The sequence below is a fragment of the Apium graveolens genome, chromosome 4 (assembly GCF_009905375.1).
Source record: "Apium graveolens cultivar Ventura chromosome 4, ASM990537v1, whole genome shotgun sequence".
NCBI lineage: Eukaryota > Viridiplantae > Streptophyta > Magnoliopsida > Apiales > Apiaceae > Apium > Apium graveolens.
This window is the reverse complement of record NC_133650.1, coordinates 231,880,088-232,024,266: the sequence shown is the minus strand read 5'-3', so window position 1 is coordinate 232,024,266 and position 144,179 is coordinate 231,880,088.

Genomic DNA, 144,179 nt, shown 5'->3' with positions numbered 1-144,179 from the left:
AATGTGAATCCACCTGCATTTCATGATACCACTGATCCAATAATAGCTAACACATGGATTAAGGAAATGGAAAGGGCTTTTGAGTTGGTACAGTTAGGAGATGATCAGAAGACACCATATGCTACTTACTTCTTGAAGGGCGAAGTCATCTATTGGCGGGAATCAGTAAAAGCTATGGAAGCAACTCAGCAAGTTTCTTGGGAAAGATATAAGAAGTTATTTCTGGAAAAGTATTACCCTAAGTACATGCAGAATTAGATGGAGCTTAAATTTCTTGAATTGAAGCTAGGGAACATGACTGTACTGGAGTATGAGAAGAAATTCACAGAGTTGTCAAGGTTTGTGATAAAGTATACCAGCGGTGAGGAGGAAAAGCGAAGAGATTTCAACAAGGATTAGAGCCTTGGATCAGAGATAGAGTGGCTATGTTTGAGCTTGATACTTATGCGGGAGTAGTACAGAAAGCTGTTCTGATTGAGAATAATGGGATGCAGTCAAGAAAGGAAAGGGATAACAAGAAGAGAAAGGTTCCATTTTATGGAGAAAAGTTTGAAGCCGGAAATTCACAAGATTGGAATGTAAAGAGGTTTGGATTCCATAAAGGCGAAAATTTTCAAAAGAAGGGGAATTTGGGCAAAAGACAAGAATCAAAAGGGAACAACCAGACAAGTCAAGGGCAAGTTGGAGAAAACAGATTCCAGAGACCGGAATGCAAGCATTGTGGAAGAAGGCACCCCGGAGTGTGTAATAAGCTGAGCATGACATGCTATAGGTGCAACCAGAAGGGACATTTGGCAAACGAGTGTAAGATGCCGAAGACAGGAGTTACATGTTACAAGTGTAGAAAGACTGGACACATAGCTAGGGAGTGCAAGACAACCGGACCAGTCAAAGCTCTAATGAATATGGCAAGTCCCATTGCAAGCGTGCCAGCCGAGGTATTGGCATTACCTCCACCACCTACAACAACTCCGCAAGCAATAGCAAGGACATTCGATTTGAAAATGAAGGACGCTGTTCAGAACTCTGAGGTGATAGCAGGTACACTTTTACTAAATAATGTCAAAGCTAAAGTATTAATTGATTCGGGAGCAACGAGATCTTTCATATCAGAAACTTTTGTTGATAAACTTCAATGTGATAAAATGATTATGAGCGAGGTAGTAAATATGGTAATTGCGAACCAAGAGAAGATTCCTGTGAATCAATTATGTCCGAAGTGTGAGATTGATATTTCAGGGCATAAGTTTTCAGCCGACTTGATACTCTTCAAGTTGGGAGAGTTCGATATAATTTTAGGTATGGATTGGTTAGGGAAGAATAACGCCCAGATTAATTGTAAGACCAAGAAAGTGTATTTAAAGACGAAGAGTTGAGAGAAAGTAATATTTAAGGGACAGAGGCAAGAGCAACTTTTTCTTACAATCGTTCAGGCTAAGAAGCTACTTAGAAAAGATTGTGATTCGTTCCTAGCTTATGTAGTGGATTCAGAAAAGGGCAACCCCAGCATAGAAGATATTCCCGTAATTAACGAGTTCCCAGATGTGTTTTCAGATGAACTGCCGGGCTTACCGCCAGATCGACAAATCGAGTTCGAGATCAACCTTGCTCCGGGCACAGAACCAGTTTCAAAGGCCCCATATAGGATGGCACCAGCAGAAATGAAAGAGTTGGTGATCCAGCTACAAGAATTGTTGGATAAGGGAGTGATACGGCCAAGTACATCGCCATGGGGAGCACCTGTTCTGTTTGCAAAGAAGAAAGATGGAAGTATGCGGCTATGTATAGATTATCGGGAGTTGAATAAGTTGACGATTAAGAACCACTACCCGCTACCAAGAATAGATGATTGACCAGCTGAAGGGAGCAAAGTGATTTTCAAAGATTGACTTGAGATCAGGATACCATCAATTAAAGATCAAAGAAGAAGATATTCCCAAGACAACATTCAGGACCAGATACGGACATTATGAATTCTTAGTAATGCCTTTTGGATTGACTAATGCCCCGTCCGCATTTATGGATCTGATGAATCGGGTATTTAAAAAGTATTTGGACAAGTTCATAGTAGTATTCATTGATGATATCCTTATTTATTCAAAGTCAGAAAAAGAACATAAGCAGCATCTATGGATAGCGTTGGAGATACTCCGGCAAGAGAAGTTGTATGCCAAGTTTTTCAAATATGAGTTTTGGTTAAAGGTAGTTCAATTTTTGGGACATGTCATTGCAGATGAAGGAGTTAAAGTAGATCCGGCAAAGATTGAGGCGATTATGAGTTGGGAGAGGCCAAAGACACCTACGGAAGTGCGAAGTTTTCTAGGATTGGCAGGGTATTATAAAAGGTTTGTCAAGGATTTTTCAAAAATCGCCACGCCATTGACTAAGTTAACCAGGAAGAATCAGAAGTTCGAATGGAGTGCAGAATGTGAGGATAGCTTTCAAGAATTGAAACAGAGATTGGTAACAGCTCCGATGTTAGTACTACCAGAGGACCAAGGAAACTTTGTGATTTTCAGCGACGCTTCACATAAGGGATTGGGCTGTGTGCTAATGCAACACAATAAGGTGATTGCGTATGCGTCAAGACAGTTAAAACCGCATGAATTAAAGTACCCAACGCATGATTTGGAACTAGCCGCCATAGTGTTCGCACTTAAGATTTGGAGACATTACCTCTACGGGGAAAAATGTGAAATCTATACGGATCACAAGAGTTTAAAGTACATTTTCACTCAGAAGAAGCTCAATATTAGGCAAAGGAGATGGTTGGAATTGATCAAGGACTACGATTGCTCGATAAATTATCATCCAAGAAAGGCGAATGTTGTAGCCGATGCTTTAAGTAAGAAGGAGAGGTTGAATATGATGGCAACACCAAAGGAACTGTCTGAAGAGATTAAGGAATTTGGATTAGAACTTTGTGATTATGGAATAGTTGAAGAAATTTGTCGTGCAATGACTTTTCAGCCAACACTAGTGGAAAGGATAAGGAAATGTTAGGAAGAAGTAATGGAGAAAGAAAAGAATTAGCTAACTGGAGAAGAGATTGGCACTCAAAGGGATGAGCAAGGTATACTACGGTTTTCCTCAAGAATTTGGATTCCTCATGTACCTGAATTGAAGAATGAGATCCTACAAGAAGCCCACAATTCAAGATTTTCAATCCACCCGAGGAGCACCAAGATGTATCGGGACTTAAAGCATAACTTTTGGTGGCCAAATATGAAGCGAGATGTGGCAGAATGGGTTGCAAAGTGTTATACTTGTCAGAAAGCGAAGGCAGAACATCAACGACCAAGCGGATTAATTCAGCCCCTAAAGATTCCAGAATGGAAATGGGAAAATATTGCTATGGACTTTATAGTGGGACTACCGCGAACAAAATCCGGACATGACGCTATATGGGTTATAGTTGATCGCCTTACGAAGTCGGCACATTTCCTTCCAATTAATGAGAAGTCATCAATGGATAAATTGGTTCATATGTACGTGCGTGAAATCGATAGTTTCAGACAGAGATCCCCGATTTAACTCGAGATTCTGGAAGCAATTTCAAGAAAGTCTTGGCATGAAGTTGAACATGAGTACGGCGTACCACCCGCCGACCGATGGTTAGAGCGAAAGGACAATTCAAACAATCGAAGACATGTTGCGCAATTGTGCAATCGATTTTTCAGGAAGTTGGGACGACCACTTGCCATTATTAGAATTCTCTTACAACAACAGCTATCACTCCAGTATTGGCATGCCACCATACGAAGCTTTGTACGGACGGAAATGTAGATCGCCGACAAGTTGGGATGAAGTAGGAGAATGAAAGATTATAGGCTCGGAATTGGTACAACAGTTATATGAGACAGTCAAGTTAATTCAGAAAAGGTTGTTTGCTGCTCAAGATAGACAGAGGAAGTATGCGGATCCAGCGCGTAAGGATATTAGATTCCAAGTAGGCGAAGCCGTTTTGTTAAAGGTGTCACCAAGAAAAGGTTTGTCTAGATTTGGCAAGAAAGGGAAGTTAGCACCTAGATATATAGGTCCTTTTGAAATTTTGAGTCAAGTGGGAAAGGTAGCCTACGAGATAGCCTTACCACCTCAGTATCAGCATGTGCATAATGTGTTCCATGTGTCGTTGCTTAAGAAGTACAATCCTGACGCCAGCCATGTGATAGAATATGAACCTGTAGAAATTCAGGCAGACCTGTCATTTGTGGAGCAACCTGTCAAATTACTCGACTGGCAAGTGAAGAGTCTTAGGAATAAGTCGGTAAGGTTAGTGAAAGTACTTTGGAGGAACCCCAAGGTCGAAGAATCAACTTGGGAGTTAGAGTCTGATATGCGTTCCCGGTATCCTCATCTGTTCTCTTAGATTCCGGGGACAGAATCCCTTAAGGGGGAGAGGATGTTACGACCGGCATTTTATATAATAGTAATTTTGGACTTGGTATAATATTAGAGCCGAATGTAAATATACTTAATGGTTGTACGTTGTGTGAATGAAAATTACTGCATTTTAAATTTGCTTTATGTAGTATATGATTTTTCAAAGCAAGAGTTTATTTATTTCCCTTATTTTTGATTTATAAGGAATATTCTAAACCTTGGAAAATTTTCTTTTAAAAGTTATTTTGCTCACAAATTTCAAAAGTGATTTTATAAAATTTCTAAAAATCCAAGTTATTTTATGGTATAAATTTCATAATTTTTAAACTTGTATTTTATTTTATAAAAATAAATCTTTACAAATTTTATTTGTTATAATTAGAAAATTACATAGAAGCCCTTGCATGTAAATCACCCTTCTATTCTCTCAAAGGGCAAAGAAGACCTTTCCAACCCCACTAACTCATTTGTTGATTACCAAATTACCACACTAACCTTGCATGCAAAATGGCCTAACTTTAGCTAGAGGTCATTTTTGTACATTCTCACTTCCACTCATTATTTTGTCAACCCAAAAGTATAAAACCAAAAACCAAGTGGGAGAAGTCATTTTCACTCACTCCAGACTCCAACACACCTCATTTTTCTCTCCTCCCCTCCCACCCTTGTTGCTCTCGGCCGAAGCCCCCCATCCCCCACTCCCTTCCATTTTTCATTTCATTTCTCATCTTCTCTAGTGTAAATCTTCTACCTACATTCATTTTATATACTTCCCAAGAGTTTTGTGACTTGGGAGATGAAGTTTCATGGTTGCATGTGTAGTTCTTATGTGATCTCCAAAGAGAAACTCTTGATTCTTGTGAATTCAAGAGCTCTCTATGAGATACATTTTATATATGTACTAACTAAGTGTTTTATGGAGAAACCATGCTTTAAAATCCTTTGAATGCTACTGAAATTTCATTATATATTCATGTTTAGCCATGCATGCTAGTTTTAAGATATTAAAAATGATGATCAACCATGTTTTGCATGCTACTCTTTTCGAAATCATGTTGCTATGTCTAAAAATCTATAAATTCGAAATATGTGTGCTTAAAATAGATTGTTTCCATGATAAATTTCTTATTAATAGTTAAGAGAAGATATATTTCATGAATATTAAGGATGAGTAATAGGTACAAGTCGAATTTGCAAGCATTTAAACTTTATGCCTAGTCGAAACTTTGTTAAGTGTTTCCATGAGATTGCATGTTATATTTTTAGTTGCATGTTGTTGTTCTTGGGCATGGATGATCTCCCCTCCTGTTGAGGCACTATTTTAGGATATTAATGCACTAGGTTTTCTTTGGTAAAAGTTGGATGCTTGGTTATTAAGCGGGAGTCAAGGTGGAAGGAGATTAGTTAGTGTTTGCATTTTTTCCAGATTTGATGCACTAGTTTATGGGGAAGTTTTGAATGAGCATTTGTTGTGCACTTTGAATCCCAAGCCACCAAAATCTAGTACTAGGAGTATATAAAAGGTTTTAGGTGTTTGTTGGAGATTTATAAGTCATTTTGGTTAGGTGCACGAGTGGAATCACAAAATCTGTCCAGCAGGGGACAGTTTTGTTGTAACTTAGAAATAGGAAGTTTTGACCATGTCATGGGTAGACCCTCATTCGGCCCTGTTGGGCCTTAGTTAGAGGGAGTGTTAGAGGAGTTTTTCCAGCCATAGTTCATAAGATTTGAGTTTGAACCATGTGTCACTAGTTAGTTCAAGTCAGGGCGTTTTCTGCCCAGAAAAACAGGGGAACCTTGGACTTTAAGCTTAGGCCCAAGGAGGCCCAAGCTAGGCCCTTGAGCCACATCGAATTTGGAAGATTCCTTATGGTCAGAAGAGTCTAGTGTAGAAGTTTTGGAGGTAAACTTGTAGTTTAAGAGTGTCTAATGCACTCAAGAAATCATAGATGTCATTCTGAAATTTTCCTTAGGGGGCACTTTCACTTATCATATAGTTTTAGAGCACTTATGAGTGAGACCTAGGTTGACCACTATGGTTGCAAGATAGTATAAAGCCATTAGAGTAAAAGGCCCAAGTGAGGGTCAATAGGTTTTGGATAGTTTAGTAAAGGCACATCGAGTTAGGAGGCCAAAATTTGGAGACTTTGTCTAGTTTAGCGATCAAGTAACTTAGTTGGGGATCGAGATCATCCAAGCCTAGTGTTGCATTATGGTGTGTGTAATATTATTTGATATTAAAATATGATATGCAAGTATATGTGGCTATGTGTACTATTGTATTTATAAGGTGATTAGAAATTGCGTGCATATAGGCCTAAGTGCCATTTGTGTTTAATTTCGGGTTGTAAATAGGTTGAGTTGGTGAGAATATATTATAATGAGATTATTATTATTTATGTAGGATCTCGAGACGAGGGTAAACTTGCCATAAAGGTCGAGTAAAGATTCCAGTTGCTCCTACCAGCCAGACCAGACCAGCCTTTCTCAAGGCAAGTGATTCAACCTGTTTTTCATTTACACTGTAAATGTGTGATAATTAGTTCATATATATTGATGCGAGTATCCTGAGTTATCTTGATATACTTGAACCAAGCGATTCTTAAATCTATCTTCGTATTATATAGAAATGCCATGAACCCTCAAGTACATATTGCAAGTAGATCAAAAGTCGTATCACGCTAGTATATCAAAGTAATTGGAATGCCATGATAAAATAAAGATTTGATATAATACTTGATTGATCCTCTTGATTATCATGCTATTGATTCCTAAAATATTGACATCTCACCCTGATGCTTGAACCCCAATAGAAACTTTACCTTGATACCTAAAAGCCAAATATTCTTTAAAGTTGTTCTTAATTGATTGATAACCCTTTTTCTTACCCTAAAGTTCGACAATCCTGATATACCTTGAGCTAAAGATCATTTTCTTCATACCTTAATACCCCTAGTATTCATGAAGCTTATCTTCTTAATGTTCTAGTACTTGTACCTTGTCGAAAACCATTGCTTTAAGCCTAGTTTGGTATTACTCTTTCATATTATCCAATAGCCTTGCTAAATCTCCTTGTCAAAGTTCTTGTATACGGAAACCTTTCAATTACCCTAATATAGTAAAGTCTAGTGGATCATGGCCCTGAAATTTGGTGACATATTTCAAAGTTGATCTATAATCCCTTGATAAAAATGTTTACTACTTAAGAGATTTTATTATGCGGCACCAGTTTTTGAAATGATTAAAATATGGATTTTCAATCCCAAAGGGGGATACATGTTTTCTTTGAATAGTGGATCTGGACTGAGACGCGAGTCTTTTCCACACTTATATTGTAGGCTTAAAAGTTGCCTAAAGATCCCATTAATGTTTTAGAACCCAACAAGGTTCGGGATTACTTCGCGGCTGATCACCGGCTGTAATCCGTAGCGTCATAAAATGATTTTGGATTAAGTTATGATTTTGAAAATGTTTTGATTCAAACAAATGATGCCATCACCCAAAATTTCATCTCTTGTTATTATTATTTATATCTTAGCATTGTTATTCTTTAATATATATCTCGATTTATGTTTCGTATCGTACTATTTAGCACTTGTTGAGCATTTGGCTCACTCTTTGCTTTAACCCTGATATTACATGTAACACCCCCAAATCCGGGGTCGGGGATCCAGGTTGTCACGAGTTCCATTTCCCTTATCAATACTTAATCTTAACAGTCAACCAACTACTGCGTACTGTGACCCCACAATATACACACACACACACCACAAGTTATAGTCTCAGAGATGAATACCAAAAATAATACAAGTCATTTTATTCCACAATTATAAACCATTTCACCTTAAAAAGGGTTTCTGAATAATTTACATATTCTTTGCCATTATTACAGTTCATAAATATACATAAGTCTGGTACATCGAAAGTTGAAAGCCTAGCCTATTGGTAGATCCTACCTCAGCTACACGGCATCAACGCCTACAGGAAACTGCAGAACATTTCCTATCTGCTCGCGAATTGGGAGCTTGATCCTGTTCATCTTGTCTATCTGTTGTTGTGTGATGAAAGAAGAAAGCAAGGGTGAGCAACAAACCCACCGAAAAAATATGTATAATAATTAACAATATATGAGCATTCTCATAGTACTCATGAAACTCTTGGTCAAGAAGAAATGAACCAAGTTTGATATCTTAACGCGACCAAGTCGCAAAATATTCAGTATATATGTATATATATACTTTTCAAAATCTTGGAAGTCCTCTTCCATGCATAATATACACAGAGTTCCAGTTTATAACTGTATAAAAATATCGTTGCAAGGTGATCTCATATATCTAACCTTGTCTTAGCATTTTTGTGAAAATCGTTGTCATGCATAAGATAATCATTAACCAGATATAAGTTGAAAAGATGAAGTTACAAGATACTCCAATATACTTATATCTTTTCCGAATACTACTTGAACTACCACCGTTCAAGTTATAATTAGTTTCAAAAGTTTATCACATAGATGAGACTACAAGACAAGATTTGAATAGATTCAATCTTTGAATATCATTATAAGTAATGAAGTTACGAGATACTTCATTAAGTCCCGATATATATATACATATATATATATACATTTCATACACTCCTTGAAAACCTCTATTATGAAAATTATAAATAGAGTTGCAATATCCAATGAATTTGGAAAGGAGAAAACCTTGGCATAAACCTGATATCTTGCTGATCAGGCAAAGATACCAATAAGTAACCTTTTCTACTAGTAGATGGACGAATTCCCCACTGGTCATCACCCTGGCCACAATAGGACCTTATGCTGGACTACCACTCAGCCACTTACGCATTTGATGGACTCCTACTGAGCCACTTACACTTTCATGGACGCCCACTGAGCCCATGTTGCTTATGCCAACTCAATAGATGGACTTACTTCCCGAACGTTGGGTAAGTAATCAATTCATTTATCAAAACAGCAACCTCGTTGCGAATATAAAATACACCACAGAGCCGGATCCCTCAGGTTTTGAGCGAATATTTAAATCCCCTTCGAAAGGAAGATCTTAAATATAAAAATGAGTTTTGGGATCCGCTCTAACTTTTAGAAAATCATTTTGAAGACTCGAAAACATTTTTAAGAATGTTTGGAGTAATGCTGATTTAATAAAATAAATCAGGCCCAATATATTTGGAAAATATCTGAATATTATTATTTAAATAATATTCCCATAAATAATAATCTTTATAAAAATAATTGAAGTAGAAGTTTTAAAACTCATACTTGGAATGAATATTAATAACCAAAGATATACTTATACGAAAGTATGATCTTTATTTGAATAATCGAAAATAAGTTTGATTATCGAAACATTATTCTTTAATAAAATAAAGAATATTAATTAGTAAATAAACGGAGTCATAAGTCCTCGAATGAATATTCAACTAATATTCATTAAATAAAATAAAGTTATCGAATAAACCTTATTCGATTAATAGTATTGAAAACTATATGTTACACCCGACATTTCTGTGTAATATTAACTGTAAATTTGGTGTAATTATAAAGCCGAATGCCAATATATTCAACTATTGTATGCTCGTGTGAATGAGAATTTCTGCGTCTTAAATTTTCGATATGTGGTATATGATTTTTCAAATTAAAAGTTTATTTATTTCTTTCATTTTTTGATTTATAAGGAATATTTTAAACCTTGAATAAATTTCTTTTTAAAAGTTATTTTGCTCACAAATTTCAAAAGTAGTTTTATAAAATTTCCAAAAATCCAAGCTATTTTATGGTATAATTTTATAATTTTTGAACTTGTGTTTTATTTTATAAAATTAAATCTTTATAAGTATTAATTGTCATAATTAGCAAATTATATAGTTATCCTTGCATGCAAATCCTTTCTATTCAATCCAAAAGGGCTAAAGAGTCAATAACCACCCCACTAACTCTTATTTTCTAGCCAAATACCTTCTTTACCCTGGCATGCAAATTGAACCAAGTACAAGTGGAAGGGTAATCATGTCAATTCCTATTTCCACTAATATTTGTCAACACAAAAACCATAAAACAAGTAAAGACATGATCATTTTCATACATCACTCACCACCACACTCATTCTTCTCTCCCTCCTCTCTCTCACTCTCGGCTACTCCCTCCTTCACTCTCGACTTTTAGCCGAAACCACCCCCTCCCCATTTTTTCTTCATCCCTCAACCAAGCTTCCACCCTCTATAGAAGTAAATGTTACTTCCCATATCATGATCACTCATATTTCAAAGAGTTTTGAGTAGAAAGTTTAAGTTTTAAGGTTGCATGTAAAGGTTTTAGTTGAAACTCAAAGTACAGCCTTGATTCTTGTGAGTTTAGGGTTGTTTTTGAGAGGACTACAAGGAATGGAGAAGTGCCAAGTCTTGAGAAGGAAACTCTTGATGATTAAATGGCCATTCCCTTCCATTTCATTCAGCCATGACCATAGGGGAGCCGAATGAATGGTCCTTAAGACTATTCTTGTTGCTTTGTTTAATTTTTGCATGTTTATGTGATAATGGCTTGAATTTTATGGTGAAAATTTGATGAAACTCCTTGCATGCTAAGTGATCATCTAGATATAGCTCATGCTAGGCTTGTATGTAAATTTCTTGGTAAAACATATTTAGAAAACATGTTGTTTGGCTTGCAAAACTCGAGGACATGCACGCATGTGAATTTCTCTTCGAATGTTATAAGATTTTGATCTTTGGAAAGATTTTGTTAGTAAGCTTTAATTTCAGTAGGATTAAGGTGTTAATATTGATTAATGCTCCTTGATGCATGGTAATAATTCGTGGTTATCTTTTATAAAAATGCATATCTTGTTGTTTAAAAAACTTGATGATTTGTGAGTTGGGAAGTGTAGTTTCTTTTGTTTTGCCATAATTGTATCATAGGTAAAAGATGATCTCCACCAAAGTTATTTTGAGAATAAGGGAGTTAGTTCAGTAGATCACCATGTTTAAGTCTTGGTTTGGGTATTGGGTTGTTGGTAGTTGAGTTTGTCAAGTCAAAACCTTGGAGAAAGGAGAGTTATAGATTCTGCAGAAAATCAGTTTAGTACCCTGAGGTTTAGAGTGAGTTTTGACCATGTCATTGATGTGCACTTTGAGGCCCAAGCCACCAGAAGTTAGTATTGGGAGTATATAAAAGGTTTTAGGTGTTGGTTGGAGGTTTGCATGTCATTTGGTTAGGTGCACAAGTAGAATAACAAAATCTGTCCAGCAGGGGACAATTTTGTTGCAACTTAGAAATAGGGAGATTTGACCATGTCATGGGTAGGCCCTCATCAGGACCTGTTGGGCCTTAGTTAGAGGGAGTGTCAGAGAAGTTTTTCCAACCATATTTCATAGGATATGAGTTAGAACCATGTGTCACAAGTTAATTCAAGTCAGGACGTTTTCTGCCCAGAAAAACAGGGGAACCATGGACTTTTAGCTTAGGCCCAAGAAGGCCCAAGCCAGGCCCTTGAGCCACATCAAGTTTGTGAGATGCCCTTAGGTCAGGAGAGTCTTGTGTAAAAGTTTTGAAGGAAAACTTGTAGTTTAAGAGTGTCTAATGCATTCAAGAAACCATAGTTGTCATTCTGAAATTTGCACCAGTGAGCACTTTCACTTATCACATAGTTTTAGAACACTTAGGAGTGAGATTTAGGTTGACCACCATAGTTGTAAGATAGTATAAGGTCAGTAGAGCAAAAGACACAAGTGATGGTCAATAGGTTTTGGATAGTTTAGTAAAGGCACATCGAGTTAGGAAGCCAAAATTTGAAGACTTTGTCTAGTTTAGCGACCAAGTGACTTAAGTTGTGAGTCGAGATCATCCAAGCCTAGTGTTACATTATGGTGTATATGGTGTTATTTGGTATTAATATATGATATGTGATTATGTGGCTATGTGTGTACAATTGTAATTTAAAGGTGAATATAAAATTAAGTGCATATAGGCCTAAGTGTCATCCGTGTTTAATTTCGGGTTGTAAATAGGTTTAATTGGTGATAGTATATTATAATGAAGATTATTATTATTTATGTAGGATCTCGAGACGAGGGAAAACTTGCCATAAAGGTCGAGTGAAGCTCCAGTTGCTCCTACCAGTCAGACCAGACCAGCCTTTCTCAAGGTAAGTGATTCAACTTGTCCTTCGTATTTACTGCTAATAGTTCATACATTGCTGCAACTATCCTGTGTCATTTGATATATTAAATCAAGCGTATCTTATGTTTATCTATGAATTATATAGAGATGCCATGAACCCTCGAGTACGTATTGTAAAGTAGTCTTATCATGATAGTATATTAAAGTAATTCGAATGCCATGATAAAAGAAAAGGGCAGTTATAACTCTTGGTTGATTCTCTTGATTAACATGCTGATGATTCCTAAGTATTGATATCTCATCCTGATACTTGAACCCCTATAGAACCTTATCTTGAACCCTGAAAGTCAGATACTTATCAAAGTGATTCCTCATTGATTGATACCCCTCTTTCTATCCTAAAACTTGATAATTCTGATATATCCTGAGCTAAAAATCATTTATTCATACCTTAACACCCTTAGTATTCATGAAGCTTACCTCCTTGATGATCCAACACTTGAACCTTGATGAGAAACCATTGCTTTAAGCCCAATTTGGCATTTCCCTTCATGATATCCAATAGCCTCACTAAATTCCCTTGTCCAAACTTTGAATTATGAAAACCATTCAGTTACCCTAATAGAGTATAGTTTTGTGATTCATGGCTCTGAGAGTTAGTACGATTTCCCCGTGTTTCGAGTTGATCTATAATCCCTTGATAAAGATGTTTACTGTAAAAAGAGATTTTGTTATAATTCGACATCAGTTTTTGAAATAAATAAAATGTGGGTTTTCAGTCGCAAAGGGGGATAAATGTTTTCTTTGAATAGTGGATATGGACTGAGACGCGAGTCCTTTCCACACTTATATTAGGCTTAAAAGTTGCCTAGGGATTCCCATTAATGTTTTAGAACCCAGCGAGGTTCGGGATTACTTCACGGCTGATCACCGGCTGTAATCCGTAGCGTCATAAAATGATTTTGATTAAACGGTATGATTTTGAAATTGTTTTGATACAAACAAAATAATGCCATCACCCAAAGTTTTATCCCTCATTATCAGTGGTTATGTCTTTCCATTGTCATTCTTTAATGTATATCTAGATTTATGTTTTATATCATATTGTTTAGCACTTGTTGAGCATTTGGCTCACTCCTTGCTTTACCCTGATATTACAGTTAGCAGCTATGGTTAGATTCAAGCAGACTGCCCGTAAGACCTGTGATGCTGATGCTTATGTTCGAGCTCGGGTAGAATAAGTGATAGTAGTTTGTGTGAGGACTCGGTATTTAAAATCAGATGTAATAGTTGGTAGTGTTGGGCTGTTCCAAACCCTAAACTGTAAGATCTTGGATTTGGTTATGTTATTTCTTTTAAAATGTTGTAATAGCTATATTTAATCTGCTGTTTAAGTTGGGGTGTGACACTATATCCATATATATATATATATATATTATACTCGGGAACATCGACTCTCGGTTTAGAAAATGTTCACCTTTGGGTCCCCTATACTAAGGGTATACGCAACCACTGCTTATCTCTAGCATAGGTATTATGTAACTATAAGCATTTGAATCAACAATTAGATATCAAGATTACGAAACAAGCATGCATATATACCATATCAACATGCTCCAATATATCGCAAGATTTGCTAATAACAATCATGCACTTATCACAAGATAATGCATATACATATATACATCACAACAACAGTATAACGGGTAGAAAACTTGCCTAAGCGACTGGGGGTGGTAAAAGGCCTGGGACGAGTCTGGTAACCTATAAACAACATATAAGTTGGAATTAAACCAAAGTCGCTTAAGAATCTAGACTTTAACCAATTAGACTCTAACGCTTGCTTTTGCGCTTAACGATTCACTTACGTCGCTCGAGTACCCTCGGCTCCACTATTTTTAATAAATTAACCATTAAGAATTTTAAAGAGATTCTTTCGCGAGTACCTTACCAACTACCTATTCTCCTAAACCGTACATCGGATTCAAGCGAACCATATATCAAAACGAAGCTCGTAACATGAAATATCTAATCATGGCAATGGTCAAAACCTAATAGTCAGTTCTCGGGTCCTGATGTTAAGAACAAAAACAGTCTAAGGTAAATCGGGCATTACGACGGCTATGTTTACGCGATTACCAAGTTTTAAACCACCCCAAACAACCACCATTCAACTCACAACCAACAATACAACCAACCCTCATCCAAATCTTACTACATCAGTCCCCAAACCTCAAGATTTTCCAATTTATACAACCCCACACATGAACTACTAGCTATACTTAAGTTTCAATAACTATAAACAAGATTTCAACATCCAAATCACTACAAATCCAATCCAAACTCTAAACACACAAGAATCATGCTTCTCATTTACTATAACCATCAAAACCATCTTAATACTCAAAGTAAAGTTAGGTTTTGGAGGTGTTATACCTTCCTTGGAGTGATTAGAGTAGCTAGGAAGCCTTAAGAAGCCTTGAGAAGCCTTGAGATAGCTTAGGAATGCTTGGATCTTAAAGGATCAAGGAAAATAAAGTTAGTAATCCTGAAAACACTATTCATCATCTTCTTCCTTGATTTATTGGAAGAGATTCATGAAGAAATAGAAGCTTAAACTCCTAGGATATGCTTATCTAATCATAAGGGACCTTGGGTAATTACCTTGCAAATTAACAAATCTAGAAACTTGATTTTTGGAATTTTTCTCCTTGAAAAAATGAAAAAGCCGTGAGCTATGTGTTCTTGGGAGAGTATTTGCTTTGTTGAATGTTTTTGTGGTGGAAAATAAAGTGAATGGGATATTTGGATGATTTGTTGGTTGTTTAAAGTGAGTGGAGTATGACTAAGCATGACATCATCTTGGTGACTTCATCTCTTGCCACTTGTCATCACTTGGTGGTGGAAGCATCTTCTTATGCTAATCCTTGCTTAATTGTTTGGTTAATGACCGCTTATCTGTTATACGGTTCGCTTAATTTTCGTTCTCGTTTATCGTTTGAGGGATCATACCCGGGATCTTATTACTTGGGTTCCCCTAAACCTTTCTCAATATATTATATTTCTTATATGATCCTCTCTTATAATCCTTGAATTTAAATCCTTTTTATCCTGTTACCTTATACTCAATTCTTTCGGTATCTGGTGGATTTTTGGGAAAAATCAAAGTGTTCGAATTTGGATTCTGACGATCTTTACATACACTTATATACCATTTAGAGTACTAATAAGATCTCAGAATAACAATAAAAGAACCTCTACAAAGTGTGGTATGAAAAGTTTTCTTATTCAGCATAATCAGCAAAATCACTATTCATAAGGGTTTCAAAAAATTCCAAAAATTGGGGTTATTACAGTCTCCCCTCCTTAAAAGGATTCCGTCCCGGAATCAGATAGAAAATGAATAGGAATACTCTCTTAGCATTGCACTTTCTAACTCTCGAGTAAATTTTCCCACATTGTGGTCCTACCACCAAACTCTGCCTAGTTTGATAACCCTTCTCCTAAGCACTTGTTCCTTTTCAATCTATAACCCTTCCTGGTTGCTCCATATAAGTTACGTCGGGTTGCATGTCTATGCGCTCATATGCCCCTATTTGTCTGGCATCCGAATTATACTTCCTTAATATTGATACGTGGAACACGTTATGAACTTGCTACATGTTCGGGGGTAGGGCTAGCTCATATGCTAACTTCCCAATACGTATTAATACCTCAAAGGGTCCAACAATTCGTGGGCTTAGCTTTCCTTTCTTTCCGAACCTCATCCATCCTTTCCAAGGGAATACCTATAACAACACTAGGTCCCCTACTTCCTATTCCTTGTCCTTTCGTGTCAAATCAACATACTTCGTGTGCCCATCTTGGGCTACTACCAGCCGTCCTCTGATTAAATCTATTATATCCTTGGTCCTTTGGACCACTGCTGGTCTAAGCATCTTGCGCTCTGCAACATCATCATATCATAAGGGAGATCGACATTGTCTTCCCTCAAGGATCTTATAAGGCGACATCTCGATAATGACATATGATCTATTGTCGTAAGAAAATTCAGTCCGTGTTAAGTGACCATTTCAAATTATTTCAAGTCTATTGCACAGACTCTCATCATAGCTTCTAGCATTATAGCTTTTGCTTCTCAATACCCATTCTTTTCCAGTTCGTAGTCATTACTATCTTCCGTACATAATACTATACTGGTTACACTTTTGCTCGTTAGCATTCTATAACCTTTTAATAATTGCGTCAACCTTAGTATCACGAACGCATTAGATTCGGAATACCACCGCACTGATACTACTCCTTTCTAGTTGCTTCTATCTTTGAAAGCTTGATCCATCGTATAGAAGTAAAAGAATTTATTGAGAGATCACTATGATCATGAACACTTGTTATATCGTATAGTTAGTACAGAAGGTGGCCAGCCTTTAGTACTTGACAAGCAATTAAACAACATGTGGTATCCTACTAGGCTTCTATCACACAAATAGATAGTCATTCGGCAATACATCCCCTTCTGGAAGGGTTGTTCTTCTCAGCTTACATGAAATGAAAAGAAGAGAAAAGAACGAACTGAAGAGAATTGTATATATGTAAAAAAAATATTGCCATAAAATATCTGGCTTGGAATCTACCTCTGAACTATAGAGGTTTGTCATAGGAGAACAAAACATATACGTATTTATATCAACATCAAGTATTATAGCATCGTATTTCACATGCCTAAATATTTTTTCTATTCCGTCCATCATTCTATGGACCCATGCTCTTCCTCGAGCTTATACACAATCACCTTTGAAACTCCCTCGACATCGAAAATCGAATCTGGGATCTCATTCTAGACATCATCGTTACTAGAATTCTATGCTTGCATCGCAACCTTCCTCGTATAGTCATACGACCCTCTATTGATAAGGAGGAATAAATATTCAATAGGTAAATAATCTACTTAATTAGTCTATTCAATGATAACTTATACATCACCACGACCCAATTAGTGGTACTCAATCTCAACATTCATTACAATACAACTCTCACAGTTGTCATTGTCTCATTATTCATAGACTCATTGGAGCATTACTATGGTCCACCACTGACCTACTGTAGTCATTCGCTTTCCATGAAGTCTTAATAGCTAACCATACGGAGTCCATACATATCGTATCGAATTCTTCTAAGGAGGTAATATGATCACCGTTCATGATTCATGAAGAACACTCCTGATCCTGACGTATATTCATGACATGAAGCAGATAAAATGCAGAAGAGTTTTAATGAAAGCAACGATAGTAGGTTAATACCATTCTTAATCATATGTCTATATTAGGAGACATGAAGCTCAAAGGTTCATTTAGTCCTTTTTGAAACATGGTCCTGGCTTATTCTCAAGATAGTTCCTTCTAAGATAGATAGCCCGCTCATGGCGATTACACGAATTAAACCTTTACCAAATTACTATTACGGTTGGGTATTGCACAGTCATCAGAAGGAATGTCAATCTTCCAAACCATAATACAACCTTCACGGCTTCAACCATTATCACTGCATTCCTCTGGCACGAGCGCCTATAATTGCTCTCTTGCACTTAGAGTGTCGGCCACCTCATTGGCCTTTCCTGATAGTAATAGTTCCTTATAATCAATGTCTTTTAACCACCTTCAACTAAATTTTCTACCTCATTTCAATCACTGCTTATGTGAAAATGCTTTTCTTAAGTCCTGGTAAGAAAGAAAAAAAATCACCATTTTTCCATAAGTCATTGCCTTAGTCTTTAGATGTGAACATTATCACGGCTGACTCTCGATCATACTTAGGACGTCTCTTATCATGGGTCCTTCTTGTTTTCACCAATCTTGACCCTCATTGGGTCGATCTATACTTTCTTATGGTTCAACACGTGCCCCACCTGGCATTATTATAATTACGTCATATTTCCTTTATCAAAATTTCTATTCTTGAGAACTTTGAATATTACCTTTTTCCTTGTAAAACCTTTAAGGTTATCCTTGAATCGCTCCTCCTGTATTCCGTAGATACAGGGCATATCAAAATACCATTTACTAATACTAGAACCATTGTCTATGTACTTCTAAAAATTTTCTCTACTGATCTTTAAAGGTTGTTGTTACCATAATCCTTTTTAATTTATATTGCCAAAACTCATGATGTCCCTATTAAGGGCGAAATGCCAACCCTTATGCATTCCCCTAGGATTCATCTCAAGTTATCGAGGTTCTATCCTTAATTCCACCTTTAAAAAGGTACATGCATCCTTCCATGGATAAATTAAGTCATATTTCCGTGATAGATTATCTTATTCATCATTCCCACCTCGATAGTCTATAACTAATTTTATAATAGCATCTTTATTCAAATTCAGGTCAATCCATATGGCCTCCAAAAGATAACAATGGTTATCCGCTTTTCTCTCATGATTTGGTAATGATAACATGGATGTTCTGGAAGATATTGGTCGTGTTCAACGTGAAAATCTTCTTAATAAATCCTCATGTACTTTTGTTGTTTATCTCAACAGTCATCTCAATGTTGGGATATCTTTCATACCTGACGTCTCCCTTTCTGGGTATCATGCCACCGGTCTTACACTTCACATTCTTGAAGTATAACACCCTCCAAATCCGGGGTATAGATTTGGGGCATTATTAACAACAATTACCAACTATACCTGCATAAGCGGAATATAAATATAATAATTACCCCGAACTATCATTACTCAGGATCTTTTAAGGTCTGAGTTTGAAAACAAGAATCACGCACTACACTTTATTACAAACCCAACTAAATAAAACCTGTCTCAAGAACTATCTTTGATACAAAACTTTATTCTATCTACAGTTTAACTACACAACTTTTATTCAAACTACACAAGACTTTTATTCAACCCAACATTACTACTTATCTTGCTACACCTGATATGGCAATTCAAAGCTCTCTTCGGGAATAGGAAGGAACACTCTTGGTATAAGAGGGTCCCGCTGCTTAACTCGCTTCTTGACTATGCGGGTCCTGATGGGTTTCATTCTCTACCTTAACTGTAAAACAATAGGAGTAACAATAAAAAGGGATGAGCCAAAATTGCTCAACAAGCCTGCAAAAATATATATATGGTATAGAGAAAGAGAAATGAGAGAAACAATAAGCTGCTGGTTGTAACAACCATCTGTATCTGTATCGAATAGTAATTTGCCAATGATGGCGAGTGCCAAATGAACAAGACTGGAAACAAGAACCAACATATGCACTATAATCTGCTGATCAGTCAGAATATAGTGCGGATCTATACCCAACTGCATAGACCCAACCAACATAAGGAGTACTCAGGCAACTATGACCTATTAATTAATGGTCTGGGAAAAACCCAGCCTTTATAGTAACCATCCAGTCCAAGGCTGAGCATCCGGAACAATCGGTATGCTATTGATATATCCCAACACCAGGATATACCAGAGTATATGTAGGGTAAAGGAATTGAAATATGAACAGGGAATTCAATAAATTGGGTAAATCAAGAATTGAAATGAAATTGGAACAAGCAATAATAAATGGGTAACAGTGTATATGAACAATGATTATCAAAGAGAATTGATACGATAGAAAAGAAATATAAATCACTATTCTAAATTTAGAATAGGGGAAAAACTTGCCTTGCGCGTACTTAACCTGGTTTAACTCACTGCCTTCTGACCCTAGCTTGCTCTGCCTTGCTAACACTGAACAAATCATGGAAAGATAGGTGTTTAGATAACTTACTATATACGTGTATCTTGAATTGATATCACGCAACCTTATCAGTCTGCCCATGCGTTTCTATCTGACTCGCATATATATACATACATTTATACAGCACATCTATTCACATAATCACATAAAGCACGTAGTACGTAAAGCACATAATTAATTTCTAGATTTATAATTATTTTTAGAATCAATTCTAGGCTTATACCTGCATTACTAGTCTTATCTGATTTTATTATAATTTTTCGGGATTTATTCGGCTCAATTATACCCCTATTAAGACTTACGAACTATCAATTATCACCAAACCACTCTTTTTCGGAAGAAATTATAACTTACAACTATTTTTATTGGATTCGTCTCATTTTTCTGAGTCTAGGGGTCTTCGTTTCACTTAAATCGGACTAACGGTTGAATTGTTATGAATTAAACACTGATGATTCAGTTTATTATTCAATATAAATAATTATTACAACCTTTTAAATCCTAAAATAATTTTAAATAATTATTTAATAAAAATCAAAGTCAAAAATAATTTTTTTATAATTTTTGGAGTTAAAATGAAGAAGTTATTATTTATTGAAAATCATGTGATTAATTATCAAAATAATTAATCACTTTTTAAATATTTAATAAATAAATAACTAATAAAAACTTAATAAATACTTATTTAATAATTTAAAATAATAAATCCCTAATTATTAGGATTAATCACAATTTATTATAATATTTATAACTTATCGATATTTATTCGATTAGATCGATTATTTACAAATAATCAATCAACTTAATTAACCGATACGCTATTTATCGAATAACTACGAATTATTCAAACTATAGATCACTTAACGATTAATTACTTGTATAACTACGAATTATTCGCAATTCCCGCATAATTATCGAATATTAAATTACTATTGAGACTTATACGATTCGCTAATCAATTAGTTACTAATATCTAATTATATGATACGAATAATTATTACAATATTAATCGAATAACTAGCGCTCGAATAATAATTCTAATTATCGAATCATTATTTGCACTATTAACTAATTATTAGATTATTAATCACATTTCTTAATTATTTCTAATCCTTATTTATTAATTAATTACCTAATTACTAATTAATTATCCAATTATTAAGTAATTAAATAATTAATAAATAATTAGATAAATAATTAAATAAATAAATAAATAAATAAATTCGAATTTATAATTTAATAAAATAATTTAGAAATTAATAATACTATTTTCAGAATTCAAAATTAATTTTTAATTGATTTTTAGAATTAATAAATCTAATTTCTGTTTTTATAAAATAGAATTAAATAATAAAAATTCAGAAACAGAAATCAGAAAAACAGATTGGGGGTTTTTGGATCGAAACCGGGTCGAAACCGGGTTACAACCGGGTCGTCTTCGACCCGATCGGGTCACGAAGAACACCGACCACGCCGGCGGAGATTTTCCGGCGAGACGAAAACGTTCGATTCCATTCGTTCCTTCTGCGTTTTCGACGCACAGCAACACAACGACGCTCCCCTTTTGTTCCTCCTTCGTCCTCGTCGACTACAACAGCCGGAAACCTGAGAAACGCGGCGGCGGCGGCGGAACTCCGGCGAGCTCAAAACGTACACCAACCTCGACGAAACCGGTGCCAATCGACTCACAAAACGACGATCTACATGCTCGTAATCATCAAAACATCAAACAACAACCAGAAAATCAAACCCGAGTTCGCGATTAAAAACCCGAAAATATAAACTTTCAGTTCGATCAATCAAACATCAAAAACACTTACATAATCAAAAACTACAGATCATAAGCTTCAAAACGAGTACTTACACTAACGATTTGGACTCCGGAATCACGATGAAAATCAGCTTTGATTCTGTTGCCCTGTTCTTCACCAAACCCTAACCCTAATTCCTTTTCTTTTTCTTTTTATTTTTTCCTGATTTTTAATTGTAATTAACTGATTTAATTAATAATAATTCAGGTATTTATATTTATGAAGATAATACCCCTAAGTAAAATTAAGGGTTTAATTACACTCCTATTAAAAATATTTGGCCCCAATTTTTATAATTTTTGGGTATTATGATTGAATTTTTAAATGTCCAATAAATACAAAATAAATACTAAAAATTCCCAAAAATTGTGAAAAATACAAAAATACAAAGAAAAATGATATATGATAATTTCATGATCATATAAAAATAAAAATATAATTTTTGTGGGGTTTTTGGTACCCGAAGGGATCCGAAAAAGTCGTTTTTCGCGAAAAAGGTCAATTGGTAAAACGTCTAGGGGTTCAGAATAGCGATATGGTATAGGGCATTTTTGGCAAAATAGGGCCAATGATTTTGTTTGAAATACGGGCTTTTAAAACATAGTTTTGAGCTGTACAGGTTTTGATATAATATATATAACTGACGATAAAACGTTCAATAAATATCCAAAACACGTTTGGATCAAAACAGCCAATACATAACACATAGCAGTTAGAGTTTAACAACTTACACATTTAATCACATCATAATACACATAATTTATCATTATTATAATATAATACCAGCGTAATTCCTCGGTCGTTACATTCTCCCCCCCTTTAACAAGATTCTGTCCTCAGAATCACATTATGCAAATAACTGAGGATACCTTTCTAACATTTCACTCTCAAGCTCCCAGGTTGATTCTTCAACCACTGGGTTTCTCCATAAAACTCTCACTAATGACACAGACTTATTTCTTAATACCCTCTCTTGCCTATCTAGAATTCTTATTGGCTGTTCTACATACGACAAATCTGCCTGAAATTCTACTGGTTCATATTTTATTACATGCCTTGTATCAGGATTATACTTCTTAAGCATAGATACATGAAATACGTTGTGAATGTGCTGCATATGGGGTGGTAGAGCTAACTCGTACGCATCCTTCCCAATTTTCTTCAAAATCTCAAATGGTCCAACGTATCGTGGCTTCAATTTCCCTTTATTGCCAAATCTGGTCAATCCTTTCCATGGCGATATTTTGAGCAATACGTGTTCTCCTTCCTGATAGTCCATATCCTTCCTTGCTTGGTCTGCATATCTGCTTTGTCTGTTTTGTGCTGCCTCGATTCGTTTTCGAATAAGTTTAATCTTTTCTTTTGTCTTCTGAATTAATTCTGGACCCAAAATCTTGCGTTCTCCAACTTCATCCCAATGCACTGGTGATCTGCATTTCCTTCCATATAATGCTTCATACGGTGGCATTCCAATACTGGTGTGATAGCTGTTATTATAAGAAAATTCCACTAGGGGTAAATGTTCATCCCAACTACCTTCAAAATCGATTGCACAAACTCGTAGCATGTCTTCAATCGTTTGAATTTTCCTTTCACTTTGACCGTCAGTTTGCGGATGATAGGCTGTACTTATATTCAACTTCGTTCCTAGACATTCTTGGAATTGTCTCCAAAATCTTGAATTAAAACGAGGATCTCGATCTGATACAATTGATACTGGTACTCCATGACGCATCACAATTTCTTTAAGATATAAGTGCACTAGCTTGTCCAATAAAAATCTCTCATTAATTGGAAGAAAATGTGCTGATTTCGTCAATCGATCAATAATAACCCAAATTGCATCGTGATTGGCTTTCGTCCTTGGAAGTCCCACTACGAAATCCATCGCTAGATGTTCCCATTTCCATTCTGGAATGTCTAATGGTTGCAATAACCCACTCGGACGTTGATGCTCTGCTTTAACTCGCTGGCATGTGTAGCATTTACTCACCCATTCTGCTATCTCCTTCTTCATATTCGGCCACCAAAAGTTTTCCTTCAAATCGCGATACATTTTCGTGCTTCCTGGATGAATGAAATACTTCGAATTGTGCGAATCTCGCATTATTTCTTCTTTTAATTCTGCCACGTTAGGGATCCAGATTCTTGACGCAAAATGTAAAATTCCTTCATTATCTTTCTGAGTTGTAATCTCTTCTCCTGTTAAGTTGTCGTCTTGACTCATCACTTTATCTTGACAATGGCGAATCTTTTCTAGCAACCCTGGTTGAAAAGTCATAGCGTAAATAGTTCCTGCAGATTCATGAGGAATACGAATTTCAATTTCCAATTTGTCGAATTCTTTAACCAATTCTTCACATGAAGTTAACCGATTCAATCTTTCTTTTCTGCTTAGTGCATCTGCTACAACATTTGCTTTTCTTGGATGATAACTGATTGTAACATCATAATCTTTAATTAATTCCAGCCATCGACGTTGTCGCATGTTTAGTTCCTTTTGCGTGAAGATATACTTCAGACTTTTATGATCCGTGTAGATTTCGCATTTTTCACCATACAGATAGTGTCTCCAAAGCTTCAATACAAATACAATTGCTGCCAATTCCAGATCATGCGTAGGATATTTTTGCTCATGAGGTTTAAGTTGTCTCGACGCATATGCAATGACGTTACCATGTTGTATCAACACACATCCTAAACCGCGATATGAAGCGTCACTATAAATAACAAAATTTCCTTGCTCGTCTGGCAGTACTAATACTGGTGCAGTCACCAACCGATTCTTCAATTCTTGAAAACTTTCTTCACACTTACTATTCCATTCAAACTTTTCACTTTGTCGAGTTAACTTGGTTAGCGGTGTCGCTATCTTCGCAAAATCTTTGACAAATCTTCGATAATATCCTGCCAATCCTAAGAAACTTCGAACCTCTGTCGGCGTCTTTGGTCTTTTCCAATTCAACACAACTTCAATCTTTGCTGGATCAACTTGAATGCCTTCTCTACTGATGATATGCCCTAGAAACTGCACTTCTTTCAACCAAAATTCACATTTTGAAAATTTTGCATAAAGCTGCTCCTTTCGTAATATCACCAATGTCGTTCTTAAATGCGCTGCATGCTCTTCTTCCGTCTTTGAGTAGATCAAGATGTCATCAATAAATACAATGATAAACTTATCCAAATACTTCTTGAATATTCGATTCATCAAATCCATAAACGCTGCAGGTGCATTCGTCAATCCAAAAGCCATCACAAGAAATTCATAGTGTCCGTACCTCGTTCTAAACGCTGTCTTTGGAATATCTTCGGCCTTGATCTTTAACTGATGATAGCCTGATCGTAAGTCGATTTTCGAAAACCATGCTGCTCCTTTTAGTTGATCAAATAAATCATCGATGCGAGGTAAAGGATACTTATTCTTGATAGTTAACTTGTTCAGCTCACGATAATCAATATACAGTCACATACTACCATCCTTCTTTTTCACGAACAATACTGACGCACCCCATGGGGATACACTTGGCCTTATAATTCCTTTGTCAAGAAGTTCTTGCAACTGCTTTGCTAATTCCCTCATTTCAACAGGTGCCATTCGATATGGAGCTTTCGAAATTGGTTCGGTCCCTGGCGTCAAGTCAATAGTGAACTCGATTTCTCGATCTGGTGGAAGTCCTGGTAATTCGTCTGGAAAAACATCAAGAAATTCACAAACTACAGGAATATCTTCAATCTTCAAATTTCCCTTATCAGCATCCCGTACATAGGCTAAATAAGCTTGACATCTTTGACGTAGTAATCTTCTCATCTGCATTATTGATAGGAATTTCTGCTTTTGCTTCTCACCTTTAAATATTACTGTTTCATTTTCTTCAGTTTGCAATTTCACTCTCTTATTCGCACAGTCAATTTGAGCATTATTACTAGATAGCCAATCCATTCCTAAAATAACATCAAACTCCCCTAACCTAAAAGGTATCAAATCAACTGAAAAATGACATCTCCCTATCTCAATATCACAACTCGGGCATACTCGATCTACTGCAACCTGATCATTATTCGCTAATTTTATGACTAACATTTCATCCAACCACTGAACCTCACAATCTATCTTAGAGATAAAAGCTTCAGAAATAAAAGATCTAGTAGCTCCTGAATCAATCAATACCAAAGCATTTACGGAATTTACAGGGAGTGTACCTGCAACCACATTCGGACTCTGTACCGCTTCCTTCATTGACATGTTGAAAGTCCTTGCTCTGGGCTGATTTTGCTGTGGTAGTGGAGGTGGAGGTAATGCTAAAACTCTTGGAATACTAGCAGCCATTGCAATTCCTCTGCAGTCTCTGGCGATATGTCCTTTTCTCCCACATTGAAAACAAGTAACTTCTGCTTTTCCCATCGGACATTCTCCATAATAGTGTCCCCTTTGCTTGCACTTGAAACACGTGACATTTGGCTTGTTGCAAATTCCTGTATGCTTTCTACCACACGTTCTGCAATCAGGTACAGGCGGTCGAATAAGCCTTTGCTGAGTTGGGGCAGGTAGTCGATTACCCATCCTCTGGTTGTTTTGTTCTGGCCTCCTAAAGTTTACTTTTCCTCGAGCTTGAAATCCCGGCCTTTTCTTGAAACGATTCTGAAAATTCCCTGGTCCTTTCTCTTTCTGAGCTGCTTCGCTTTCTCTTTCAATAATCATAGCCTTCTAAACAACAGCCGTATAAGTTGTCAATTCAAACACAGCTACCCAGCTACGAATCTATGGTTTCAGTCCTTACTGAAATCTCTTGGCCCGCTTCTCGTCCGTATCCACCTGCTCTGGAACAAACCTTGCCAATTCAGTAAACTTGGTCTCATAATCCGCAACCGATAAGTTGTCTTGTTTCAGCTCCGGGAACTTGATCTCCATCTGGTTCTTCATAAAATGAGGAAAATATTTCTCCAAGAAAAAATCAGTGAATCTATTCCAGGTCACCACACCTTCTTCTTCCAAAGCTTTCTTCGATTCCCACCAGTAATTAGCTTCGCCTTTTAGGAAATAGCTAGCGAAATCCGTCTTCTGCTCTTCCTCAACCTTTACCAACGAAAAAGCCTTTTCCATCTCTTTCAGCCAAGCTCTCACTTTTGTAGGATCCGTGGAACCCATAAATTCCGGTGGCTTCACCGACTGAAATTGCTTGAAAGTAGTCGTATGTGTTGCTGGTGGTATTTGATGTCCTGGATGAGCGGCTTGCTATAACATCTGTTGCTGGAACTGCTGTTGTTGCTGCTGCATTTGTTGTTGCATCATCAACATCTACTGTTGCATGAGATTAAACATCTGATCCATCTGTTTATTATTGTTTTGGCCCTCGGTGTTTCCATTCGATGAGTTAGGTTGTGCTTTTCTTTTAGGTGCCATCTTTCTGGTAAATAAACAATGAGTCTTCTTTAATAACAGTATATTAAACATGTATTAAAACAGTCGATTTGAGAAAATAAAACAGCTTATTAAATAACTGAATAGATAAAACAGTATGATGTGCTTTTTTTTAATTTTTTTTTTTAAAACATAAGGGTACAACATGATCGTAAATAAAACAATATTTGTAAATATGCAATGGTACTGAAATAAATATAAATGCTTAAATAACTGGAAATAAAATAAAGAAAACGTGCAAAAGATCATCTCGTATATATATAGGTAGAACACCAGCTACAGGTGTCAGTGCTTGATACAAAAACCTATGATATAACAGTCATACTGCTACTACTACTATCGGTCAAAGTCAGTAACTACACTGATACAAACTAGTCATACAATACTATACTGCCTCTATCTACAAAATATACATAATACAACACTCATCGATCTGCTAATCTCAAAATCCTGGTGGTACATGGCTCAACTCCTCCTGCAATGCCTCTAGCACTGCCTCGGTAAGTCCCAATGCTCTGCGATATGCTGTCTCCGCGCTAAGATCCTGCTGTCTCAAATCAATAAGCTGCTGCGAGCTAATCCGGTGAATCTGATGTAACCTCTCTCTCAGTATATAATCTGGTCGTAATGCTCTGACATGACCATCTGTCCGCGTCTCATACAATCCAAGGATCTCTCTACACTGGTTCTGCCATCTAATCCTCTCCTCCCTCTCTGCCTGAAAATGCTGATAAATCACGGTATGATGCTCACGAAGATCAGTGTTGGAACCTCGAGAAGGTAATGGTCCATCTACCACGATCTCATCCATAAACTCCGGCTGAGGAAACTGATAAACTCCTGGAACAGGTGCATAAATGGCTAATGGGGCAGGAAATAAGACAGGCTGCTCCATAGGCGCATACACTGGCGGCTCTGTCTCTGGCTCCATCTGTGGCATCTCTGGAATCTCGACTGGTGGCATCGGAATCTGAGGCTCTAAATCCTCCCACTCTGGGGGAAGTGGTATCTCTGGTGCTGGCTCAGGTGGCAATGAAGGTAAGATCTGCTCTGACACTGGGTGTAATAACCCCAATTTTTGAAAATTTTTGAAACCCTTATGAATAGTGTTTTTGCTGAATGAGAAAAATTTTCATGCCACGCTATGTAGGGGTTCTGTTATTGATCTTATGGAATATTATTAGTACTCTATGTGGTATATAAGTGTATGTAAAGATCGTCAGAATCCAATTCCGAACACTTTGATTTTTCCCGGAAATCCAATAGATACGGAAAGAATTGAGTATAAGGTAACGGGATAAAAAGGATTTAAATTAAAGGATTATAAGAGAGGATCATAAAAGGAATACAATATATTGAGAAAGGTTAAGGGAACCTAAGTAATAAGATCCCGAGTATGATCCCTCAAACGATAAACGAAAACGAAAGTTAAGCGAACCGTATAACAGATCAGCGGTCATTAGGCAAACGATTAGGAAGTTAATCAAGGAGATTAGTGGGGATGATGTCATCCAACCAATAGAAAGAGGACAAGGAGGGGAGGATGACATCATGAGGATGACACAAGCATGACATGGGAAGGAAGGAGGTGTGGTTGAATGAGAACCACACAAATTCAAGGGCAACAAGGTAATTGACTAAATCAAACACAAAAACAAAGCAACCAAGCCAAGTAAAATCATTTTCATCAAAATCAAAAAGAACCAAGGCTTGTTCTTGAAGAAGCTCTCGGCTTTTTACTATTTAAAAGAGCAAGAAATTCAAAATCAAAGATCCAAGCTTCCTAAATTGGTGAGTTAATTCCCTAATCATCTTCATGCTTAGTTAGGGCTATATCATGAGTTTAAGCCATCAATTCCTTCTCCATCTTCTCCATTTAATCAAAGAAGAAGACTATGAATAGTGTTTTCAAGTTTTTAACTTGAAGTTTTTCTTGTTTTCCTTGAAGATCCAAGCATTCCTAAGACTTCTCAAAGCTTCTTAAGGCTTCCTAGCTCCTCCCACAACTTCAAGGAAGGTATACCATCTCCAAACCCTAGATTCCTATGTATTATAAGATGATTTTGATTAGTAGAATGATATTGTAGCTTGTTGTTGTGATTAGAGTTTGGGAATTGAAATGGTAGTGAAATGGAATGGTAAATGTTGTGGTTTTGATTAAAAGAACTTAAGTATGGTTAAAGTTAAGCTTAGGCATAAGTATGAATGTTAAAATTGAATTGGTTGAGGTTGTTATGATGTGATAAGGATGAATGTTGGTTGTATGTTGGATTTGAGGTTGAATTGGGAGGGTTTTGAATGGTTTAAAATATTGGAAATCGCGTAAACATAGCCGTCGTAACGTCCGATTTTCTTTGGACTGTTTTGTGCATAGCATTAGGACCCGAGAACCCCCTGCTAGATTATGACCATTTCCATGTTTAGATAGTTCATGTTACGAGCTTTGTTTTCATATGTAGTTCGTTCGATTCCGATGCACGGTTTAGGAGAAACGACCGTTTCAAGTAACGGCATTTCGCGAACAAAACTTTTCCCCTCGCCTTACTTTGAAACATAGGTTAAAGACCAAAAAGGGTTAATTAATGCATGAAACATTTATGGTAAGTGTGTTAGGAAGTTGGTAAGACACTCGCGAAGGAATCGCCTTAAAACTCGTAAAGGTTAAATTATTAAAAATGGTGGAGCCGAGGGTACCCGGGTGACTTAAGCAAATCAGTAAGCGCAAAACAAGCGTTAGAGTCTAAGTTAGTTAAAGTATAGATTTACAAGTGACTTTGGTTTAATTCCAACTTACTTGTTGCTTATAGGTTACCAGACTCGTCCCGAGCCATTCGTAACCCCCAGACGCTCAGGCAAGTTTTCTACCCGTTATAACTGTTGTTGTGACGTAAATATATGTATATGCATTATCTTGTGATAAGTGCATGATTGTTATTAGCAAATTTTGCGATATATTGGAGCATGCTGATATGGTATATATGCATGTCTGTTTCGTAATCTGGTTATCTATCTGTTGATTTCGATGCTTATAGTTGCATAATACCTATGCTAGAGATAAGCAGTAGTTGCGTATACCCTTAGTATAGGGGACCCAAAGGTGAACATATTTCTAAACCGGGAGTCGATGTTCCCGAGTATAATATATATATTTTTATATATATATGGTTATAGTTTTCCAAACTATTAATCGAATAAGGTTTATTCGATAACTTTTATTTTATTAATTGAATACTATTTTGAATATTCATTCGAGGGTTATGACTCAGTTTATTTTATTATTTGAATATTATTTGAATATTCATCGGAGGACTTATGACTCCTTTTATTTTATTAATTGAATACTATTTTGAATATTCATTCGAGGGTTATGACTCAGTTTATTTTATTATTTGAATATGATTTGAATATTCATCGGAGGACTTATGACTCCTTTTATTTTATTAATTGAATACTATTTTGAATATTCATTCGAGGGTTATGACTCAGTTTATTTTATTATTTCAATATGATTTGAATATTCATTCGAGGGCTTATGACTCAGTTTATATTATTTAATGATTATTAATTGGATATTCATTTGAGGATGTATGACTCCTTTATTTTATTTAATGAATATTATTTATAATATTCATTCGAGGTATTATGACTCCGCTTATTACTTATAATATTCTTTATTGTATTAAAGAATAAGGTGTCGATAATCAAACTTATTTTTGATTTTTCAAATAAAGATATTACTTTCGTATAAGTATATCTTTGATTAATTGCTATTCATTCAAGTATAAGTTTTCCAACTTCTACCTCAATTATTCTTTATGGAAATATTATTTAAATAATAATATTCAGATATTTCTTTTATATTGGGACTGATTTATTTTATTAAATCAGCATTACTCCAAACATTCTTAAAAATGTTTTCGAGTCTTCAAAATGAATTTAAAAGGTAGAGAGGATCCCAAAACTTGTTTCCAAATTCAAGATCTTCCATTTTAAGGGGACTTGAATACTCGCTCAAAAATCTAAGGGATCCGGCTCTGTGGTGTATTTTATATTCGCAACAAGGTTGCTGTTTTGATGAATGAATTGATTACTTGCCCAATGTTCGGGAAGTAAGCCCATCTAATTGAGTCGGCATAAGCGACAGGCCGGGGTACGGTCTATCAATGTGTAAGTGGCTGGGTGGCAGTCCATCAACGCGTAAGAGGCCGGGTGGCGGTCCAGCACAAGGTCCTTATGTGGCCAGGGTGATGACCGGTGGGGGATTCATCCATCTACTAGTAGAAAAGGTTACTTATTGGTATCTTTGCCTGATCAGCAAGATATCTGGTTTATGCCAAAATTCTTTTCCTTCCAAATTCATTGGATATTGCAACTCTGTTCATACTTTACATGACAGAGGTTTTCAGGAAATGTATGGGAGATATATATGAATATATTTATATATCGGGACTTAATGAAGTATCTCATAACTTCATTATTTATAATGATATTCAAAGATTTAATCTATTCAAATCTTGTCTTGTAGTCTCATCTATGTGATGAACCTTTGAAACTGATTATAACTTGAACGGGGGTAGTTCAAGTAGTATTTGGGGAAAGATATAAGTATTTTGGGGTATCTTGTAACTTCATCTTTTAAACTTATATCTAGTTAATGATTGTCTTATGAATGACAAAGATTTTCGGAAAAACGTTGAGACAAGGTTAGATATATGAGATCACCTTGCAACGATATTTTTTATATATACAGTTATAAACTGGAACTTTGTGTATATTATGTATGGAAGAGGACTTTCAATATTTTGAAAAGTATATATGTATATATATATATACTGAATATTTTGCGACTTCATCGCATTAAGTTATCAACTTGGTTCATTTCTTTTGACCAAGACTTTCATGAGTATTATGAGTAGGCTCATATATTGTTAATCATTATACATATTATTTTGGTGGGCTTGCTGCTCACCCTTGCTTTATTTCTTCATCACACAACAACAGTTAGGAAAGATGGCCAGACTCCAGCAGACCCAGCGCAAGCGCGTAGGAAGCGTCCCGCGTCTTCCCGTTGATGTTGTAGCTGCTATAGCTGCAGAGGTAGATCTATTGTAGATCAGACCATCTACTTTTGAGAATCAATTATGTATAATTATAACTTGTGGCAGATAATGGCAATTAACTGTAAATTTATCAAGTAATCATTTTGGGTTGTAATAACTTTTAAATTGTGGATTCAAAGACTGGTACTTATTTAAATTTCATCTCTGAGACTATAACGGGTTGTGGTGTGTGTTAGTGTGGGGTCACAGCATAAGGTTATTTATTATTAATTAAGTGAAGTGATATTGTGGAAAGAAAGACCGTGACGACCCGGATCCCCGACCCCGGATCTGGGGGTGTTACAGAAGTGGTATCAGAGCTAAGCGTTATAAACCTCAGAGATGATGTGACGTTAAGATAATAAGTTCACTAAGATAATAAGAACTCTTGCCAAGTTCATAGTCGGGCTACCTAACGTAGTACTGACAGTTAAAACCCTTATGGGAACCCTTATAAATATCGTGATAGTAGCGTAGTTCGTTATCGTATATGGTAGCGGAATTCCGAACCCTGAGGTTGAGGAGCAACAATGCGATGATGTTTATTACTTATTAGAGATCAGATTATGGATCCGATAGAGCGTCCTAACGCGGGATCAGATGATGTTGATATTGAGGATGTAGCGGTTGAGGATGTTGTCCTAGAAGGGATAGTTGCTGAGGAGGATCCCATGGAGGATCCTGACAAGAATGAATAAAAGGACCACTGATGAATTGATGACCATGGTTAGGTCGACTACCAGAGGTAGGATTGGTCGGTCACTACCGGAGGTTCGTTCAAGTTGTAAAGATAGTAGCCCTTTAACGCGGCTTACTCATAAGACTGAGAAGTTCGAATAGACAGAGAAATGCGAGAACAGCTTTTAAGAACTGAAGCAAAGGTTGGTGACGGCCCCTATGTTGGCGTTGCCGGATGGAAAAAGGAGATTTTGTGATTTGTAAGTGACGCTTTGCATAAGGAATTAGGGTGCTTCTTAGCACAGCAAGATAATCGCGTCTGCGTCAAGACAATTAAGGTAATATGAAATTAGATATCCCCGCCCATGAGCTTAGGCTCGTGGCAATAGTTTTACCCTAAAGATTGGAGGCACTACTTGTATGGAGAGAAGTGCGAGAATTACCTAAGCCATAAGTGCTCTAGTACATTTTCCCGTAGAAAGAGCTCAACATATGCCAGAGGAGGCGGTTAGAGCTAATCAAGAATTATGATTGAGAGATTCGTTATCATTCGGGGAAAGCCGATGTGGTGGCTGATGCCCTTAGTAGAAAGGAGAGACTCAAGATGATAATGTCCTTGGGAGAGTTATAAGAGATTTTGAGAAAATGGAAATAGAAGTGAAGGTAACCGGAGCCGGTATCGAAAAGCTGTTTGAGATTGAAATACAGATCGAATTATCGGAAAAGAACATATTGTGCCAGAAAAAGTGATGAATGAAGGCAGAGAGCCAACAAATAGATATGAGATTAATACCGAGAAAGATGATAAGGGAATAATGAGGTATTCCTATAGAATTTGGGTTCCAAATGTTCAAGAGCTTAAAGATGAGATCTTAAATGAAAGTCATAGTTCAAGGAATAAGATTAGGGCAAACCCTGAATGTGATAGTCAGGGAGGACGCCATCAAGATAGAAGGAACCCATAACATAATGAAGTGGAAAATGAGGATTTTAACGTATAAGATAACCCCAAGTATGGGAGAAGGATGAAACATTTCATACTAAGGAAATAGAAAGTCGAGTAAGGAAAGGAGACCCGAGACGGTACTCCTATACGGCAATTCATGGACCTGTCTAAAAAGAACTTAGACTATTATCCCCAACCACCACCTTGAGGAAACAATGCGGTAGGAAATTCTTTCATGACCTTTAAATCGCTAAGCTCTCAGAGTTCCAAGGAACAGGTTGACCCAATCGAGGCAAGAGCCTGGCTAAAGGACATATAGGAATCATTTGAGATTCTAAATGATTGACGAATCTCAAAAGGACTGTTTTTGTCACTTACCCTCCTAAGAGAGAGACCACCCGCTGGTGAAAGACCAAGAAAGGCACGGAGCAAGAGATTATAATAAACTGATTTAAGTCTAGTCAATTGTTTTCGGGAAAGTAATTCCCAAAGATAAGGAGATAGTGTAAAAGCTTTAGAGTCAGAACAAAGGCAGACGAGTATGATAAATTATGAATCTAAGTTGTAAAAGTTGTCAAGATTCGTTCTGAGGACACGAATCCAGAATGACGGGATGTTTGAAATCAATGCTTATGTTGTATTGGTTCATGGAATAATGATAAGAGAAAGGAAAATAAAAAGAAACTGAAGTGGAAAGGAATATAAAGGCAATAGAGTTTGAGGAATGATAAAGGAAGTGGGTATGGGGAAACCCTAAAGACTCGTAGCAATAGAAATAGAAAAGTATGTAATCGTCAGGATGAGGGTGATTCACCATGAGTTAAAATTGCTGGGTGAAGGCATAAGAGATATATATATTTTATCCCTAGTAAGTTGGGAGGATTCAAGGAAACCTTGAGATAGTTCGAAGGATAAATAATAAGACGCGGATAGACTAAGGAGACAAGAAAGTAAGAAGGTAGGAAAATTGGATGAAGGAAGTGACCTTCAAGAATGTGAAGTGTAAGACCGGTGGCTTGATACCGAGAAAGGAAGACGCCAGGTATGAAAGATATCCCAACATTGAGGTGACTGTTGAGATAAATAACAAAAGTAAATAAGGAATTATTAAGAAGAAGTTCACGTTGAACACGACCAATATCTTCCAGAACATCCTTGTTATCGTTACCAAATTAGGCAAGACAAGCGGATAACCGTTGTTATCTTTTAGAGGCCATATGGATTGACCTCAATTTGAATAAGGATGCTATTGTGAAGTTAGGTATAGACTATCGAGGTGGGAATGATGAATATGATAATCTATTAAGGATATATGACTTGATTTATTCGTGGAAGGATGCAGGTACCTTTTAAAGGTGGAATTAAGGATAGAACATTGGTAACTTAAAATGAATCCTAGGGGACTGCATAAAGGTTGGCATGTCACCCTTAATAGGGACAGTATGAGTTTTGACAATATGATTGGGAAAGGGTTAAGGTAACAACAACCTTTAAGAATCAGTGGAGAAATTTTGCAGAAGTATATAGACAATGGTTCTACTATTAGTAAATGGTATTTTGATATGCCCTGTATCTAGGGAATACAGGAGGAACGATTGAAGGATAACCTTAGAGGTTTTATAAGGAAAAAGGTAATATTCAAAATTCTCAAGAATAGAAATGTTGATAAAGGAAATATGACGTAATTATAATGATGCCAAGTGGGGCACGTGTTAAACCACGAGAAAGTATGGATCGAACCAGTAATGGTCGAAATTGTTCAGGGCAATTAGGACTTAAGATAAAAAATGTTCTAAGTATGATTGAGAGTCAGTCTTGACAGTGATTAGCCTCTAAAGACTGAGGCAATAACTTATGGAAAAATGGTGATATTTTTTTCCCATCTAATTTTAAGGAAAACATCTTCACTCAAGCAGTGATCGGAAATAAGGTAGAAAATTTATTTGGAGATGGTTAAAATGACATTGACTGTAAGGAAATTTTACTATCAGGAAAGGCCAAAGAGGTGGCCGACACTTTAAAGGTAAGAGGATAATTATAGGCGCTTGTGCCAAAGGAATACAGTGATGATGGTTAAAGCTATGAAGGTTGTATTATGGTTTGGAAGATTGACATTCCTTCTGATGACTGTGCAATACCCAACCGTAATAGTAGTTGGTAAAGGTTTAATTCGTGTAATCGCCATGAACGGGCTATCTATCTTAGAAGGTCCTATCTTGAGATAAGCCAGGACCATGTTTCAAAAAGGACTAGATGAACCCTTGAGTTAATTCTTCTATTTAGGGCGTATGATTAAGAATGGTATTAACCTGCTATCGTTGCTTTGATTGAAACTCTTCTGCAATTTTATCTGCTTCACGTCATGAATGTACGTCAGGATCAGGAGTGTTCTTCATGAATCAAGAACGGTGATCATGTTACCTCCTTAGAAGAATTCGATATGATATGAATGGACTCCGTATGGTTAGCTATTAAAACTTCATGGAAAACGAATGACTACAGTAGGTCAACGGTGGGCCATAGTAATGCAGGAATGATTCTGAGAGTAATGAGATGATTACTTACAACCGTGAGAGTTGTATTGGAATGGATGTTGAGAGTAAGTACCACTAATCGGGTCGTGGTGGTGTATAAGTTATCATTGATAGACTAATTAAGTCGATTATCTACCTATGATATATTTATTCCTTCTTATCGATAAAGAGTAGTATTACCCATACGAAGAAGGTTGCGGTATAGAAATGGATTCTAGTAGATGAGGTCTAGAATGAGATCCCAGATTCGATTTTCGATATCGAGGGAGTTTCAAAGGTGATTGTGTATAAGCTCGAGGAAGAGCATGGGTCCATAGAATGATGGACGGGATAGCGAAAATATTTAGGCATGGGAAATACGAGGCTATAATGCTTAATGTTGATTTATATACGTATATCATTTGTTCTCCTATGACAAACCTCTATAGTTCAGAGGTAGGTTCCAAGCCAGATATTTTGTGGCAGTATATTTTTTTTTCATATATACAATTCTCTTCAATTCGTTCTTTTCTCTTCTTTTCATTTCATGTAAGCTGAGAAGAACAACCCTTCCAGAAGGGGAGGTATTACCGAATGACTATCTATATGTGTGATAGAAGCCGAGTAGGATACCGGCTATTGTTTAATTGCTTGTCAAGTACTAAAGGCTGGCCACCTTCTGTACTAACTATGCGATATAACAAGTGTTCATGATCATAGTGATCTCTCAACAAATTCCTTTACTTCTATTTGATTGATCAAATTTTGGAAAATAGAAACAACTGAAAAAGGAGTAATAAAGTGGTGGTAGTATGCGGAATGGAAACACATTCGTGATACTAAGGTTGACGTGGTTATTAAAAGGTTATAGAACGCTAGCGAGCAAAAGTATAACCCGTATAATATTAGGAATGGAAGGTAGTAGCGATTACGAACTGGAAAAGAATGGGTATTGAGAAGCAAAAGTTCTAATGCTAAAAGCTATAATGAGAGTCTGTGCAATAGACTTGAAAGAATTTGGAATGATCACCTAACACGGATTGAGTTTTCTTACGACAATAGATCATATGTCAGTATTGAGATATCGCCTTATGAGATCCTTGAGGGAAGACAATGTCGATTTCCCTTATGATTAGGATGAAGTTGTAGAGCGCAAGATGCTCGGACCCGCAGTAGTCCAAAGGACCAAGGATATAATAGATCTAATCAGAGGACGACTGGTAGTAGCCAGGAAGGACATAAGAAGTATGTCGATTTAACCCGAAAGGACAAAGAATAGGAAGGAGGCAACCTTTTACTGTTAAAAGTATTCCCTTGAAAAGAATTAATGAGATTCGGAAAGAAAGGAAAGCTAAGTCCACCAATTGTTGGACCCTTGGATATATTAAGGAGTATTGGGAAGTTAGCATATGAGCTAGCCTTACCCCAGAACATGTAGCAAGTCATAGCGTGTTTCACGTATCAATGTTAAGAAAGTGTAATTCGGATGCTAGACAAATAGGGGCATATGAGCGCATAGACATGCAACCAGACGTAACCTATATGGAGCAACCAGGAAGGGTATAGATTAAGAAGGAACGAGTGCTTAGGAGAAGGGTTATCAAACTAGTAAGAGTTTGATGGTAGAACCACAATGTGGGAAAATTGACTTGAGAGTTAAAAGTGCAATATTAAGAAGGTATCCCTATTCATTTCTATCTGATTCCGGGACGGAATCCTTTTAAGGAGGGGAGACTGTAATAACCCCAATTTTTGAAAATTTTTGAAACCCTTATGAATAGTGTTTTTGCGGAATGAGAAAAATTTTCATGCCACGCTATGTAGGGGTTCTGTTATTGATCTTATGGAATATTATTAGTACTCTATGTGGTATATAAGTGTATGTAAAGATCGTCAGAATCCAATTCCGAACACTTTGATTTTTCCCGGAAATCCAATAGATACGGAAAGAATTGAGTATAAGGTAACAGGATAAAAAGGATTTAAATTAAAGGATTATAAGAGAGGATCATAAAAGGAATACAATATATTGAGAAAGGTTAAGGGAACCTAAGTAATAAGATCCCGGGTATGATCCCTCAAACGATAAACGAAAACGAAAGTTAAGCGAACCGTATAACAGATCAGCGGTCATTAGGCAAACGATTAGGAAGTTAATCAAGGGGATTAGTGGGGATGATGTCATCCAACCAATAGAAAGAGGACAAGGAGGGGAGGATGACATCATGAGGATGACACAAGCATGACATGGGAAGGAAGGAGGTGTGGTTGAATGAGAACCACACAAATTCAAGGGCAACAAGGTAATTGACTAAATCAAACACAAAAACAAAGCAACCAAGCCAAGTAAAATCATTTTCATCAAAATCAAAAAGAACCAAGGCTTGTTCTTGAAGAAGCTCTCGGCTTTTTACTATTTAAAAGAGCAAGAAATTCAAAATCAAAGATCCAAGCTTCCTAAATTGGTGAGTTAATTCCCTAATCATCTTCATGCTTAGTTAGGGCTATATCATGAGTTTAAGCCATCAATTCCTTCTCCATCTTCTCCATTTAATCAAAGAAGAAGACTATGAATAGTGTTTTCAAGTTTTTAACTTGAAGTTTTTCTTGTTTTCCTTGAAGATCCAAGCATTCCTAAGACTTCTCAAAGCTTCTTAAGGCTTCCTAGCTCCTCCCACCACTTCAAGGAACGTATACCATCTCCAAACCCTAGATTCCTATGTATTATAAGATGATTTTGATTAGTAGAATGATATTGTAGCTTGTTGTTGTGATTAGAGTTTGGGAATTGAAATGGTAGTGAAATGGAATGGTAAATGTTGTGGTTTTGATTAAAAGAACTTAAGTATGGTTAAAGTTAAGCTTAGGCATAAGTATGAATGTTAAAATTGAATTGGTTGAGGTTGTTATGATGTGATAAGGATGAATGTTGGTTGTATGTTGGATTTGAGGTTGAATTGGGAGGGTTTTGAATGGTTTAAAATATTGGAAATCGCGTAAACATAGCCGTCGTAATGTCCGATTTTCTTTGGACTGTTTTGTGCATAGCATTAGGACCCGAGAACCCCCTGCTAGATTATGACCATTGCCATGTTTAGATAGTTCATGTTACGAGCTTTGTTTTGATATGTAGTTCGTTCGATTCCGATGCACGGTTTAGGAGAAACGACCGTTTCAAGTAACGGCATTTCGCGAACGAAACTTTTCCCCTCGCCTTACTTTGAAACATAGGTTAAAGACCAAAAAGGGTTAATTAATGCATGAAACATTTATGGTAAGTGTGTTAGGAAGTTGGTAAGACACTCGCGAAGGAATCGCCTTAAAACTCGTAAAGGTTAAATTATTAAAAATGGTGGAGCCGAGGGTACCCGGGTGACTTAAGCAAATCAGTAAGCGCAAAACAAGCGTTAGAGTCTAAGTTAGTTAAAGTATAGATTTACAAGTGACTTTGGTTTAATTCCAACTTACTTGTTGCTTATAGGTTACCAGACTCGTCCCGAGCCATTCGTAACCCCCAGACGCTCAGGCAAGTTTTCTACCCGTTATAACTGTTGTTGTGACGTAAATATATGTATATGCATTATCTTGTGATAAGTGCATGATTGTTATTAGCAAATTTTGCGATATATTGGAGCATGCTGATATGGTATATATGCATGTCTGTTTCGTAATCTGGTTATCTATCTGTTGATTTCGATGCTTATAGTTGCATAATACCTATGCTAGAGATAAGCAGTAGTTGCGTATACCCTTAGTATAGGGGACCCAAAGGTGAACATATTTCTAAACCGGGAGTCGATGTTCCCGAGTATAATATATATATTTTTATATATATATGGTTATAGTTTTCCAAACTATTAATCGAATAAGGTTTATTCGATAACTTTTATTTTATTAATTGAATACTATTTTGAATATTCATTCGAGGGTTATGACTCAGTTTATTTTATTATTTGAATATGATTTGAATATTCATCGGAGGACTTATGACTCCTTTTATTTTATTAATTGAATACTATTTTGAATATTCATTCGAGGGTTATGACTCAGTTTATTTTATTATTTGAATATGATTTGAATATTCATCGGAGGACTTATGACTCCTTTTATTTTATTAATTGAATACTATTTTGAATATTCATTCGAGGGTTATGACTCAGTTTATTTTATTATTTCAATATGATTTGAATATTCATTCGAGGGCTTATGACTCAGTTTATATTATTTAATGATTATTAATTGGATATTCATTTGAGGATGTATGACTCCTTTATTTTATTTAATGAATATTATTTATAATATTCATTCGAGGTATTATGACTCCGCTTATTACTTATAATATTCTTTATTGTATTAAAGAATAAGGTGTCGATAATCAAACTTATTTTTGATTTTTCAAATAAAGATATTACTTTCATATAAGTATATCTTTGATTAATTGCTATTCATTCAAGTATAAGTTTTCCAACTTCTACCTCAATTATTCTTTATGGGAATATTATTTAAATAATAATATTCAGATATTTCTTTTATATTGGGACTGATTTATTTTATTAAATCAGCATTACTCCAAACATTCTTAAAAATGTTTTCGAGTCTTCAAAATGAATTTAAAAGGTAGAGAGGATCCCAAAACTTGTTTCCAAATTCAAGATCTTCCATTTTAAGGGGACTTGAATACTCGCTCAAAAATCTAAGGGATCCGGCTCTGTGGTGTATTTTATATTCGCAACAAGGTTGCTGTTTTGATGAATGAATTGATTACTTGCCCAATGTTCGGGAAGTAAGCCCATCTAATTGAGTCGGCATAAGCGACAGGCCGGGGTACGGTCTATCAATGTGTAAGTGGCTGGGTGGCAGTCCATCAACGCGTAAGAGGCCGGGTGGCGGTCCAGCACAAGGTCCTTATGTGGCCAGGGTGATGACCGGTGGGGGATTCATCCATCTACTAGTAGAAAAGGTTACTTATTGGTATCTTTGCCTGATCAGCAAGATATCTGGTTTATGCCAAAATTCTTTTCCTTCCAAATTCATTGGATATTGCAACTCTGTTCATACTTTACATGACAGAGGTTTTCAGGAAATGTATGGGAGATATATATGAATATATTTATATATCGGGACTTAATGAAGTATCTCGTAACTTCATTATTTATAATGATATTCAAAGATTTAATCTATTCAAATCTTGTCTTGTAGTCTCATCTATGTGATGAACCTTTGAAACTGATTATAACTTGAACGGGGGTAGTTCAAGTAGTATTTGGGGAAAGATATAAGTATTTTGGGGTATCTTGTAACTTCATCTTTTAAACTTATATCTAGTTAATGATTGTCTTATGAATGACAAAGATTTTCGGAAAAACGTTGAGACAAGGTTAGATATATGAGATCACCTTGCAACGATATTTTTTATATATACAGTTATAAACTGGAACTTTGTGTATATTATGCATGGAAGAGGACTTTCAATATTTTGAAAAGTATATATGTATATATATATATATACTGAATATTTTGCGACTTCATCGCATTAAGTTATCAACTTGGTTCATTTCTTTTGACCAAGACTTTCATGAGTATTATGAGTAGGCTCATATATTGTTAATCATTATACATATTATTTTGGTGGGCTTGCTGCTCACCCTTGCTTTATTTCTTCATCACACAACAACAGTTAGGAAAGATGGCCAGACTCCAGCAGACCCAGCGCAAGCGCGTGGGAAGCGTCCCGCGTCTTCCCGTTGATGTTGTAGCTGCTATAGCTGCAGAGGTAGATCTATTGTAGATCAGACCATCTACTTTTGAGAATCAATTATGTATAATTATAACTTGTGGCAGATAATGGCAATTAACTGTAAATTTATCAAGTAATCATTTTGGGTTGTAATAATTTTTAAATTGTGGATTCAAAGACTGGTACTTATTTAAATTTCATCTCTGAGACTATAACGGGTTGTGGTGTGTGTTAGTGTGGGGTCACAGCATAAGGTTATTTATTATTAATTAAGTGAAGTGATATTGTGGAAAGAAAGACCGTGACGACCCGGATCCCCGACCCCGGATCTGGGGGTGTTACACTGGGGCTACTACCGGTGCATCCACTTGATCTGTCTCGGTCCTCTCCGTAGACGATGATAAAGAAGCCATCTAATATACATAAAAATAATAACACAAAAACAATCAAATCACAATCCTACAACTCATAACTTCTAACCACATAGACAAACAATCCTAACACTCTTACTCTCATCCTATCTCATTTTCCTATCTTATCTTAACCCTAACGTTCTTGTTTTCAAAGGTCAAACCTAAGCTTTGATGCCAACTATAACACCCTCCAAATCCGGGGTATAGATTTGGGGCATTATTAACAACAATTACCAACTATACATGCACAAGAGGAATATAAATATAATAATTACCCCGAACTATCACTACTCAGGATCTTTTAAGGTCTGAGTTTGAAAACAAGAATCACGCACTACACTTTATTACAAACCCAACTAAATAAATCCTGTCTCAAGAACTATCTTTGATACAAAACTTTATTCTATCTACAGTTTCACTACACAACTTTTATTCAAACTATACAAGACTTTTATTCAACCCAACATTACTACTTATCTTGCTACACCTGATCTGGCAATTCAAAGCTCTCTTCGGGAATAGGAAGGAACACTCTTGGTATAAGAGGGTCCCGCTGCTTGACTCGCTTCTTGACTATGCGGGTCCTGATGGGTTTCATTCTCTACCTTAACTGTAAAACAATAGGAGTAACAATAAAAAGGGATGAGCCAAAATTGCTCAACAAGCCTGCAAAAATATATATATGGTATAGAGAAAGAGAAATGAGAGAAACAATAAGCTGCTGGTTGTAACAACCATCTGTATCTGTATCGAATAGTAATTTGCCAATGATGGCGAGTGCCAAATGAACAAGACTGGAAACAAGAACCAACATATGCACTATAATCTGCTGATCAGTCAGAATATAGTGCGGATCTATACCCAACTGCATAGACCCAACCAACATAAGGAGTACTCAGGCAACTATGGCCTATTAATTAATGGTCTGGGAAAAACCCAGCCTTTATAGTAACCATCCAGTCCAAGGCTGAGCATCCGGAACAATCGGTATGCTATTGATATATCCCAACACCAGGATATACCAGAGTATATGTAGGGTAAAGGAATTAAAATATGAACAGGGAATTCAATAAATTGGGTAAATCAAGAATTGAAATGAAACTGGAACAAGCAATAATAAATGGGTAACAGTGTATATGAACAATGATTATCAAAGAGAATTGATACGATAGAAAAGAAATATAAATCACTATTCTGAATTTAGAATAGGGGAAAAACTTGCCTTGCGCGTACTTAACCTGGTTTAACTCACTGCCTTCTGACCCTAGCTTGCTCTACCTTGCTAACACTGAACAAATCATGGAAAGATAGGTGTTTAGATAACTTACTATATACGTGTATCTTGAATTGATATCACGCAACCTTATCAGTCTACTCATGCGTTTCTATCTGACTCGCATATATATACATACATTTATACAGCACATCTATTCACATAATCACATAAAGCACGTAGCACGTAAAGCACATAATTAATTTCTAGATTTATAATTATTTTTAGAATCAATTCTAGGCTTATACCTGCATTACTAGTCTTATCTGATTTTATTATAATTTTTCGGGATTTATTCGGCTCAATTATACCCCTATTAGGACTTACGAACTATCAATTATCACCAAACCACTCTTTTTCGGAAGAAATTATAACTTACACCTATTTTTATTGGATTCGTCTCATTTTTCTGAGTCTAGGGGTCTTCGTTTCACTTAAATCGGACTAACGGTTGAATTGTTATGAATTAAACACTGATGATTCAGTTTATTATTCAATATAAATAATTATTACAACCTTTTAAATCCTAAAATAATTTTTAACTAATTATTTAAGAAAAATCAAAGTCAAAAATAATTTTTTTATAATTTTTGGAGTTAAAATGAAGAAGTTATTATTTATTGAAAATCATGTGATTAATTATCGAAATAATTAATCACTTTTTAAATATTTAATAAATAAATAATTAATAAATACTTATTTAATAATTTAAAATAATAAATCCCTAATTATTAGGATTAATCACAATTTATTATAATATTTATAACTTATCGATATTTATTCGATTAGATCGATTATTTAAAAATAATCAATCAACTTAATTAACCGATACGCTATTTATCGAATAACTATGAATTATTCAAACTATAGATCACTTAACGATTAATTACTTGTATAACAACGAATTACTCGCAATTCCCGCATAATTATCGAATATTAAATTACTATCGAGACTTATACGATTCGCTAATCAATTAGTTACTAATATCTAATTATACGATACGAATAATTATTACAATATTAATCGAATAACTAGCGCTCGAATAATAATTCTAATTATCGAATCATTATTTGCACTATTAACTAATTATTAGATTATTAATCACATTTCTTAATTATTTCTAATCCTTATTTATTAATTAATTACCTAATTACTAATTAATTATCCAATTATTAATTAAATAAATAATTAATAAATAATTAAATAAATAATTAAATAATTAAATAAATAAATAAATTCGAATTTATAATTTAATAAAATAATTTAGAAATTAATAATACTATTTTCAGAATTCAAAATTAATTTTTAATTGATTTTTAGAATTAATAAATCTAATTTCTGTTTTTATAAAATAGAATTAAATAATAAAAATTCAGAAACAGAAATCAGAAAAACAGATTTGGGGTTTTTGGATCGAAACCGGGTCGAAACGGGGTTGCAACCGGGTCGTCTTCGACCCGATCGGGTCACGAAGAACACCGGCCACTGCCCAGAATCCGACGCCGGCGGAGATTTTCCGGCGAGACGAAAACGTTCGATTCCATTCGTTCCTTCTGCGTTTTCGACGCACAGCAACACAACGACGCTCCCCTTCTGTTCCTCCTTCGTCCTCGTCGACTACAACAGCCGGAAACCTGAGAAACGCGGCGGCGGCGGCGGAACTCCGGCGAGCTCAAAATGTACACCAACCTCGACGAAACCGGTGTCAATCGACTCACAAAACGACGATCTACACGCTCGTAATCATCAAAACATCAAACAACAACCAGAAAATCAAACCCGAGTTCGCGATTAAAAACCCGAAAATATAAACTTTCAGTTCGATCAATCAAACATCAAAAACACTTACATAATCGAAAACTACAGATCATAAGCTTCAAAACGAGTACTTACACTAACGACTTGGACTCCGGAATCACGATGAAAATCAGCTTTGATTCTGGTGCCCTGTTCTTCACCAAACCCTAACCCTAATTCCTTTTCTTTTTCTTTTTCTTTTTTCCTGATTTTTAATTGTAATTAACTGATTTAATTAATAATAATTCAGGTATTTATATTTATGAAGATAATACCCCTAAGTAAAATTAAGGGTCTAATTACACTCCTATTAAAAATATTTGGCCCCAATATTTATAATTTTTGGGTATTATTATTGAATTTTTAAATGTCCAATAAATATAAAATAAATACTAAAAATTCCCAAAAATTGTGAAAAATACAAAAATACAAAGAAAAATGATATATGATAATTTCATGATCATATAAAAATAAAAATATAATTTTTGTGGGGTTTTTGGTACCCGAAGGGATCCGGAAAAGTCGTTTTTCGCGAAAAAGGTCAATTGGTAAAACGTCTAAGGGTTCAGAATAGCGATATGGTATAGGGCATTTTTGGCAAAATAGGGCCAATGATTTTGTTTGAAATACGGGCTTTTAAAACATAGTTTTGAGCTGTACAGGTTTTGATATAATATATGTAACTGACGATAAAACGTTCAATAAATATCCAAAACATGTTTGGATCAAAACAGCCAACACATAACACATAGCAGTTAGGGTTTAACAACTTACACATTTAATCACATCATAATACATATAATTTATCATTATTATAATATAATACCAGCGTAATTCCTCGGTCGTTACATGAAGGTCACTTCCTTCATCCAATTTTCCTAATTTCTTATTTTCTTGTCTCCTTAGTCTATCCGCGTCTCATTATTTATCCTTCGAACTATCTCAAAGTTTCCTCGAATACTCTCAACTTAAGGGGATTAATTATACGTATCGCTTACGCCTTCAACCTTGAATTTATCTCATGATCAGTCACCATCGCGCTGATGATGACACACTTCTCTATATTTATTGCAAGGGTTTCTTAGGGTTTCCCATACCTAACTCCCTTATCACTTCTCAACTCTATTTCCTTTATATCCCTTTATACTCCTTCCCTTTTTAGTCTTTTATTTTCGTTTCCATTACAACCATTACATGAACCAACACAACATAAGCATTGATTTCAAACATCCCGTCATTCTGGATTCGTGTCCTCAGAACGAATCTTGACAACTTTTACAACTTAGATTCATAATTCATCATACTCATCCGCTTTTGTTCTAGCTCCAAAGCTTTTACACTATCTCCTTATCCTTGGGAATTACTTTCCCGAAAATAATTGACTGAACTTTAATCAGTTTATCATAACCTCTGGCTCCGTGCCTTTCTTGGCCTTTCACCAGCGGGTGGCCTCTCTCTTAGGAGGGTAAGTGACAAAACAGTCTTTTGCGCTTCATCAATCATTTAGAATATAAAATCATTTCTCTATTTCCTTTAGCCAGGCTCTTGCCTCGACTAGGTCAGCTTGTTCCTTGGAACTCTGAGAGCTTAGCGACTTAAAGGTCCTGAAAGAATTTCTCACCGCATTGTTTCCTCAAGGTGGTGGTTGGGAATAAAAGTATAAGTTTTATTTAGACAGGTCCATGAATTTCCCAATAGGAGTACCATCCTGGTTCTCCCTATCTTGTTCAACTTCTGTTTTCTCAGTATGAAATGTTTCAACCTTCTCCCATAATCGGGGTTATCTTATACGTTAAAAACCTTGTTTTCTACTCTATTATGTTATGGGTTCTTTCTTTCTTGATGGCAACCTCCCTGACTATCACATTCAGGGTTTGCCCTAAATCTTATTCCTCAAACTATGGCTCTCATCTAAGTTTTCATCCTTAAGCTCTTGAACTTTTGGAACCCAAATTCTGTAGGAACACCTCACTATCCCCTTATCATCTTTCTCGGTATGGATCTCTTCTCCAGTCATTGACTCTCTGCCTTCATTCATCATTTTTTCTTGGCACAATATTAAATTTTCCAATAATTCAGACCGCATAGCGATCTCAAACAGCTTTTCGGTACCGGCTCCGGTTGCGTTCACTTCTATTTCCATTTTCTCAAAATCTCTTATCAACTCTCTTAGAGACAATATCATCTTGAGTTTCTCCTTTCTACTAAGGGCATTAGCCACCATTTTGGCTTTCCCTGGATGATAAAGAATCTCATAATCGTAATCCTTGATTAGCTCTAACCACCTCATTTGGCGCATGTTGAGCTCTTTCTGCGTGAAAATATACTAGAGCACTTAAGGCTTGTGTAAATCTCGCACTTCTCTCCATACAAGTAGTGCCTCCAATCTTTAGGGCAAAACTATTGCCACAAGCCCAAGCTCATGGGTGGGGATATCGAATTTTATATTCCCTTAATTGTCTTGACGCGTACGCGATTACCTTGCTGTGTTGTATAAGAAGCACCCTAATTCCTTATGCGAAGCGTCACTACACTTCACAAAATCTCATTTTCCATCCGGCAACGCCAACATATGGGACGTCACCAACCTTTGCTTCAGTTCTTAAAATTTGTTCTCGCATTTCTCTGTCCATTCGAACTTCTCAGTCTTACGAGTAAGCCGCGTTAAAGGGGCTACTATCTTTACAAACTTGAACGAACCTCCGGCAGTGACCGGCCAATCCTACCTCTGGTAGTTGCCCTAACCATGGTTATCAATTCCTCAGCGGTCATCTCTTCAGTCTTGTTAGGATCCTCCATGAGATCCTTCTCAACAACAATCCCTTCTGGGACAACATCCTCAACCGCTACATCCTCAATATGAATATCATCCGGTCCCTCATTAGGGTGTTCCATTGGATCCACAATCCGATCCCCAATCAATATGAACATCATCCGGTCCCTCGGGGTTCGGAGTCCCGCTACTATATACGATAATGAACTACGCTTCTATCACGATATTTATAAGGGTTCCCATAAGGGTTTTAACTATCAGTACTACGTTAGGTAGCCCGACTATGAACTTGGCAAGAGTTCTTATTATATTAGTGAACTTATTATCTTAACGTCACATCATCTCTGAGGTTTATAACGCTTAGCTCTGATACCATTTCTGTAACACCCCCAAATCCGGGGTCGGGGATCCAGGTTGTCACGAGTTCCATTTTCCTTATCAATACTTAATCTTAACAGTCAACCAACTACTGCGTACTGTGACCCCAAATATACACACACACACCACAAGTTATAGTCTCAGAGATGAATACCAAAAATAACACAAGTCATTTATTCCACAATTATAAACCATTTCACCTTAAAAAGGGTTTCTGAATAATTTACATATTCTTTGCCATTATTACAATTCATAAATATACATAAGTCTGGTACATCGAAAGTTGAAAGCCTAGCCTATTGGTAGATCCTACCTCAGCTACATGACAACAACGCCTACAGGAAACTGCGGAACGTTTCCTATCTGCTCGCGAATTGGGTGCTTGATCCTGTTCATCTTGTCTATCTGTTGTTGTGTGATGAAAGAAGAAAGCAAGGGTGAGCAACAATCCCTCCGAAATAATATGTATAATAATTAACAATATATGAGCATTCTCATAGTACTCATGAAAGTCTTGGTCAAGAAGAAATGAACCAAGTTTGATATCTTAACGCGACCAAGTCACAAAATATTCAGTATATATGTATATATATACTTTTCAAAATCTTGGAAGTCCTCTTCCATGCATAATATACACAGAGTTCCAGTTTATAACTGTATAAAAATATCGTTACAAGGTGATTTCATATATCTAACCTTGTCTCAACGTTTTTGTGAAAATCGTTGTCATGCATAAGATAATCATTAACCAGATATAAGTTGAAAAGATGAAGTTACAAGATACTCCAATATACTTATATCTTTTCCGAATACTACTTGAACTACCACTGTTCAAGTTATAATTAATTTCAAAAGTTCATCACATAGATGAGACTACAAGACAAGATTTGAATAGATTCAATCTTTGAATATCATTATAAATAATAAAGTTACGAGATACTTCATTAAGTCCCGATATATATATACACCTATATATATACATTTCATACACTCCTTGAAAACCTTTGTTATGAAAATTATAAACAGAGTTGCAATATCCAATGAATTTGGAAAGGAGAAAACCTTGGCATAAACCTGATATCTTGTTGATCAGGCGAAGATACCAATAAGTAACCTTTTCTACTAGTAGATGGACGAATTCCCCACTGGTCATCACCCTGGCCGCAATAGGTACTTATGCTGGACTGCCACTCAGCCACTTACGCATTTGATGGACTCCCATTGAGACACTTACACTTTCATGGACGCCCACTGAGCTCATGCTGCTTATGCCAACTCAATAGATGGACTTACTTCCCGAACGTTGGGTAAGTAATCAATTCATTTATCAAAACAGCAACCTCGTTGCGAATATAAAATACACCACAGAGCCGGATCCCTCAGGTTTTGAACGAATATTTAAATCCACAGAGCGAAGATCTTAAATATAAAAATGAGTTTTGGGATCCGCTTTAACTTTTAGAAAATCATTTTGAAGACTCGAAAACATTTTTAAGAATGTTTGGAGTAATGCTGATTTAATAAAATAAATCAGTCCCAATATATTTAGAAAATATCTGAATATTATTATTTAAATAATATTCCCATAAAGAATAATCTTTATAAAAATAATTGAAGTAGAAGTTTTAAAACTCATACTTGGAATGAATATTAATAACCAAAGATATACTTATACGAAAGTATGATCTTTATTTGAATAATCGAAAATAAGTTTGATTATCGAAACATTGTTCTTTAATAAAATAAAGAATATTAATTAGTAAATAAACGGAGTCATAAGTCCTCGAATGAATATTCAACTAATATTCATTAAATAAAATAAAGTTATCGAATAAACCTTATTCGATTAATAGTATTGAAAACTATATCCATATATATATATTATACTCGGGAACATCGACTCCCGGTTTAGAAAATGTTCACCTTTGGGTCCCCTATACTAAGGGTATACGCAACTACTGCTTATCTCTAGCATAGGTATTATGCAACTATAAGCATTTGAATCAACAATTAGATATCAAGATTACGAAACAAGCATGCATATATACCATATCAACATGCTCCAATATATCGCAAGATTTGCTAATAACAATCATGCACTTATCACAAGATAATGCATATACATATATACATCACAACAACAGTATAACGGGTAGAAAACTTGCCTGAGCGACTGGGGGTGGTAAAAGGCCTGGGACGAGTCTGGTAACCTATAAACAACATATAAGTTGGAATTAAACCAAAGTCGCTTAAGAATCTAGATTTTAACCAATTACACTCTAACGCTTGCTTTTGCGCTTAACGATTCACTTACGTCGCTCGAGTACCCTCGGCTCCACCATTTTTAATAAATTAACCATTAAGAATTTTAAAGCGATTCTTTCGCGAGTACCTTACCAACTGCCTAATACACTTAAAATAATTGTTTCATACCCCAATTAGTCATTTAAAGTCCTTAACCAAGGTTTCAAAGTAAGGCGAGGGGTAATGGTTCGGTCGCGAAACGCCGTTACTTAAAACGGTTGTTTCTCCTAAACCGTACATCGGATTCAAGCGAACCACATATCAAAATGAAGCTCGTAACATGAAATATCTAATCATGGCAATGATGAAAACCTAGTAGTGAGTTCTCGGGTCCTAATGTTAAGAACAAAAATAGTCTAAGGTAAATTGGGCATTACATGGCTATGTTTACGCGATTACCAAGTTTTAAACCACCCCAAACAACCACCATTCAACTCACAACCAACAATACAACCAACCCTCATCCAAATCTTACTACATCAGTCCCCAAACCTCAAGATTTTCCAATTTATACAACCCCACACATGAACTACTAGCTATATTTAAGTTTCATTAACTATAAACAAGATTTCAACATCCAAATCACTACAAATCCAATCCAAACTCTAAACACACAAGCATCATGCTTCTCATTTACTATAACCATCAAAACCATCTTAATACTCAAAGTAAAGTTAAGGTTTGGAGGTGTTATACCTTCCTTGGAGTGATTAGAGTAGCTAGGAAGCCTTAAGAAGCCTTGAGAAGCCTTGAGATAGCTTAGGAATGCTTGGATCTTAAAGGAAATCAAAGAAAATAAAGTTAGTAATCTTGTAAACACTATTCATCATCTTCTTCCTTGATTTATTGGAAGAGATTCATGAAGAAATAGAAGCTTAAACTCCTACGATATGCTTATCTAATCATAAGGGACCTTGGGTAATTACCTTGCAAATTAACAAATCTAGAAACTTGATTTTTGGAATTTTTCTCCTTGAAAAAATGAAAAAGCCATGAGCTATGTGTTCTTGGGAGAGTATTTGCTTTGTTGAATGTTTTTGTGGTGGAAAATGAAGTGAATGGGATATTTGGATGATTTGTTGGTTGTTTAAAGTGAGTGGAGTATGACTAAGCATGACATCATCTTGGTGACTTCATCTCTTGCCACTTGTCATCACTTGGTGGTGGAAGCATCTTCTTATGTTAATCCTTGCTTAATTGTTTGGTTAATGACCGCTTATCTGTAATACGGTTCGCTTAATTTTCGTTCTCGTTTATCGTTTGAGGGATCATACCCGGGATCTTATTACTTGGGTTCCCCTAAACCTTTCTCAATATATTATATTTCTTATATGATCCTCTCTTATAATCCTTTAATTTAAATCCTTTTTATCATGTTACCTTATACTCAATTCTTTCGGTATCTGGTGGATTTTTGGGAAAAATCAAAGTGTTCGAATTTGGATTATGACGATCTTTACATACACTCATATACCATATAGAGTACTAATAAGATCTCAGAATAACAATAAAAGAACCTCTACAAAGTGTGGTATGAAAAGTTTTCTTATTCAGCATAATCAGCAAAATCACTATTCATAAGGGTTTCAAAAAATTCCAAAAATTGGGGTTATTACATTACAGCTAGCAGCTATGGTTAGATTCAAGCAGACAACACGTAAGACTTGTGACGCCGTTGCGTATGTCCGAGCTCAGGTAGGATAAGGGATAGTTTTGTGTGAGGATTCGATATTAAAATCAGTTGTAATAGTTAGTAGTGTTGGGCTGTTCCAAACCCTAAACTGTAAGATCTTGGATTCATATGTATTTACTTTCTTTTAAATACTGTAATAGTTATATATTATGTTTTCTTTGGTTGGGGGTGTGACAGTCATTGCATGTTATTGTATTCATGGCTTCACATCAACATTTTCATATTGGTAATGCTCCATTCATCAACTTTGCAGTGTTTAAGTAAAACAGGTTATCCAATAGTCAACAAGTCTATTTCATAGAACAAAATTTGCTCATATCACATCAATACTTTACATATCGTATTTAGCATAGCACCATCATGTAATTCTACGAAAATTCCAGATTTATACTTTTCTTTCTACTTTTTCAAAATTCATCTAATTCATTCCACAACTAGTCACGGGTGGCCTAATCACGAATGGCTTCTTTTAATCTGGTAGCAGCTATCCTCCGAAACACTTAAATCTTCTTTCTAAACTTTTCCTCACCTTTATTTATATCTCAAGTACTCACCATTTACTGCAGCTCTCGAATCCATGCTAGTAAGTACTATTACTTCATAGGACAAGTTTTAAACCGAGGGTATATAACAGGATGTAAGGTAAACTAAAGAGATATACTCACAGCCGAATATCCAGTAAAACAAGAATAAACAGATAGGGGCTTCTTAAATAGGTAGTCTCGTATCAAGTGGTAGTAGAATAACATAGAATAGCTTGAAGAGGTATGATTGTCATAACATAAGGTAGTACCATTAATACCGATGGAAGAACAAGGTGCAGTTCGAATCTGGGAGAAGATGCCGATCCTCGAACGGAAGGCTCCAAACGATCAGATAATACCGGGAAATCAGGATCTACCATTGCTGTTGTCTGAAAATCACGTCGCAAGCTAAAAATCCCGAATCGCAATACAAACCGTGCCGGAGATCTACTATACAATCGCACTCAATCTCACAACATCTTATCTTTCTATTTCCTATTCCTAATCCTAACCCTCTACCCAATCCCGACAATCTAGGCTTGTTTCAGTGACTTATAACCTGTAGCTCTGATACCAACCTGTGGCGCCCCCCAAACTCGGGTCGGAAGTTTGGGGTCCACAACACATACACAATATATAAACCTGTATAAGAAATATTATTTGCAATGACCCTACTTCACATAACCACGGATCACAACAAGTTAAAGTATGAAAACAAGCCACAACCTTAACTTTTATTACATCGTACCAAATCCCAACTAATTTAACTTATAATTGATAATAAAATTATTCTTACAATCTTACTATCTCACTATCGCAATAAACTCCTGCTAGCTCAATCTAACTCTATCTGGAATTCTAGCTCGCACTTTGGACTGAGGAACTTCACTATCATCCGTATCATTTCCAACTGTAAAATATATAAAAAGAATCACAAGGGTGAGCTAACTAGCTCAGCAAGTCATAACAGTGATAACTGAGGTTAAGCAATGTTCAAATGGAATGATTCAGAAGAATCAAGTTTATTGTTAAACAATCATTAGAATTGGACATTTATTTTAAATTTTAAAACCAAGGTTAGGCTGCTGATCAGTCACGCACTAACCCCGAGCAAAGCACACAACACTGCTCTACGAACTGGATCCAAGGCACACATTGGCCTAATTCAACCACGAATCTGGTCTGACCACGAATCTGGTCCATGTAAGAAAGCTATCCAATTCTAAAACAGTTCAGTATAATAAACAATATACTTCAATAAAACAAGATCATAATCAATGATGATTAAACACTTGCATAAAAACGTAAGAAAATCCATGGATATCACAAGGGTATATATAAGAAACGGTTTTCAGTCTGTAAAATGATCAGGTATTGGACGAATAATGATTTTTCAAGGTATAGTTCTTTGATGTTATAAAGAATGGTCGAGTATAAAAGTTTCTGTATTTTCAAACAGTTTTGTTCTAGTGTTTGGTGTTTGATAGTTATACATTTGGGGGAGTAGTGTCATATTTGTGTGATTTGGTATCTGAATATCAACAAAGGATGGTTTATTAAAAATTTAAGGCTTATGGCTCAAAGATCAAATGAGGTGATTCGGGTTCAAGGTTGTATGATTCAAAGTACTTACAACATAAAACAGAGCTATTTTGAATAATAGTGACATGTTGGGAAATAGTTCAAAAATATTTGCAATATATCTTGAAGAAAAATTCAGGAGTACTTGCCTTACACGGCTATACAACTATTATTGATCGACTCTGAGCCGACTCTATCGCTCTGACTTTATTGTCTATCCACTAGATCACTCTGCATTTGACCTCAACACTTAAGTCCTTTGATTGGAACCTTACTGAGCTTTTCGACTGACCACCAACTATCTTTCGTCCAATGCTAATTCTCGGGCATTCCGACTAGAAGCTACAAGGTCGAAACACCCTAACTTAGACATTCGATTATGCTTGACATATCCTCGCTAACAATATACCCGAACGTTAACAAAACCCGACTCGTGACATACTTCATATAATAATACATGCAACAAGTAGGGTTCATAATCTCAAAAATCAGTTCGGTATTTGTTTTCGGAAAACACATATATTCTTTATTTTACGAATTCAGGGTTATCGTTTTGGTAAAATATTTTATCACATCCTACAATCAAGTTCCGTATAAAACACACACACATACATATATATATATATATATATATATATATATATATATATTATCACTCGACGTCCCGATAATCATCGGATACGTTCCCGTATTTCCGTAGTTTGATTTCTCGGAAGTCGGGCAGCACTTCCTTTATTTATCGGACTAACCCGTCGAAGCAATTCGACGTCAATCACAAAAATCAACCACTCAAACAATACAATCATTACCATTCATAATCCACAATCCGCAATTCACGGCTCAATATGACTTTTTAAACTAAATAGTAGTTTTCGTTCCGAAAATAATCATACGAACTATTTTATTTATTTCGTAAGTTTAGGACCCAGAACGTATCATCACGGTCCACCGTCGGCTCGCCGAGGCTCATCGCCGACGACGGTAAAATTCGCGGGTTCCCGATTATTCCGGGTTCCCGTCACGAATTCCACCAATTAAATATCGATTATCTGTACAAAGTGAATTTATTTCATTAAAATAATCAATGAATTTTCCTGCAGAAAATTAAAAACTAAATCAATACTCGCACGAACAACTGGAATAAGTGAACGGGGAAAAAAAATAGAGTAACAGCTGAGCAGAAACATCACAACCAAAACAGCACACGCCACGCACCGAATACACACACATCCGGTCGCCTGGCCGGAATCCAAACGGCGGCAACCAGAAACCAAAACACGGACAAATACAATTATACCCATTACCGAACACACAGATATACACACATATATGCGTATATACATGCATCAATCAGCGAAGCGAAATGGAAACCAAGAACAGTGGCCGGAAAAAGGGAGGCCGCAAGAATCTTACCGAACAGAAACAGAGGTCGAGATAGCAGCAAGAGGGATATAACAGAGATGTATAAAGATGAGTGAGATGAGAGAATTGGAGAAGTAGAGAAAGACCCCCAAAGATTGTTTTTGAGATATTGATTGTTTTATCTGGAGGGTTAGGGTATAATCTGCGCGTATGCATCCCAATCCCAGCCACGTGTCCGATTAAAAGGACACATGTCTTTCCTTTTCTTCCTGGCTATAAACCTGGATTTTTAATTCGTATTTCGCAATTTATTGAACCAGGTTATTCATAAAATAAACTCGGAAAATTATCAAAATAATCTTAAAATTTTCTAAAAATCCCGAAACTAATAAAATAAAATTTTCATAATTTTTAAAGCATTTTTGAAATGCAACTCGTACCTGCATCTCATAATTAACGAACCGAGCTGCACTTAAAACAAATTCAGAAAATCACGAAAATAGTCTTATAATGTTATAAATGTCCTGAAGTTTATAAAAGCATAAATTTCATAATTTTAAAATAATTTCTGAAACGTAATTTATACCCGCTTTTAACGAATAAGCGAAACAACGCGCGGATGAAATTAATTTCAAAAATTACTAAAATAATTTTAAAATTCTCGGAATATTCCAAACTTAAATAAATGTGAGTTTCATAATTTTTGAAGAATTCTAGAATTAAATACAGATTTTATAAGTAAACACAATCAAAAAATCATTTAAAGATAAATAATTAATAAAATATTGATTTCTAATTTTTATAAAATCCCAAAAATAATTATTGTAATTATAGAACCATAAAAATAATTTTTAAAGAGATCCCAAATATTTATGCAATTAAATTTGCACTAAATCCACTTTTGAAATTGAAAATAATTCAATACGACTCCATAACTAATCACGCGGACAACCCGGTACACCATAAACCACACAGTAATTAAACAACACATAGCGATCAAAACCAATACACATACTTTATTCATTTAAAAATTTCCATAAACACATATTTAAATAATTCAAAAATACGCGAGTCGTTATACCATTCTTTTATGGTTCAGTATGTATGAATTACTAAATGTTTTATTCTCGTAATGGAACATAAATGTTTTAAGTTACGTATCCCCTGTAGTTATAAATCACTGTTTTTAAATTGTTTTGGAGAAAAGTAACTTCGAAAGGTACCTATCTCGAATGAAATGATTTGCGAACTGGATTTTATATATGTGCTAGTAAAATGAATGGTTTTGAAATAAGATAGGTACAAGTGTTTTGAAAACTGGATAAAACGATCAGATATGGGATACATTGGGGCCAGGGAGCCCATTGAGGTGGCGTAAGAGGCTAATTCGGTTGAGCGCACTATATAACCGATTAGTCCAGCAGGTCAGAGACCTAGCTAGTCTCTGAGTTCCGGAATAGGTAAATATGATGGTAGTTAGAGCCGTCTGGTGTTGATAGCCTGATCAGCTGTCTTCACATATCCTTTACATATCTGATTTGGATTTATGATTCCCGTAAGGGTATAAGTAGTTGATACAGTGGGTTTGGAAATGGAAATAGCATGCTAAAATTTAACTCTGGTATTTACACACAACACATAATGGATGCTATTGTTTTACAAAGCATGCTAGTTTTGAATATCAAGTTTATGTATGTTTTTACTTGATGTGCAACAAATTATAATTTCTGTTTCAATAATCGTTTTACCATAAATTGTTTTACTTGTTATTCATATGGTGGTACTGCTGAGCAATTGATTTCTCACCCTTGCAGAATGTTTTATATATGTATTGCAGATGCCTAGGAGATTCTTTCGTGGTAGTCAGGACAGAGTTCTAGTTCCTTCCGTGTCAGGCTCCTCTGAGGTAGTTATGTTGGACCAAAGTTGGTATGTTGAGTTGCTGTATTAAGATAGTATTGTCAGGATTGTCTTTAGTAAGTTGGTTTTGTAATGATTGTAACCTAAGTCATACTTAAACCTAGAAAAGATCTTGGCCATCACAAGAACTCTTGAACAATGCCTTTGCCTTTGCAAAATCCACTTAATATAGCATTTCTGAATTCTGTTCCATTATCACTTCTCAGTCTTTTCACATAATTATAATCCTCTGCCTATTTTTCTATCTTCTTAATGTGCTCAAATATGATATGTGGAGTTTCATCTTTAGAGTTCATGAACTCTACCCAAGTGTATCTTGAGAAATCATCCATCATCACAAGTGCCTATCTGTTCCTTGAAATATATAAGATATTTACTGGGCCAAACAAGTCCATGTGAATTAGTTGCAAGGGTGCACTAATAGAATTCAGAGTTTTTGATTTGTGACTAGATCTTTTCATCTTTCCTTTCTGAAAAGCTTCACAGACTTCAACTTGAGCAAATTCCAGCTTGGGCATGTCTCTCACTAACTCCTTTTTGACTAAGTTGTTAATTGCCTTGAAATTCAAGTGAGACAACTTCTTATGCCATAGCTTGCTTTGTTCTTCTGAGGCCTTGGTGTAGAAGCAGCAAATACCATCCTTATTTGTTGAGTCCAAGTCTGCAACAAACAAGCTTCCTTTCCTTGCTCCTTTCAGAGCAATTTCCCCAGTTTTTTCTTGCTGATAAAGGTGCATTCTTCTTTGTTAAATAAAACTTCAAAGCCTTTGTCTGCAAATTGGCTAACACTGAGAAGATTTACCTCAAGACCAGCTACTAGTGCTATATCATCCATGACAACATTTTCAGAAACAATCTTGCCATATCCCATTGTTAATCCTTTGTTGTTGTCTCCAAAGGTCACCAATGGGCCAGCTTTCTCCTCAAACTGTGATAGCAGGGCCTTATCACCTGTCATATGTCTGGAACATCCACTGTCAATGATCCATATGACTTTCTTCACTTTTCCCTGCACCGAATGAGATTCAGGTGTGTTTAGTAACCCAAGCAGTGTTTGGTACTTTATTCTTGTTAACTGATTTAGTAGAAGTAGAGTGATTTGTTTTAGATAAAATAGAGTTCAATGATTGTTGTGAATTTTCCCTTTCTAATGTAGACTCAATTTGTGTTTCTCTTAAGTCTACTCTCAGTTTGTGACAACTCTTCATCACTTTCAAGTTGCAAGGGATGCAATCAAACTTATCACAGAATGAGTAGGGATCATCTAAATCTGCTTCATTATATTTACAGGTTCCTTTAGTTGGCTTACTAACACCCTTTTTACAAGGATGAGTTGGATGATTTGTAGAACTACATATTCCACACTTATTTCCAGGAATGTGTGCAATATAGTTCAGATTGTTGCTTTTGTTTTCCCAATTCTTCCACTTCTATTTTTCTTCTTCTTACTTGTATATTCAATCTTGGTTTCTTTGATAGAAGTCTTGGCACTTTGGTTGTCCATGAGATTTTCTTCATCCTTGAAAGATTGAATTGAATCTGCATTCTTCTTTTCATTATCCTCATCTGCAATTTCTTGCTTGATAATCAATTCTTCTTCAATGAAGTTTACCTCACAAGTCTTAAATACTGGTGACCTAACATTTTTCAGCATTGCTAGAACATTTTCACTCTTTGTTGCTTTTTCTCTGTCACCAGTGTTTTTCTTCTTGATGTTTAAGGTGTTATAATCAAGACCAATGGCAATGTTTGCACCTGCTTTATTTTTATCATGGTACTGACCAACCAATTTAGATGAGGATGATTCTCCTTGCTCCAAGGCCATGAGTGCATAGTTTCCAAGTTATTTATCTTCATCATTTTCAGAATAATCCCAACTTTTACCTTCTGCAATATAAGCTTTACTTTGCTTTTTCTTTAGAAGAGCTTCATACTTTGCTTCAAGTTCAAGATAAGCCTTATCTTTCTTTGCCTTTTTGGGTTTCCTGCATTCTGTAGCAAAGTGACCTAGTTCATCACAGCTGAAGCACCTTATGTTAGATCTATCAACAGATCCAGTTTTGTAACCACTGTTGCTATCAGAATTGCACTTCCCTTTCTCTTTCCAGCTGCTATCTTTGTTAAAAGACTGTCCTTTACTTTTGAAGTATCTTGGCTTCCTTACTCCAATGTTAGAGATTTTCTAGCCAGATAAGCCATTGACTGATCTAGCTCATCCAGTTCTTCAAGAGTGTAGAACTCATCCTTTTCCAATTCTAGTATGACTTGCTCCTGTGAATCAATTGTTCTCTGCTCACTTGTTGAGACAACTGAGGTATGAGATCTGAGTTCATCATTGGATGTTTGGCCTTCATTTACTATTAAAGCATTTGAACCATCTATAACATGTCCTTGTCCAGATCTCAATGATTTCCTTTGAATTATCTCTAGTTCATAGGTTTTGAGAATTCCATATAGAACTTCCAGAGTTATCCTGCTCAAGTCTCTCCCTTCCCTGATTGCTAAAATTTTCTGTTCCAAATGATCAGGAAGAGTAAGTAAAAACTTTAGATTCATCTCTTCAGCTTCATAGTACTTGTCATGAAGCTGCAAGTCATTTATTAGCTTATATAATCTTTCAAACACTTCAGTAATGCTTTCCTTGGACTTATCCATAAAACCCTCATACTGTGAAATCAGTATTCTTCTTTGATTAGATTTAACTTCCTTAGTTCCTTCACAGAGTATTTCAATTTTCTCCCATATTTTCTTAGTGTCACAGTTGACAATGTTGTTGTATATCACATTGTCAAGTGACTCAATCAATATCAATTGTAAGCTTCTATCCAGGGAGACTTTCTCCTTTTCAGGGTCAGAATACTCAGATGGATCTTTAGGAGCATAATGAGCTGGTATGACCATATCTCCATCTGTAGATTCCTCAACTCTTACCATAGGAATGAATCGTCCATTCTTGATAATCTAAACATAGAGTGGATTGGCCATCTTGATAAACATCATTTTCTTTTTCCAAAGAGTGTAGTTAGCTTTGTCAAAGGAAGGGATTTTGATGCTACTGATTTTCTGTGTATTCATTCTTCCAAGATCTTGAATCTGTTTTCTTTCAGATTTGGCTCGGATACCACTTATTAGGTAATAAATCACACACAAAGGGGGGTGAATGTGTTTTCTGATTTTAGGCTTTTCTTGAAAGATAATGGTTGAACAAAGCAAATTAAATCTCATGTAGAAATTAAACTTGCATAAAATAAAGAACACATATCCTCAAAATTCACTTAATTTTTGTATTAAAAATTAAGATGTTTTGCTACAAAATTTCTAAGCTCTTCTAAGTTAAAGAGCTCAGCTTCTTCTCAAGAGTGTTACAAGAATTTTTATCTAATTTGTTACATCTAACTTGAGGACCACTGTTAACTCTATAGCTCAGTTAACTGATGGTTTACACAGTGGATAATAAACATGCTATTAGCTTTTCTAAACTGTCACTTGTCATTTCTATTTACAGAAAAGCAAATCTTCCATTTATGGCTTAGCATATCTTTAGCATCTCGTGTTTACTTTAATCTTCCTCTGTCAGTTAATCTTTGCCATTGATCTTGCACACTCTTCAAGCTGCTTTTTGTAGACTTGTCAATCCAGCTGTTGGATTGTTTGTATATTGTATCTTGGATATTAAACTGATCTGTAATTCTGTACTTTGAGACTATACTTCGAGATCTCCAGTTTGATTCATTTGAACACTTGATATCTCGATAAGTATAAAGGCTTATTGAGATCTCTGGTACTCCATAATGAGTTTGGCTTGTAGAGGTCTTCGGCTCATCGAGATCTCTAGTCTTCATAACTTCACTTGACTTGTAGATATCTCTGAGTTCTTGAATGGATATAGACTTGTCGATAACTCTGAGTTCTCTAGTGACGGAATGACTTGTCGATATCTTTTTGAGTTCCCGAGTAAGTCACCTGACTTCTCTACTCCCGGTGGATATTGCTTATCCATTGAGTAGATATTGCTCATCCGTCGAGTAGATGTATAGCTTATCCTTCCAGTAGATATTGCTCATTCGTCGAGTAGATATTTCTTATCCGTCGGTACTCTATGGAGTTTGAATGACTTCTTGATAAGTCATTCTGGAGTTCTCGAATGACTTCTCTATAACATTAAATCTGTGACTTGTAGAGATCTTGACTTAGAACATTTTTCTCCAAACAGATTTATTCAACTCCAAGCTTCTTCAAAATTCTTCTGAGGCATGATCTTCTTGATCTTCTTCCAAATAGAATGCTTAGGCTTGATACTGTTTTAGGAATAAGACTCCAGCCTACTCTTTTGCATTTTTACAGACTTTAAGTGTTACAAGTATAGAATACAAATTTAGATAACAATACAACTTACTTAGGATTGGCCCCAAGCTTAACTGTTTGCTAATGACATTTTCATCTTCAGTAATCTTTGACATCATCTATTATATATTACACATTAAATCAATTTCTTGTCAGGACAAGAAAGGTTTTCATTTTAATTAAATATACAATAGTTTTTTATTCTATTTTAATGATAAGACCTATAATGTTGCACAATTAGTTAACAATTTATATGTTCTAAAATGTCTCAAATCAAACGTTACCTCTACCATTATCGTTAAGCCATATTAAGGAGAAACGCATTTTTGAGTTATATATAGATGGATACTTTGATAAGTTTGATTTTGAATCATACCGAAGATACGAACTTTGTCTCATTGGCATAATGACTAAAGCTTCTTTTACCTGATCAGGTGAAAGGGCCACCGAACGATTATGACTTATACATAATGATGTATGTGGTCGAATGCGTATGATGGCAAGGGATGGCTTATACCACTTCATAACATTTACTGATGATTTCAGTAGATATGGATATGTGGTTCTTATGAAGAACAAATCCGATTCTTTTGAAATATTCAAAGAATATAAGGACGAAGTAGAAAAACAAACAAGGGAAAAGTATAAAAGTTTTACGATCAGATCGTGGATGAGTATACTTAAACCTCAATTTCAAGAGTTTCTTGAAGGAATGTGATAGTGTATCATAGCTTACTCCTTCTAGAACACCTCAATGGAATAGTGATTCTGAGAGGAGAAATTGTACCATGTTGGACATAGTGTGATCGATGATGAGTCAAGCAGATCTTCCATTCAGTTTTTAGGGTTATTCTCTAGAAACGGCTGCATATCCACTTAACCAAGTTCCGACTAAAGCGGTTCAAAATACTCCGTATGAGATATAGAGTGATAAATGTCAAAGCATGTCATTTATGAAAATTTGGGGACGTGAAGCGTTTGTAAAACGTTTAGCCTCTGACAAGCTTGGACCAAAATTAGATAGATGCTATTTTGTGGGTTACCCAAGTGAGACTAGGGTATAATTTTTATAATCCTTCCGGGAACACAGTGTTTGTTGCTCGGGCCGCTATATTTCTTGAGGGAGAACTACTTTCTAATAAAATTAGTGGGAGGATAATACATCTCGATGAAGATCGAGAACCACGTGATAAAATCGAACCAGAGTTGGAATAAGATCAGGATGTACATCAAAATATTGAAAGTAATCATGTCCAAGAAACACAGGTTATTCGTAGATCTAGTAGGATCCACCATGAGCACAGGAGAAATTATGAATTTCTTTTGACTCAAGATGGTGATGTGATGCTTACGGATAATGATAAGCCTCTCACCTACCAAGATGCTATGAATAGTTCATACTCCAAGAGAAGGCTAGAGGCCATGAAATCCGAGATGGAATCCATATAGCAAAATAAAGTACTGACTTTAGTTTATCCACTCGAAGGGGTAAAACCTATAGGGTGCAAGTGGGTTTTCAAGAAGAAAAATGACATTAATGGTAAAGTACAGACTTAAAAGACGCGACTAGTAGCAAAAAGTTTCAAAAACCTTCATGGTATAGAATATGATGAGATTTTTCATCGGTTATTATGGTCAAGTCCATCGGGATTTTGCTAGCAATAGTTGCTTACTTTGGCTATGAGATTTGGCAAATGGATGTCAAAACTGCTTTCTTATATGGGAGTCTTGAAGATGATGTATATATGATACAACCTGAGGGTTTTGTCGATCCAAAGTTTGCTAAGAAAGTTTGTAAGTTGCTTCTATTTATTTATAGATTGAAGCAAGCCTCAAGGAGAATGAATATTCATTTTGGTGAAACGGTCAAAGAGTTTGGCTTCATTCAAAATAAAGATGAACCATGTGTTTACAAGAAGGTTAATGGGAGCCATGTGACATTTCTAGTATCATATATAGATGACATATAACAAATAAGGAATGACATACCTTCTCTACAGGCTATTAAGACTTGGTTGAGAAATAGTTTCTCGGTGAAAGACTTAGGCGATGCTACCTATATATTAGGGATCAAGATCGATAGAGATAGATTGAAAAGATTATTCGACCTAGTCAGAGTACATTGATAAAATATTGCATCATTTTAGGATGCAGAAGATAAAGAAATGATATGTTTCGGTATCTCATGGGATAGTGATCTCAAAAGATAATTGCCCCTAAATCATTAGATGATAAGGGTCGGTTGAGAACATTCCAGATTCGTCAGCAATTGGATCTATAATGTGTATAATGATATGTATTTATCCTGATATTTCGTATGCTTTGAGCATGACGATCAGATACCAGTCTAATCCAGGTGAGGGTCACTGGATAGTTTTCAAGAATATTTTTAAGTACTTAAAGAGGACTAAAGATTTATTTTTGATGTATGGAGAAGATAGGGAACTGGTTGTAAAGGGTTACACTGATACTAGTTTCTGAACCTAATTTTTGGACAGACAAGGATGATTACGAGTTTATGTCTATTTTGTGTTTTGTCTAAATATAATTGATGTTAGCTTGAATAGTTCACAGCAAGAACATTGATGATTCTATGGAAGCCGAATATATTGATATTTTTTGAAATAGCCATAGAGACTGTTTAGGCATATCTTAGGCAATATCGCCTTATTAATGAGATTAATAATTAATGAGATATAAATGTAAAGTGGATAGTAATGATAGTGTTGCAGACCCATTGATCAAGGCTTTATCGCAACAGAAGTACGATGGTCATACTAGTTCCATGAGTATTAGATACATGGGTGATTGGCTCTAGTGCATGTGGGAGATTGTTAGTGTTTGTGCCCTAGAGACAACACTATGATGTTTTAGTTTAAGACACTAGGATTATTAATGTTTATGTTCTATCGATTATTCTCTTTATAATTTATTAATTCTTAATTTACTGTGATATAAATGTTAGATTAATAAATATCCTTGGAATATGATATGCAATTCTATATCTCTAAGTACGTGACTTAGAAACGAGATTATGAGAATAGTATCAATATTCCTAAAGGTCCCTGGTCGAGTATTATTATTAAGGGACAATAATAATGCATTAAGACTGGTGTGTTTGTTGACTGATGATCACATCTCATTGATCATAGGTATAGTGATACTAAAGTCAAAGACACATGCATATGTATATGTACATGGTGTTGGAAAGACCCGATGTGATATTCTACATATCTGTTGTGTTATAAGTAATTCTCACAGTGATAATGATGTAATGGTCCTTAGACCTGAAGTCATTATATTTCTATATGAAAATTAATATACATTGATTCCATTAAAAGTTATCATTGACCGGATAATGATAAAAGTGGACATTGGGTATATTATGAATCGTATGAGAAATATGAATGATCTAGATGGGATTTAACCCTCCTATTTTGGGAGTGATATTATTGGCCTCTTGTGTGAGCTAGACTATGAAATTCGTGACCACGCTCAAATATTGATTTGATATGATAGTCTACTCATTGATCAAGGAAACTTGGATTAAACTATGATGAGGATGACATATTACATGCCTCTAGTTTAATCTATAATATTTGATTAAAGGGATTATATTACATTGTACATTATTCACGAAAGGTTAAATCGATCACTGATTGAATTATTATTACTTGGGTAGAAATGATGTATTACTAGATGTCGCTCATTGTTTACGATTTTAAATTAGATTTAAAATTCGCTGGCAACGTAATAATAACCTATAGGGTCACAGACAAAGAATGCTTGAAGGATTATTTAATTTAAATTGGATTTAAATTATATTAAAGTAATTCAAATTATTTATAATATTAATTAAGTATGACTTAATTAATTAAATAAATATTAATATTCAAATTTACTAATATTAATTAGGAAATTCATTTTTTTAAATAATTAACTGTGACTTAATTATTATACAAATAGGAATTTCGAATTAATAATAACTCCTAATTAGGTAAGAGTTATAATTCTTTTTCTACTCTCTATATAATATCTCTTCTGTGGCTGATTTTGTAAGTAAGACTTTTACTAAAACCCTGCCCACCAAGAGAGAAGATGGAGAGAGCAAGAAGAAACGAGTTTGTGCTAGTAGACATCCAATCCTTGAGTTCAAGCATTCGTGTGGATACCGATAGAGCGTAGATCGCGAGAGCGGGATGCGTCGTGATTGAACAAGCCTTGGATCTCCATTAGTCCACCAATTTGTAAAGCTTCTTAAGGTAAACAATCTCATCTACGAATTAAATATCTATTTTTCGCATGGATCCTGCGGTGGGTTTCGAAAATTCTAATTTTTCACATTTTTTAATTACTGTTTTCGTTGTGTTTATGTGCTCGAAACCCTTCACTTTCATCTAGACTTGCCTTGCTAAATAGACAAGTGACAAATTTTGCATTTGATGAGTTGAAATCAGCTAAGTACACATTTCCTTTTCTCACTCCAGTGAGAACCACTTTGTTGCTTTTCTTGTTGGTCACAACATAGGCTTCAGAATTGAATATTATTGAGTTGCCCTTGTCACAAAGCTGGCTGATACTCAACAAATTGTGCTTGAGTCCATCCACTAGGGCAACCTCTTCAATGATGACATTTTTTTTTAAAATCAAGCCATATCCCACTGTATAACCCTTGTTGTCATCTCCAAAAGTGATACTTGGGCCAACTCTTTCCTTGAAATCTCCAGTCATGTGCCTTAAACACCCACTATCCAAATACCAAAGATTCTTTCTATTTCCCTGCACACTATAAAATCAAATTAAGTTGATTTTGGTACCCAAGTTTCCTTGGGTCTTGTTTTGTTAGCTTTTTTCTTAGGTTTCTTGGGTTTGTCCTCATTTGACTTAGGTACTTGAAGTTCATCCTTAGTCAATTGAGAAGAACCCTTAAAGCCATTCATCATAGCAGAATTATCATGCACAGCTTGATTAACATGGAAAGGCATATTATGTGTAAACATGTTATTCCAGTAAGGCATGCTAAATGGCATTTGTGGCATACTAAATGCAGCATAATATGGATTTTATGCAAATGGCATGTTAGCATACTGTGCATTCAAATTGTGTACAGGCATAACATTTACATGCATTGTAGGCATGCTGGGAAGTGAAGATGGTACAGACATGAGAGCAGGCATAGCAAGTTTGCAATTAACAGACAGGCGATTAACACTACCACACTTAACACAAATTTTTTTTGGTGCATATTTATCAAGAATGTAGTTGTTATGTTTGTTAATTCCTACTTTCCCATTTCTATTATTTTTCCTTTTTGACTCTGCTTTCACTTCAATTTTCTCCAACCTGTCATTCAATTGCTTGATAGAAAGATGACCTACGTTAACTCTTTTGTTCTGTTTTAATTGACTTGTTTCTCCTGGAACAAAGTTCTTAGAAACTGATCCGTATTTCTCATTTAATTTAGCTAGCTTAGCTTTACTAACTGGTTTACTTGCACTCAACGGATGTGGCTCATTTTCTTTTGACGGATAGTCCTTTTGATTATTCGACGGATAATTTTCATCATCCGTCGAATCCACATCCATTGAAAGTCCTTCAACCAGATTGGAATCAAGCTTCTCCTTGTTCTTTTTCCAGGCTACATCAGAAAAAGATTCTATACCTTGAACTTTAGTAATTTGAGCATGGACATCTCTAGATGATTTCCATGCCTTAATTACTTCCTGTTCTCGTTCAAGTTGCTTTCTTAAAATCTCCTCTTTCTTTAAGGATTCAGTTAGTTCATCCTTAGCAATTTTGCAATATATTCTCAATTTTTCAAAGTCAATAAATTGAGTCTCTAGCACATTATTTCTTTCACTTAAAAATACATTGTTCTCTTTAATTTTATTGTTTTCTTTAGTGAGAGACTTGAGTGTAACACGCAGGTGATATAATTCAGTAGACATGTCATTTATAGCATCATTACACTCAGCTTTAGATAAATGAGCTAGCTTGGTTGTGATTACCTGATTGCTTGATGATCTGGTCTCTGTTTCATCTAACTTGGCCATAAGTGCTAGATTGACATAGCTTGTATCTTCATCCTCTTCTAATCCATCTGCAACCCAGTCATTCTCTTGTGTGATGAAAGCCCTTTCCTTTTGCTTGAGCAACTCAAAGTATTTCTGCTTATAATCAACAGGCTCAAACTTCTTTTTACCAGAATCAGGCTTTCTGCACTCACTAGCGAAATGACCTGCCAAGCCACACTTGAAACACTTAAATTTAGACTTATCAACCATATTTCTGTTTGACTTAGCTGCTCCAAAATTCTTCTTAAATTTGAGCTTGGCAAATCTCCTGGATAAAAAAGCAAGATGCTCATCTTTGTCATCCATGTCATCTTGACTAAGATGATCTTCATGTTCAGCTACTAGCCCTTTAACTTTGCGTTCACAAACTTTAGGGTTTGGTGCAGAATTAACAACTTCAACCTTTATCTCCTTCTCCTTTTCTTGCTCAGCAACTAATGTAATGGACTCTCCGTTCTTTCTTCCTTTCTCCATCTTCTCATCTTGCTCTATTTCAAGCTCATAGGTTTTTAGGATACCATATAGTCTATCCAAGGTGAACTCCTTGTAATCCTGAGAATTTCTTAAAGAGACTGTCATTGGCTTCCATTCCTTTGGCAGAGATCTAAGGAATTTGAGGTTTGAGTCTTTTCTTTGATAGACTCTTCCATGCAGTTTTAGAGCATTCAGTAGTTTTTGGAATCTACTAAAAATGTCAGTGAGTGACTCATCATCTTCACTATGGAAATGCTTATATTGCTGAATCAAGAGTTGTATTTTGTTTTCCCTTACCTGCTTAGTTCCATCACATATAACTTGAATTGTGTCCCAGACATCCTTAGCAGTTTTGCAATTTATGATGTTGTCAAACATGTCACTGTCAACACCATTAAACAAAATGTTCATGGCCTTTTTATCCTTTTGAACTTGTTCTTTATCTGGATCTGACCATTCTGCTTGTGGCTTTGGGACCGATGCTTCATTTCCTGTAGCAGCTCTCATAGGGATATATGGACCTTTCTCAATGCAGTCCACATATGCTTCATCTTGAGATAGGAGATGCAGGTGCATCTTCACCTTCCAATGGTGATAGTTGTCTTTGTCCAGAAATGGAATCTTTACTCCAACATCTTTTCAGTTCATCTTGTTAGTTGTTATGATCTTTAAACTCTTTGTTCTTCAAGAGCTTGCTCTGATACCAATTGTTATTCCCGAACAATCTAAAAAAGAATGACAGAAGGGGGGTTGAATGTAATTCTGGCTCCTTTTTGGATTTTAAGAATAATTCTTCTATCAATAAATAATTGTGTTTGATTTGCAATGGTGCAGAATAAGAATATAACATAAATTAAATTACAAAGCAATTAAATATAAGTATTTAAAAACTTTCTGGTGGATTGAATTTTTCCACCAGAGATATATATTAAGTAGAGAACTCTGTGATATAAATAGTACATAGCTGCTTACAAGTTGAACAACAAGAACTACTGAGAAATTCTTTACAGATTTAGCTTTTTTTATTTCTCTAGTTTTTCTTGCTAACTTGGATTGAATCAATACTATTGAACTTGCTACCCTTGGTTTATATATCACCAAGTTACATGACAGTAAGACAAGAGAATAAGACAAACTGTATCTAGTCTAACTTCATGCTTCTACACTTCTCTTTCCAGCATCTTTGAATATTATCTGTTTAGCATGGAAGTGGAAATGCTTCTTTGTTCTCTAAAACCTTCAAACAGGATGCCACATTCCATTTGCATACAACCAATGCATGTGACTGTCAAGTCACTATCCACTGCTCTTTTGAATTTGAACATCCATTGGAACTTTGTCTGATCATCCGTTGAAATTCAGGTTGATCATCCGTCGAGACTTATGTTGATCATCCGTTGAAGCTTTGTAAATCATCCGTTGAGACTGTCTTCTTGATAGTTAACTCTACTTTATTTACAAAAGATTACAAGGCATCTAATATTTATAATTAACCATCCTATCTTGCATATCAATCTAATAGTTAACATAACTTGGACAATCTACAACATCTAGTTCACTAAGCTATCCAAGTATACAGAAATGTGCTACTAGTCTTATTGTTACATAAGCTACTCTTTCAAAGGATGATGAAAATGATCATCCGTTGAGAGCTACAAATTCACTTAAATAAAATCTGCTAAGTGTTTTGTTCAAGTTATCATCAAGTACATAACATATTCTTAATAGGTGGGACTCCTCTCACTCACTTTTACCATGCTGGAAGACAAGTAGCAAATATTATATATGGCCTACTAGCTGTCAAAGATAATGAGCCAACCTTGCCTCTATAGTTTGAAATGTCCACAGACTTTTCAGTAGTGTTTAATTAAAGTTTAGTGACAGTGGCCATTGGAGTTTTTGCATATGTACAATCAAATACGTCAAACTTCTTTAAAAGATCATGAATATATTTAGTTTGACTAATGAATATTCCATCACTAACTTGCTTAACTTGTAAACCATGAAAGTAGGTTAGTTCTCCCATTATTCTCATTTCATATTTACTTTGCATCAATTTGGCAAACTTTTTACAAAGTTTCTCGTCTGTGGAGCCAAATATAATATCATCTACATAAATATGAACAAGTATACTAGAGCCATTAACATTTCTAAAGAAAAGAGTTTGGTCAACAATACCTCTTGTAAAATGATTTTCTAAAAGAAACTTTGACAAAGTATCATACCAGGCTCTAGTTTCTTGCTTCAATCCATAAAGTTCTTTCAAGAGATAGTAGACATAATCTGGAAAGTTGGGGTCTTCAAAACCTGGAGGCTGACTGACATAGACTTCCTCCTCCAAATCTCCGTCATAAATGCACTTTTGACATTCATTTGAAAGACTTTGAAATTAGCATGGGCTGCATAGGCTAGAAAATTTTGATGGCTTCAAGTCTTGCAACAGGAACAAAAGTCTTATCAAAATCTATTCCTTCTTGTTAACAATAGCCCTTAGTAACCAATCTAGCTTTATTCCTTATGACTATGCCATTCTGATCCATCTTGTTTCTGAATACCCATTTGGTGTCAATAGAATTCTTGCCTTTAGGTTTGGGTACTAGCTTTCAAACTTCATTCCTTTCAAATTGGTTTAGTTCTTCCTGCATAGATGAAATCCAATCAGGATCCACTAAAGCTTCGTCTACCTTCTTTGGCTCTTCCTGTGATAGAAAGCTGTTGTATAGACATTCATCTTGAGTTGCTTTTTCTAGTTTTCACTCTTGAAGATGCATCACTAATTATTAATTCAAATGGATGATCTCTAGTCCATTTCCTTTATTGTGGTAGATTAGCTCTAGATGAAGAGGCCTTATAGTTTTCCTGATGTGTGACTGAGTTTTGCTTTAAAGAAACTCCCCCTGAGTTTGTGGATCTTTAATTTGAGGTTGGGGTTCTTTCAATTTATGACCTAGAATGACTTTCAACTCCTATTGAGGGTTCAACGGATGCTGAATTTTTCCTTTCGATGGATGATAAAGTTTGTCTGTCAATGGATGATGCACCATGTCTTTCAACGGATGTTGTACTTGTTTCATCAAATATAACTATTTGTCTTTCGACGAATATAGAGATTTGTGCTTCATTCATTATTGATCTTTCTGCATATTCCTTAGAAATTATTTATTGATCACTTTCATCATCACTGTCATCACAATTTATCTCAATATTGTCAAAATTGAGGCTTTCGTGGAAACCTTCATCTTGTAGTCCTTCAATCTTCTTATCATCAAACACAACATGTACATATTGTATAATAATGTTGGTTCTTAGATTTTAGACTTTGTGTGCTTTTCCAACTACATATCCAACAAAGATACCTTCATCTGCTTTGGCATCAAACTTTCCATGTTGCTCAGTTTGATTTCTTAGAATATAGCGTTTGCAGTCAAAAACATGAAAAATGTTCAGCGTTGGCTTCCTGTTCTTAAACAATTGATAAGGTGTCATGCATTTTGCATGATTAACCAAATAAATATTTTGAGTGTAGCATGCAGTATTAACAGCTTCATCCCAAAAATAAGTTAGTAACTTCGATTCCTCCAACATGGTTCTTGCAGCTTCAATTAGGGATCGTTCTTTCTTTCCACCACTCTATTTTGTTGTGGAGTCCTTGCTGCTGAAAACTCATGCATGATCCCATTTTCTTCATAGAACAACCTCATTGCAGAATTCTTGAACTCAGTTTCATTGTCACTACTCGGTCTTCTAACTTTGAGATCAGGATGATTGTTGACTTGCCTTATATGATTGATAATGATTTTAATAGCTTCATTTTTATATTTAAGAAAATATATTCAAGAGAACTTAGAGAAATCATCCATAATTACTAGGTAATATCTCTTCTTTGAAATTGACCACACATTGAATGGTCCAAACAAATCTATGTGCAACAATTGGAGTGGTTCTTCAATTGTAGATTCAAGCTTCCTTTTGAATGATGCTTTAATTTGTTTCCCTTTTTGACAAGTATCACACAATCCGTCTTTTGAGAACTCAACTTGAGGAATGACTCTTACTAGGTCTTTCCAGACTAATTCATTCATAGTCTTAAAGTTCAGATGAGACAGCTTCTTATGTCATAGCCAATTTTTATCTTAACTTGCTTTGCTGAAAAGACAAGTAATAGAATCTGCATTAGATGAGTTAAAGTCAGCTAGGTACACATTTCCTTTTCTCACCCCAGTGAGAACCACTTTGTTGCTTTTCTTGCAGGTAACAAAACAGGCTTCAGAATTGAAAATTACAGAGTTGCCTTTGTCACATAGTTAGCTGACACTCAAAATATTGTGTTTGAGTCCATCCACTAGGGAAACTTCTTTAATGATAACATTATCTTTTTAAATCAAGCCATATCCCATAGTATACCCTTTGATGTCATCTGCAAAAGTAATACTTGGGCTACCTCTCTCCATGAACTTAGTGAGCAAGGTAGAGTCTCCAGTCATATGCTTTGAGCATCCACTATCTAGATACCATAGACTCTTTCTGTTTCCCTACACACATCAAAATTAAATCAAGTTGATTTTGGTACCCAAGTTTCCTTGGGTCCTGCCTTGGTAGCCTTTTTCTTAGGTTTCTTAAGCTTTTCACCATCAGACTTAGGTGATTAAGGATCAACCTTAGTCCTAGGGGATTGATTGTAAATCCCATGATCAATTTTAGAATTATCATGCACATTTTGATTAACATGATATGGCATAGAATATGCAAATATGTTTTTCCAGTAAGACATGCTAAATGATATTTAAGGCATATTAAATGCAACATAATAAGGAATTTGTGCAAATGGCATATTAATACATTTTTCATTTAAATTATGTGTAGCCATAATAGGCATGACACTCATAGGTAATATGGGCATGTTGGGGAAAGAGGGAGGTGCAGACATGGGTGTAGGCATAAGAGACTTGCAATTAACAGACAAATGATTAACACTACCACACTTCACACAAGTCTCTCTAGGTGCATATTTATTAGGTGCGTAGTTGTTGTGTTTATAATCCCTACTTTCCCGTTCCTGTTGTTTTTCCTTTTAGAATCTGCCTTGACCTCAATTTTCTCCAATCTGTCATTCAACTGCTTCATTGACAGATGCCCCACATTTACTCTCTTTGTATCCTTGACTCGACTTGATTCTTCTGTAACAAAGTTCTTAGAAACTGATCCATATTTTTCATTCAGCTTTGTTAGCTTGGCTTTGCTAATTGGCTTCTTTTCTATCAACGAATGTGTATCCTTGTCTTTTAACGTATATTCACTTTCAGCTTTCGACGGATAAGCTTCATCATCCGTCGACTCCACATCCGTTCATAAGACATCAACCAATACAGGGTCCAGTTTCTTCTTGTCCTTTTTCCAGGATTCTTCACAGAAAGACCCAATTCCTTGAACTTTGGAAATTCGGGCACTTACATTCCTCGACGATTTCCAAGCCTTGATCACCTCTTGCTCACGTTTAAGCTGCTTTCTTAAAATTTCCTCTTTCTTCAAAAATTCAGTCAGTTCATCATTTGCAATCTTGCACTCTATTTTTTAGTTTCTCAAACTCAATAAATTGAGTTTTCAACACAACATTTCTCTCACCTAAAAACAAATTATTATTGTTAGGAAATGAATAACACAGGGGGTGAATGTGTTTTACTATTTTTGAGCTTTTCTTGATGTTTATGGTTGAAAAAAGTAAATTAATTCTTGTAGTGAAATGTGTTCATGCAGAATTTAAACTTGCAGAAATATAAAGAACATAGATCTTCAAAACTCACTTAATTTTATATTAAAATTAAGATTGTTTTGCTATAAAATTTCTAGGCTCTTTATTGATAAATAGCTTAGCTTCTCCTTGAGAGTGTTACAAGAAATTTGATCTAAATTATTACTACTGACTAAGGACCAGTGTTAACTTTATAACTCAGTTAATTGATGGTTTACACAGTGTGTAATAAGACATATTGTTAGCTTTTCTAAACTGTCACTTGTCATTTCTATTTATAGAATAGCAGATCTTCCATTTCTGTCTTAGCATATCTTTAGCATCCCATATTCACTTTAATCTTCTTCTGTCAGTTAATCTTTGCCATTGATCTTGTACATTCTTCAAGCTATTTTTTGTAGACTTGTCAATCCTGTTGTTGGATTGTTTGTTGATTGCTTATCTTGGATATTGAACTGATCTGCTATTTTTTACTTTGAGATTATACCTCAAGATCTCCAGTTTAGGTTTATAGAACACTTGTCATCTCGATAAGTATATTGGCTTATCAAAATCTCTAGTACTCTATATTTAGTTTGGCTTTTAGAGGTCTTCAGTTCTCTATAAGAGATTTTAGGCTTGTCGAGATCTCTAGTCTTCACATCTTCACTTTGACTTATCGATAACTCTTAGTTCTCTAGTGGCTTCTTGACTTGTCAATATCTCAGAGTTCTTTAGTCAAATTTACCTTGTCGATATCTCAGAGTTCTCTAGTGAATTTTGACTTATCGATATCTCTGAGTTCTCTAGTGGAACTTGACTTATCGATAACTCCGAGTTCTCTACTGAATGTAGACTTGTCGATACCTCTGAGTTCTCTATTAAAGGAATGACTTGTCGATATATCCGATCTTAAGTTCTTCAATTTGGCTTGTCGATATCTTCCTGAGTTCTCTAGTAGCTATCCTGACTTCTCGATAAGCCATTCTGGAGTTCTCGAATGACTTCTCTATAACATTAAAACTGTGACTTGTAGAGATCTTGACTTGGAGTATTTTTCTCCAAACAGATTTATTCAACTCTAAACTTCTTCAAAATTCTTCTGAGGCATGATATTCTTGATCTTCTTCTAGATAGAATCCTTAGGCTTGATATTGTTTCAGGAAAAAGGCTCTAGTCGGCTCCTTTGCATTTTTACAGACTTTAAGTGTTACAAGTACAAAATACAAATTAAGATAATAATGCAATTTACTTAGGGTTGACAACATGTCTTAGTATTGTTAAAGTACATGCATGTCTTTTACAACAATCTCCCCCAATTTATGAGAAGATTGCTTAACACAAATTCATGCATGTTAACAAGACTAACCCCAAGTTTGAAATGATAGAGATTAAAATTAATACATTGAGCTAGTTAGAATTACAACTTGTATAACACAAAATTTACAAGGTTTAATAATTACAAGACTCAGGTAAAGACAGTTTTCACATTTTCTTCTTTTCTAAGTTGATCCTTCAATTTGCCAAGAATTTCAAGTTCTTCTATGATAGGTGTTCCACTTAGAGCTTCTACAAGTTTTTGTCTTGCTACCTTAGGATAAACTTGGTCCAGAACCTCTATGCAGAATCTTGAGAATCCACCAGCTCTGATGTTTAGAAATCTCCCATCTTTAGAAATTCTGCTCATTCCTTTTGCTTTCAACTCTTCTAATCTTTTTATGTACATGTGTATCTCTTCATCATGCCTCCTTCTTCTTTCTTCAGATAGAGACGATCTCCATGCCCTTGTAATAGTATCCTTACCTTTTAACAAACTTAACACTCTCTTAATCTATGTAGGAGCCAAAGAATCCATTAAGCTTTTGCAAGAAGAGTGAATGTACCATCCTCAAAATAAATTCTGACTTCTCTCAAGGATACAATCCAATCTCTAATAATTTCATCAGCTAGATATTGGAAATGGTCTTCATCTGAGGAGCACCAATTTAGAGGTAGAAAGTCAGATTCCTTAAAGCAATTGCAGATGGCCCTTTCAGTGACTTCCACTTTCTTTGTAGGCTTGACTTTCTTAGGCTTTCTCCCAACAAATTTGTGCTTGAATTTAAGTGAAGGTTTGGATAAAGGCAGGGTTGTCATTTTCTTGAGATTAATTTGGCTTGAGGTGATTGGAATTTTTAGGAAAGAATTTGATGTTTGTTTGTATAGAAATTTTGGCTTAGATGTTTGGGAAGGTTTGATGTTCGAGATAGTTGATATTGTAGGTTGAGCTGAGGTTTGAGTTGATTGTGTTTGGATTTTTAGGGTTGTTTGAGTTTCTGAATCATCATGAGGCTTTCTACTCTTCCTCTCACCTCTCCTCTTCTTTTCTTCATCTTTCTTGTCATCCTCCTTCTTCTTCTCTCCACCCTTGCTCCCTGATGGCTTAATGAACTGACTAGGATTTGAGCCAGAAGGATATTGATCATTCTTCTTCTGCTCATCATCATCCTAGTCATCCTTGTTGAACTGTTATTTGGGCAAGTTGGCTTCTGCATTTTCTAGATATCTCCTCAGTAGCTTTATCATTTCCATATCATCATTGTTCTTGTTTTTCTTAGCTTTTAAGCTAGTTCCTAGGATCATGATAAATTTCTTGTTGCTCATGACATAATGTTTGGGGATCTGAAAATTTCTGAGTTATCTGGTGGTGGGATAGATGTATGTTATACCCTTGCTTGGCTGTAGATATGCTTCAGGGAAGGCAGCTACTTGAGCATCCCTCAGTGTAGTTAATAGCATGGTATCTTCACTAGTTATAAATCTAACTTTGCTGATAAAGATATCTAACTCAGATGCCCTCCTTGAGATAAGGCAATTAAGCGACACCTGCATACATCTGTCTGTTCCTGAGTCATTTGCATTAACCACTATCTTCTCTTCCAGAAAGTTGTCCTTATTGACCTTGATCACTCTTATGAAATTGATTGTCTTGTCCAGGGCCTTTTTATATTTGAAGTGATTGTCATTGAGAGAAGTTTTTAAGGATTTGAGTAGTTCTTCAAACTCCTTGCTCAGACTAGGTCCTTCAGCAGACCTAATAAGTCTCTCCATGTCAAGATCAACTTCTTTAGATTTCATTTCAGCCCCCTAGACTTGCTGTTGAGCTGACCTAGATCATGTCAACCTAGCCTCTATCTCCCCCTTAGTCTTGTTGACATGCATTAGAAGGGGAGAAGGAATTTCAGTCCTGGCTTGTTCAGGTAGAGAAGGTAGTGGTATGTTGAATTTGCCCATGATGGCTCCTAAAGCTATAGAATTCTGCATTTGAAGATGCTTATGGGAGTCCACCAGGGTTTGTATATCTATTTGTTGGCTCTTGACAAGAGATGTCAAATCCTGAACTTGTGTAGTGAGAGAAGAGTTAGAGTCTTGCAACGCCGTGACTTGACCCTGTAGAGAATGAATTTGCAGATTTGTTAAAGTGGATCCAGGCTGATAAGAGCTGCTAAATGTGCCAAAGTGTTCTTCTATTCCTTCTTTTATCCCTTCCATTAGCAAAGCCGAAGGCTTATATCTGCTCTGGTGAAGTTGATCCAGCTGGATCTTGGTCTCATTTGAGTGAGTAATTTGTTTCTGGATCACTGTATGGAGATTGGTGAAAGATAGTTTGAGGTTTTTGACTTCCTTCTCAATAGAGGCAAGATCCATCCTAGCCATTTGTTCAGAAAAATACTTGAATTTAAAAGAGATCTGCTCTTGAGATGGTATGCTCTTGTCCATTTTCTCATTCACCAGTTTCCTGATTCTGTCTTCATGGCCAATAAGCTTGATTTCAAGAGCCTTACCAAACAGATGAAATGCTTTGAGTTGAGCTTTGTATACATCTGTAATGGCATCATAGACAGCTTCTAGACTCAAGTCTTTTACATTGCTTCCCATAATAGTAACATACTCTTCTTTGAATCTGGCAAGAACTTGATTCATCTCCAAGGCAAAGTCATCAGACATCCATGCATCGACATTCCCATCTGGCTCAGTATCATTGACAATTTTCTCCTTTTGCTCCTCAACCTCTTCATTGTAAGTAAGCATGATAGCTTGATAGTCCTGGTTGCTCTTATTTGAAGTCAGAAGATGTTGTGAGATGTTGGCCAGTCCAGATATCTGCTCTACTAGTAGATCATCTACAGAGGTTGGTTGAGAAGCAGATTCTTGTAGCCACTGAGAGAGTATGTGAGGTTGTTGAGGTTGTGAGGTGGATGGTTCATCAGAAACACCTGTGACTGGGGTCATAGTTTGGATCACAGATTACTCTTTGGTTTTATCAGTGTGTTATCCTCCACTTGTAGTGGGAACCTCCAATTGAATTGGAGGGGATTTGACTGGGTTACTGTCATGTACACCAGCCTCAAACCCTTGCGTGTCTTGCAACACACTGTCAATTGAATTGGAGAGGATTTAGATAGCTCCCCCTCAGGAGTACTACCCTCATACCTTGCAGTCTGTGAAGACTGTTTTGCACCTGAAGGTGCATTAGAAGTATCCATGGGGTCTTCAGTAAAAACTGACAAATCCCCCATGTTTGTGATGGTATCATCAAGGTCAACCCCAGCATATAGGCTCTCACCATCTGAATGAAGTGTCTGGGTGGTGAGCAGTGCTTCTTGAGCTAAGTCACTTGATTTTTGGTGCACTTGAGAAGTGGATTCAAGTGGAATTCGAAGAGAAGAAATTTTAGATAGAAGAGATTATTGCTCAGATGTGAGTGTTGGCGACTCCCCCTGAATAAATGAGGGAGCTTCAAGGAATGTGTCCTCACAGTGTGTGCCTTCCTTATTTCTCCTACCATACACTTAAATTGCTTCTTGTGCAGGCTGTGCAGATCTACTTCTAGTTAATTTTACAACTGCATCCTGTTAGGAGGATACAGAGGTGGCTAGAGTGGGCAGCTCAGTTTTTTTACTCCTTTTGGATCTTTTGACCAGAGGTGTCTCTTTTTCAGCTATCTCCTCACCACTCTCAGTTAACACAGTTAAGGTTTCCCCCTTTCTCTTCTTTTTACTGACCTCATCCTTTTGAGAAGATGAGGTAGTTGGTTTCCTAGCTTCTAAAGGTTGTGAAAGAATGGTTGCAGCTTGGGAAGATCCCTGTTGGTGTTCCTGTGTTTGTACTTCCACAGGTTCAGGAATCATAGTTGTGCTAGATTAAGTAATAGATCTCATGTCAGGTATAGGATAAGGGTAAGTCCTAAACCTCTCCAACATAAATGGAGTGATTTGCAGACTTACATTGACCTTATTCTTTATAGTAAGTGACCCAAATATTATTTTTGACACTTGCTTACAATTGCCTAATTTAGTGTTATCTATACCATTCAGTATGTGTATGTCTGCTACTTTATTACTTAAAGTGGACATAATAAATCTAGGGAAGAAAATTTCCTTACCTCTAGCTGACAGGGATAGTTAGCCTGGTTACAAGTTCTTCCAAGATCAGCAGACCAACATTCAAGTGTTTGTTGTGGGCAATTTAATACACCAGCTTTTGCACCACACTTGAAATGTTGTCATATCTTGTCTTCCTGCATGTAAAGGCTCTCACTACTGAATCAAAAATGAATGACCACTCCTTCCTTAGATTACTTCTATTTAGGCTTGATAAGTTGATTCTTCCACCATAGTTGATGAAGTCCAAAAACTCAATCAGCTCATCAGGAGTCGGCACTTCCACCGGATTTGTAGTAGGCAGTCCCAAAGCTAGGTTCACATCTTGCTCATTAAACTCAATTTGTTGACCTCCAACTGAGCAAGTCACTACCAGTGATACATCACCATCATGCATCACAGTCCTCACCACAGCTGTAGTCCTAAAAGCATGCAACACATCCAGGTACAACACTGGATTAGCAGTCAAGGCTCCTGCAATGTACGATTCAGACAAAAATTTCACAAACCCTTTGAAAATGTCAGGGGATTGGTTAGCATCAGTAAAAGCCAAGAAGTTCGTTCCTTTCTCAAGGATAGTTTCTCTGATAGTGTTTTGTGCCATTATAGTTTAATAATAGAGAATGGGTGTAAAATATAATAGATGATGTCAAAGATTACTGGAGCTAACAATGTCATTAGCATCTCTGATCATAGAATGAAGCAAATCAAATGGACATCTGATCTGAGTAGAAGATTAATAAACAGTTATTTTCAGTAATCTGTTAAGCTTGGGGTCAACCCTAAGTAAGTTGTATTGTTATCTTAATCTGCATTTTGTACTTGTAACACTTAAAGTCTGTAAAAATGTAAAGGAGCAGACTGGAGTCTTTTTCTTAAAACAGTATCAAGTCGAAGGATTCTATCTGGAAGATCAAGAAGATCATGCCTCAGAAGAATTTTGAAGAAGCTTGGAGTTGAATAAATCTGTTTGGAGAAAAATATTCTAAGTCAAGATCTCTACAAGTCACAGATTTAATGTTATAGAGAAATCATTTGAGAACTCCAGAGAGTACCGACGGATAAGCAATATCTACTCGATGGATGAGCAATATCTACTCGACGGATGAGCTAGATATCTACTCGACGGATGAGCAATATCTACTCGACGGATGAGCCATATATCTACTCAAAGGATGAGCTATATATCTACTCGACGGATGAGCAATATCCACCGGGAGTGGAGAAGTCCAGAAAGCTACTCGAGAACTCAAAAAGATATCGAAAAGCCAATTTTAAAGAACTAAAGATTGGAGACATCGACAAGTCATTCCTTTACTAGATAACTCAGAGTTATCGATAAGTCATAGTGAAGATGTGAAGACTAGAGATCTCGACAAGCTGAAGACCTCTACAAGTCAAACTCAATATGGAATGCGAGAGATCTCGATAAGCCTATGTACTTATCGAGATGTCAAGTGTTCTATTAATTTAAAATTGCAGATCATTTTAATATCCAAGATAAACAATCAACAAACAATCCAACAGCTGGATTGAAAAGTCTACAAAAAGCAGCTTGAAGAGTGTGCAGGATCAATGGAAAAGATTAACTGACATAGGAAGATTAAAGTAAACACGGGATGCTAAAGATATGCTAAGCCAGAAATGGAAGATTTGCTTTTCTATAAATAGAAATGACAAGTGACAGTTTAGAAAAGCTAATAGCATGTTTATTATCCACTGTGTAAACCAGCAGTTAACTGAGTTATAAAGTTAACACTGGTCCTCTAGTTAGATGTAACAATTTAGATCAAATCTCTTGTATCACTCTCAAGAAGAAGCTGAGCTCTTTAACATCAAAGAGCTTAGAAATTTTGTAGCAAAACAGTCTTAATTTTTAATATAAAAATTAAGTGAGTTTTGAAGATTTGTGTTCTTTATTTTATGCAAGTTTAAATTCGGCATGAACAATTTTCTATACAAGATTTAATTTACTTTGTTCAACCATTAACTTTAAAGAAAAGCCTAAAATAAGAAAAACACATTCACCCCCCCCCCTCTCTGTGTGATTCATTATCTAACAAGTGGTATCAGAGCAAAATCTGAAAGTAAACAGATTCAAGATCTTGGAAGAATAAATACACAGAAAATCAGTAGCATTGAAATTCCTACCTTTGACAAATCTAACTACACTCTTTGGAATAACAAAATGATGCTATTTATCAAGATGGCCAATCCATTCTATATTCAGATCCTTAAGAATGGACCCTTCATTCCTATGGTAAGAGTTGAGGAATCTACAGATGGAGACATCGTCATAGCAGCTCAATATGATCCCAAAGATCCATCTGAATATTCTGACCCTGAAAAGGAGAAAGTCTCCCTGGATAGCAGCTTGCAATTGATATTGATTGAGTCACTTGACAATGTGATGTACAACAATATTATTAACTGTGATACTGCCAAAAAAATATGGGAGAAGATTAAAATACTCTGTGAAGGAACTGAGGAGGTTAGATTTAATCAAAGAAGGATACTGATTTCACAGTATGAGGGTTTCATGGCTAAGCCTAAGGAAAACATTATTGATGTGTTTGAAAGATTCAATAAGCTAATAAATGACTTGCAGCTTCATGACAAATACTATGAAGCTGAAGAGGTGAATTTAAAGTTCTTTCTTACTCTCCCTAACCATTTAGAACAGAAAATATCAGCAATCAGGAAAGGGAGAGACTTGAGCAGAATAACTCTGGAAGTTCTATATGGAATTCTCAAAACCTATGAACTAGAGATGATTCAAAGGCAATCATTGAGATCTGGCCAAAAACATGTTGTAGATGGTTCAAGTGCTTTAATATTAAATGAAGGCCAAACATCTAATGATGAGCCAAGATCTCATATTCTAGTTGCCTCAACAAGTGAGCAGAGAACATTTGATTCACAGGAGCAAGTCGTACTAGAGTTGGAAAAAGATGAGTTCTATACTCTTGAAGAACTGGATGAGCTAGATCAGTCAATGGCCTATTTGGATAGAAAATTCTCTAACATTAGAGTAAGGAAGCCAAGATACTTCAAAAGTAAAGGACAGTCCTTTAACAAAGATAGCAGCTGGAAAGAGAAAGGGAAGTATAATTCTGATAGCAAGAGTGGTTATAAAACTGGATTTGTTGACAGATCTAATATAAGGTGCTTCAATTGTGATGAACTAGGCTACTTTGCTACAGAATGCAGGAAACCCAATAAGGCAAAGAAAAACACTGGTGACAGAGGAAAAATAACAAAGAGTGAAAATGTTCCAGCAATGCTGAGAAATGTTGGGTCACCTGTGTTTAAGACTTGTGAAGTAAACTTCAGTGAAGAAGAATTGATCATCAAGCAAGAAATTACAGACGAGGACAATGAAAATAAAAGTGCAAGTTCAACTCAATCTTCCAAGGATGAAGAAAATCTTATGGACAATCAAAGTACCAAGACTCCTGTCAAAGAAACCAAGATTAAAGATGCAAGAAAGAAGAAGAAAAATAGAAATGGGAGAAAGGGGATAACCAAAAGCAATAATCTGGCCTATATTGCAGATGTTCCTGGCAAGAAGTGTGGAAAATGTGGTACTACAAATCATCTAACCCAACTTTGTAAAAAGGGTGTTAGTAAGCCAACAAAAGGAGCTTGCAAATACAATGAAGCAGATTTAAATGATCCCTACTCATTCTGTGATAAGATTGACTGCATCCCTTGCAACTTGAAAGTGATAAAGAGTTGCCACAAACTGAGAGTAGATCTTAAAGAATCAAAAATTGAGTCTACATCAGAAAGGGATAGTGCACAAAAATCATTGAATTCTATTTTATCTAAAACAAATCACTCTACTTTTGCTAAATCAGTTAACAAGAAAAAAGTACCCAATACTGCTTGGGTCACTAAACACACCTGAATCTCATTGTGTGCAGGGCAAAGTGAAGAAAGTCATATGGATCATTGATAGTGGATGTTCCGGACATATGACAGGTGATAAGGCCCTGCTATCACATTTTGAGGAGAAAGCTGGCCCATTGGTGACATTTGGAGATGACGGCAAATGAGTCACAATGGGATATGACAAGATTGTTTCTGAAAATGTTGTCATTGATGATATAGCACTAATAGCTGGTCTTGAGGTGAATCTTCTTAGTGTTAGCCAATTTGCAGACAAAGGCTTTAAAGTTTTATTCAACAAAGAAGAATGCACCTTTATCAGCAAGAAAACTGGTGAAATTGCTCTGAAAGGAGCAAGGAAAGGAAGCTTGTTTGTTGCAAACTTGGACTCAACAAATAAGGATGGTATTTGTTGCTTTTATACCAAGGCATCAGAAGAACAAAGCAAGCTATGGCATAAGAAGCTGTCTCACTTGAATTTCAAGGCAATTAACAACTTAGTCAAAAAGGAGTTAGTGAGAGACATGCCCAAGCTGGAGTTTTCTCAAGTTGAATTCTGCGAAGCTTGTCAGAAAGGAAAGATGAAAAGATCTAGTCACAAGTCAAAAACTGTGAATTCCATTAGTGCACCCTTGCAGCTTATTCACATGGACTTGTTTGGGCCAGTAAATGTCTTATCAATTTAAAGGAACAAATATGCACTTGTGATGGTAGATGATTTCTCAAGATACACTTGGGTAGAGTTCATGTACTCTAATGATGAAACTCCACATATCATAATTGAGAACATCAAGATGTTAGAAAGATAGGATAAATATTACAATTGTGTGAAAAGACTGAGAAGTGATAATGGAACAGAATTCAGAAATGCTACATTATGTGAATTCTGCAAAGGCAAAGGCATTGTTCAAGAGTTCTCAGCTGCCAGGACACCTCAACAAAAAAGAGTAGTTGAGAGAAAGAACCGAACATTGGTTGAAGCTGCTAGAACAATGCTGCAAGATGCCAAATTGCCAACAAGTTTCTGGGAAGAGGCTGTCAACACTGCATGCTATACTCAGAACAGATATCTCATTAACAAGGCATATGGCAAGTTACCCTACTCAATCATGACCAAGAGAAAGCCTACTGTAAAGCAACTTCATGTGTTTGAAAGCAATTGTTAACTCTGAATATGTGGGAAAATTTGACTCAAAGGTCTTTAAAGCAATTTTTATGGGATATTCACTGGAAAGAATAGCCTACAAAGTCTATGTGATTGATCAAAAGAAGATCATGGAAAGCACAGATGTGACCTTTGATGATGACAAGTGTCCAGGCTTGGAATGCCTTGATGATAATAAAGCTGAAGCCCTTGCATTTGAAAACCTCAACATTGATAGTGATTCTGATGGAGAAGTTGAAGTTAATGCACAACAAATGATGAATGAAGAGACTACTAAATAGGAAAATCATGGGAATGGAAGCTCATCTCAAACACCTGAATTTGATAGAACAAACTCAGAGGGAGAAAGAGAAGAAGGATCTACCAGTTACACCAATAATGAAGAAAGTGATGAAGGCACAAGTCAACAAACTCACACAAGGAAGTGGGATAGAAGTCACTCCAGAGAAGCAATTATTGGTGATCCTACTGCTGGTGTGAGGACTAGAAGTGCAACTGCTAATGAGTGCCTACATGCATGTTTTCTGTTCCAAGTAGAGCCTAAGAAAATTGATGAAGTTCTATTGGATCTTGACTGGATATCTGCCATGCAGGAAGAGCTGAATTAGTTTGAAAGAAGCAAAGTCTGGAAGTTAGTTCCTGCACCAAAGAACAGAAGCATTATTGGAACAAAATGGGTGTTCAAGAACAAAATGGATGAAATGGTATAGTTACCAGAAACAAAGCAAGGTTGGTTGCCAAAGGCTACTCACAAGAAGAAGGAATTGATTATGATGAAAATTTTGCTCCTGTTGCAAGACTTGAAGCTTTTAAAAATTTTCTAGCATTTGCTGTACATTCAAATTTTAAAGTGTATCAAATGAATGTCAAAAGTGCCTTTCTGAATAGTGAGCTAAAAAAGGAAGTTTATGTGCAAAAGCCTCTTGGCTTTGAGGATCCAAAATTTCCAAATTTTATGTATAAGTTACTCAAGGCTCTATATGGACTAAAACATGCACCTAGAGCTTGATATGACACACTATCTGATTTCCTATTGAAGTATGGTTTTACTAGAGCAACCATAGATAAGACTCTCTTCTACAAGAAACATGGTGAAGATATGATCATAGTTCAGATCTATGTGGATGATATTATCTTTGGTTCTACTAATGAGAAGCTGTTCCAAAGATTCTCCAAGCTTATACAAAGTGAATATGAAATGAGTATGATGGGGGAACTAAGTTACTTCCTTGGACTTCAAGTCAACCAAAGAAGTGATGGTATCTTCATCAGCCAAACTAAATATGTCAAGGATCTTTTGAAAAAGTTTGGAATGGTTGATTGTTCACCTGCATCTACACCAATGTCTACTGTAACAAAGTTGGATGAGGATAAAAAGGGCAAGAGTGTAGATATCTCAAGCTACAGAGGGATGATTGGATCATTGCTTTACTTAACAACAAGTAGACCAGACATCATTTTTGTAACATGTCTATGTGCAAGATTTCAAGCCAATCCAAAAGAATCACATTTGATTGCTGTAAAGAGGATTTTCAGATACTTGAAGGGGACTCCTAACTTGGGATTATGGTATTCCAAGGGAACTGGTTTTGAAGCTATTGGATACAGAAATACAAATTTTGGTGGATGCAGGGTTGATAGAAAGAGTACCAGTGAAAGCTGTCAATTCCTTGGACAAAGACTTGTATCTTGGTACAGCAAGAAACAACAATCTGTATCAACTTCTATAGCTGAAGCTGAATACATAGCTACGGGAAGTTGTTGTGCTCAAGTGCTTTGGATTAGAAATCAACTAATGGATTATGGCCTAGTGTTACACAAAATTCCTATCATGTGTGACAATACTAGTGCTATATCTATAGTAGCTAATCCGTTTAATCATTCTAGGACAAAGCAAATTGATGTGATGTACCATTTTAGTAGAGAACATGCTACTAATGGTACCATTGAGCTCATTTTTGTACCAACAGAAAAACAACTAGCTGACATTTTTACTAAACCTTTGGATGATGCAACTTTCACTAGACTTGTAAGTGAAATTGGAATGCTCAATTCTTCATCTAAAGGCAAGAACTCAGCTAATGTTTTGCAGCAGATTAATCTCCAGTAAATCAAAATTAATTTGATTAAATTGGAAATTAAGTGAAATATGAATTATAAATATTTCAGAAATCTCTGTATATTTGTTTTTCAAATTCAATTAACTTGGAATTTTTCAAATTCTGAGTAAACTGCTTAGTTGTTAATTTACATCCTTAATATGTAAAATTAACTCAAGGCAGAATTACAATAACCAAAAGTATTTAGAAAACTGAGTTCTCGATAAGTATAAAATTGACTTCTCGACAAGTCATTTTAGGACTTCTCGAGTGAGTCCTCGATGAGTCAATTTACTGACTTCTTGAGTGACTTCTCGATAGGTTTAAAATGACTTATCGATAAGTCCTCTAACAGTGCTCATTCACAGAGTTCTCTATAAGTACAATTCTTGACTTATCAATAACTCAGAACTGAGATAATTTAAATTGATAAATTATTTTGGTAAAATACTTTTGGAAAATTTATTCTAATTTTACTTTAAATTTATTCAAATAAAAGTTAGAAATAATTCAGTCCACTTTTTGGACAAACTGGGTATTTATTTGACATTTCGATGAGTCATGTTTGAGTTCTCTATAAGAGTAATTGTGACGCCCTCCAAACCCGGGTCAGAAGTTTGGGGCTCACAACACACACCACAATATTTAAACCTGTAAATGAAGTATTTTATGCATTGGCCCTTCTTTACACAACCACGGATCGCAACAGGTTAAAGTATGAAAATAAACCACAACCTTAACTTTTAATATATCGTAGCAAACCCCAACTAGTTTAACTTACAATTGATACTGATATCATTCTTACAATCTCGCATAACTCATCTACAATATAATCTCCTGCTAGCTCGATTCAACTTAACCTGGAATCCTAGCTCGCACGTTTGACTAGGAATCCTTGTTATCAACAAATTTTCCTTTTCAACTGTTGAAAACATAAAATGTTTTGCAAGAGTGAGCTAACTAGCTCAGCAAGTCATAATAGCAACAATCGAGGTTAAACAAAAATCAATTGAAGTGATTCAGAAGAATCAAGTTTCTGAATAAGCAATGATTATAATTGGATATTCACTTTTTATTTTAAAAACCAAGGTTAGGCTACTGATCAGTCACGCACTAACCCCGAGCAAGGCTCCCATCTTTGCTCTATATACTGGATCCAAGTCACACATTGGCCTATTATGACCACGAATCTGGTCCACATGTATAAAACCATCCAATTCTAGAACAATTCAATATGAAAACTAATGTAAATCAATAAGCTGAATTATAAACAACATTTATCTTAAAGCATAGGGTGATTCATAACACCATGAGGGCATAACAGGTAATTCAAATAGATTGGCTTTCAATCAGGAAAGAATTAGAAAGTAGAAGACCAAGGGTTCAAGGGTTTCAAGAATTGGTCTTCTGTTAAACAAGGAACAAGGGTTGGTATATCAAGCAATTCAATATAAAAAAATCAGTATGTGGTAGATATATATTTGTGGAGTAGTATTGTATGTGTTTGGTTCGTATCTCGGAACTCAACAATCAATGGTTTATGAAGAACAAGGCTTATGGCTCAAGATCAAGAAGAATCAGGGTTCAAGATTAAATAGTTTAAAGCACTTGCAATATAAAACATGAGTTATTTTGAATAATAACGACATGTTATGAAACAGTTCGAAAATATTTGCAATATATCTTAAAGAAAAGTTCAGAAGTACTTGCCTTATCACCGAAGATTTCCACTTTACTTGTACTCATCTAATAATTTTACTCATCAACCATTTTCCTTCTCTTTCTATGTCTTGCTTCTATCTATGGATCACTGGTTTCCCTTTTCTATGCCTTGCTGACTCTTGATTTCTGCACTAAAATGGTTGATTGATTCAGAAAGTACTTTTCGAGAGCTTCGTTTTGATATATCGCACGCTTGAATCGGAGTTCAGTAACGCCTTCGTTCGTGCGTTTCATTCTCAAGAACGTATCGTTTTTAGGGTTTTTTTCTCTATAATTACTATATTTATTACTGGTTGTAAATGAATAAATGAATAAAATGAAATAAGAAATATACTATTTATATTTACGGAATATTGGTTCGTTCTAGATAGTTTTGGATCGTTAAATTAGTTACTTAGCCGCTAAGTAACCACTAAAACGATCCGATTTGATACCCGTATTGGATAATTATCCAAAGCGGGCTTTTTATAAAACACTTTATACGAAAATAATGTAATAATATCCCATCTTTCGAGAATACGGGTTTCGTTAATTCACCGAAATGATTATCGTATCAAAAATCTTGCGCCGGGCCGCGCACGGGTGAAACTGTAATCCGGATCGAAAAATTTAAAACATGGAAAATGCCCAGAATTACCAGATTAGGTTAGGAAGGAGTTTTCGGAAGAGTTTCGGGTTGTAAAAATGTAGAAACGGTTGAAGTTGGACGATTCCCGGCTTTATACAATAATTTTGTAATTATTCAGAAAATAATATAATAAATTTATAAATCAATATAAAATCATATAACACTCCAAAAATTACCAGAAAAATACCTTAATTATCTATATTTTATTCTGGACATATTAAAATTAACATACTCACATTTTATTATATACAAACATCCAAATATTATTATCAATCATCCGATAATTCACCAAAAATTCATATAATATTCATATAATAATCACTTATTGATACAAATAATTACACGATATTTCCCGGATGTTACAGTAATTTAAAATGACTTCTCGATATGTACTTCACTTCTCTAAATGACTTCTCAATAGACAACTCCAAATGTCTATTTTTGAGTTCTCGACAAGTCATATACTTTTACTATAAATACCTAGACTTCTCAATTACTTTAACTTGGACTTTCTCGAAATTCTAAGCAAACTGAATATTTACTGACTCATATTCTAACTATATGAAGTTAATAAATAATAGATCAAAAGAAGCAAAAAGTATGAAAAACTGAAATAATTTAATTCATAAATTATGTTCAACAAAATACTTTTGACATACTTTGTCTATAATTACTCTGACTTATTGACACACTTATGTGCTTATATTTTTTTAATATGTGAGTCTAATGTAAGTAGACTAGTAAATTATATGTGATGATTTGAGAATGTTGACAGTGGTTAAATTTATTTGACTGTATGCTGATAGGAGGAGTTACTTTTTGTGTAGGGAGTACTTGTTTATTTGCATGGGGAATAGTCATCCTATAAAGTGAACTAATATTCTTGAGTACTTGCATGGGGAATAGTAACTAGTCATTTCTAACTGTCAAGTATGCTTATGTTATTATTACTCTTATTATCCGGGCAACTCAAGAGTCTATTTGTTTCTATCTTTACTCCCTATATAAATTAAAACACTTCACTCTTTATCATTCATCACTACTCTTATTTTCAACAAACATCTAATTTCAAACTAACCTCCTGTTCATCTCTCTCTCTCTCTCAAATGGATACCCCAATCTTTTACAGACTTATTCATGGAGCTTACCAGCCTGCCATCATCTAGATGAAGACCAAATTTACTTTAATCCTTTCGGACTACGTGTCCGTCTCAGGGGGTTGTTTGCAGTCCCTTTGATATTCCACGAGAGATCTTTGATGAACTCTCGTGGGATGATCAACTCAGCATTCTTTTCTTTGAGATGGAAGTCTCTCTGGAGTAGGAGAGACGTGCAAGGGTAGCTGAGCAGCAACGCCTTGCTGCTTTAGAGTTGCAGGAGAGGATCATCTCTCTTACACACTCCATGTCAAGAGCTTACCAGCTTAGGGCAAGGAGGTTGGAGGCTGAGAAGAAGAAGCCCAAATTAGAGTAGTTAGGATTAGGATTTACTTGATGTAATCTGAATCTTAATGTACTTTATGTTTAATATTAATGAAAACACTCTTCTTCTCTATCAACTTATGTTTGATTGCTTGATTGTTAATGTCATGATTTCCTTGTGTCTACAAATTAATTGATTATTAGTTTTCCTGTCATAATGCTTGCAACTGTATGGCTCAATGCTTATGCCTAATCAAATCTTCAAATATGTTCAATACATTACAGGTTCAACACATTTCACTCAGACAACAACATGAAATTCAAATTTTCAATCAACAGGTACTTGTGTTTAAATGTAGCTAAAACATCTAAACCAAATTGCAACTCTCCTTAATACAGAAACACAAACTCAAACACAGTCCCACTCAGGTGACTCTCAAAAGAAACCTGTTGTACAAAAAGACAGCAATTTCATAATGTTCTTCAGAATGATTTGTTGTTTGAGAAGAGAAACCACCAAACATAGAAAATTTATCAGTTTACTGAATATTCCATAAGTATTCTTAATGCACCTTCATGTGCAAAACAGTCTTCACAGACTGCAAGGTTTGAGGGTAGACTCCTGAGGGGGAGCTATCTAAATCCTCTCCAGTTCAATTGGAGGTTCCTAAAAAATAGGAACAACTCCCCTCATAACTCTAGCACAAGCTGCTTTAGCAATCAAAGCTAGAAGTACAATTGCCTATGACAATGTCATGAAAAGGGCAGGTATAGCACATTTATGTGCCAGTGTGTTGCAAGATACACAAGGGTTTGAGGTTGGTGTACCTGATAGTAACCTAGTCAAATCCCCTCCAATTCAGTTGGAGGTTCCCACTACAAGTGAGGAACAACATGTGATGCCCCCAAATCCGGGGTCAGGATTGGGTGTCACTACACAATTTTAAATAATAATAAAAACCTGTATATTAAAATAAATATACAGAAACCCCTCATATTCAGGATCGCTTACAGGTTATAGTATGAAACAAGAATCTAATATTCTAAAATTTACATTGTCTAGATATAATTTCATTACCTTACTACTAATTTCCTTGTACTGATCACTCAGACATCTCCAAATTTCTTCAGCTGGAATCTCACCACTTTTGCTGTCTATTAAAAGCTATGCACTTTGCCCTCGTTTGATACTGAAAGAAATAAGAGTTCACAAAGTAAGAGTGAGCCAAAAATGCCCAGCAAGTATTATAAATGGTTTCCAGGTTTCAGATCAGAAAACTCCTGGAAACAATTCTTAAACGATTTTAAAAACGGCTTTACATATTTAAATAGTTGAGCGAACAAAACAGCGGCCCTCACTGGCCTTTAATCATAAATCGCATTTTTCTGAAAAAGGACAATAATCGTTTCAATAGTTCATCCTTTTGAAATTTGTAATTATGAATTATTCGGAAAGGAATGTCGTTAATGGCGATCAACAATAAATTAGACTGGACACTAGAAACCAACATATGCACTATAACCTGCTGATTAGTCAGGATACAGTGCGGATCTATACCCAACTGTATAGACCCAACCAACATATGGGGTACCCAGGCAACTATGGCCTAAGGGTCCGGTTCATCCGTGACCCATAAGATCCAGCTTATCACTGGTCCTAATAGTAACCGTCCAGCCTGCGGAGTATTTTGATATCAAATCATTTTGATTTCAAAACATCCCAAATTAGGGTTCGCAAATAACCCGAACGAATGGGTATTTGCTCAAGAGAGCAATCGATTTATAGGAACAATAATGAAAAGAACTGGCATAATAAGAGTAATTGCTGCGAAATAAAACAGTTAACTATTTTGAACTTAGAATAGGAGTGAATAAATATTTGCAGTATTTAAGGAGAAAGGTTAGGAATACTTGCCTCAATTGAGAATCCCTAGGATCTTTAATTAGCTGCCATATCACTCAGTACTGTCGCATCTGTACTACCCTTGACGGGCTACTTGACCTTTCTTATCATTTACCCTCTCAGGTTTATCTTTATTCTGAATCCACTCGTTTCAATACTACACGCAATCAGGCTTTACCTTTACAACCTCTATCTGGCTTTGAACATCTCGTACTATGCGGATCTATCACAAATAATACTATTTAATGAACCGATAATATGTAATTGACTAGTCTATACACTTATCCTTATTATCTACCCGCCCGATAATAATAGATAAGAATCGCATCTCATCCAGATAATGTTTAAATGACATGCTGACTCATTATTCACATAATACGTACACATAGGGCAAGTAATCATATTATCCAGATAACACATAATCACGTAATTCAGGTAGCACATAAGTTGAATCGTCAAAAGATAGGTCTCGATATGTTTAGAGTTGAAATTGGGTCAAAAAGAATATTTTATCAATCAATTATTGACTCGGAATGATCCCTAAAATAAACTTCCTTTAGATACAAAGGGATTTATGTCCCGAAAATATTTTTGATAGAAGCAATATATTTTTCTGAGTCTAGAGGCGTTCGTTTCGTATTAATCGGACGAACGGTTGATTTCTTATGAATTTTAGAATATTTTTCAGAATTAAAACGGTCTTCGAATCATTTAATAATAAAATAATAGGGTTCGAACACCCGAATCTGACTTTAAAATAATTTTATAATAATTATCGAGTTTTGAAACTAATTTTAAATAATATTTTTAAGCTCGAAACTATTTTTCAGAATTTTTAAATTAATTTTAGATAATTAAATCTAATTATTAAATCAATTAAAATTAATTAATAATTAATTAAATAAATTAATAAATAAATTAATTATAAATTAACCGATTAATTAAAATAATTAAAAAATAATTAAAAATAATTAATAAAATAATTTCAATATTTTTTGAATAAATAAATAATTAAAATAATTTTCCGAATTTAAATTAATTAAATACACAATTATTCTGATTTTTAAAATAATAAAAATATTATTTTTAAAATTAAGTAAATAAAAATCTTGTTTTTGTACGTTTTTAAAACCTAGGTGTTAAATATGTAAACCAGGGAAAACACCGGGGGCTAAACTGCATTTTTGCACCCTAGTCATCGTTTCCAGTGATTCGCCGGCCGGACTCCATGGTTGCAGCCATGGAAGTTTTCCGGTGGCCGGAAAATGCCCAGAAACACACTAAATTCACAGAATTTGTTCCCCTGAACTCGAGAAGCCTATATATTCGATTAATCATGGCAAAAGAGACTTAAATCGTCTGCAACTGTCGAGTAAAACTCTGACGCCTCCGTTCGCCTCATTTTCCGGCGAGGTCGATTCCAGAATCAAATAATACATTCAAATATATGAATCAACCCATTTTTACATCATGGTGTAATTTGTTTCAACCGAGATTCAGCCAAACAGAAACGCCCAAATCCAATTACAATTGTTCATAGCTATAAACCCTAATTTGATTAATTCGAAGATCAAACATAATTTTCTATATGATGTGAAGCTCAAAATCCAACATATGATATACCAAAATGACCAGGAAGAAATAATCTACACGATTATGCCATCAAATCATATCAAAAACATCAAGAACAAAAATTCATATTTTAATCCATAATTAATTAGAAATAAAATAATTAAATCAGAAAAATACCTTGATTTGTGGGCAAAAATAGATGATTGAATCAGAAAGAAGATTTCGAGAGCTTCGTTTTGATATATTACACGCCCGAATCGGAGTTCAATAACGCTTTCGTTTATACGTTTGATTCTCAAGAACGTATCGTTTTTAGGGTTTTTCTCTGATTTTACTGTATTTTTACTGGTTGTAAATGAATAAATTAATAAAATGAAATAAGAGATATGCTATTTATATTTACGGAATATTGGTTCGTTCTGGATCGTTAAATTAGTTGCTTAGCCGCTAAGCAACTGCAATAACGATCCGATTTGATATCAGTTTTGGATAATTATCCCAACCGGGATTTTTATAAAATACTTTATACGAATATAATGTAATAATATCCCGTCTTTTGAAAATACGGGTTTCGTTGATTTGCCGAAATGATTGTCGTATCGAAAATTTTGTGTCGGGCCGCGCACGGGTCAAACCGTAATCCGGATCGAAAAAGTCAAAACATGAAAAATGTCCGAAATTACCAGATTTGGTTAGAAAGGAGTTTTCGGAAGAGTTTCGGGTTGTAAAAAGGTAAAAACGGTTGAAGTCGGACGATTCCCGGCTTTATAAAATAATTTTGTAATTATTCAGAAAATAATTAATAATTCATAAATCATTATAAAATCATCTAACACTCCAAAAATTACCAGAAAAATACCTTAATTATCTATATTTTATTCTGGACATATTAAAATTAACATACTCACATTTTATTACATAAAAACATCCAAATATTATTATCAAACATCAGATAATTCACCAAAAATTCATATAATATTCACATAATAATCATATATTGATATAAATAATTACACGATATTTCCCGGATGTTACATTCTTCCCCCCTTAAAAGGATTCTGTCCTCAGAATCACGCTAAGGAATAATACTGATACTTTTTAAGTATATCACTTTCATTCTCTCAGGTGAATCTTTCAACCTTATAATTTTTTTCATAACTTTAACGCATAATATCAATCTTTCCTTAATAGTCTCTCGCTAATAACATATTCTATCTGTTGCTTATATATCTCGATTCAAATTTCCATCTTTTATATATAATGGAGCTAACTTACTCTTTTTGCTATACGGGTAGCGGTGAAGCCAACTCACTTCTATTTATCCTGTCTATTTTACTATCTATGAGGGACCAGCATATCACGTCTTAATTCTCTTTTTCTTTCTAATTCTAGTAACTCGTGCTTATATGTGTTTTCAATTGTTACTCGATGTTGAATCTCGTCCTCATATGTTTCTTCGTTCAAATAATCTAATTTGTAATCACTCCCCTTCGCATTGGAGGCTCTTTAGCCATTCATGTAATCTTCTTCTTCATTTGTAAATGATGCACTGAGACCGGGACATATTTACTTTCTGTCATTCTCGTAACTCGAATCAACCTTCATTTTATACTTACGGAGCTAAGTTACCTTTCTTAGTCATATACATTTAAACATCTTATGAACTCGTTATGCCTGTAACAACAGGGTCAAATCATTCGTAACTGCTCTATCTATCTCATTATCTTGATGGACTAATTTGATTTATACCAATCTGATTTTGTTTTTAATTTTAATAATTTGTGATTATGCACCTTCCATTCCCTGATTGTTCTACTTTACTTCTCGCGTCTCCTTCTGTTTGATTAGTCTGGCCTATGATCGTTTTCAATCGTATTCGAGAACCTTTAGCTGTTCTCTTGAATTTCTCATCCGTGTGCGCCCGATATACTGAGCTCATGGCGTCTAATGCTTCGGAATGTTCTACCTCTATTCAAAAACTAAAAAGGAAAATCCCGGAAATTGCATCTATTCAGTAGCATACTTCTATTTCTTTTCAATCACTATCAAGTAGATTCATCGAGCAAGAATCTCTTACAATCTGAAAGAAGGTACATTAATTTAGAATGAAATGAATTAGAACTTTATTCAAAACGCGGTCTCTCGGTATTTATACTCATTTTGTCATAATATTAAATTAGATATCAATACGAACTTTGATGCTCACAACGTCCCATACTGAAGTCAACATCAATCATCTGTACTAATACTACCTTTGATATCCAACAACAAATTAAGTATCATCATAATCTAGTTGTCGGATTAAAACCTGTTCTCAATTTCTAACTTTTCCAATTCCTTTATCCACTCCCCAGCAATCTTAGTGATATTCATTCTTTCTTTTCTACTTAAGACATCTGTCTCTGGATGGATCTTGCTTGGTTGGTAATTAACCATACTTCCATAGCTCATAATAAATTATAACCAGAGTTCATACCTTTAAAGCTTAGAACGTAGTTGCTAATCTTTCACCCTTCGCATGCATATCTTCAGGTGTTCAACTTGGTCTCCCTTAGTTCTTGAATGGGCGAGGATGTTATTAATAAATACAATTATACTATCCAATTATTCCTTATACATTATGTTCATTTAATCTTCAGACTCGCAATTTCCGGTAACCGATGTGTGACTTTATACCTCCCTTCTCTTTTCCCTATGATCACTTTTGTGTATAGCGCGAAATACCCTTTATTTCATTATTCTTGCATTCCACATTTCTGAAGTTTTCCTTTACTCAATATCTCATTTCCACTGGGTTATACAATACAGGGCTTTTGACACCAACTCGACTCGTACAATAACTAATGACAATTCTTACCTCATTTCCCGAGGCAACCTTGGTAAATTATTCGTTAGAATCTTCGGGACTTCACTTTAATTATGGAGAATTCCGATATGAGATTCATTGCATTGTTCTTCACTAATAGTTTGCCACGAATACTGTTGTTTAATCTTCCCTGCTTACGCGCATTCTTTGAATGAAATTCTGGTCTTCAGCTGCTGGTGTCTTACTTCATCCCCTTATTAGTTTTGGCATATCTGATATTCACAACATATATCCTGGATTATTTTATAACATTTCTTTATTATCCTTTTGATTCCACTTTTTTTCTTATTTAGCTCTTCATTCTCATTACTCATTAACTCTTCTAACATAAGAAATGTCTCTTTCTTAATAATATTAATATGTGCATTATTAGATAAACCAGTTATGAAGTTAATAAAAGACTTTTATTTATAATAATTAAGTTCTTACTGACAGAATTATCAAAATTCATCGATAGTTATTTTCTTAGCCTCACTTAAATCATCATTGATTGCATATTTGGTTTTTTTTCGGAGTTCCCATGCGAACTTCGTTAGTCTTCGTCTTACATCGGATACTTAGATTCGCAAGCTTTCGAAAACTTTTATTCAATCTCCATTCGATATGGGTATACTTTCAAGTCCTTCCTGGAATGCTATTTCAGATGATAGAATCACTTTGCTTTATCTTGAACCTTCAGTCCTTGAAAATATTCTTCTTATTGACATATACCAATTACTTTTTGTGCCTCTTGTTTATCGAAAAGAGTGTATTCATCTAGATAAAGTCTCGCACAGGTTTGTGGTACATCACACTAATTCTATTAAACTTTCGATTCCTGCTAATGCCATCACTTCCTTCAACTTGCCAACCGCTTTGATTTTGGATCTAAAAATCATGTTAGAACTTAACTCAATCTAATTGGAATCGATCTTCATTTAGCTAACAATTAGTTGGTAAAGTTGATCAATTAACTCTTTTAACTGATCACTTAAACCAAGTAAAAACTAGCTAACTAGAATCAAAGACCAATTACATAAAGTCAGTTTGATCATAACATTCTTCTTCAAGAACCGAAATCACAACCATTGGGAGTACAGCGGGGAGTGAGAATATACTTCTTTATCCTTATATGTAGAGTAATTTTTGATAATTTGGGCAGCACCTCCCCTATACCATCGACTACCAGTCGGACTCAAGCCAACACCGTCAATCTACCAAATCATCTACAATCACATCCATCCATATCCATCAACCAAATTCATCCATCCACCATAGCTCAGACTCTATCATTCTGATTAGTATAGGTATGATTAACTGGCATAACATATATCTTTTGAAATGAGACTTAAGGTCTTAAATCAACAAGGATTAAAATAACCACTCTCTTTCCAGTTCTTTTAGAATGTTAAAATTTTTTATAAGTAAGCTTTAAAATTTATCTCGTGTCTCAAAATTTTATTTCGTGAGTATTTTAACTTATTTATTGTCGTTACTAATTGTGTATAGTTACTTTTAAGAATTATGCCGCATCCTTCTACAAATCACAACAATCATTTATCTTGGACGATACGCATTTAATTTCATTAACTAATCTGTTTATCTTTTAATAACCATGCACGGTTTTTATTACCATCGTCGCAATCTGGTAGAAACTTAATCGTCATATCGTTATTTCTTAAAAAGTTTCACCGTCGAGTCACCATTACTTCATCTCCACTTATGGTTCCGCATCAAACTTTCATCATTGACCCGGGTATGAGCATTGAATTCATCATCACTTATTTACGCAAGTTAGAGAACTTCGCAATTTTTTAAAGAGCACGTTCGCAGTTCGATTACATTTAAGATTTCTTCCATCTTGAATCTTCATGACAAATATCTTCCCGCGATGAAGGGATGTTTCACGTAGTAATTGCATGTCTGAGTCATTGTTCAGAATTTCCTTGATCTTTGATCGTCGTCCCAATACTCGTTTGCTCCGTCTGACGCATACAACTTTACTTCCTTATTTTGTAATTGATCTAATTATTACGGTTCACTAACGATTCATTTCTTATCGAAATCTTCCAATTCGAAATGCATCGCGTTAACGTAATCTACCATACTGATGAGATCCCTGTACCAAGAACAACTGTCTGATCGATATCTTTGCCCTGTCCATGTTATTGATGAATTTCTTCTTCCTTACCCGCAGATGTCCACCATTTATCGGTTTGCAGTCATATCTATGTTTGTTGTACGATTCCACATGCCACACTATTGTATTTCTTTTGAAATCATCAAAGAACAGACCTTATGCCAAAGGAGAGTTTGCGAATATGATTTTGATTAAAAACTGAGTAAAGAATAACAATGCCACAAACGATTGGGAGAATTTGTAATTTAGTAAATTGAAGAAAGAAGAATGAGCGAAGATTTGGATGTGAATGAGAAAACCATATTCGTACTCAAGATGGCCAGTCTTTCGTACTATATGGCATACAATACATGATTAGGTGGCATCCCACCCGACTCTTCATCATTTCGACAAAGCGTCATACCGTAACACTGCTTGTCTCAATCAGAAATTAGTGATATGAAAAGAACAATGATTTAGAAGGAATATGATAAATTTTCTTTCATCTTCACCTCATATGATTTATCCACAGAAGAAACTTATACGTATCCAAGAATTAAGAAGAACATATGCTATCATATTAAGAAGAGGAGTTTCGATGTTGATCACCTTCCATGCTTCACCTAATTATGCCTTCAGAAACCAGTCGAATGAGTGATTCACCATTTAGGTCACATTACATCTTCAAAATGTCGTCTGGAAATGCCTCCACATTAAATGCTTTAATGATTTGATTGTAATCACGTTCCTATGAAATTTATAATTATTACTTCCAATTTCCTTTATGCCACGTAAGGTAATAGTCGTTCCCGCAACGTCTCAACTCCGTCAATAAAAATTCTATTATTCTCCGATTATCAGGAAGATTCTTCTATTTCCTTCGGTCATCCGCTGTCCGTTCAAATTATGAATCTCATTAAATATTAGCAATTTCATGAACTGGGCAAATAATGTTTTAACATGTTCATTCATTTATTGGTATTATTTAAACAAAGATTACTCTCATCTTTCACAAAAACTTTAAACTTTCTTCTTACTAGTGGGTCTACTTGGTCCTCCAGATTAACAATACTGAGTCTATAACCATTTTTCTTTTTAGGTCATTTTTTGTTTATAATAACAAGAAGATAAATAGTAATTCGACAACCAAATTGTAAAACTCGTTTCATACAAAAATCTTCTGAAAGTTGATTAAGAAGATCTTTCCCAAAATCTCATTTTAAAATTTTAAAAATCAATTATTTGGTTGTCATTACTAGATAAGTTACTTGCTATTCTCTTGATCCGCTAATGAAATATCTAATTAAAGAAATGCCCATATAAGGGTCTCTCCATTTTATTTTTTTTGGTACATCTTCTACTCTTCCTTAGATTCTGCTCATACTTATTAGTCGACGAAACTTCATTTATCGTCGTATATCATTTATTCGCAATTCCACCGTAATGCTGCCATTTAGTACTGTCTCTGATATTCTTGCCATCGTTTTTAATGCTATGCTTACAACCACGCAGGCGATTCGATGTTCGGTCTATGGATAGGGTCGCATCTTCTTGCTAGTCTTACCTATACCTAGTAAGGTAGATATCATTCCTTGCGCAGTCCCCGATAAGTGATAAGAATCTTCTCATAGCGGTGGTGCCTTCGAAACGTGCAACGTTGGTTCTTCATCGGCTTCTATCAACTTGTTGCCTCCAGCGTGATGCTCGTCCTACTATCTAATCCTAAGTTATATCGTACCCAAAACTCACCTAGCCTCTCTTACACGAAATTCTCACAAGACTCATTCGCATCTTCTTCAAAATTGCATAAAACGTAGGGTAGCATATCTAGTCTCCGCCGATCTATCGATTCCTCATTACTGTAGGATCGGAGAACTCAATATACCTATAGCATTGCGATATTCGCCTTACGCTTGCCTCAACAGTCCTGGCTTACAAATTCCGTATTGGACTTGCTAATCCTTATTCACTCAATTTGAAATTAAAAAAGAATATGTCTAGGGTCTTTCCTATCTTGTACGGCCTACCACTCCTATCTTACTCTCAACTATTCTTATTTTAGTGACCAATAACCTGTAGCTCTGATACCAACTGTGATGCCCCCAAATTTGGGGTCAAGATTGGGTGTAACTACACAATTTTAAATAATAATAAAAACCTGTATATTAAAATAAATATACAGAAAACCCTCATATTCAGGATCGCTTACAGGTTATAATATAAAACAAGAATCTAACCTTCTAAAATTTACATTGTCTAGATACAATTTCATTACCTTACTACTAATTTCCTTGTACTGATCACTCTGACATCTCCAAATTTCTTCAGCTGGAATCTCACCACTTTTGCTGTCTATTAAAAGCTATGCACTTTGCCCTCATTTGATATTGAAAGAAATAAGAGTTCACAAAGCAAGAGTGAGCCAAAAATGCCCAGCAAGTATTATAAATGGTTTCCAAGTTTCAGATCAGAAAACTCCTGGAAATAATTGTTGAATAATTTTTAAATACAACTTTACATATTTAAATAGTTGAGCGAACAAAACAGCGGCCCTCACTGGCCTTTAATCATAAATCGCATTTTTCCGAAAAAGGACAATAATCGTTTCAATAGTTCATCCTTTTGAAATTTGTAATTATGAATTATTCGGAAAGGAATGTCGTTAATGGCGATCAACAATAAATTAGATTGGACACTAGAAACCAACATATGCACTATAACCTACTGATTAGTCAGGATACAGTGCGGATCTATACCCAACTGCATAGACCCATCCAACATATGGGGTATCTAGGCAACTATGGCCTAAGGGTCCGGTTCATCCGTGACCCATAGGATCCAGCTTATCACTGGTCCTAATAGTAACCGTCCAGCCCGCAGAGTATTTTGATATCAAATCATTTTTATTTCAAAACATCCCAAATTAGGGTTCGCAAATAACCCGAACGAATGGGTATTTGCTCAAGAGAGCAATCGAATTATAGGAATAATAATGAAAAGAACTGGCATAATAAGAGTAATTGCAGTGAAATATAAAATAGTTAACTATTCTGAACTTAGAATAGGAGCGAATAAATATTTGCAATATTTAAGGAGAAAGGTTAGGAATACTTGCCTCAATTGAGAATCCCTCTGATCTTTAACTAGCTGCCATATCACTCAGTACTGTCGCATCTGTACAACCCTTGACGGGCTACTTGACCTTTCTTATCATTTACCCTCTCAGGTTTATCTTTATTCTGAATCCACTCGTTTCAATACTACACGCAATCAGACTTTACCTTTACAACCTATATCTGTCTTTGAACGTCTCGTACTATGCAGATCTATCACAAATAATACTATTTAATGAACTGATAATATATAATTGACTAGTCTATACACTTATCCCTATCGTCTATGTCACACCCCAACTAAACAAAACATAATATATAACTATTACAGTATTTAAAAGAAAGTAAATATAACCGAACCCAAGATCTTACAGTTTAGGGTTTGGAACAGCCCAACACTGTCATCTATTAAAACTGATTTTAATATCGAGTCCTCACACAAAACTATATCTTATTCTACCTGAGCGTCGTAGAGCGGTCGACCTAAACGAGAGGCGGTACGGATGAGTCATAAACGCGGCTCGGACATACGCATCGGCGTCACAAGTCTTACGTGTTGTCTGCTTGAATCTAACCATAGCTGCTAGCTGTAATATCAGGGTTAAAGCAAGGAGTGAGCCAAATGCTCAACAAGTGCTAAACAGTATGATACGAAACATAAATCGAGATATATATTAAATAATGACAATGCGAAGATATAAATAATAATAACAAGAGATGAAATTTTGGGTGATGGCATCATTTGCTTGAATCAAAACATTTTCAAAATCATAACTTAATCCAAAATCATTTTATGACGCTACGGATTACAGCCGGTGATCAGCCGTGAAGTAATCCCGAACCTCGCTTGGTTCTAAAATATTAATGGGATCCCTAGGAAACTTTTAAGCCTACAATATAAGTGTGGAAAGGACTCGCGTCTCAGTCCAGATCCACTATTGAAAGAAAACATTTATCCCCCTTTGGGACTAAAAATCCACATTTTAATCATTTCAAAAACTGATGCCGATTTATAATAAAATCTCTTAAGTAGTAAACATTTTTATTAAGGGATTATAGATCAACTTTGAAACACTGGAAATATGTCACCAAATTTCAGGGCTATGATCCACTAGACTTTACTATATTAGGGTAATTGAAAGGTTTCCATATACAAGAACTTTGACAAGGAGATTTAGCAAGGCTATTGGATAATATGAAAGAGTAATGCCAAACTAGGCTTAAAGTAATGGTTTTCGACAAGGTACAAGTACTAGAACATCAAGAAGATAAGCTTCATGAATACTAGGGGTGTTAAGGTATGAAGAAAATGATCTTTAGCTCAAGGTATATCAGGATTGTCGAAGTTTAGGGTAAGAAAAAGGGTTATCAATCAATTAAGAACAACTTTAAAGAATATCTGGCTTTTAGGTGTAAAGTTTCTATTGGGGTTCAAGCATCAGGGTGAGATGTCAATATTTTAGGAATCAATAGCATGTTAATCAAGAGGATCAATCAAGTATTATATCAAATCTTTATTTTATCATGGCATTCCAATTACTTTGATATACTAGCGTGATACGACTTTTGATCTACTTGCAATATGAACTTGAGGGTTCATGGCATTTCTATATAATACGAAGATAGATTTAAGAATCGCTTGGTTCAAGTATATCAAGATAACTCAGGATACTCGCATCAATATATATGAACTAATTATCACACATTTGCAGTGTAAATGAAAAACAGGTTGAATCACTTGCCTTGAGAAAGGCTGGTCTGGTCTGGCTGGTAGGAGCAACTGGAAGCTTTACTCGACCTTTATGGAAAGTTTACCCTCATCTCGAGATCCTACATAAATAATAATAACCTCATTATTATATATTCGTACCAACTCAACATATTTACAACCCGAAATTAAGCACAAATGACACTTAGGCCTATATGCACGCAATTTCTAATCACCTTATAAATACAATAGTACACATAGAAACATATACTCACATATCATATTTTAATATCAAATAATATCACACACACCATAATGCAACACTAGGCTTGGATGATCTCGATCCCCAACTAAGTCACTTGATCGCTAAACTAGACAAAGTCTCCAAATTTTGGCCTCCTAACTCGATGTGCCTTTACTAAACTATCCAAAACCTATTGACCCTCACTTGGGCCTTTTACTCTACTGGCTTTATACTATCTTGCAACCATCTTGGTCAATCTAGGTCTCACTCATAAGTGCTCTAAAACTATGTGATAAGTATAAGTGCTCACTAAGGAAAATTTCAGAATGACATCTATGGTTTCTTGAGTGCATTAGACACTCTTAAACTACAAGTTTACCTCCAAAACTTCTACAATAGACTCTTCTGACCATAAGGCATCTCCAAAACTCGATGTGGCTCAAGGGCCTAGCTTCGGCCTCCTTGGGCCTAAGCTTAAAGTCCATGGTTCCCCTATTTTTCTGGGCAGAAAATGCCCCGACTTGAACTAACTTGTGACACATGGTTCTAACTCAAATCCTATGAATTATGGCTGAATAAACTCCTCTGACACTCCCTCTAACTAAGACCCAATAGGGCCTAATGAGGGCCTACCCATGTCATGGTCAAAACTTCCTATTTCTAAGTTGCAACAAAACTGTCCCCTGCTGGACAGATTTTGTGATTCCACTCGTGCACCCAACCAAATGACTTACAAACCTCCAAAAAACACCTAAAAACTTTTATATACTCCTAGTGCTAGCTTCTGGTGGCTTGGGCCTCAAAGTGCACAACAAATGCTCATTCAAAACTTCCCCATAAACTAGTGCATCAAATCTGGAAAAAATGCAAACACTAACTAATCCCTTTCCACCTTAACTCCCACTTAATAACCAAGCATCCAACTCTTACCAAAGCAAACCTAGTGTCTTAATGTCCGAAAATAGTGCCTCAACGAGAGGGGAGATCATCCATGCCCAAGAACCCCAAAATTTTGAACTTTTTTTGTAACCCTTATGAATTGTGTTTTTGCTGATATTGCTGAATAAGAAAACTTTTCATGCCACACTATGTAGGGGTTCATTTATTGTTATTCTGAGATCTTAGTACTCTATATAATATATAAGTGTATGTAAAGATCGTCAGAATCCAAATTCAAACACTTTGATTTTTCCCGAAAATCCACCAGATACCGAAAGAATTGAGTATAAGGTAATAGGATAAAAAGGATTTAAATTCAAGGATTATAAGAGAGGATCATAAAAAGGAATATAATGTATTGAGAAAGGTTTAGGAAACCCAAGTAATAAGATCCCGGGTATGATCCCTCAAACGATAAACGAAAACGAAAGTTAAGCGAACCGTATAACAGATCAGCGGTCATTAGCCAAGTAATTAGAAGCTAATCAAAGAGGTTAGTGAGGATGATGTCATCAAACCAATAAGAAGAGGACCAGCATGGGAAGATGACATATGATTGATGACCTAAGCATGACCAAAGAGAAGTGTGTTGTTGGTTGATTAAGAACCACACAAAAATCACCATGGTTAAAAGGTAAATAATTAAAACAAAAGCCAAAAACAACCAACCAACAAATCATTTCACCAAAACACAAGTTGACTTCACTTTTCTTCAAGAAAAGCTCTCGGCCTCTTTTCCATTTCAAGAAGAAAAAAACCAAAATCCAAGTTCCAAGCTTCATTAATTAGTGAGGTAATTATCTAAGACTCCTTAAGCATAGATATAGCTATCCTATAAGTTTAAGCTTCAAATTCCTTCACAATCTCTTCCTAAAATTCATGGAAGAAGAGGGTGAATAGTGTTTTTCAAGAACTTAAAATTTTGTTCTTGAGTTTTTGTTTAGATTAAGCTTGGGTAAGGACTTTCAAGGGTGATTCCAAGCTAATTAGTTACTCCTACTCACAAGGAAGGTATAATCTCTTAACCTAGCTTTGTTATTGAATATTAAGAGCTTATTATGAGTAGTATAGTTCATGAGAAGCATAGTATTTGAATATGTAGAGATTAGTTGGTTTTGTGATGTTTTTGGAGTTGTAAATCTTGGTTATTAGTTAAGGAACTTAAGAATAGTTTTAGTTCATGTTTGAGATTAATATAAATTGGAAAACTTGAGGTGTTGGGGCTTTTGTAGTGATTTATGGATGGAGTTTGGTTGTATGGTTGAATTGTGGTTGATTTGTGGTTGATTTGGAGTAGAATAAAAATTGGTAATCGCGTAAACATAGCCGTCGTAATGTCCGATTTACTTTAGACAATTTTTATTCTTAACATCAGGACCCGAGAACTCACTGTTAGGTTTTGACCATTGCCATGATTAGATAGTTCATGTTGCGAGCTTCGTTTTCATATGTGGTTCATTTGAATCCGATATACGGTTTAGGAGAAACGACCGTTTTAAGTAACGGCATTTCACGAACGAACCATTACCACTCGCCTTACTTTGAAACATAGGTTAAAGACCTTAAAAGACTAATTGGAGTATGAAACATTTATGTGAAGTGTATTATGCAGTTGGTAAGGCACTCGCGAAAGAATCGCCTTAAAACCCTTAATGGTTAATTTATTAAAAATGGTGGAGCCGAGGGTACTTGAGCGACTTAAGTGAATCATTAAGCGCAAAAGCGAACGTTAGGGTCTAATTGGTTAAAGTACAGATTCATAAGCAACATTGGTTTAATTCCAACTTATATGTTGTTTATAGGTTACCAGACTCGTCCCAAGCCATTTATCACCCCCAGTCGCTCAGACAAGTTTTCTACCCGTTATACTGTTATTGTGATGTATACATATGTATATGCATTATCTTGTGATAGATGCATGGTGGTTAATTAGAAAATCTTGCGATATATTGGAGCATGTGATATGGTATATATGCATGTCTTTTTCGTAATCTTGATATATATTGTTGATTCAATTGCTTATAAGTTGCATAATACATATGCTAGAGATAAGCAGTAGTGGCGTATACCCTTAGTATAGGGGACCCAAAGGTGAACATTTTCTAAAATCGGGAGTCGATGTTTCCGAGTATATTATATATATTTATATATATATATATAGATATAGTTTTCAAAACTATGAATCGAATATGGTTTATTCGATAACTTTATTTTTATTAATGAATATTATTTTGAATATTCATTCAAGGGCTTATGACTCCGTTTATTCATATTAATGAATATTATTTTGAATATTCATTCGAGGACATATGACTCCGTTTATTTTATTTAATGAATATTATTATTGAATATTCATTCGAGGACTTATGACTCTGCTTATTTACAAAATAATATTCTTTATTTTATTAAAGAATAATGTTTCGATAATCAAACTTATTTTCGATTATTCAAATAAAGATCATACTTTCGTATAAGTATATCTTTGGTTATTTATTATTCATTTCAAGTATGAGTTTTAAAACTCCTACCTCGATTATTTTTATAAGGATCACCCTTATGGGAATATTATTTAAATAATAATATTCAGATATTTTCTAATATATCGGGACTGATTTATTTTAATAAATCAGCATTACTCCAAACATTCTTATTTTCGACTCTGTGGTGTATTTTATATTCGCAACAAGGTTGCTATTTTGATAAAAGGGTTTTTGATTACTTACCCAACACTCGGGAAGTAAAATTCTTGGAACAAGTTAATCCATTAACAACCATCGCCTGGGAAATATCGGTGAGTTATCCTTTCCAACTAGATACGACTTCTTGGTGGAGCCGTATCAACAAGTTTCTACTGGGGGAAAGTGGGGACGAGCTTTACGTTTCAGAGTCATGGATTTCATCTGAACTAGGAGTGGCGTAAGTGGTCGGGTGGCGCCGGCCCGGCCTTATTATATTGGCCCAAATGGCCCGGAAGTTCCGCTAAGACGGTCCATTCCTTAGGAGTCCAGTGTTCGGTTGACAAGTAAATCCGACAGGTTCTCCTCTACATGTAGAAAATGGTGGGGTTGCACTACTGCGACTGATCATCGTAAGTGGTCTTCCTGGCGCGACAAACTCCCGTAATGAGTTCATCATCCAGTTGGATATTTCTGCAACACTACCCGGAGCATTTCGATCGAAAGGCTACGAATGGGTGATTGCCGAAGCATTGACAAGGGTCACACAGTTATAATGGTGTTTCCATTGAATGAAGTATTTCATAACTTTATTTCCTTTAAAAAATTAATTCAAAGATTGAATCTATTCAAGTCATAACTTGTGGTCTCATCTATGGGACGAACTTTTGAAACTTATTATACTTTGAACAGTGGTAGTTCAAGTAGATTTCTAAAAATGGTATAAGTATAGTGAAGTAATTGGTAAATTCATCTTCCTTTAAGCTTATATCCAGTAAGTAATTACCTTACACTTGATAAAGGATTCTAGTAAGTTATCCATTTAGATACTTGCATTATTGTTTACACTATATATTATCTTGCGAGCTGTAATGCTCACTCTTGCTTCATTTCTTCATCACACAACAACAGTTAGGAAAGATGGCCAGACTCAAGCAGACCCAGCGCAAACGCGTGGGAAGCGTCCCGCGTCTTCTCGTTGATGTTATAGCTACTATAGCTGCAGAGGTAGATCTATTGGTAGGTCAGGCATTCTACTTTTGGGAACCAAATATTGTATAATTATAACTTGTTGCAGATAATGGCAATTAACTGTAAACTTATCAAGTAATCATTTTGGGTTGTAATAACTTTTAAATTATGGATTCAAGGACTTGTACTTATTTCAATTTCATCTCTGAGACTATAACGGGTTGTGGTGTGTATTAGTGTGGGGTCACAGCATGAGGTTATTTATTATTAATTAAGTTAAATGATATTGTGGAAAGAAAGACCGTGATGACCCGGATCCCCGACCCCGGATCTGGGGGTGTTACAGAAATGGTATCAAAGCTAAGCGTTATAAACCTCAGAGATGATGCGACGATATAATAATCAACTCACAAAGGTAATAAGAACTCTTGCCAAGTTCATAGTCGGACTACTTAAAGTAGCACTGACAGTTAAAACCCTTACGGGAACTCTTATAAGTATCATGATAGTAACTTAGCTCGTTTAATGTGTAGGCACATGAGATAGAGGACCCTGAGATGTTCGAGCGTGAGCATGATGAGGCACTGCTAGATGCCGAGGATCAGGAGGAGCCTGAGATGGAGGAGGATGAGGAGGACCCCTCGGAGGACTCAGAGACAGAGGTTATTGCTATTTTAGATGAGGAGGACCCAGATGAGGTCCCAGTAGCTGAGGAGCATGTCGGAGCTATAATGGAGTATACTGGTACCCCTTTACCCTCACTCCCGGTGGTCAGAGCTCCTACCCCTCCACCACTATCTTGGAGCCCCTATGATGACAGCTCAGAGACCCATACTCCCGAGCCTAGGCAGACCGAGGAGGCACCCCCAGCGGCTCCGGATTCACCACCTCTCGACCCTGCCCATAGGCAGTCTTTGTTAGCTCACGGCTATGTTCAGGATGTACTGAGGACCCGAGTGGCTGTTGCTGAGGCCCGGCTGGATGAGGTCAGGAGGGAGTTAGATGCGGAGAGGGCGGGAAGGCGTGCCCGAGCTTATGAGACTAGGGCTACTATACCCCGATCCTTGAGGAGGGAGCTGACGGGGATAGAGCTCACGTCCCGAGCGAGACTCTGATCGCTCCAGGGGGACAGGCATGGTAGGATCTCCAGGTGGCAGGCCGACTATATCTTCCGTCATGTGATGGAAAGGGTACGGGAGCTGACCCGCTCGGGTGTGTGATTCAGGACCGACGATGGGATAGTCTAGTTGTCTAGTTAGTCGAGGCCATAGTAAGAGCCAATTTTCCGGGATAGTTGACTTGTATATAGCATCCCTTTTTCTGACTAGACAGATAGACTCTTGTGTATCACTTTTGGGCAGATGGCTGTAGCACTGTTGTACTTTTGACCAGATCAAACTATGTATTTCTCGTATTATATATATATTTGTTTCCTTTCAGTTCAGTTCCTTAGTTACGAGACCACTGTTTTTATCATTATTATTACTGCACTTCTTATTAGAAGTGTCATAAAATAATAGAATTGCGAGATACATTCTCCCCATTATAGAACTGTGCAAGGCACAATTTTGTGTATGATTGTGACCTAACGTTGAATTTCCCAAAAAATTTTATTAGTATCATGCCGCCAAGAAAGATTGGAACTAGGGCAAACCCTGGATCTGAGGACCAGGGAAGCCATAACCAGGACGATAGGAACCAAAAACACAGTGAAGAGAAATATGAGGATTATGTTGAATAGGATGACTCCCTGTATGAAGAGGAGGAGGAAACATATAATGTTGAGGGATTTGAGATAAAGGCTGAAGAAGGAGAAACTGAGGTTGAGCAACCAGTACCAAACCCATGCATGGATCCCATGAGACAGTTCATGCAACTACTAAGGCAGAACTTGGAACGTCAACCCAACCCACCCCCTCAAGGAAATAACAATGTTGTGGCAAACTCTTTCAGGGCTTTCAAGTCCCTTAAGCCCCCTGAGTTCCACGGATCAGCTGACCCAGTTGAGGCAAGGGCATAGTTAAAGGAAATGGAGAAATCCTTTGAGATTCTGAGTACCGATGAGGCATAAAAGACTGTATTTGCTACCTACCTTCTGAAAGGAGAGGCTAACTACTGGTGGGAGGCCAAGAAAAATATGGAGATAGATGCTATTATAACCTGGGAGAGATTCAGTCAGTTGTTTGTGGGAAAATATTTCCCGAGGTTTATGGAAAACCAGATGGAGATCAAGTTCTTGGAGCTAAAGCAGAATAATTTATCTGTAGCAGAGTACGAAGCGAAATTTACTGAGTTATCAAGGTTTGTGCCAGAGTTTGTGAGCACCGAGGAAAAGAAAGCTAGGAGGTTTCAGCAGGGACTGAAACCGTGGATTCAGAATAGGGTGGCAATCCTTGAGCTTACTGATTATGCCACTCTGGTGCAAAAGGCAACAATTGTAGAAGCCGGAAGTGAACAAATGCAGAAGGAAAGAGAGAAGAAGGGAATAAAGAGGAAAAGTATGAGCATTGGTGGAGGTTCCGCAGGAAGGAGCTTCCCAACTAGATTTAATCAAGGAGCAGTGTCCCTACCGGGAAAGAACACTAGGTTTAAGCGGCCAATGAGTGTGAATGTGAGCCAAAGCGGCCAGAAGATAAGAATGTCCTATTCCAACCAGTCTTGACCCCCATTGCCAGCCTGTAACACTTGTGGAAGGATGCATTATGGGGAGTGTAAGGGAAAGCCAGTAACCTGCTTTAAGTGTGGACAAGTGGGCCACTATTCCCACAAATGCCCTTCGGCAGCCCCTGCCGTCATTCTAACCACCACTTGTCATCAATGTGGACGCCCGGGTCATTGGAAGAGGGAATGCCCAATGAACAAACCAGCAGCTTCAGGAGCAAGCAGAGCTGCTTCTAATAAGCCACCGACTACGAGGACTTTCAACATGACAGTCCAGGATGCTATGAAAGACTCAGATGTGATAGCAGGTACCCTTTCTCTAAATTCAGTCAGTGCAAACGTTTTATTTGATTCGGGAGCAACTAAATCTTTTATATCAAAGGACTTTGCGCGAAAATTAAGACTTAAGGCTGAACCCTTGATAGAACCCTTACAAGTAGAAATAGCCAATCATGAAGTTATTCCTGTTAACCAGATTCACCCTGCCAGTGAGTTAGGCATAGGGGAACAATCTTTTAGAGTTGATCTGATTCCTTTTAAATTAGGGGAGTTTGATGTAATTTTAGGAATGGACTGGCTATCTAACAATGATGCTCAGATAGACTGTAAGGGGAAGAAAGTTAAGTTGAATATCCCAGGAAAGAAAGAAGTCATATTTAGAGGAAAGAGGCAGACGCAGAAATTTTTGACTATGGCCCAGGCCAAAAGGATGCTACGAAAAGGAAATGAGGCTTACCTAGCCTATGTGGTGGACACGCAGAAGGAGGTACCCAACTTACAAGATATTCCGGTAGTCAACGAATTTGAAGATGTATTCCCACAAGACCTTCCTAGAGTGATTGAATTTGCTATTGAGTTGGCCCCAGGGACGGCGCCAGTTTCAAAAGCACCTTACCGGTTAGCCCCGTTAGAAATGAAGGAATTAGCTACTCAATTGCAGGAACTCTTGGATAAGGGTATGATAAGACCCAGTGTGACTCCGTGGGGAGCACCAGTGTTATTTGTTAAGAAGATGGATGGGAGCATGAGGCTGTGCATCGACTACCGAGAGTTGAACAAGCTAACCATAAAGAACAGGTACCCGTTACCTAGAATAGACGATCTGTTCGACCAACTAAAGGATGCTGTTTATTTTTCCAAGATTGACCTGAGAACTGGATATCACCAGCTAAAGATTAAACCCGAAGATATTCCCAAGACCGCGTTCCGTACCAGGTATGGGCACTATGAGTTTTGGTAATGTCCTTTTGATTAACCAACACCCCAGCGGCTTTCATGGATTTAATGAACAGAGTATTTAAGAAGTACTTGGACAAGTGTGTGATAGTTTTTATCGATGATATTTTAATCTACTCAAGGGCTGAGGCAGAACATGCAGAGCATTTGAGGATAGCTCTAGGAATACTCAGAGAGGAACAATTATATGCCAAATTCTCGAAGTGTGAATTCTAGCGGAATGAAGTACAGGTTTTAGGACATGTGATCAATAAAGAAGGAGTATTGGTCGACCCCTCCAAGATAGAGGCGGTCTCAAATTGGGAAAGGCCAACCACACCCACAGAGGTAAGGAGTTTCATAGGATTGGCCACCTACTATCGTAGATTTGTACAGGACTTTGCGAAGATCGCAGCCCCTTTGACACGACTTACTCGTAAGACAGAGAAGTTTGAATGGACGGAAAAATGCGAGAACAGTTTTCAGGAATTAAAGAAAAGGTTGGTAATGGCCCCGGTGTTGGCATTGCCAGATGGAAAAGGAGATTTTGTGATATATAGTGACGCGTCGCACAAAGGATTAGGGTGTGTGCTTATGCAGCACGGTAAGGTGATTGCGTATGCGTCAAGACAATTGAAGGAATACGAGATTAGATATCCTACTCATGACCTTGAGCTCGCGGTAGGGGTGTGCGCGGTTCGGTTCGGTTTTTACCGAAAACCGTTACCGAACCGTGTATGTCGGTTCGGTTCGGTTTCTAGCTATTAACCGTAATGAACCGTTTGGAACGGTTATTTTCGGTTCGGTTAACCGTTTATCGATTTCGGTTTTTTTTTTTTTTAAAAATAATTATTAAATATAATACTAAGAATATTTATAGACGTTATTTAATATAAATCTAAGAAAATTAATTATTTAGTATAATGTAACGAACAAGTAGCATCGTTAAATGAGGGATTCGTATTGATGAATTAATAGAGCTATAATATGAATGACTATCGACAAGTCCAAGTGCAAGTAAATGACTATCATAATCCATCTACAGGCCCAACAACAAAAGGTTTTTAAAATTCTTATATAAATTTGGCAAGTATCATATACTCATATTTGTATAAAATAGATATTTAAATAAATATATATTAAATATTTTAAAATAATATTAGCGGTTCGGTTTTTCGTTTCGGTTTTAAGGATAAAACCGTAACCGTTACCAAACCGTCCAGTCGGTTCGGTTCGGTTACGGTTTTTTTCGGTTTTTGTCGGTTTCAGTTTTTTTCGGTGCGGTTTTTCGGTCCGGTTTCGGTTTTTCGGTTTTTGTTTGCTTACCCCTAGCTCACGGCAATAGTTTTTGCCTTAAAAATTTGGTGGCACTACTTGTATGGAGAGAAGTGCGAGATTTTCACAGACCATAAGAGCCTCAAGTACATATTTACGCAGAAAGATCTCAACATGCGCCAGAGGAGATGGTTAGAGCTAATCAAGGACTATGACTGTGAGATTCTCTATCATCCGGGGAAAGCCAATATGGTGGCTGATGCCCTTAGTAGAAAGGAAAGACTCAGAATGATAATGACTTCGGAAGAATTGATAAAGGATTTTGAGAGAATGGAAATAAAAGTAAAGGTAACCGGAACCGGAACTGAAAAACTGTTTGAGATCTCGATGCAGCCAGAGTTATTGGAAAAGATCAGATTGTGCCAAGAGAAAGTAATGAATGAAGGCAGAGATTCAATGACTGGAGAAGAGATCCATACTGAGAAAGATGATAAAGGGATAATGCTGTACTCCTACCGGATTTGGGTTCCGAACGTTCAAGAGCTTAAAGATGAGATTTTGGATGAAAGCCATAGTTCAAGGTATTCCATTCACCCGGGAAGCACCAAGATGTATAGGGATTTGAAGGAGTATTACTGGTGGCCCAACATGAAGAGGGACGTAGCAGAATGGGTAAGCAAATGCTTGACTTGCCAAAGAGTAAAGGCAGAGCACCAGAGACCCAGTGGACTTTTACGACCCCTGGAGATTCCCGAATGGAAATGGGAACAGATAGCCATGGATTTTGTTGTCGGTTTACCAAGGACGAAAGCCAACCATGATGCCATATGGGTGATTATAGACCAACTGACAAAGTCAGCTCATTTCATTCCTATCAATGAGAGATACACAGTCGATAGATTGGTGGACATTTACCTTAAGGAAATAGTGACGCGACATGGAGTCCCAGCGTCCATTGTCTCAGACCGAGACCCCAGGTTCAACTCCAGATTTTGGAGGAGCTTTCAAGAATGTGCGGGGACCAAGTTAAATATGAGTACCGCTTACCATCCCCAGACGTATGGGCGTAGTGAAAGGACCATCCAGACACTAGAGGATATGTTGAGAGTCTGCGCAATAGACTTTAAAGGAAGTTGGGATGATCACTTGCCGTTGATCGAGTTTTCTTATAACAATAGCTTTCATGCTAGCATCGGAATGCCGCCTTATGAGGCCCTGTACGGAAGAAGGTGTCGATCTCCCTTATACTGGGATGAAGTAGGGGAGCGGAAGATGCTCGGACCCGAAGTGGTCCAAAGGACCAAAGACATAGTGGATCTTATCAGAGGACGGCTGGTAGCAGTCCAAGACAGACAGAAGAAATATGCAGACCTAGCCCGAAAGGACAAGGAGTATGAAGTAGGGGACTTAGTACTACTAAAAGTATCCCCTTGGAAGGGATTAATGAGGTTCGGAAAGAAAGGGAAACTAAGCCAAAGATACATTGGACCTTTTGAGATACTAAGACGGATTGGGAAGTTGGCTTACGAGCTAGCCTTACCCCCGAACCTACAACAAGTTCATAATGTGTTCCATGTGTCAATGCTAAGGAAGTATCATCGGGATGCCAGGCACATAGTGGAGTACGAGCAGGTGGATATGCAACCAGATCTGACTTACGTGGAAAGACCAGTAAAGATTATGGATAAGAAGGAGTAGGTGCTTCGGAACAAAGTAATCAATCTAGTCAGAGTGCTATGGCAGAATCATAATGTGGAAGAATCAACTTGGGAACTAGAGAGCGCAATGCTAGAAAAGTACCCCCATTTGTTTTCTATTTGATTCCGGGACGGAATCCTTTTAAGGAGGGGAGACTGTAATAACCCCAAAATTTTGAACTTTTTTTGTAACCCTTATGAATAGTGTTTTCGCTGATATTGCTGAATAAGAAAACTTTTCATGCCACACTATGTAGGGGTTCTTTTTATTGTTATTCTCAGATCTTATTAGTACTCTATATGATATATAAGTGTATGTAAAGATCGTCAGAATCCAAATTCAAACACTTTGATTTTTCCCGAAAATCCACCAGATACCGAAAGAATTGAGTATAAGGTAACAGGATAAAAAGGATTTAAATTCAAGGATTATAAGAGAGGATCATAAAAAGGAATATAATGTATTGAGCAAGGTTAAGGAAACCCAAGTAACAAGATCCCGGGTATGATCCCTCAAACGATAAACGAAAACGAAAGTTAAGCGAACCGTATAACACATCAGCGGTCATTAGCCAAGTAATTAGAAGTTAATCAAAGAGGTTAGTGAGGATGATGTCATCAAAACAATAAGAAGAGGACAAGCATGGGAAGATGACATAGGATTGATGACCTAAGCATGACCAAAGAGAAGTGTGTTGTTGGTTGATTAAGAACCACACAAAAATCACCATGGTTAAAAGGTAAATAATTAAAACAAAAGCCAAAAACAACCAACCAACAAATCATTTCACCAAAACACAAGTTGACTTCACTTTTCTTCAAGAAAAGCTTTCGGCCTCTTTTCCATTTCAAGAAGAAAAAAACCAAAATCCAAGTTCCAAGCTTCATTAATTAGTGAGGTAATTATCTAAGACTCATTATGCATATATATAGCTATCCTATAAGTTTAAGCTTCAAATTCCTTCATAATCTCTTCCTAAAAGTCATGAAAGAAGAGGGTGAATAGTGTTTTTCAAGAACTTAAAATTTTGTTCTTGAGTTTTTGTTTAGATTAAGCTTGGGTAAGGACTTTCAAGGGTGATTCCAAGCTAATTAGTTACTCCTACTCACAAGGAAGGTATAATCTCTTAACCTAGCTTTGTTATTGAATATTAGGAGCTTATTATGAGCAGCATAGTTCATGAGAAGCATGGTGTTTGAATATGTAGAGTTTAGTTGGTTTTGTGATGTTTTTGGAGTTGTAAATCTTGGTTATTAGTTAAGGAAATTAAGAATAGTTTTAGTTCATGTTTGAGATTAATATAAATTGGAAAACTTGAGGTGTTGGGGCTTTTGTACTGATGTATGGATGGATTTTGGTTTTATGGTTGAATTGTGGTTGATTTGTGGTTGATTTGGAGTAGAATAAAAATTGGTAATCGCGTAAATATAGCCGTCGTAATGTCCGATTTACTTTAGACAGTTTTTGTTCTTAACATCAGGACCCGAGAACTCACTGTTAGATTTTGACCATTGCCATGATTAGATATTTCATGTTGCGAGCTTCATTTTGATATGTGGTTCATTTGAATCCGATATACGGTTTAGGAGAAACGACCGTTTTAAGTAACGGCGTTTCGCGAACGAACCATTACCCCTCGCCTTACTTTGAAACATAGGTTAAAGACCTTAAAAGTCTAATTGGAGTATGAAACATTTATGTGAAGTGTATTATGCAGTTGGTAAGGCACTCGCGAAAGAATTGCCTTAAAATCCTTAATGGTTAATTTATTAAAAATGGTGGAGCCGAGGGTACTCGAGCGACTTAAGTGAATTGTTAAGCGCAAAAGCGAACGTTAGGGTCTAATTGGTTAAAGTATAGATTCATAAGTAACTTTGGTTTAATTCCAACTTATATGTTGTTTATAGGTTACCAGACTCGTCCCAAGCCATTTATCACCCCCAGTCGTTCAGGCAAGTTTTCTACCCGTTATACTGTTGTTGTGATGTATACATATGTATATGCATTATCTTGTGATAGATGCATGGTGGTTAATTAGCAAATCTTGCGATATATTGGAGCATTTGATATGGTATATATGCATGTCTGTTTCGTAATCTTGATATATATTGTTGATTCAATTGCTTATAAGTTGCATAATACCAATGCTAGAGATAAGCAGTAGTGGCGTATACCCTTAGTATTGGGGACCAAAGGTGAACATTTTCTAAAACCGGGAGTCAATGTTCCCGAGTATATTATATATATTTATATATATATATATATAGATATAGTTTTCAAAACTATGAATCGAATAAGGTTTATTCAATAACTTTATTTTTATTAATGAATATTATTTTGAATATTCATTCAAGGGCTTATGACTCCGTTTATTCATATTAATGAATATTATTTTGAATATTCATTCGAGGACATATGACTCCATTTATTTTATTTAATGAATATTATTATTGAATATTCATTCGAGGACTTATGACTCCGCTTATTTACTAAATAATATTCTTTATTTTATTAAAGAATAATGTTTCGATAATCAAACTTATTTTCGATTATTCAAATAAAGATCATACTTTCGTATAAGTATATCTTTGGTTATTTATTATTCATTTCAAGTATGAGTTTTAAAACTCCTACCTCGATTATTTTTATAAGGATCACCCTTATGGGAATATTATTTCAATAATAATATTCAGATATTTTCTAATATATCGGGACTGATTTATTTTATTAAATCAGCATTACTCCAATTATTCTTAAAAATGTTTTCGAGTCTTCAAAATGATTTTTAAAAGTTAGGGCGGATCCCAAAACCCATTTTTATATTTAAGATCTTCCTTTTGAAGGGGATTTAAATACTTGTTCAAAACCTGAGGGATCTGGCTCTGTGGTGTATTTTATATTCGCAACAAGGTTGCTATTTTGATAAAAGGGTTTTTAATTACTTACCCAACACTCGGGAAGTAAAATTCTTGGAACAAGTTAATCCATTAACAGGCATCGCCTGGGAAATATCGGTGAGTTTCCCTTTCCAACTAGATACGACTTCTTGGTGGAGCCGTATCAACAAGTTTCTACTTGGGGAAAGTGGGGATGAGCTTTATGTTTCAGAGTCATGGATTTCATCTGAACTAGGAGTGGCGTAAGTGGGCGTGTGGCGCCGGCCCAGCCTTATTATATTGGCCCAAATGGCCCGGAAGTTCCGCTAAGACGGTCCATTCCTTAGGAGTCCAGTGTTCGGTTGACAAGTAAATCCGACAGGTTCTCCTCTACATGTAGAAAATGGTGGGGTTGCACTACTACGACTGATCATCGTAAATGGTCTTCCTGGCGCGACAAACTCCCGTAATGAGTTCATCATCCAGTTGGATATTTCGGCAACACTACCCGGAGCATTTCGATCGAAAGGCTACGAATGGGTGATTGCCAAAGCATTGACAAGGGTCACACAGTTATAATGGTGTTTCCATTGAATGAAGTATCTCATAACTTCATTTCCTTTAAAAAATTAATTCAAAGATTGAATCTATTCAAGTCTTAACTTGTGGTCTCATCTATGGGACGAACTTTTGAAACTTATTATACTTTGAACAGTGGTAGTTCAAGTAGATTTATAAAAATGTTATAAGTATAGTGAAGTAATTGGTAAATGCATCTTCCTTTAAGCTTATATCCAACAAGTAATTACCTTACACTTGATAAAAGATTCTAGTAAGTTATCCATTTAGATACTTGCATTATTGTTTACACTATATATTATCTTGCGAGCTGTAATGCTCACTCTTGCTTCATTTTTTCATCACACAACAACAGTTAGGAAAGATGGCCAGACTCAAGCAGACCTAGCGCAAGCGCGTGGGAAGCATCCCGCGTCTTCCCGTTGATGTTGTAGCTGCTATAGCTGTAGAGGTAGATCTATTGGTAGATCAGGCATTCTACTTTTGGGAACCAAATATTGTATAATTATAACTTGTGGCAGATAATGGCAATTAACTGTAAACTTATCAAGTAATCATTTTTGGGTTGTAATAACTTTTAAATTGTGGATTCAAGGACTTGTACTTATTTCAATTTCATCTCTGAGACTATAACAGGTTGTGTTGTGTGTTAGTGTGGGGTCACAACATGAGGTTGTTTATTATTAATTAAGTTAAGTGATATTGTGGAAAGAAAGACCGTGACGACCCGGATCCCCGACCCCGGATCTGGGGGTGTTACAGTATCACTCCCTTATCCAACAATTCTTGTAGCTGGCTCGCTAACTCTTTCATTTCTGCTGGTGCCATCCTATAGGGGGCCTTTAAAACTGCTTCTGTGCCCTGAGCAAGGTTGATCTCGAACTCGATTTGTCGATCTGGCGGTAAGCCTGGTAGTTCATCTGGAAACACATCTGGGAATTCATTAACTACGGGAATATCTTCTATGCTGGGGTTGCCCTTTTCTGAATCCACTACATAAGCTAGGAACGACTTACAACCTTTTATAAGTAACTTCTTAGCCTGAATGATTGTAAGAAACAGTTGCTCTTGCCTCTGTCCCTTAAATACTACATTTTCTCCACTCTTCGTCTTTAAATACACTTTCTTGGTCTTACAATTAATCTGGGCGTTATTCTTCCCTAACTAATCCATACCTAAAATTATATCGAACTCTCCCAACTTGAAGAGTATCAAGTCGGCTGAAAACTTATGCCCCGAAATATCAATCTCACACTTCGGACAGAATTGATTCACAGGAATCTTCTCTTGGTTTGCAATTACCACATTTACTACCTCACTCATAATCATTTTATCACATTGTAGTTTATCAACAAAAGTTTCTGATATGAAAGATCTCGTTGCTCCCGAATCAATCAATATTTTAGCTTTGACATTATTTAGTAAAAGTGTACCTGCTATCACCTCAGAGTTCTGAACAGCGTCCTTCATTTTCAAATCGAATGTCCTTGCTGTTGCTTGCGGAGTTGTTGTAGGTGGTGGAGGTAATGCCAATACCTCGGCTGGCATGCTTGCACTGGTACTAGCCACATTCATTAGAGCTTTGACTGGTCCGGTTGTCTTGCACTCCCTAGCTATGTGTCCAGTCTTTCCACACTTGTAACATGTAACTCCTGGCTTCGGCATCTTACACTCGTTTGCCAAATGTCCCTTCTGGTTGCACCTATAGCATGTCATGCTCAGCTTATTACACACTCCGGGGTGCCTTCTTCCACAATGCTTGCATTCCGGTCTCTAGAATCTATTTTCTCCAACTTGCCCTTGACTTGTCTGGTTGTTCCCTTTTGATTCTTGTCTTTTACCCAAATTCCCTTTCTTTTGAAAATTTCCGCCTTTATGGAATCCAAACCTCTTTACATTCCAATCTTGTGAATTTCCGGCTTCAGACTTTTCTCCATAAAATGGAACCTTTCTCTTCTTGTTATCCCTTTTCTTTCTTGACTGCATCCCATTATTCTCAATCAGAGCAGCTTTCTGTACTACTCCCGCATAAGTATCAAGCTCAAACATAGCCACTCTATCTCTGATCCAAGGCTCTAATCCTTGTTGAAATCTCTTCGCTTTTTCCTCCTCACTGCTGGTATACTTTGTCACAAACCTTGACAACTCTATGAATTTCTTCTCATACTCTAGTACAATCATGTTCCCTTGCTTCAATTCAAGAAATTTAAGCTCCATCTGATTCTGCATGTACTTAGGGTAATACTTTTCCAGAAATAACTTCTTAAATCTTTCCCAAGAAACTTGTTGAGTTGCTTCCATAGCTTTTACTGATTCCCACCAATAGATGACTTCGCCCTTCAAGAAGTAAGTAGCATATGGCGTCTTCTGATCGTCTCCTAACTGTACCAACTCAAAAGCCCTTTCCATTTCCTTAATCCATGTGTTAGCTAGTATTGGATCAGTGGTATCATGAAATGCAGGTGGATTCACATTCTGAAAAGCCTTGAAAGTGATAACTTGTCGAGGTGGTACGGTGGATCAGGTGGTTGGTGTGGTTCACGGTTATCTTGGTTTTCAAATTGTTGTTGAAGAGTTAGTTGTTATTGAGCTATAGCGTTGGTTTGCTGTTGCAAGGTTTTCACTAATCGAAGAATATTTGGATCTGTGGTGAATGTGGTTGTTGGGTTCTTCTTTTTGGGTGGCATGATCCTGAAACAAGAGTTATGTCAAAACAGGTATGAATGATGAAATAATTCGAGGGTATCGCGTGGCATTCTTATTTACATATGAGGTCAAGTTTCAAATTAAATAGATATGGTGATGCATATAAAGACGTAAGATAACAGTTGATAGCAAATGGAACGATAGTGCATAATAATTGAAATCTAAAGGTCTCAATACATCAAGATCAGGATAGAGTCTGATTTTAGGAATAACATGCTTATTTAAAGGAAACAACTGGGAATTTCTATGAAGTCTGATAATACTACAACATGGAAGGTAGATAATGGAAAGAACTAAGGCTCCACTCCATCGGAACGAGGCTTGGTAGTCTTCTCTTCTCGAAGCATCTTCACAATGCTCTGGAGCTCATCTGCCACCATCTGGATGATATACTGACTGGTACGGTCTCGGTGTGATGGCATTTCCTCAAGCTTAGTGTTGACGTACTGAACCAAAGTCTCAAGTCTCGCAGTCATCTGCTCTTTAGGCTTCCCTTCATAGTTTCGGCTGTCCGGATACACGTTCTTCAGTCGATCTATCAGTCGGTCGTACTTGCCCTAAAGCATGTCAAACTCGCACCTCAACTCAGCATACTCGGAGAAAGAAATTGTGTCGTCCGACCCAGAGGATGACGAGGAATGCGCCCTTTGCTGACAAACCAATAAGAGGAGTATAAATTTACTTAACCTACTCTCTCGCATATTATCTATAACCTATACATATATCCTATAACCTATTTGGGCTGTCCAGGGACTCTAAACCGTAGCTCCGATACCAAAACCTGTCACACCCCCAACTAAACAAAACATAATATATAACTATTACAATATTTAAAAGAAAGTAAATATAACTGATTCCAAGATCTTACAGTTTAGGGTTTGGAACAACCCAACACTATCATCTATTACAACTGATTTTAATATTGAGTCCTCACATAAAACTATATTTTATTCTACCTGAGCTCGGATATACGCATCGACGTCACAAGTCTTACGTGCTGTCTGCTTGAATCTAACCATAGCTGCTAGCTTTAATATCAGGGTTAAAGCAAGGAGTGAGCCAAATGCTCAACAAGTGCTAAACCGTATGATACGAAACATAAATCGAGATATATATTAAAGAATGACAATGTGAAGATATAAATAATAATAACAAGAGATGAAATTTTGGGTGATGGCATCATTTGCTTGAATCAAAACATTTTCAAAATCATAACTTAATCCAAAATCATTTCATGACGCTACGGATTATAGCCGGTGATCGGTCGCGAAGTAATCCCGAACCTCGCTGGGTTCTAAAACATTAATGGGATCCCTAGGCAACTTTTAAGCCTACAATATAAGTGTGGAAAGGACTCACGTCTCAGTCCAGATCCACTATTCAAAGAAAACATTTATCCCCCTTTGGGACTGAAAATCCACATTTTAAACATTTCAAAAACTGATGCCGATTTATAATAAAATCTCTTAAGTAGTAAACATTTTTATCAAGGGATTATAGATCAACTTTGAAACACTGGAAATATGTCACCAAATTTTAGGGCCATGATCCAGTAGACTTTACTATATTAGGGTAATTGAAAGGTTTCCATATACAAGAACTTTGACAAGGAGTTTTAGCAAGGCTATTGGATAATATGAAAGAGTAATGCCAAACTAGGCTTAAAGCAATGGTTTTCGACAAGGTACAAGTACTAGAACATCAAGAAGATAAGCATCATGAATACTAGGGGTGTTAAGGTATGAAGAAAATGATCTTTAGCTCAAGGTATATCAGGATTGTCGAACTTTAGGGTAAGAAAAAGGGTTATCAATCAATTAAAAACAACTTTAAAGAATATCTGGCTTTTAGGTGTAAAGTTTCTATTGGGGTTCAAGCATCAGGGTGAGATGTCAATATTTTAGGAATCAATAGCATGTTAATCAAGAGGATCAATCAAGTATTATATCAAATCTTTATTTTATCATGGCATTCCAATTACTTTGATATACTAGCGTGATACGACTTTTGATCTACTTGCAATATGAACTTGAGGGTTCATGGCATTTCTATATAATACGAAGATAGATTTAGGAATCGCTTGGTTCAAGTATATCAAGATAACTCAGGATACTCGCATCAATATATATGAACTAATTATCACACATTTGCAGTGTAAACGAAAAACAGGTTGAATCACTTGCCTTGAGAAAGGCTGGTCTGGTCTGGCTGGTAGGAGCAACTGGAAGCTTTACTCGACCTTTATGGAAAGTTTACCCTCCTCTCGAGATCCTACATAAATAATAATAACCTCATTATTATATATTCTCACCAACTCAACATATTTGCAACCCAAAATTAAGCACAAATGACACTTAGGCCTATATGCACGCAATTTCTAATCACCTTATAAATACAATAGTACACATAGAAACATATACTCACATATCATATTTTAATATCAAATAATATCACACACACCATAATGCAACACTAGGCTTGGATGATCTCGATCCCCAACTAAGTCACTTGATCGCTAAACTAGACAAAGTCTCCAAATTTTGGCCTCCTAACTCGATGTGCCTTTACTAAACTATCCAAAACCTATTGACCCTCACTTGGGCCTTTTACTCTAATGGCTTTATACTATCTTGCAACCATATTGGTCAACCTAGGTCTCACTCATAAGTGCTCTAAAACTATGTGATAAGTGAAAGTGCTCACTAAGGAAAATATCAGAATGACATCAATGGTTTCTTGAGTGCATTAGACACTCTTAAACTACAAGTTTACCTCCAAAAATTCTACACTAGACTCTTCTGACCATAAGGCATCTCCCAAACTCGATGTGGCTCAAGGGCCTAGCTTCGGCCTCCTTGGGCCTAAGCTTAAAGTCCATGGTTCCCCTGTTTTTTTGGGTAGAAAATGCCCTAACTTGAACTAACTTGTGACACATGGTTCTAACTCAAATCCTATGAATTATGGCTGGAAAAACTCCTCTGACACTCCCTCTAACTAAGGCCCAATAGGGCCTAATGAGGGCCTACCCATGACATGGTCAAAACTTCCTATTTCTAAGTTGCAACAAAACTGTCCCCTGCTGGTCAGATTTTGTGATTCCACTCGGGCACCCAACCAAACGACTTACAAACCTCCACCAAACACCTAAAAAAATTTATATACTCCTAGTTCTAGCTTCTGGTGGCTTGGGCCTCAAAGTGCACAACAAATGCTCATTCAAAACTTCCCCATAAACTAGTGCATCAAATCTGGAAAAATACAAACACTAACTAATCCCTTTCCACCTTAACTCCCACTTAATAACCAAGCATCCAACCCTTACCAAAGCAAACCTAGTGCCTTAATGTCCGAAAATAGTGCCTCAACGGGAGGGGAGATCATCCATGCCCAAGAACAACAACATGCAACAAAAAATATAACATGCAACTCATGGAAACACTTAACTAGATTTCGGCTAAAGCATAAAGTTTAAATACTTATAAATTCGACTTGTACCTATTACTCATCCTTAATATTCATGAAATATATCTTCTCTTAACTATTAATAAGAAATTTATCATGGAAACAATCTATTTTAAGCATACATATTTCGAATTTATAGATTTTTAGACATAACAACATGATTTCGAAAAGAGTAGCATGCAAAACATGGTTGATCATCATTTTAATATCTTAAAACTAGCATGCATGGCTAAACATGAATATATAATGAAATTTCAGTAGCATGCAAAGGATTTTAAAGCATGGTTTCTCCATAAAACACTTAGTTAACACATATATAAAATATATCTCATAGAGAGCTCTTGAATTCACAAGAATCAAGAGTTTCTCTTTGGAGATCACACAAGAACTACACATGCAACCATAAAACTTCATCTCCCAAGTCACAAAACTCTTGGGAAGTATATAAAATGAATGTAGGTAGAAGATTTACACTAGGGAAGATGAGAACTGAAATGAAAAATGGAAGGGAGTGGGGGATGGGGGGCTTCGGCCGAGAGCAACAAGGGTGGGAGGGGAGGAGAGAAAAATGAGGTGTGTTGGAGTGTGGAGTGAGTGAAAATGACTTCTCCTACTTGGTTTTAGGTTTTATGCTTTTGGGTTGACAAAATAATGAGTGGAAGTGAGAATGTACAAAAATGACCTCTAGCTAAAGTTAGGCCATTTTGCATGCAAGGTTAGTGTGGTAATTTGGTAATCAACAAATGAGTTAGTGGGGTTGGAAAGGTCTTATTTGCCCTTTGAGAGAATAGAAGGGTGATTTGCATGCAAGGGCTTCTATGTAATTTTCTAATTATAACAAATAAAATTTGTAAAGATTTATTTTTATAAAATAAAATTCAAGTTCAAAAATTTTAAAATTTATACCATAAAATAACTTGGATTTTTAGAAATTTTATAAAATCACTTTTGAAATTTGTGAGCAAAATAACTTTTAAAAGAAAATTTTCCAAGGTTTGGAATATTCCTTATAAATCAAAAGTAAGGGAAATAAATAAACTCTTGCTTTGAAAAATCATATACTACATAAAGCAAATTTAAAATGCAGAAATTTTCATTTCACACAACGTACAACCATTAAGTATATTTATATTCGGCTCTAATATTATACCAAGTCCACAAATAATATTACACAAAATGCCGATCGTAACAGTCTACCCGCCCGATAATAATAGATAAGAATCACATCTCATCCAGATAATGTTTAAAAGACATGCTGACTCATTATTCACATAATACGTACACATAGGGCAGGTAATCATATTATCCAGATAACATATAATCACGTAATTTAGGTAGCACGTAAGTTGAATCGTCAAAAGATAGGTCTCGATATGTTTAGAGTTGAAATTGGGTCAAAAATAATATTTTATCAATCAATTATTGACTCAGAATGATCCCTAAAATAATGTCCTTTAGATGCAAAGGGATTTAGGTCCTGAAAATATTTTTAATAGAAGCAATATATTTTTCTGAGTCTAGAGGCGTTCGTTTCGTATTAATCGGACGAACGGTTGATTTATTATGAATTTTTGAACATTTTTCGGAATTAAAACGGTCTCCGAATCATTTAATAATTAAATAATAGGGTTCGAACACCCGAATCTGACTTTAAAATAATTTTATAATAATTATCGAGTCTTGAAAATAATTTTAAAGAATATTTTTAAGCTCGAAACTATTTTTCGGAATTTTTAAATCAATTTAAGATAATTAAATCTAATTATTAAATCAATTAAAATTAAGTAATAATTAATTAAATTAATTAATAAATTAATTATAAATTAACCGATTAATTAAAATAATTAAAAACTAATTACAATTAATTAATAAAATAATTTCGATTTATTTTTTCTTGAACAAATAAATAATTAAAATAATTTTCTGAATTTAAATTAATTAAATACACAATTATTCTGATTTTTAAAATAATAAAAATATCATTTTTAAAATTAAGTAAACAGAAATCCTATTATTGTACATTTTTAATACTTAGGTGTTAAATATGTAAACCAGGGAAAACACCGGGGGCTAAACAGCATTTTTGCACCCCCGGTCATTGTTTCCGGCGATTCGCCGACCGGTCTCCATGGCTGCCGCCATGGAAGTTTTTCGGTGGCCGGAAAATGCCCAGAAACACACTAAATTCACAGGATTTGTTCCCCTGAACTCCAGAAGCCCATATCTTCGATTAATCATGGCAAAAGAAACTTAAATCGTTTGCAACTGTCGATTAAAACTCTGACGTCGCATTTCGCCTCATTTTTCGGCTAGGTCGATTCCAGAATCAAATAATACATTCAAATATATGAATCAACCCATTTTTACATGATCTACATGATGGTGTAATTTGTTTCAACCCAGATTCAGCCAAACAGAAACGCCCAAATCCAATTACAATTTTCCATAGCTATAAACCCTAATTTGATTAATTCGAAGATCAAACATAATTTTCTATATGATGTGAAGCTCAAAATCCAACATATGATATACCAAAATGACCAGGAAGAAATAATCTACACGATTATGCCATCAAATCATGTCAAAAACATCAAGAACAAAAATTCATATTTTAATCCATAATTAATTCGAAATAAAATAATTAAATCAGAAAAATACCTTGATTTCTGGGCAAAAACAGATGATTGAATCAGAAAGAAGATTTCGAGAGTTTCGTTTTGATATATTACACGCCCGAATCGGAGTTCAGTAACGCCTTCGTTTATACGTTTGATTCTCAATAACGTATCGTTTTTAGGGTTTTTCTCTGAATTTACTGTATTTTTACTGGTTGTAAATGAATAAACGAATAAATAAAATCAGAGATATGCTATTTATATTTACGGAATATTGGTTCGTTCGAGATCGTTTTGGATCGTTAAATTAGTTGATTAGCCGCTAAGTAACCGCAATAACGATCCGATTTGATATTAGTTTTGGATAATTTTCCCAACCGGGCTTTTTATAAAATACTTTATACGAATATTACGTAATAATATCCCATCTTTTGAAAATACGGGTTTCGTTGATTTACAGAAATGATTGTCGTATCGAAAATTTTGCGTCGGGCCGCGCACGGGTCAAACCGTAATCCGGATCGAAAAAGTCAAAACACGAAAAATGTCTGGAATTACCAGATTAGGTTAGAAAGGAGTTTTCGGAAGAGTTTCGGGTTGTAAAAACATAAAAACGGTTGAAGTCGGACGATTCCCGGCTTTATAAAATAATTTTGTAATTATTCAGAAAATAATTAATAATTCATAAATCATTATAAAATCATCTAACACTCCAAAAATTACCAGAAAAATACCTTAATTATCTATACTTTATTCTGGACATATTAAAATTAACGTACTCACATTTTATTACATACAAATATCCAAATATTATTATCAAACATCAGATAATTCACCAAAAATTCATATAATATTCACATAATAATCATATATTGATACAAATAATTACACGATATTTCCAGGATGTTACACAACACACTATCAAAACCACAAAGCAATCTGTGAGTCAAACTGTGACTCTAATCACAGGTGTTCTAAATGATTCAATCACCTCACAACTTTAAGCTAATATTCTCTTTTCTGATGAAATGAGTATGATTAGACCTATATGGATTACCCCTAATCATATGATCACAGACTACTCTTCTCAGCCACCTCTTATTTCTGTAAGTCAAACACAACTGAGCCTTTCATGTGAGAATAAGAGAAAAGATTGAGAGAAAAACAGAGAATAAGAGAGGCAGGATCCTTCCTGGCAAAAGGAGAGGTAGATGAGTGTATGGATTTAGCAATCCTTGTGAGGGAACTCTGACTCTCCAAAGTCATGAGACTAGTGTAGTGAGAAGTAGTGAGACTACTTATTCAAAAGAACAAAGAGCTTATGATTTTTTTTTCAAACTCTTTCTGCAGAAATAAGTGGAACCTCTATTCTATTTTATTAACTCATCTCCACAAATATCACTAGAGCTTGAAGCTGCATACAGTGTTCTAAATGGACAATGACAGCAGCTTGAACAATGTGCATCTAGCTGGATCTTTCTACCTGGAGATAATGTCAAATAGTGGGAGAATATATCTAAATGCCTGCCAAAACAGCTGATGGATGTTGCCAGATAATCAAATATTCTATTCTTCACAGGGGAGAGAAGAATAAATCTAAATGCAACTCAACAAAATAAGATCAGATGGGAAGATTGGTTTCTGCATTTAGTTAAAGTTTTGACATCATCAATCAGAACTTCTGCATAATTTCATAATGAACGAGTTGGGGTGATTGTAATATATAATAGATGATGTCAAATATAACTGGAGCTAACAATGTCATTAGCATCTCAGATCATAATATGAAGCAAATAAAATGGACATCTGATCTGAGTAGAAGATTAATGAACAATTATTTTTAGTAATCTATTAAGCTTGGGGTCAACCCTAAGTAAGTTGTATTGTTATCTTAATCTGTATTTTGTACTTGTAACACTTAAAGTCTATAAAAATGCAAAGGAGCAGACTTGAGTCTTTTTCCTAAAACAGTATCAAGCCTAAGGATTTTATCTGGAAGAAGATCAAGAAGATCATACCTCAGAAGAATTTTGAAGAAGCTTCGAGTTGAATAAATTTGTTTGGAGAAAAATATTCTTAGTCAAGATCTCTACAAGTCACAGATTTAATGTTATAGAGAAGTAATTCGAGAACTCCAGAGAGTACCGACGGATAAACAATATCTACTCGATGGATGAGCAATATCTACTCGACGGATGAGCTATATATCTACTCGACGGATGAGCAATATCTACTCGACGGGTGAGCTATATATCTACTCGACGGATGAGCTATATATCTACTCGACGGATGAACAATATCCACCGGGAGTGGAGAAGTCAGGAAAGCTACTCGAGAACTCAAGAAGATATCGACAAGCCAATTTTAAATAACTGAAGATTGGAGATATCGACAAGTCATTCCTTTACTAGAGAACTCAGAGTTATCGATAAGTCATAGTGAAGATGTGAAGACTAGAGATCTCGACAAGCTGAAGACCTCTACAAGTCAAACTCAATGTGGAATGCTAGAGATCACGATAAGCCTATGTACTTATCGAGATGTCAAGTGTTCTATTAATTTAAACTGGATATCTCGAAGTACAGTCTCAAAGTACAGAATTGCAGATCAGTTTAATATCCATGATAAACAATCAACAAACAATCCAACAGCTGGATTGACAAGTCTACAAAAAGCAGCTTGAAGAGTGTGCAAGATCAATGGCAAAGATTAACTGATAGAGGAAGATTAAAGTAAACACAGGATGCTAAAGATATGCTAAGCCAGAAATGGAAGTTTTGTTTTTCTATAAATAGAAATGACAAGTCACAGTTTAGAAAAGCTAATAGCATGTTTATTATCCACTGTGTAAACCAGCAGTTAACTGAGTTATATAGTTACCACTGGTCTTCTAGTTAGATGTAACAATTTAGATCAAATCTCTTGTATCACTCTCAAGAAGAAGCTCAGCTCTTTAACATCAAAGAGCTTAGAAATTTTGTAGCAAAATAGTCTTAATTTTTAATATAAAAATTAAGTGAGTTTTGAAGATTTGTGTTCTTTATTTTATGCAAGTTTAAATTCTGCATGAACACTTTTCTATACAAGATTTAATTTACTTTGTTCAACCATTAACTTTCAAGAAAATCCTAAAATCAGAAAAACACATTCACCCCCCTCTGTGTATGATTCATTACCTAACAATGGGTAAGAAGAATTTTTAAGGAAGGAGTAGAAATGAGAGAGAAATGGGTTTTTGCTTGAAAGGCTTGGTCAATTTAGATCTCGAAGTTGTAAGTATGTGTATATATCGAGAAGTCTGGGTATTTATAGTAAAAGTAAATGACTTGTCGAGAACTCAAAAATAGACGTTTGGAGTTTGTCTATCGAGAAGTCATTTTAAGAAAAGAAGTACATATCGAGAAGTCATTTTTAATTACTCTTTTAAATCATTTTTTCTTTGCTCACTTGTTGAGGCAACTGGAGTTTGAGATCTTGGATCATCATTAGGTGTTTGGCTTTTATATACAAGTAAAGCACTTGAACCATCCATAACATGTCCTTTACCAGATCTCAATGATTGCCTTTAAATTATCTCTAGTTCATATGTTTTGAGAATTCCATATAGAACTTCCAGAGTTATTCTGCTCAAGTCTCTCCCTTCCCTGATTGCTGAGATTTTCTGTAAGCAAGGACTTCAACTTCACTTCTTCAGCTTTATAATATTTGTCATGAAGCTGCAAATCATTTATCAGCTTGTTAAACCTATCAAACACATCAATAATACTTTCCTTTGGCTTTGCCATAAAACCCTCCTACTTTGAAATCAGTATTCTTCTTTGGTTTGACCTAACTTCTTTAGTTCCTTCACAGAGTATCCCGATCTTTTCCCATATTTTCTTGGTAGTGTCAGAGTTGACAATGTTGTTGTACATCACATTGTCAAGTGACTTAATCAATATTAATTGCAAGCTACTATCCAGGGAGACTTTCTCTTTTTCAGGGTCAGAATACTCAGAAGGATCTTTTGGAGCAAAATGAGCTGGGATAACCATGTCTCCATCTGTAGATTCCTCAACTCTAACCATAGGAATGAAGGGTCCATTTTTGAGGATCTGAATGTAGAGTGGATTGGCCATCTTGATGAACAACATCATTTTCTTTTTCCAAAGAGTGTAGTTAGCTTTATCAAAGGTGGGAATTTTGATGCTACTGATTTTCTGTGTATTCATTCTTCCAAGATCTTAAATCTGTTTACTTTCAGATTTTGCTCTGATACCACTTGTTAGGAAATGAATAACACATAGGGGGTGAATATGTTTTACTATTTTTGAGCTTTTCTTGAATGTTTATGGTTGAACAAAGTAAATTAATTCTTGTAGTGAAATGTGTTCATGCAGAATTTAAACTTGCAGAAATTTAAAGAACACAGTTCTTCAAAACTCACTTAATTTTATATTAAAATTAAGACTATTTTGATAAAGATCTTAGCTTCTCCTTGAGAGTGTTACAAGAAATTTGATCTAATTTGTTACTACTGACTAAGGACCAGTGTTAACTTTATAACTCAGTTAACTGCTGGTTTACACAGTGTGTAATAAGACATGCTGTTAGCTTTTCTAAACTGTCACTTGTCATTTCTATTTATAGAAAAGCAGATCTTCCATTTCTGGCTTAACATATCTTTAGCATCCCGTGTTCACTTTAATCTTCCTCTGTCAGTTAATCTTTTCCATTGATCTTGCCCATTCTTCAAGCTGCTTTTTATAGACTTGTCAATCCAGCTGTTGGATTATTTGTTGATTGTTTATCTTGGATATTGAACTGATCTGGAATTTTGTACTTTGAGATTGTACCTCAAGATCTCCAGTTTAGGTTTATAGAACACTTGACATCTCGATAAGTATATTGGCTTATCGAGTTCTCAAGTACTCTATATTTAGTTTGGCTTGTAGAGGTCTTCAGTTCTCTATAAGAGATTTTAAGCTTGTCGAGATCTCTAGTCTTCACATCTTCACTTTGACTTATCGATAACTCTTAGTTCTCTAGTGGCTTCTTGATTTGTCGATATCTCAGAGTTCTTTAGTCAAATTTACCTTGTCGATATCTCAGAGTTCTCTAGTGAATTTTGACTTATCGATATCTCTGAGTTCTCTAGTGGAACTTGACTTATCAATAACTCAGAGTTCTCTACTGAATGTAGACTTGTCGATAACTCTGAGTTCTCTATTGAAGGAATGACTTGTCGATATCTCCAATCTTCAGTTCTTCAATTTGGCTTGTCGATATCTTCCTAAGTTCTCTAGTAGTTATCCTGACTTCTCGATAAACCATTCTGGAGTTCTCGAATGACTTCTTTATAACATTAAATCTGTGACTTGACTTAGAATATTTTTCTCCAAACAGATTTATTCAACTCCAAGCTTCTTCACTTCTTCTGAGGTATGATCTTCTTGATCTTCTTCCAGATAGAATCCTTAGGCTTGATACTGTTTCAGGAAAAAGACTTCAGTCTGCTCCTTTGTATTTTTACAGACTTTAAGTGTTACAAGTATAAAATACAAATTAAGATAATAATGTAACTTACTTAGGGTTGACAACATGTCTTAGTCTTGTTAAAGTACATTCATGTCTTTTATAATAATTATCTTTAATTCTATTATTTTCTTTAGTGAGTGATTAAAGTGTAACACGCAAGTGATATAATTTTGTAAACATATCATTTATGGCATCATTACACTCATCTTTAGAAAGGTGTGCTAGGTTTATAGTGATTACCTAATTGCTTGGGAAATTGACTTCTGCTTCATTTGATTTGGCCATTAGAGCTAGGTTGACATGGCTTTTTCTTTATCTTCATCTTCCCCATCTACTGCCCAGTCATTTTCTTGTGTCAAGAAAGCCTTTTCCTTTTATTTGAGCAATTCAAAGTATTTCCTTTTATAATCCACTTGGTCAAACTTATTTTTCTCAGAATTGGGATTTCTGCATTCATTGGAAAAATGACCACTCAAACCACATTTGAAACATTTAAATTTTGACTTGTCCACCATGTTTCTGTTTGGCTTGGTTGCTCCAAAATTCTTTTTAGATTTGAGCTTGGAAAATCTTCTTGATAGGAAAGACAAATGCTCATCTATGTCCTCCATTTCATCCTGACTAGGATAATCTTCATTCTCAACCACTAGCCCTTTTCCATTGCCTTCACAAACCCTTGAGTTTGGTGTAGATTCCACAACTTCAACCTTCAACCATATTCCCCTCTCTTGTTCAGCTACTAGTGCAATATATCCTGCTATAATATCTCATCTTGCTCCATTTCGAGCTCATAGATTTTTAAGATACCATACAGTCTCTCTAGAGTAAATTCTTTATACTCTTGAGAAATTCTGAGAGAGACTGTCATTGGCTTCCATTCTTTTAGTATAGACCTCAGGAATTTTAGATTTGAATCTTTAGTTTGGTAGATCCTCCCATACAACTTTAAACCATTCAGAAGTTTTTGAAATCCACTTAAAGTGTCACTCAGTGACTCACCATCTTCAAAATGGAAATGTTCATAATGTTGTATGAGAAGTTTCATCTTGTTTTCTCTTACTTGCTCAGTTCCCTCACATAGTACTTGGATTTGGTCCCAAATTTCCTTGGCAGTATTGCAGTTAATAACATTGTCAAACATATCTCTATCAAGATCATTGAACATAATATTCATGGCCTTTTTGTCTTTATGAACTTGCTCAATGTCTTCATCTGTCCATTCCGACTTTGGCTTTGGGATTGTTTGCTCATTTCCAATAGCTCCTTCAATATCTGTTGCAGCTCCGCGAGGAACATGAGGTCCTTTCTCTATGTGGTCACCATAACTTTCATCTTGAGAGACTAGATGAAGGTGTATCTTCACTTTTCAGTGATGATAGTTGTATTTATCTAGAAGTGGGATCTTCACTCCAATATCCTTTCTACTCATGTTGTTAGTTTATTTTGATCTTTAAACTTTTAGTGTGTCAAGACCTTGCTCTGATACCAATTATTATTCCCTAACAATCTAACAATAGAATTACAGAAGGGGTGTTGGATGGAATTCTGGTTTATTTTGGAAATTTAGAATATCTTTTGAATATATATAACTGTGAATGAATATGCAGTAGTATGGATTAAAAGAATTCAAGTATTCAAACACAAAGTAATTAAACAAGACAATTTAAAAACTTACTGGTGGATTGAACTTTCCACCCAAATATATATAGATTTGAGAACTCTGTGATGTAAGAGTGCACACAGCTGCTTACAAGTGTTTTTACAAAGATGAACATAGAGAATTCTTAACGGATGTAGCTTTATCTATTTCTCTGTTCAACTCCTATTTTCCACACTCGTTCAATCGATCAGTACGATAAACACTTGCTACACTTGATTTATATACTACCAAGTTACATATGTATAAGACAAACAATAAAAATAAAAATATAGATCTATTCACATGTTGCTTCATTTCTCTATCCAGCATCTTTGAATATCTTCAGTTAAGCATGGAAATGGAAATGTTTCTTTATTCTCTAAAACCAGCAAATAGGCTGCCACATTCCTTTTATATACAATCAACCTATGTGACTGTCAAGTCGCTTTCAACTACTTTTCGAATCTGTTATCTGTTGAGACTTCACATTATCCGTTGATACTTCACTTGAGTTATCCGTTGAGTCTCTAACGGATTATCCGTTGAAAGTGTCTTGAGTCATCCATTGAAGCTTTAAGTTTATCTGTTGATGATGAATTCCTTGGCAGTCGATACTTTTTCACTTATACAAAATCACAAAGCATCCTCTATTTGCAATTAGCCAACCTATTTTGTATATCTTTTTAGTACTCAACATGACTTATAATTCACTACAACTTCTAAACTTCTAAGCTATTTGTTGCATATAGAAATGTGCTACAAACATGTTTAATACAAGCTACAACATCAATTGATAGTTACAAAATCATTTAGCTTATCTACTTAGAGTGTTTTGTTAATTTTTCATCAAGCCTACAACATATTCCTAACAACCACTAGTGGGAGCCTCCATTTGGATTGGAGGGATTTGACCAGGTTACTATCATGTACCATGACATCAAACCCTTGTTCATCTTGCAAGGAACTAGCACCTTGTTATATATCAAAAACTAAGGTATAATAATTGTTGTATCTATTACTAAGAGACGTGAGCTTCGAGGCTCGATTTGACTGCTCCTGTGTTTCGTGACTCAATCTGCCTTAACAAGATGCCTACGTACCTTGCTGATTGCCAAAGATCAAGTCAAAAACATAGTTCTGATTTGTGGGGTGAGGCCCCTTATATAGATGTTGGGAGTCCTGGAATTAGACTTGGGTTAGGAGACTTGGTGGGAAAGTCTCAGAATTAGAATAGACTTTGGAGTCCTAAGAGGTAGGAAGTTGATTCCTTATCCCATCAGGTTCCTTGGAGGCCAATCCACAAGTATTTATTTCTCCACTAGGACTCATCTTGTCAGCTTACTTATCCCTTATTAATTAATTACGAAATTAATTAATATTCAGGGTTTTGGGCCTTCTTTGTTCCATCAGGCCTGATCTGGTCCATCAGGCCTGATCAATGTGTTAACCTTTTTGGTCTGAATGTCATACATCTTCTTATTGGGCCTTGTGGCCCAAATCATGTATAATTAATGCAATATTAATTACGTAATCAGGATTTATTTATTCCCTATCACACCTGAATGTACTATCTTTCCTCCTCAATGACTGGATTATTGAAAATTACACTCCCAGCTTCAATTGACAAAGCAATTTCACCCAGGGTTGTGAGGGGAGGTGTTCCTGCTTGAGAAACCTCCAATACAATTGGAGAGGATTTGAGTAGCCCCCTCTCAAGAGTATCACCCTCAAACCTAGTAGTCTGTAAAGACAGTGGTGCGCATGAAAGTGCAATGGGAACCTGCACATGCTCTTCAGTAAAAACTGAGGAAATCTCTGTGTTTGTGATGATGTCATCAAGGTCTACCTCAGCATGTAGCCTCTCACCATCTAAATGTTGTTCCTGAGTGGTGATCATAGTTTCTTAAATCGTGTCACTTGAGTTTGGAAAGGCTTGAGAAGTAGATTCAAGCCTTTCATTATATGAAGAAGAAATTTAAGAAATAAGATTAGAGAGTTCAGAATTGATTTTTGGCAACTCTTCCTGAATGGATGAGGGAGTTTCAACTGATATGCTCTCATTGCGTGTGCCATCCAAATGTCTTCTTTCATCCTCTTGAGAGTGATCAAAAGGTGGTACAGACTCTATACAAGATGCATTGAGGACAATGTTTTGTTCAATAGTGACACCTTGTTGAGAAGGTGTCCCTAGAGTCTGTTCATACCCTTTTGTTACAACTGCATCTTTTTGAGAAGATGCAGAGGTGGCTATTTGAATGGTCAACTCAAGCTTCCTTTACTTTTTTGGTTTTCTGACAAGGTTTAACTCAGTGTTTGTTTGGTCACCACCACTCTCAGTAACAACAACCATCGATGTTTGCTTTCTCTTTTTTTTTACTAACTCCACCTTGTTGAGAGGATGAAGTAGTACGTTCCCTATATTCTAATGATTTTGAAGAAATGGTCTCAGTTGTAGAAGGCTCCTGTTAGTTATTCTGTTTGTGTACTTCTACAGGTGCATGAGCCATAACTGTCCTATAAACTGCACTAAATCTCTCCAACATAAAGTCAGTGACATTTAGAGCTACCTTTACCTAATTTTTTTGTAATAAGTGACTCAAATAAAATTTTGGACACCTGTTTACAATTGCATATTTTAGTTCTATCTATTTCTTCAAGTAAATGAATGTCTACAACTTTATAATTTAAAGTAGACATTATGAACCTAGGGAAGAAAATTTCCTTACCTCTACTTACCAAGGGCATTGTTAGCCTGGTGCTTAGCTCTTCCAGGATCAATAAACGACATTAATGTGCTTGTTGTATGCCATATAGAACACCAGCTTTTGTACAACACTAGATATCTTGTCATAACCAGTCTTCCTACATGTTCAACATCCGGGAAATATCGTGTAATTATTTTTATCAATAAATAATTAATATGTGGTAGTTACATAAATTTTGGTTAATTATCTGATGTATGATATTGATGGTTGGATATTTATATATAATAAAATTAGGATCTGTTAATTTTTAATTATCCAGAATAAAATATAAATAAATTTGATATTTTTTCTGGTAATTTTTGGATCATTATATGATTTTATAAGGATTTATAGAATTAACAATTATTATTTTGACTAATTATAAGATTACTTTATAAAATTGGAAATCGTCCAACGTCAATCTTTCTTGTGTTTTTATAACCCGAAACTCTTCAAAAAACTCCTTCCTAACCTAATCTGATTATTCTGAACACTTTCCGTGTTTTGACTTTTTCGATCTGGGGTACAGTTTGACCTGTACGAGTCACAACATAAAATATTCGATAAGCTAATCATTTTATAGATCGATAAAACCTGTATTCTCGAAACGCGAGGTATTGTTACCTTATTTTTGTATAAAGTGTTTTATAAGAGGCTCTGTTTTGATAATTATCCAAATCTGGTATAAAATTGTATCATTTTTATAGTTACTTAGCGACTAAGTAATCTATTTTCGAATCCGATATGTAAATGTAATCATCGAATTATTAAATAAATAAAATATGTGATGGTTCTGTCAGCTATGTGTTGCTATATCATTATTTGTGTTTGACTGGTTGGGTATGAAGATTAATTGTATAATTAATTATTGAGCTGCATGAATTTATTTTACTTTTAAAGTGATTTTATTGAATATTATTCTAATAAATGCTAAAATTATTTCTCAAATTATTTATGTTGCTTTATAATTTTACCTATTATTTTTAGGAGTTTATAAAATTTAGAAATCAATATTTTATTAATTATTTATCTTTAAATGATTTTCTGATTGCATTTAATTGTAAAATCAGTATTTAATTCCATAATTCTTCAAAAATCATGAAATTCATATTTTCTTAAGTCTAGAATATTTCGAGAATTTTAAAATTGTTTCAGAAATTTTCTAGCTTTTATTCACCTGCACGTTTGTTCGTTAAATAGTAGAATGCGGGTCTGATGCTCGTTTCAAAAATAATTTAAAAATTATGAAATTTTTTATGTTATTAGTCTTTAATTATTCCAAGAATTTTAAAACTATTTTGGTAATTTTTCGAGTTTTATTTACCCATACCTTAGTCCGTTAAATTGTAAATTTCGGAACGAAACCAGGCTTGCAGGAAAAAATAAGGATGTGGCACAAATATTAATACGTGTCAACCATCCATGGATACAATTGATACGTGTTTTGCTAGCAAAAAGAAAAAAACAATAAAAACGAATCAGATAAACACAAACACATAAACGGCTCATCTCTCCCCTTTCTCTCTTGTCTCTCTTTCGATCTTACTTACTCTTTTCTTTTCTATTTCTTTTTTTCCACTGTTTCAGTTTTCCCTCGCGGCGGTGCTCCTCCCTCCTGGTAATTCCGGCCGCCTTTCTTCCTTTTCCGGTTACTTGCCGCCTGGTATTCGAGTCATGTGGTTGTTATACCCGTATATACGTATGTATATGCGTGTAATCAGTCCAGGGATGGTGTGAATGTCGGGTTCTTGTTGTGTCGCCTTGTATTTCTCCGGTTGCCGCTGTTTTAACTTCCCGGCCAGGTGACCAGGGGGCGTCTGTTGTGTTGAGTGTTCTATTCCTGTTGTGTCAGTTGGGGATTCGGTATATCTACTCGAATTTCTATTTGATTTTCCGTAAATAAAATCTGAGTGAATATTCTGTGATTTTTGGATTTTTATTTTAATCATTTGGAAATTTATCGGTGAAAAGAAATTCGTGTCGAAAACCCGAATTATTCGGGCACCCGCGAATTTTACCGTCGTCGGCGATGAGCCTCGGCGAGCCGACGGTAGACGATGATGATTAATTCTGAGTCCTAAATTATAAATAGATAAAATTAGTTGGTAAAATTAATTTTGAAATGAAAAATACGGATAATATTAATTAATAACGGAATTGTATCGGTGGTTGGGATTTGCGAATTTGGAATGGTTGGTTGTGGTTGTTATTGTTGATTGTGATTGACGTCGAATTGTTCGACGGGTAGGCCGATAAACAAAGGAGACGCTACCCAATTTTCGGGAAATTAATTTCGAAAATACGGGAACGTAACCTATAATTATCGGAGACGTCAAACGAGGAAATATAATTATATTATACGAAACTAGTTACGTGTTGTGACAAAATATTTTATAATCAATTACCCTACTATTTTCAAAACAACGAGTACACATACTTTCCGAAAATAAATATCGAACCGATTTTCGAAGATATAAACCATAATTGCTATGTGTATTTCAATAATACATATAAATATAAGTCGGAATATGAAATCGTATGGGTAGAAGTGGTAGTGATATTATGCTAAGCTTAAACGATTATCTGAACTAGGGTATTTCAAACCTGTAGTCCTAGTCAGAAGACCCGAGGATTGACATCGGATTAAGAATGATCTAGTGATTAGTCATCGAGCTCAGCAAGGTTCCAATCGAAGGACCTGAGTGTTGGGATCGTATCCAGAATAGGGTAGTGGTCTGACGATAAAGCCGAACATTCAAGTCAAACAAAAGTCAAGCAGTAATAGTGGTTAAAGCTTATCAAGGCAAGTATTCTAAACTTTTCTCGTAAAATACTGCAAATACTTCATTTCTATTCTAAATTCAGAATAGTTAACTGTTTTATATTTCGCTGCAATTACTCTTAATTATGCAAGTCCCTTTCATTATTGTTCCCTTATTATTGATTGATCTCTTGAGCGAAAACCCATTATTTCGGGTTATTTGCGAACCCTGAATCAGGATATTTTGAAATCAAAGTGATTTGACATCAAAATACACTATGGACTGGATGGTTACGATGAGGGCCAGGAATGAGCTAGTAATATATAATTGATGATGTCAAAGATCATTGGAGATAACAATGTCATTAACATCTCTAATCAAAGTAGGAAGCAAGTCAAATGGACATCTGATCTGAGTAGGAGATTAATGAACTGTTATTTTTAGTAATCAGTTAAGCTTGGGGCCTACCCTAAGTAAGTTGTATTATTATTTAAATTTGTATTTTGTACTTGTAACACTTAAAGTCTGTAAAAATGCAAAGGAGCAGACTGGAGTCTTTTTCCTAAAATAGTATCAAGCCTAAGGATTCTATCTCGAAGAAGATCATGCCTCAGAAGAATTTTGAAGAAGCTTGGAGTTGAATAAATCTGTTTGGAGAAAAATACTTTAAGTCAAGATCTCTACAAGTCACAGATTTAATGTTATAGAGAAGTCATTCGAGAACTCCAAAATGGCTTATCGAGAAGTCATTCAAGTTGCAGAGAGTACCGACGGATGACTACTGTTAGGCACATCCGTCGGGATACTATCACTACTCGATGGATGAACAATATCCACCGGGATAGAAGAAATGAATGAATTTGGAGTGGAGAAGTCAGGAAAGCTACTAGAGAACTCAACAAGATATCGACAAGCAAAATTGAAGAACTGAATATTGGAGATATCGACAAATCATTCCTTCACTAGAGAACTTAGAGTTATTAACAAGTCTACATTCAGTAGAGAAGTCTGAGTTATCGATAAGTCAAAGTGAAGATGTGAAGACTAGAGATTTCGACAAGCTGAAGACCTCTACAAGCCAAACTTAATATGGAGTGCTAGAGATCTCGATAAGCCTATATACTTATCGAGATGTCAAGTGTTCTGTTAATTTAAACTGGAGATCTCGAGGTATAGTCTCAAAGTACAGAATTGAAGATCAGTTCAATATTCAAGATAAACAATCAACAAACAATCCAACAGCGGGATTGACAAGACTACAAAAAGCAGCTTGAAGAGTGTGCAAGATCAATGGCAAAGATTAACTGACAGAGGAAGATTAAAGTGAACATGGGATGCTAAAGATATGCTAAGCCAGAAATGGAAGATTTGCTTCTCTATAAATAGAAATGACAAGTGACAGTTTAGAAAAGCTAATAGCATGTTTATTATCCACTGTGTAAACCAGCAGTTAACTGAGTTATAAAGTTAACACTGGTCCTCTAGTTAGATGTAACAATTTAGATCAAATCTCTTATATCACTCTCAAGAAGAAGCTGAGCTCTTTAACATCAAAGAGCATAGAAATTTTGTAGCAAAACAGTCTTAATTTTTAATATAAAAATTAAGTGAGTTTTGATGATCTGTGTTCTTTATATTCTGCAAGTTTAGATTCTGCATGAACACTTTTCTATACAAGATTTAATTTACTTTGTTCAACCATTAACTTTCAAGAAAAGCCTAAAATCAGAAAAATACATTCACCCCCCTGTGTGTGATTCATTACCTAACAAGTGGTATCAGAGCAAAATCTAAAAGTAAACAGATTCAAGATCTTGGAAGAATGAATATACATAAAATTAGTAGCATCAAAATTCCTACCTTTGAAAAAACTAACTACACCCTTTGGAAAAAGAAAATGATGCTGTTTATCAAGATGGCCAATCCATTATATATTCAGATCCTTAAGAATGGACCTTTCATTCATATGGTAAGAGTTGAGGAATCTACAGATGGATACATGGTCATACCAACTCATTATGCTCCAAAAGACCCAGCTGAGTATTCTGACCCTGAAAAGGAGAAAGTCTCCCTGGATAGCAGCTTACAATTGATATTGATTGAGTCACTTGACCATGTGATGTACAACAATATTGTTAAATGTGACACTGCCAAGAAAATATGGGAGAAGATTGAAATACTCCATGAAGGAACTGAGGAGGTTAGATCTAATCAAAGAAGGATACTGATTTCACAGTATGATGGTTTCATGGCTAAGCCTAAGGAAAGCATTACTGATGTGTTTGAAAGATTCAATAAACTGATAAATGACTTGTAGCTTCATGACAAATACTATGAAGCTGAAGAGGTGAATCTAAAGTTCTTGCTTACTCTTCCTGATCATTTGGAACAGAAAATCTCAGCAATCAAGGAAGGGAGAGACTTGAGCAGAATAACTCTGGAAGGTCTATATGGAATTCTCAAAACATATGAACTAGAGATGATTCAAAGGTAATCATTGAGATCTGGCCAAGGACATGTTGTAGATGGCTCAAGTGCTTTAATAGTAAATGAAGGCCAAACATCTAATGATGAACCAAGATCTCATATTCCAGTTGCCTCAACAAGTGAGCAGAGAACAATTGATTCGCATGAGCAAGTCATACTAGAGTTGGAAAAGGATGAGTTCTATACTCTTGAAGAACTGGATGAGCTAGATCAGTCAATGGTCTATCTGGCTAGAAAAATCTCTAACATTAGAGTAAGGAAGCCAAGATACTTCAAAAGTAAAGGACAGTCCTTTAACAAAGATAACAGTTGGAAGGAAAAAAGGAAGTACAATTCTGATAGCAAGAATGGCTACAAAACTGGATATGTTGACAGATCTAATATAAGGTGCTTCAG